The 122,637-nt window shown below is 36.7% G+C and overlaps 1 protein-coding gene across 7 annotated transcripts; it reads left to right on the forward strand.

Annotated features, from left to right (window-relative positions):
• The first annotated feature begins 43,301 nt into the window (after positions 1-43,301).
• Positions 43,302-119,667, forward strand: UPL6 (ubiquitin protein ligase 6). 7 transcript variants are annotated; one of them, XR_016049664.1, is made up of 26 exons: positions 43,302-43,772; positions 52,255-52,352; positions 52,518-52,645; positions 58,261-58,372; positions 61,728-61,905; positions 64,840-65,022; positions 65,637-65,819; positions 69,028-69,106; positions 74,532-74,650; positions 74,784-75,079; positions 75,460-75,556; positions 75,891-76,034; positions 76,644-76,730; positions 76,798-76,884; positions 77,084-77,221; positions 77,391-77,516; positions 84,033-84,131; positions 89,716-89,853; positions 101,903-101,982; positions 103,992-104,162; positions 104,264-104,353; positions 106,048-106,128; positions 117,281-117,354; positions 118,214-118,285; positions 118,412-118,504; positions 119,170-119,667. XR_016049664.1 is itself a non-coding variant. In XM_011623984.3 (26 exons), exons 1-26 carry the CDS (start codon positions 43,614-43,616, stop codon positions 119,234-119,236), a joined length of 3,096 nt encoding a protein of 1,031 aa, XP_011622286.1. In that variant the 5' UTR covers positions 43,302-43,613; the 3' UTR covers positions 119,237-119,667. The 7 variants fall into 7 exon arrangements, 2 of the variants coding, with proteins under 2 accessions (XP_011622286.1, XP_088714764.1); XR_016049663.1 differs by having other exon boundaries at positions 101,903-101,969; XR_016049662.1 differs by having other exon boundaries at positions 89,786-89,853.
• The last annotated feature ends 2,970 nt before the right edge of the window (positions 119,668-122,637 follow it).

A 122,637-nucleotide genomic window follows, 5' to 3' on the forward strand; every position in this document is an offset into this window, starting at 1 on the left:
TTCCAATCTTGGTTAACCTTAGATCCTTCTCGGTTCCAAGGTTGACGTCGATTGTCTCTTCGATGGTAGTCATTTTGTCAGTCGTTTAGTGACCATCAAATATTTTCTTGAACTTCTCAACATGGGAAATGAGTTCCTCAGGTTAAGATTTCTTCGAACTTTTGGTTCTCTTAGTCTTCGTCCGAGTTATATGATTCATCATCTTGGGTGTTTTGTACTGTTAATGGGCTATTATGAGTGTTTGTAGTTTTTTAAAATTACTTTTTCTTATTATCATTTTTATCATGTTTCAAATTTTCATCGGTTTTTGAAATATTATAAGAGGTGTCCCTTATGGGACTCGCAAGAAATATGTTGGGGACTGAACGCGCAGAGTGGTTAGGTAACCACCATACGGGTGTCTGTGTTTTGGAACCTGGACTTGAAGGTGTCGCTGGTATACTTCCAGGGATTCTTGAGATAGAGGAGTGATTGACTAATTCCGTCCCTGTGTTCGAACAAGTGAATGAGCACCATTGGCTGTGTCAGAGCGAATTGTGTATGCTTTCGAGTCCAGGTCAATGCAGAGGTCTTCAATTCCCAGTTCTTGTGTGTGCTAAGGTGTGGAAGGAGAACCCTCTACCGTTAGGGAATTAAAGATCACCTTTGGCCATTTCAAAGGACGAGCATCGAGATGGTCGAGGCTTTGAATGCCTCTAAATACAAAACCTTGATGGCATGAAGGCTTCATCCAGCTTTGAAATAAGGTGAGAGAACACTCGAGTCCTCTTCGATTCCCATTTTTTATTTTGGCTTGGGTTGATTTAGAGATTGCCTCTATTACGCCTTGCCCTTGACTTCCCAAGTATTGGCCTAGTTGGAAGCCTTGAGACAAGAGCATGTGCCAAGTCTCGAGGGCCCCAAAACCGTATCGATGTTGACATTGGATGATGTCTTCCATCAATGCAGAAGTTTGTAGAATTTGAGGAACAGGGTCGCTGGCCTCTAGGCGCAAGGTGGCACAATTAGCTTGCTGGAAGAAAACGAGCAAGATTTCTCTGAGCTCGAGCCCTATGGCTAGCTTCTCGTTATCTACACTAAGAATCGAAAGAGAATAGAGTTCAACACATACCTTGGCGATGCCATTCTTGGTTGGACATTTGAGGCACTGATGGAGTGTAGAGGCCACCACAAGATTCTCGTGCAACCACGACTTCCTAATAACATGTTGAATGATGGTTTTATGTCCAATACATAAAACTTTATCACTTGGACGATGGGGCCAATCTTGAGTGTAAGCGGCAGTTATGCCTTCAGTTTGTCTCTTTGTCCCATCGTACACAGCGATACTGAGCTGACATGGCTCAAAATCATTCAGGCTCTTGCCTATTTGCTTCACTGTTTTCATAGGGCATATGTTTAGGGATGCCCTGTTGTCAACGAGTACCCTCTGTATCTCATATCCTTGCATGAAAATGGTGATGTGCAGTGGTTGGACGTGAAAGAAGTTACAACTGGCTGGGATGTCATCGTCCGTGGACACGATCGGTGTTGGGGCTGTCAACTGGTTGACCATCCCACTCAGCTCTTCTGATTGGATGTTGCTTGGGATGTACGTCTTAGCGAGGACCTTCTCGATCTAGGCCCTATGTGTTGATGAATTGGTGAGTAGCTCCAAGGTGGAGATGTGAGCTTGGATCTTGCCAAGATAAGCCGGCAAATCGTAAGTGGTCGAGTTTTCTCGTGACTCCTTTTGGGGTTCTTGATTTATGGTAATCGTCAGTTGCTTAGAGTCGGGGTTTTCCTTATTCTTTCCTCGAGGGTATCGGCCATCAAATGGATGGGCTTGAAAACTTGGCCTCTTCGGGTCAAGGAGTCTACTTCACCTACTTGAATCTCGATAGGGTTAGCCCTTGCGAGAGTGATGGGGTAATTTAGGGTGTTGGCCCCTTGGAGGTTGATCCCTTCTCGTTGATCTAGACCACATTGATTTCTAACACGTCGTCCTCATCTTATTGGTCCTATTTAGGTCGGTTGTCGAGGCTTTGAGGTGAAGGGGTTCCTTTAAGAAAGATCAAATAGATCCTATTGGGGCTCTTGAAGATGGTGACCACTAGAGAATATGAATTGAGCCGAATATTTTTTTTCGACTCCATTCTCGATGATATGAATGATGATGTTCCCCTTAGAGTTTTTTTGAGCTTCCACGTTTCTGACGTTGTGGCCGTATATTCCAGAAGAGGATTTGTGAAGGCACCCATCTTTTGATTAAGTTCCTCGACAGGCTGATTCTTTGATGGTACAGTGATGTCCCCCCTATCGATCAACCTCTGAATGACGCATTTTAAATGATAGTAGTTTGTCATATGCGTGGTTTTGGTGCCATTTGCACCACTTGCTCTTGTCCATGACTTGGAATGGTGGCTCGAATGGTGCTAGGAGGTAAACCATGTCTTTGGATATGAGTAATTCAAACAATTTTTCTAATGGGTCTTTAAGAGGAGTGAAATTATCCTCTAGCCTTTGGTTGTTATTTTGAGCGTTGCCTCTAGGCCGACCCCTCTGATTTTGGTTCTGATAATTGCGTTGAGCAGCTAAACCTCGAGCCGGCCCGTTAATGACAATTTCATTGACCTAACCGAAAGTATTCCCCTTATTTTTGTTGTTGTTCTTGTTTGTCTTGTTTTGGGGAGTGGTCATGGGTTTGTTCTCGATTCTAGTGTTGAGAGATGTTCCTCTAGCCCTTTCGTGATGTGCCACCTGCTCAATCACAGAGTCGAAAGAGTAGGGGATAAGACATTGGCTGAAGAAGGTATTGTATTCAGGAGCGGCATTTTCTAAGGCCATGGAGATTTTGGTCGGGTCTGTGAGTGGACATTCGATGACCCATATTGCCGCCTCACGAAACCGATTGATGAAGTCCTCGATAATGAGAGACAAATAGGTTGAACATTTCATCTAGAGTGATGTGTGGTTGAATACACAACATTCTTCAATGCCAGTTCAGAGCCTTGCCGGACAGCGTTTGCGAAAATATGGCCTTCAGTTGATTTTGCCTATCTCGTAAAGCTAAAACAGAGCGGAGGTATGCATGAACATGAGTATTTGGATCACTCTTTCCATTGAAGTTGTTTTAGAATTTTGGGATGATGAATCGGATGGGAAGATCCTCTATGCCTCTGAGGGTCTCATGAATTAAGGCCTTCAGGGGTAAAACTTCGTGAATGCCCATTCTTACAAGCATGTCTTGCATTGCTTTCATGGTGCCTTCGTATTGGGCATTCAACATGACGGTAGGCCTACCGGTTGGCGGGTTCCTAAGTATAGACTGATGAATCAAGGCTTATATTGGCCAGTATGGACTTGAGGTTGATGAGCCGCAGTCACCGGGGCGGTTTGGTATACCTGTGCCTGATGTACGTATTGTCCCATAGGTGTCACCATTAGCTACGGAAATTGATCATCTATTGGACCGGGCGGACTAACAGGACCGATTGAAGAATCAGTTGACTCGGTTGTCCTATAGCACTAAACTGGTTTGAAATTGACGCATGCGCTGGGGCATGAACAGTATAGCGCTGGTCAACTAAACTTTGGAGGGCAGCTTGGATACCTACATCACTTAGGGGTCGGTTCAGGTCGATACCTCTGTTTTGTACAGCGTTCAGGTTATCATGAGCTGTAGGTGGCTTGAGGCTGGGGCAGATCCCTAGACCTAAGTCGGTCTCGGTTATCAAGATTTCGAGGCTATCGCAGCTCAAAATTGTCTTGGTTTGAGTTATGGGAATGAGCATTTGACACTGCATGAACCTCCTCCCTCACTCTATTCTTATTTTAGGTGCCTAAGAGCCCTTGCAGAATGACCTCGGGTCGAACCCTTTAACTATTCAAAATTTTTCGAGCAAAGCTAGCTTTTTGAGCAACACATATTTCAGGATTTGGAACTGATCCTTGAGACCTTACCTCTAATTGAAGACTTGGGAGTCGAAAAATGAACAGTCTTGAGTTCTTACCATAATCCCAAGGGATTGTGGTATACCGGTCCCTAGGTTTGGGAAGGTTAGGATTGGAATCGGCTATGGAGCAATCATTATAGTCGCCCTGGGTGACCGACATGGTGACTTCTCCCTATTTGAACGTTGGACCTAGACTTAGGGCCCGACCTACCTGACCTAGACTTTGACCTATCTAGACTTGATGGACTTAAGTTTGAATCATGAACAGAGGTGAGCCCAACCTAGTCTCAGGAATAACTTTAAGTTCATATCAAAGTTAGGTCCTAGACTCGAGGTCTTGTTAGACTTAGTGGGTTTTGGTTTGGATCCTAAACTAATATGAGCCTAGACTAGTTTTAGAGGACTCTATACTTAGAGCTAAGCTAGGACCTAGACTGAGATCTAGACTAGAAGAGTACGAGTCTTAGCTTGGACCAAGAGAGGGTCGAGGTTTAGACCTGGGTGTGAACCTAGTTCGGACCTGGACGAAGATTGGTACAAGCCTAGGCTTGGACCTAGAGGGTTTTGAATATCATACCAGGTGTTGATCTGGACTGGATCAAGGTTGGGTTAGGCACAAGCCTTAGCTCGGACCAAAATGGGGGGCCTAGGTTCGAACCTAGTTCAGACCTAGGCTAGGCTGGGCACAAGTCTGGACTTGGACCCATAAGGTTTCAAATTTAAACCGAGTGTGGACCCAGACTAAGGTCTAGGTGAGATTTGGCATGAGCCTTGACTCAGACAAAAAGGGGCCTAGGTTCGTACCTGGGTATGACCCTGGTTCAGACCTTAACTAATCGGGTACAAGCCTGGACTTGGACCCAGAAGGTTTCAGCTCGGGCCACAAGTGGATCCAGACTGAGATCTAAGACTAATCAACTGTAATAAGCAAACAAAGCACTCGAAAAGTTTTCCCTAAACTGTAGGTAGGCTAGGTCTGAGTGGGTTCCTTACTATAGAATTGCGACTAGGCTGAGTGGATCCCTACGTAGGTCCTAACCACTTGTTAAAGGAATCAGCCAAGTCCTACTGTGTGTAGAGTTGCTTTGAGGTTAAGGATTACGAAGGGGTGCTCATTATTAAAGTTACGGGAATCCCAACCGCCTCATTTCTCAAGGTTAGGTTCCCCTCACGACAGTTAATGTCGGATTTTGTAGGTTTTCAGGAAAAATTTATTAGTGTTTGTTGTGTGCAAGAGTGTGTAAAGAAGCATACAAGTAAAAAGAAAATAGCAAACAAACAAACACGCAATGAAAGAAAGAAATGTGAACACTTTGCACTAATCGTACCAAGTGAGGTGTGCTTCGAGTCGAATTTTGACCGTCTGCAAGCACAGTTCATGTATGGGGGTAAGCAACCCCTAAGAAAATCTACAGTTATGCAAAGTGGAACTAGGTATAGCTCGTTCCAGGTTGGGTACAATCGGAGTCAAGGGTGGCTCGATCAGAACACAGTTTGAAGGGGTTGCAACCAACCCTCAAAATAATTTAATATTAGTATTATTGCTATATATATATATATATATATATATATATATATATATATATATATATATATATATATATTAAGAAGCATGGTTAAACTTAGCATGATAAAGCAGGGAAATCATGGTTTGGAACAAAATTAATTAAAATAAAATGAAATATAGAAAGCATAGATAAGAAAGACTTACCTCAAGCAAAATATTGTTTTTGTATTTTTAAATATTTATTTTAACTCAAAATTGGTGAGCAGCAAGGGAAAAGGTCATGGAACAGAGTTGTAGGGTCTCATGATTTTTCTGGGACCTTTGATTTTGGGCGACACAGAGAGTATCTCCTGAGCGACACAGCTAGTGTTGCCTGGGTGACACAAATAGTGTCCCCTAGGTGACACAGGGAGCGTCGCCTGTGCAACACAGGGAGCTCGCCCCAGGTAGACAAGGTTTTGCAACCGCATAAACCTTGGGTCCTAGTTACAGTCGAACTTGGAACTATTTTGGACAAAAATATAGTGCAAAACAGTAAACAAAAACATGTATTTCGAAGCATGGATCAAGCTTGAACTACCCCACGGTGGACGTCAAACTGTTTACGATGAAAATCAGAGAGATCTTCAGAGAAAAATCCTTTAGATCTATATCACAAACTAATTTTTAATAAAGTAATAGAGAGTGGAACAATCAAATTTTGATCTGAGGCCAGACCTACTCAGAAGTGAGCAAATCTGCTCTCAGATCAATGGCATAGCCAACATTGATCTGAAATATGAAATACAACATAAAATGCAATAAAACCAATGTAATTCTAAGAAAATAAACAAAAATGAAAAGAAACACAAGAAAAGAAAAAAAAATGTACCAGACCGGGCCAGTTGGCTCAGGGATCCTGAGGCTTTGAGGCCTCGCCCATATCAGTACTAGCTGAGTTTATGTCATGCGTTCTCTTTGTTTACCTTCACGTTTTGACCATGCATTGGCATAGTTGAATGGATCTCTTAATCTAAGGGTTGCAAGTGGCCTAAAGTTATGGTTTTCCTAGGTCTAGGTTTTTTTCTCAGGTCTCACAATCGCAAAGTTTTCTCTCGGCACACAAGCTAATCAGGTCTAAAGCCTAACCTAAAATGATCCCAAAATGACTTTTTTATAAGTTGAAAATCGTCTGGAATGGGTAATATACCTTAACCAGAAGATTTCCCAACATGAACTGCCGTTTTGGTGGTCCAAGGCTTGGGCAACACTGGTAGTGTCGCTAGAGAAAAATGGATTGTCCAGATTCATTGAACCTGGACAAAAATGATTCGAGAGGGGTTGGCATACGGAAACTACCAATTTGGGGTAGTCGGATCTGGGCAACATTGGTAGTGTTGCCCAGACCAAATCTGCCAAAAATCGTAAAATTCCAGTTCTTAGGGGATCTACATGCTCTTGTGTTGCTGCTTACCAAAATTTTAGTCAAAACGAGGTGTTTTACTATTTTTAATGATTTTTTTATTAAAAGAAGTTATTATTCAGGATTCTAGATCACAAGGCAGGAAGTATGTGCTATGGTGGTCTATGGTTTGGGGGTTAATTGGGATAATATGACCCTAAGAGTTCAAAAATATCATAGAAGTTGTCAGTTTTAAAAATGGAGTGTCTACAATATTGGCACTGCAAAATACAAGAAATGTTAGAGAGTACTAGAGCATAAGGCTAAGGTTCAAACTCAAGATGACTTGTCTCATGTTTAGTACCAATTAATGCACTACCATTGTGTTAACGACATATAAATATAAAAAGAAAATGAATATAATAAGACTATATATTTTTTATGCAAGAAGATCACAATTATTATTGACCATTAGATGTGGAATCGGATGATTGGGGATTTTGATTGGGCACAATGTCCAAAATAAAATTTCTCAAATGTTGTGACATATTTTATTCGTTTAAATATTACATCTTTGAATAATATTATGGATGTGTCTGTATCTTGACTTTAAGCTCACATATAACCCTAAAACACATTCAATCAGACACTCATGTCCACGTCCAAGAGAAAGATCTATCAATAGGGTTGTGAATGGGTCAAGCCAAGTTCAGGTTGACCAAAACCAAACCCAAATAGGTTTAGGTTAGTCCCGGACCCGACCCAAACCCAGGTTGGTCCAAGTCAATGGGGACTAGGACCCAACCCGCTTAATTGGTTTGGACCCGACTAGAATTAATTTTTTAATATAGAAAATCATGCTATGCATTTTATAATACATAGTTACTAAATATGTATAGACTAGATATTGAAAATCAGAATCAGATCTTCTTTGATATTTACAATGATAGTGACTATCTGAGTGAACTAGATAGTGAAAATAAGAACTTTGAGATTCACAATGAGAGTAACTTTATGAGTAAACTACAAAGTTCTTTTTTTAGTTATCTCACTTATAGCTGTCTCAAACGAAGAAGTTCTTTTTCTAGTTATCCTACTTCTCTCACTTCTAGTAATCTCAATAGTAGATCTAAGAGTTACAACCCCTACTATGATCGTTATATACCTTATACATATACATACTAGGTCAGGTCAAGCTAGATCAGGTTGACCCTGACCTTGCCCAATAGGGTCCAAGTTAGTCACATACCTAGACTGGCCCCATTGGATCCATTTTTTAGATCCAAACTTTACTCAGTCGGATGGATCCGCCAACCTGTTTCCCACCCCTATCTATCAATTTAATATGGATAGGTAGGTTATATTGATTAAAGGAAAAAGTTTATATAAGGTTGAGATGTTAAAATGTAAAATCAAAGATGCACCTAAAAAATTCATTTGAAAAGGTTGTTTTAATGTTGGAAAACCGTCTAATTGATCATCTCATTACTAAGATACATGAAAATGAAAAAAAAAATTTATTTTAAGTACCAAAAATAATAAATCTTGAAACACATTATCTAGGTAGTCCATTTTCAAGATTTTCACATGTTTTTAGATTTGCTTGATTTTAACCACTTTTGGAGTTTAAAATTTTATGATTAGATGTAAAAATAGATTTTGAGATAATCTTAAGAGTTTTTTACACGAAAATTACATGTTTTGATAAACTTTGGAGGTGCGCCTTAGTTGGATTATTTAAGGTTTCAACCTTATAGAAACCACACCCTTAATTAAATTTTCTATTATCGAAGGCAAAGGCCAAACGACGTGGTCAATTTAGTGAAGCATTAGTCATGGCCCTTTGTATTTACACCCTTAGTTTATGGAGGAGCAAACAGCGTCACGTGGTGTTAGGTAAACCACGTGAAACCGCAAGGGTCGTTCCTTTTAAAAAAATGTATTTATTTATCGAGACAAGATATTATTCCTCACTGTCTTGGAGCTGTGTTTTTAGTCTTTGGCCATTTGGTATACATTAGTTGAGTGAGAAAGGATTTTAGAAGTCGTCATAGAAAATCCAAAACTTAGTTTAGTGCTTCTTTTTTTTTTCTTTTTTCTTTTTTTTTTTTTATTTTCAATCTGAACCATTTGAATCAAACTCAAATCGACCTATGCACGACCGGACCCACTAGTCGATTTGGGTTGAGCCTGGTTTAATTTATGCCATAACACCAACCTGTTTCGTATTTAGAACCCCCATGGTATGTTTTAAATATGAGAAAGTATTTAAGAGAGATCCGTTTTGTATTTAAATATACAAGGTTTTAAATCGTTTAATTTAAAAAGCCCTAGTTTTAAATGGTTTCTTGGATTGTTAGATCTTATCTCAAATGTTATGGTGCTTACGTCCATTTCATTGGACAAAAAAGATAGTGATTGAAAACTAAACTTTAAGAAAATTTATTGGTTTTGCTACTAACGATAATGAAGCCCCTACTTGTGTGGGACAGGTTTTGGTGCGTCGACTTCTCAAATGCATTCTCCTTCAATAGATGGTCGGACCGACCTGGGTTTGAGTCACATCTATAAAGATTTTTTGGGAAATTTACAAACAGACCCTATTTCATTGTTAAAATTTCAATAATGGTGTGGTTTGTATAAGGCCGAGGCCCTAAACAATACCTTCAAATAGTATCGAAAGATGTAGTTTTAATATTGGAAATCTTTGTGATGGCCTAAAAATTTATTTTCATCTCTAATAATAAAATTTAAAGTTTGAAAAATAGTGTATAACGAGCCGATCTATGAACACTTGAAAATTTTAAAAATTGACAGTCCAAAAATGCATTACAAGATGCATTATTTCCAAACTTGAAATTCTGTTTTTCTCGTGTCCATGAATCTTCAGGTCGAAATGATCAATTTGAAGATTTTTGGGCATCGAAACAACCTCTTTTGGTGAAATTTTTGAGGTGCGCCTTAATTTGATTGTTTAGAGCTTTACACTTATATAAACTTTTTCCTTTAAATAATCCATAAATTTTTACATTTTATGTGGAAGTCCTTTTTTTGTCAAGTTTTCCATAAATTCCCTTGGTTCGGCACTTTGATGGTCAAACTGCTTCACTGATTTGACTCCTAAAGTATCAAATGTTATTTTACTCAAAGGGCCTGTTTGATAAATGGAAGCAAGTTCATGAACTGTACGTTGGAAGTTCCTAAACAACTGTAAATTAAAAGTTACTTAAGAACTTTATGGTTTATGTGTTTGATAACCTCCTTAGGAAGTTAAGAAGTTCATAGTTTCTATGTTTGATAACTCCTGGGATATATGGTAAATATTTTATATTTATATTTACATTGATAATAATTTATATATATTTATAACATACTATAATATATAATATACTATATTATATATATATATATATGACAATATCTTATATTACATAAATATATAATATATAAATATATATTTTATATAATATCTATAACATAGTATATAATATAACATGTATTTTTCTATAACATAGTATATAAAATAATATAGTATATTGTATGTTATATTCTATATTTATTCTATTAATATATATTTTTATTATATAATATTATAAATATATCTTATATTTTATAATATTTATAACATACTATAATATATAATATACTGTATTTTACAATTATTTTATATATATATATATATATATATATATTGTATATATTTTTATTATATAATATTATAAACTTCTATTATGTAAATATAATATAATATATAATAAAATATATTATATATTATACAATAAATTATATTGTATATTATACAATAAAATATATATAACGGGGGTGGGGGGAGGGGGGGGTCATAAAAATAACGTTCCAAGTTTAAGTTCCAACCCTTCGGTTGGAACTTTTTTTTTAAAAGCAAGATTCGAACTTGAACAGTTCTTTAAAGTTTTGTTTGAACTTCAAGTTTTTTATCAAACACAAAACTTGAACAGTATTAAGAAGTTCTAAACTTCCAGGAAGACACTTCCTGTTATCAAACGCACCCAAAATGTTTTCTTTCTTTTCTTTACACTAATAAGTGGTTCAACTCTACGCTTCAAAATTCTAATATGAATTTTGAAGAAATTTAGGGAAAGAGAAATTTGGCGTTGGATCTTGCAATTTGGCTTTAGATTTTTTCTTTGTTCTGAATGCCCATCTTCTTCTTTTTTTTGTAATCCAGGGGGGAAAACCGCCCCGACCAATTTCTTTAAATAGTTTAGGAATTAATTTTTTGAAAGTGTTATCAAGGTAATGTCAGTGGGAATGAAAACCACAACATAATGTCTCGAGCGTGGAGATACTACCACCGCAATTACAGTCCCTTTTCTGCCCTAAATGCATTTGTATGCTTTAAGTTGTATGTTTTTTTCTTTCTTGGAATTAGAGCATATGGTTGCAATATATGGGACTCCAAACTATTAAGTCTCGACTCTAGTTTCTCCAATTTTTTTTTTTTTTGGTAGAAACAACAACTTTTCTAGAAGGTTGTTCGACTCTTGAAGGTCGGACTGCTTTCAGATAAAAACATGGTCCAAAAGCTTGTATCCTTCCCAGCAGGACCCCTTCCTCTTCCTCTTCTTCCCCCACCCCAGGGTTAATTCTAATTTCTAGTTTCATTTTATTTATTTCTTTTTCTTTTGTTTGGTTCACATTCCGTTAATTCAGGGATTGAATTGCTTTGCAATAAAAATTGCCACGGTGCGATAATTGGAATGGTCAAATGGCTCAGTAGTTAGCCATTGCCTTGAAATAGCATGGGGCCTTGGTAGTAGCATTACCGAGCTCCATGATGAAGCCTCTAACTTTATTTTCATCAAAGGGTAAAGGCTCAAATTTCTAATGACTTACCACTTTTTTAAGAAAGGGGCTCGGATCTTGGTGGCATCCGCGACACCCAATTACCACATCATACTATCCATTCCTACTGCTACTACCCTAATTAACACTTTTAAAATGTAACTCCCTAATCTATTGAAAAAACGGGTAGGGGCATGTCTTCCCCACTAAATAAGGCATCCCCATACCCAGTTACCACATTGTGGTATCCATTCAATCTATTGAAAAAAACGAGTAGAGGCTTGTTTGCCCCACTAAATAACCCTGACTAATGAGAACACAGAGAAAAATAAAGGGTTGTTTGAATGCCTAGAAATACATTTCTAGAAATGTTTTTCTGTAGAGGTGGCACATTTCTAGCATTTGGATCAAAATTTTGGGATAAAAAGGTATTTCCATTGAGCCAAAAATCAAGAAATTTGTATCCTTTCCTTACCCTAAAAAATTGATTTTCAACCATATTTCTTTGTAACAGAGATCCCTACTTTATAAAATAGAAAAAAGTTTGACACGGCTACATCAAAATAAGTAAAGCCTCACCTCATAACTCATCAAAAATTGCAATTCAAGCATTAAAAAACTTTTATATTGATCATCTCTACTCGAACATTACGATTGTGAAAAAAAATTAAGATTTCAAGTTATAAAAATAGTGTATATTGTAACAAATTATTTAGACAGTATATTTTGCCCCAAAAATAAGTGTTCATAGATCTCAAAATCTATATCAGTTTTTTAGCTCCAAAATTTATTGTCGGTGTTGGAATATTTTTTAGAGCTATCATGGAGATTTCCATTGCCGAATGTACTTTTCGAACATAGATTTTAGGTGAGGTTTTATTTTGTTTTCATAAAGCCTACATCATAAAAACTTCATTCTTACCTATACGTGCATTTTCCAACGTGTCTAGTTTTCATAGGGTTGGAGCCCTATTTATTAAGGTAGGGGTGCAAGCTTATGCACCTTCCACTTATTTGGATGGTGTAGATTTTTTTCCCAACCCCATGCGGGAAATTGGAGCACGGGGAGCCCTGGTTACAGTAGTGCAATTTTCACTTACCATATAACGGGATTTTGCTTAAATTTAAGGGAGACTTTGAAAGAATGATTCATGTGATCTAGCCAGAGTATATAATAATTTTTTTTTTGTTTTTCAATATTTTTTCTATTCTTCGTAGTCTAAATCACATACAATTGGTCCTTTTATAATAAAACAACTCCGAATAATAAAAAAATACAATAAGATCTCAAGAACTTGAAGCCATTCAAACCATCACTTTTCATTAACAAATAAAAGAAGACAACCTATGCTTGGGCATGAGGAAAGCAAATAAAACAAATAAGTAAGAAACAAAAGAGGGTGTTGGAGATTATCTCAACCGGACTTCTTACACCCCACACCAAGTCACCACATTCCGATGGCGCATGATCTAATGGTTAACTTTCAATCTCAACCGAGAAATCAAGTTTGAACAAGCCACACTAATGGAACATGAACCTCTTATTGCAAAACTCAAAATTCCTAGATAAATCCCTTAGTAACTTAGTTTGAGAGAGATATGTCCTCTTATTACCATAACCCTACAATCGACACCCCCAAAAGAGAGATGAGAGATTAAGAGAGATAAGATATATGAAAGAGAGAGAGTGGGGGGTGCCCCCTTTGGGTTTTCAAGAAAGAGAGATGAGTTACTAAGTGGGGCATGCCCCTTATGGTAGGATGAGAGAGAGAGAGATGGAAAATTCTAAGTGTAAAGATTTTGGATAGAGACAATCTCTTTTTATGGCGCTTTAACAAGATTAAGGTTTTTTAGGGTTTTCTTTGTCTTGTTATTCACATGAGATTTAATACGAACCATTGATCTTGGGTGACTTGTGGAGTAAAAGATCTAAGCTCTCTATTCCATAGATGGGTTCCTATGGAAGGTACATAATGCGCCCCACCCATCATACAATGGTGGGCTCAAAAGATCTATTGGGCCATCCATGTATATTAAGTTAATTTTAAAATTTTAGAACTATATAAACTCATTATTTAAATATGTAAATCGTTATAAAATCAATAAGTCCATTTTTTATAAATCCAAGTTTGATAAATAAAATAGATTTAAAAAAATTCAAATAACAATTCTAAAATTAAGTATAATTAAAATAAAAACAAAAATTAAAACTTCAATGGTAAAAGATCCATATGGTCTAGGAAAATATCCATTGGGACACTTCATGTCCAACCACGAACTACGAATCACACATGCTTTCTCAAACGGATCCAGCATCGCCTATGACCCACAGTCTATGCAAGGGATCATTAGTGGTTCACCAAAGTTTAACCAATGAGCAATGGGTTACAGCCCCAGTGTATGGATTTCAGGTCCCCATCTGGAGACGAAACACAATGTCATCATGACCAGATGTAATTCATAGCTCAATGGTTTACATGGGGCATATCTCGCACATGCACACGCTTCACCTTGAAAAGTTGTACGTTTTTCTGAAAATTGTTGTAGATATACGTCGTGCGATGGCACAAATGATAAGGTTTTGACCCGTCTCTAAAGGCCTACATCACACACAAGGGTCACGCAGTCCATCAGCTTACTCATCTGGACATACTCCGACCTCATCGAAAAATAATCCTTATCGGTACAATTCTTAAAGCCCAGGCAACATGGGTTTTTCCCAATCAGACTGACCTAGCACGTCAAACAAAGTATATAAGGCTGGACTGACCTAACACGTCAAACAAAGTCTAAAAGGGCCAGCCTTTCATGAACAAGTTAGGCTCCTTGATAAAGACGCAAAACTTGGTGAAATAAATTAAACCAAACCATTCGCACAAAAATTAGAGGTTTTTTTTGGAGAGAGGAAGACTCGGTTTTAGAGAGAGGAAAAGAGACATCAGATCGTTGAAAAATTCTGGAGGACCAAAGGGTTGCAAAGAGAGAGGAGGCTCAAAATCCCATTCCCATATCTCAAGAATGGTTCAGAAGCCGAGGAACGGCTTCACCATCAAAGAGAGGAATCGTAGAAAATTGGCAAATTCACGCTTTGGCGATCTTCTGGCTCCCAAATTGCCGATTTCTAATGCTTCTATGGGGAGCTTTTATTTGTTCATAAGAGAGAGTGAGCGAGAAAGATGTGTGGGTCAAGATTTATATTAACGGGTTTATGATGAATGCAATAAATTTATCATTTAACGCCTATTGATTGCTTTGGATGTTTGAGTTATTTGATTTGTGGTTTGTGCAAATTTTTAAGAAATGCAGAATTTTGAGTTTCGTTGAAATAAACATTTTAAAAACAAATTGTCAAACCAAAAAACTTGTGAAGAAAAGAAAATTAGGTTTTCTTTGAAAATATCAACCAAATTTGCAGGCTAAGCAGGTGCTCTCTCATTCTCCCTTGTCGCAATAGATTTTAAGGCATCTCTCTCTCTATTTCAAAACGTCACAACACTCAGTGAAATTTTCAGGCTAAGCAAGTTTCCTCTCTAGATTTCTCTCTTATTCTTCTTTTCATCTCTCTAAAGTTTTAAGAATTACAGATTTGGATTTCCACCATTTTTTAGCCATTTCATAGATTCCCTCCACTTGATACAAACCTTTTGGCTCCAAACTCTCCCGCAATGGGTTAGCTTTCTCTTAAGATAAGGGATGGCACAACCTGATTCAAAAGCCACATGACCATCTACTCCACCATCCTCAATGCTATGCTTCTCTTCTCTCTACCCACCAACCCCTTCAAAGACCAGATCTTCCCTTTACATTCTCATTAAACCCCCTTCTCATGGGCTTTGTTGAAAGAATTAAACCCCCTTCTCATGGGCTTTGTTAAAAGAAAAACCTATGTGATTTTTTACCGAGAAATATATATTTTTATTTTATTTTTTTTCTTCTTCACCTTTTTCTTTTGGCAAAAGATCCCTTGCATGTGGTCTCTATTATAATAAGATAAATTTTAAAATGAAATCAACATAACAATAAAACCAATATTTTAACAACTTGATGTCATTGAAACAACTATGCACTATGCTTGAAAATAAAAGATAAGATTGCAATAAACAAAAAAAGAAGAGTACCGGAGATTACCTCAACCGGGCTTATCATACCCCACATCGAGTCACTACCATCCGATGGATGGGATCAACGATCTAGCTTCAATCTCGAACCGAGAAAGCAAATTTCGGTCAAGCCACACCAATAGAACATGAACCCCTTTGATCACAAACTCAAACCCTAAGTGAATTCTCTTAACTACCTAGTTTAAGAAAAATGGATTATCTTTTTGCTAAACCCTAAAACCCTTAGCCGTAAATCCATATTTGAGACATAGGAGAGAAAAACTTCATAACCTAAACTCTTATGTTCTTTCACAATGTGAGAGTACCCTTAGGTTCTTTCACAATGTGAGAGAGAGATCAAACAAGAAAGAGTGGTTCTTTCACAATGTGAGAGAGAGATCAAATTAGAGAGTAGTGCGTGCCCCTTTTTGGGATATGAGAGAGAAATATGGAAATTAGGAATAATAGATAAGGTGTAGAGGGGATATGAGAGAGAAATATGGGAATTAGGTATAAGAGATAAGGTGTAGAGATTTTGGGATATGAGAGAGAAATATAGGAATTAGGTATAAGAGATAAGGTGTAGAGATTTTTTTGGTAGAGACAATACATTTTTATAAGTTTTGAATAAGATTAGGGTTTCTTAGGTTTTTCCTTAATTTGTCTCTTCTTGTGACATTGAACATAGACCGTCAATCAAGGGTAACTTGTGGAGTGAGAGATCTGAGTCATCCATTCCATAAATGGGTCATAGATCTGAGTCATCCATTCCATAAATAGGTCATCAACATTATGCAATGTGTATGAACCATTATCCCCCTTTCGTAAACAATTTTTCCATCAATATATTTAAATAAAATAAATATCATGCATTCTATAAAATTGCACGATCCATGTCACATATTCCATAAGGATATGTCAAATAATATCAAGTAGATAAATACTACCAAATATAAATAAGATAAGATCCATATCAATTCAAATTGACCATATCTCTTTAAAACAAACTTGCTACAAAATAGATAAAGCCATGGTCAATGTATCCCTTTCAATATTTGACCACATGCCACAAGTCAAACTAACCTTATCTTAAAAGTAAACAAGAGAATCCAAAGAGGGTGGGGAGTGCCACCCTTTTGCGGCACATGTGAGCCCCCACCCACATGCCCCATGGTGGGCCCATATGCACTATGGGCCCCATAGAATATTATAAAAAAATATTATTTCTAAAATTGAATCAAACAATTTAAAATATATATTTCAATTTTTACAACTTTGTAAAAACAAAAATCACAAATAAAATATTGAGAGATTCATAAAAATTCAAATAATAAAAACTAAAATAATTTCAATAATAAAATGAACACAATTAAATTAATATGATGGAAAAATGATCTATATGGTTTTAGGAATCCAATTTGTAATAAAGGGATACTCCAACTTCAACTGTGGACTACAGACCACACTAGCTTTATCGAATCGACCCAGTGTTTCCCATGACCCACAGTCCAAGTAGGGGCTCATTAGCGGGTCACTAAAGTCAGGTCAATGAATCAAGGGGTCTCAATTCTAGTCTGTGGATTACAGGTCCTCCCCTAGAGACGAGTTAAGGTCACCATGATCTGATGCGACCACAGCTCTATGACGCATAGGGGTACCTCTCGCACATGCAAACGCTTCACCCGAAGGTGGATATCTGGCTTTCCCAAACGATCTATCAATATGCATGTATGCATGCCATGTGATGGAATATGGATGAGGTTTTGGCCCCTATCTTAGTAGGCCACCATCACACACAAGGGTCACACAGTCCCTCGACTCACTCATCTGGGCATGTTTTCTGACTTCATCAAGGGCTAACCCATAAACCCTCATCGGTTTGTTCTTCATGCCTAGGTAACATGGTTTTTTCCCAACCGACTGGCCTAGATCGTTAAGCACAGATCAGTATCAGCAAAGCATTGTTTGCTTAGTATGGTCCACGAGGGATCACACTCCCACTGAGTTCATGTTCCACTATATCATTTCCTTTGACAAGCACTCGTAAGGCTTTAAAAGCCACAGAAACCCAACATTTGTACCCTAAATCTATGAACTCAATAGTTTACCGTCTGAGTTTAAGCCTTACATGGAAGCTCAACTACCCACCAAAATGCCCCAGTTGATTCGATCTCTCGGCAAAGAAAAAGGTGTGGGTTGATGGCATCAAGAATACTGTGAGAGAATGGAAATCGGGCACCTGTGAGCCTCGGTTTCCATCTTTGTGCCAAATCAATAAAGGGAAAAGTTTACATAGAGCTGAGGCTCTAAACAATCAAATTGGAGCCTACCACAAAAATTTCATCAGAAGATGTTGTTTTGATGCCCAAATATCCTAAAATTGATCATCTCGACATCAAGATGAATGGACATGAGAAAAAAATAGATTTTAAGTTTTGGAAATAGTGTATTTTTTAACGCATTTTTGGGCAGCCAATTTTCAAGATTTTCAAGTTTTCACGGATATGTCGATCTACACTATTTTTAAGCTTTAGACTTCATAAATAAAGACAAAAATATATTTTAATGCTACCACAAATATTTCCAATATTGAAACCACATTTCTCGACACTATTTGAAGGTAGGCTCTAATTTGATTGTTTAGTGCCTAGGCTCTATACAAACCGCACCCATCAATAAAACCATTGACTTATCTCAATCAATCCTTACCGTCCAAAGTATTGGACAGTGAAAAAGGCTGCCACCTTAGTTATTTTGATAGGGCTGCAGCCCTATCAATAACAATTTCCTAGTCATTTTGATAGGGTTACTTTTGGGGTGGACCTTAAGGACGTAGAAATTGCACTTATTGGAAGAAAAGAAACTTAAAATTTTCAAATTTCAATAAGCATTTGGATATTTTTGGGGGAAAGCCAATTTCCTTTCAAAGGCACGACTTTAGCAACATTTTGTGACCCAAGTCTTAGTTTTTAAGGGATGGATAGATGAGGCTATGTTGGGCCACTTAGCCCACTAACAGCCCTAGCTCAACATCCTATATTATTTTATGTTCACGCACATACACATAGTGGCACGTACATTACACAAAGCTCTAATCATTTATATATTTTTCGCTTAATTTAATTAGTTTATCAAGATAAAAAAAATTTATTTTTCAAATATTCTTAAAAAAAAATATCTATTACATCTATTTATTTCAAAATCACCAAGTATTTTTAAGAAAAAAGAAAAGGACTTTCAGTTCCTAAACAAATATACTTGATTGTCCAAAAATTGGACAGTTTATGTTCAAGCCTAGCAAGTGATTTTTTTGGTGACTTATGAAGGGAACCATTTTATTTTATTTTATTTATTTTATTTTTTTTTTGAGATTTGGTGGCACAAGTTGCATCCCTAACCTTTGAGGGCGGGAGAATAATCCTAGCAAGGTTTTTCTCGAGGAAACAAAAATATACATTGGAAAAGTATACAAGGAGACCACTTATCCGTGATATAAAGTCATCACAATTAATCTTGACCATTGGATGTGAAATGTGATGGCTGCATTTGTTTTATTGAACAGCTCAAACTTCAAAAGAAATTTTCTTGAATTTTTGGACGCATCCTACATATTAGATTTCACATTGGATAGTTGTAAGTAATTGTGACCTCCTTGTATCAAAGATAAATGGTCTCTATACATTCTCATATACATTTGGCTACCTCAATAGTATTAAATTTGTTATGAAATATATTACCGTAATATTTTGAAAAAAATAATGTAGATAAAGAATCGTGACCTTATATTTGAGAGAGTTTTTAAGAGACAGTGGAATTCATATCTTAGAAAGGTAAACATATCTTAGAAAGGTAAACCATGAATACTTTTTGAGTGCAGTTTGCATACGGACGCATCCGTAGGTGTAGAGGAAAGGTGCACCTTCAAATTTTATCATGATATATAATTTTAATGTAAAATGTTCTTAGGATTATCTCAAAATCTATTTTTATATCTAATTATAAAATTTTAAATTTTAAAAAAGTTTAAAATCAAGTAGATCTATAAACATATGAAAATCTTGAAAATAAACAGTGTAGATAATATGTAGTAAAATGCACTAATTATGAGACTTAAAATCTTTTTATTTTTCATAGCCATACATTTCGATGTCGACATGATTACTCAAAGGGTTTTTCAACATTAAAGCTACCTTTTCCGATGGATTTTTTAGGGGCATTCGTAGTTCTACATTATAAGGTAGCATCCTTATGTAAACTTTTTCCATAATTGTTTGCTATTTAGAAAGAAAGAGAGAAAAAAGAGAGATCCTTGCGGGGACATTGAGAAAGAAAATATGTTTTAATGCAAAGCCCCGTTCATACAAACATGCCACGTGCTTACTACTAGTGTCATCACAAATTACATTTTTTATATTGAAGAAAAATGCTAACAATTTCCTTGTATATACACTTTTGCTAACGAATTGTACACCAAAACACCGACACCCAAATCATCACGTTGTGGTTTTCATTTCGATACCATTATACTTACACTTTCAAAAAACTATCCCCTAAACTATTTGAAAAACTAGGAACAATAGGTATGGGCATATCTTCCCACGGAATTACCGTAAAAAAAAATTGTATGCTAGGACACAGTTTCCATGAGTCTATGTAGAAAAGAGCCACCTCTTAAAATTTTATTTTTGAGATGGATTTTTAGACCTATTTTTTAATGACATATAATCTCTAACATGGAGATCATGAATATAGAAAAATAAATAGATTTAAAAAACTAAAAATAGTAATTTTATAAAGAAATAGTTTGGACAGCTAATTTCAATTGTTTTTAGATGGACCACCCATTTGCACCCATCTTTAAGATAGATGTTTTATATCTTGAGAGACACAAGTGCAGAAATGCAATGGTCTAATGCAATGGTTGTATCATAGAGCAATGATCTAATGCAATGGTTTATAGAGCAATGATCTAATGCAATGGTTGTATCATAGTATAATGCAACGACACTTCTAGAAAACCATGTTTATGGTATTTGTATGATCTCAAATTTTACACACACACTCTCTTCATCTCAATAATCAATCCCCCTAAAAAAAAAGAGTTCAATTTGAACACTAGATATGGTCAAAATGAGTCCCCTCTAAAAACGAATCTTGACCATTTATTTTGTGAATTTCAAGATCTTAGTCTTTATAAACTTAAAATCATTTTTTTTCTTTTTGAACATTGTTCTTCTAGTGGTAATAAAGCCATCCTAAAAATTTGGAAATCAAAAAATCCTTCTAGGGCTTAGATCTGAGCATCTCACCAAAATGAACGGTCAAAAAAAATATTTTCTAGGTTGTGTTCTCAATTTTTTTTTTTTTTTTTGTGATTGTTCATTATAATGAAAAAAGTGTATATTTCAAATTTTGGATCAAACAAATGGCCATAAAATGGTTTTTTAAGGTTGTTGCGTCATATTACTATACAATGATTGCATGAAATCATTGCCCTCTTTTATAATAGGGTGCGGTTTGTATAGAACCGAGGCTCTAAACAATCAAAATAAAGCCTACCTTCAAATAGGGTCGAGAAATATGGTTTTAATATTGAAAATCTTTGTGATAGCCTTAAACTATATTTTTATCTTTAATTATAAAATTTAAAGCTTAAAGAAAAGGGTAAATTGAGCAAATCTATGAAACCTGAAAATCTTGAAAATTGACGGTCCAAAAATACGTTATAAGATGCACTATTTCCAAAACTTGAAATCCATTTTTTTTCTCATGTCCATGCATCTCGATGTCAAGATAATCAATTTGATGATATTTGGGCATCAAAATGACATATTTTAATGAAATTTTTGAGGTGGGTTCTAATTTGATTCTTTAGAACCTCGGCTCTATATAAACTTTTTTCTTTATAATATTAAGAAAAAGTATACAATTAAGGGAAAATATCGTCTTATCCCCTATTTTTAACTTCCATATCTCATGAGACCCAATAATTAAAAATATTACTTGTAAGCAAAAGGTCTCTATCTTTTCTATCTTACACCCCCTTGGACCCTTTTGACCATAAATTTTTTACCCAAACAAATACTAAAATGACACCCTATTCAAACTCTCTCTCTCTCTCTCTCTCTCTCTCTAAAACTTCATCTCTGTCTCTTCGATTCTCGGTGAGTTTAGCAGCCAAGGGGTTTAGCTTGAGCTCGAACACGAGCACAGCTTCTTATGTGTGTGAGAGAGATTGAGTTTTAGAGAGAGAGAGATGGAGTTTTAGAGAGAGAGATGAAGTTTTAGAGATAGAGAGATGGAGTGAGTTTTAGGGAGAGAGATGGAGTTTTGAGAGAGAGAGAGACGATGATGTGTGAGAGAGAGAGAGAGATGGAGTTTGGGTTTTAAATAGAGATGGAGTTTTGAGAGGGAGAGAGACGATGATGTGAGAGAGAGATGGAGTTTTAGAGAGAAAGATATAGTCATTTCATAAGTTGTTGAGGTCAATAATACATGGTCAAAAGGGTTTAAAGGGTTGGAAGATAGAAAAGAAAGAGTCATTTTGCTTACAAGTAATATTTTCAATTTTTTGGTCTGATGAGATATATCAATTAAAATAAGGATTAATATGATATTTTTCTTACAATTAACATTTAAAAAAAAAACCCTTTTATTCCCTAACCAATTCTTGCAATGGTCTCAACCAATAGTTTAAAAAGCGGATCGGCGACTTGGATCGGGCACCTAAAAAACTGATCCGAAACGGCGAATCGACGATCCGGATAGGGAATCCGCTGAATCGGTGGGATTAAAGCTTCAAAAAAATCCAAAAAAATTATTAAAATTCATTATAAATATTTTTGTTTAGGAATCCAATAAGAAATGAGGGTACTACATTATTAACTTTCATTTTTTTCATCAATTTGTGAATATTGAGACGCTTTTTCCTTGTATAAACTTATGTTAACTATTAAATTTGCATCACATAAAAGAAAAATCATTGAAATATCATAGATAAAATATATAATTATGCATGGACTATTATAAAGAGTAGACTAATCAATGAAAGAATGGCCATTAAAATCTCTTTTTGGCGAAAAACCCTAATCCTCTAAAAAAATCTAAATTATTACAGCCTAACTAAATATAATCCAAAATTATTAAAACCTAACTAATTATATTATTATATAATGAAATTATAATTATTAGTTTACATTTTATGATTATTTTATTAGACAAATAATAACAAATTAAAAATATTTTATAATATTATATAATTTAAAATGTATTATTGACAACTGTAAGAAAAATAGTACATTACATGATTTATAATGTAAAAATTAATAAATAAAATAAAAGATTTGGTTATCAATATCAAAATTAATAAAGTACGTACAAATTTTTGGAAATAACACTTCAATTTTTCAAAAATTTATTTTTTTAGGTTTCTATAATAAATTTAGTGAAATAGATTGTTAGTAGAAAGATAGAGATTTCAAATAGAATAAACTTTTTATTTTTTATTTTTTTATGCTTTTCATATTATTTTAAAAAATAATTATACCACTATATACAACAAAAATTAATTGCTATACAAAAAAGTAACTTTTTTATTTTTCATTTTTTTATGCTTTTTATATTATTTACAAACATATTTATTCAAAAACTATACAACACAAAAATGTAACAACTCACAAGGGGACTCAACCTTGAGACATCACATGAAGAAGCAAATGTTTTAACCACCACACTACCTCATCACATGTGGTTATAATTTGCTGATCGATAGAATATATTTACATTTCCATTTCATTTAATGATGTTTGGTAATTATCCCACATCGAAAGATGGGTATTCAACTTTGGTATATAAATACCTATGTAATATGAATTAAAATATTTGTGTATAAATATTGGGGCAACCTCACACGTGCGTGTCGCACCCTTGTCGGGGCTGAATCGGATGGGAACCCGGCGGTTCTTCCCTAAAACCGAGCGGTTTCCGGTTTTGTACTGGAACCGGCACGGGCTGTGCCGAGTCCCGAGACTCGCCGATTTTTAAAACACTGGTCTCAACCATAGTTATTTTTTTCTCGTGAGAGCTCTTTTTCGGCATTGATTCTCCATTGCTCTAGCTAATTTACGGACCATGGTCGTTATTATTGTGGATTATGGAAAAAACTTTAGCGTTTTTTTTTTAATAGATGACAAAACTTCAGCATATAGGGGGCAACACCACTGGCAACTGGCCAGGCTAAGTAGAATAAAATTAAAACATAAAATAAAAACAAAGAGGATTGGGCCAGGTCGAACAGGGTCAGCCTTGGCCCAAGTACGACCTAGCCTTGCCCTTTGGCCTTGCTTGCTCAGCCTAGCCTGGCCTTGGGGTCACATTTTGACTAGGCTGGGCCCGGCCACCCGGCTGCCAACCCTAGAAAAAAGTAGTTTGATCCTCATTGTTATGACTTGAAAAGTCTAAGTGTTTACTGGAGTTTAAGCATATCCCACAAATGTTTACATCATTTTTGGCCTCAAATTTGGACAAAGTAATCAGTTCTTTGGCATGGGATTTGTATTATTATAGTTTTATTAGTAAGCATAATTGTCGACCTAGAAGTTAGCAAGTGACAATGAGCACAATGACAAACATGGCGTCCAACCATTTTAAGAACTACAATTTAAGATGTAAATTCGCTCTTTAAGAACTGCAATTTGTTTTATCATTGTCTTAATAAGAACTACCTCATTGTTACCCACCACAAAATAATTATATTAAAAAAAAAAAAGTCACAAGCATGAAAATGTTAGTGTGTCGAGGCATAAACTAAGTGAGAGAGAGAGAGACCGACTTGCTCGAATATGTTATTCCTCACTCCCAAACATCTTCTCATAGGTGAGGACCTTTACTCATGACTATGCATTTTCTATGGTCAAGAGAATTTTAGTATGATGAAATTCAAAAAGAGGGCCCAACATGAAAATATGGGTGATTGTACAGTTTTATCAAAGGGTGCAGTTGGCATACGGATGCATCCGTAGTTGTAGAGCTAATGTTGAATTTATGTGGCCTTATGAGAGCTTCTATGAACATTTTATATAGTGGAACTTAAACTCAGTGGGAATGTAGTCATTTTGTGGACCATACTTGGCAAATGTTATTTGCTGATACTCGGATTAGGCTCAATGAGCTAGGCCAGCCGAGGTTTGGAAAAACCCAAGATACCTAGGCGTAGGGATCTATTGAGAAGGGTTTAGTGAGTTATCCCTTAATAAAGTCGGGGTATGCTCAGATGAGAGCCAAGGGATTGTGTGGCCCTTACGTGTGATGAATAACCTTTAGAGACAGGGTTAAAACCCATCGTTATATCATCACATGGTATGTACATAGATAACCGTTTGAGATTCACCAATGAAGGTGAAGCGTGTACATGTGCGAGCGATTACCCCTATGTACCATAGAGTCATGGTTGAATCATAGTCTGGAGGACCATGATTTTTGTTTTTAGGGGAGAACCTGAAATTCATAAACTGGGAATGCGTCCTTAATCTATTGGCTGACTTTGGTGGTCCAATCATGAGCCCCCGCAGTGGATTATAGGCCATGGGAACTGCTGGGTCAGTTTGAGAAAGCTAAGCGGATCGTGATTCGCAGTTAAAGGTGGGGTGCTTCCATGTATTGATAATTTCTTAGATCTAACGGATCTGATTCCCATCAAAATTAATTAATTTTAATTAATTTTATGTTATGTGACTTTTAGAACGTTTATTTAAATTTTTGTGAATTTTATTTTTGTCATTTGGATTTATAAATTAAGAAAAATTAAATTTTCAATCTTTTAAATAAAATATAAGATTTAAAAATTCTAAATATGAAATAAAATATTTTCTAAAAATATATAGGACATCCATAAAATAAGGGGTCCAAAATTTAAAAAGATGTGGATTAGGTGGGATCACACGTGGCCACCAAAAGGGGGCACGCACCACCCATGTAATATTATTAGAAATAATGTTCATCCTTTTTTGTTGGCTTATCTTTTTATGTATAAAACTTACGTGATAAGGTTGAATATTTGAGATATTTACTAACTCTTTCAATCAATATTGGTTGATCTAATAATTAAGGATCGGATATATTAAAATATTAGTTTTCCTTATTTGATTGAAATAGATTTAGGAAATGGAGGATAATGCTCCAATATCTTTGAATCTTGATGGTGGATCAAAGAGATGGATGACTCAAATCTCTCACCCACAAGTCTCCTTAGATCGACAGTTGAGATTTGACTGTACAAATTAAGGCAAAATCTAGGTAAAAAAAATCTATAAAAGAATGTCTCCCCTCATAAAATGAGATACATATACTCTTCTCTCTCTTTAAGAATCATCTCTTCCTATCCCAAAATTTAGCTCTCTCTAGAAAAGGCTTTGAATTATCAAAGGAGGCATGCCCCAATTTTATCTCTCTCCAAGTTGCACCATGTTTTTGTAGCACGCATCACCTCTGATCTTTATAGGTGACAAATCTTTATGGGTGTAAACCCTTGTTAGTAGATCTCTCCCTCTCTCTTCATATGCATCTCTCATCTCTTTAAAATCAAGCTAAGAGGCTTGATCAAGAGTAAGTCATTGAGTGGATTTTGCCACAGCAGGAAAATCAACATACCGATCGTAAATCCCGAGCACCATCAGAAGGAGGAGACTCAGAGCGGGGTATACTAAGCCCGATTAAGGTAATCTCCGACAATTTTACCTTTTTAAATATTTACTTATCTTCCCATAAATCAATAAAGTCTAGTTTTGTTTCTTGAATAAATAATTGTATTTGAAGATGTAGCAATTGAGAACCGATTTTATTTTCATTTTATTTATTTCAAGAGTGGTTCGATTATAATTGGACATTATAAGTGATCTTGCCGGTGTAGGGGTAAAGGACTTTTTTTTTATCTACATCGTGCTTTTTCATAAAGTACTTTTAAGGTGCACCTTCAAATTTTACCATGGTATATAATTTTGACGTAAAAAGTTATTAGAATTATCTCAAAATCTATTTTTATATCTAATTATAAAATTTTAAATTTAAAAAATGGTTAAAATCAAGTAGATCTATAAACATATAAAAATCTTGAAAATGGATGGTGTAGATAATATGTTGTAAAATGCACAATTTCTGATACTTAAAATCTTTTTATTTTTCATGGTCATACATCTCGATGTCGAGATGATTAATCAAAAGGTTTTTCAACATTAAAACTACCTTTTTCAATGGATTTTTGAGGTGCATCTATAGTTCTACATTATAAGGTTGCATCCTCATATAAACTTTTTCCTTTATCAAATGATGGTGGAGAATTCACAACCAACATAATTCTTTTTGGGTAGAGGATCTTGAAGAAAAATATGGGACAGATGTTTCTTATGGCTTAATTAAAAGTTCGAGGAATAAGTCAATTTTGTCTCAATTTAGAGAGGTATGGACTATGATAGGCTTATATACTTGAGACATTTTTGAAAAGTGATTGGGAATGGGGAAAATATTTTGCTCTAATTTGATAAATGGCTTGGTGACTTCTGTTCTTGGAAGTTTTCGCCAAAGTTACTAACCAAATAGCTTCTGTTAAATAGGCTAGTGGGGTTTTTCTATTGGGCAAGCTTTTTATGCTTCCCGTACAATATAGAACTTATATACTTCCCCTTATCCAACCGTTCATTCTAAATTATATATTTTACCTGATCCAACTATTCATTCTAAATGGAGGGCTAAGATTGCCCCAATCACAACGTCACGTCTCTACACTATTTTATTTTTAATCATTTTTATATAAATTATTTTCACACCAAATATTGGGAATCCAATTGTAAAAAAATATTTTAAAAAATATTCTCAATAAAATAAATAACCAAAATACCCATGAAAGTTTTAATGAGTATTTTGGTCATTATATTTTATCAAAAAATTATTTTTAATATTTTTGTATAGGTGCGCCTCAATGAGAATATGGCATGTATTAAATTTTTTATTCATACAATTTGTATAAAAAAATAAAAAATAAAATACTCTAAGGCATCAAATCTAATATCAAACTGTGAGTTGCTCACTTGATCAAAATTGGACAGGTAGATCTTCCATATTGTAGGGGAAATATAGAAATATTTCTCTTTTCTACTAACATTGTTTGGTCTTTACCTCGTAGGCACAAAAGAGTTTGAATTGGATTTATTTATAAGTACCAAACTCTTGCGGAAATGCTTCAAATCGGTAATATCTCACCAAACAAAGAAGATATAATCACTTGAGATCTTAATCACTTTGGAGTCTCTCAGATAAGTCAACCTATTATATCTTCTTTTGTGATAGTAGTAGACAATTAAATGTTAGTCTCTTCAATATTAAAAAGATTTATGTACCTTCAAATTTTCAATTATTCTTGTGGATTTTGTGCTAAGATAAACTAACTCTTGTTGATAACCTGCAAAAACGGGGTTTTCTTATAACCAATGTCTATCTTTTTTGCAAAGCTTATAATGGCACGGGCCAACATATTTTCCTTGATTACTCCTTTGTGGTGAGTCTATGGCATTGGGCTCATCAGTGCCTAAACATGTCAATACGTATGACAGAAAATACTAGTTAGCCTTTGCACTAATGGATTATTCCAGGTATTTCAAAGATGGGTGTGGAGATCAATTTGGGTGAATATTTTTTGGGGTACGTGAAAAGAAAGAAACAAAAATATATTTAAAGGTTTGAGCACTGATACTTCGATGCTGAAATTCAATATCTTGGTATTGGTCGCAAATTGGTTTTTTATACATACAGGTGCTAAATTCATCCCAAAGTCAAATCATTGTGAAATCTAGGGTTGTGACTAATTTATCTTCTCCTAGATTAAAGCAAATGGATGTCGTTTGGACACCGCCACTTGCCAATGCATACAAATTGAATTTTGATAGAAGCTTTTTTGGAACCCAGGTGCAACTGGTTTTGGTGGATTGATAAGAGACCATATGGGGCATGGTATTCGTTCATATTTTGATCATTGTGGTGTTACTACAGTTAATGAAGCTGAAGCTAGAGGCATTTTGGAAGGCATTAAACTCTTGTCAAGATTTGAGGGAGCGAAGATCATAGAAGGGATTTAGCAGATATTATAGCTTGGAGTAAAGGGAAAGTTATTGTTCCATAGAGGCTGACTATAATTTTTTCATGAGATATGTGATATTCTTAAAACTACAACTGCTGAAATCTGTCATGGCTAGTGGGAGGCTAATACCGAAGCAGATTGTCTTGCAAAATAAGGAGTACATCAATCTTCATTAATGATTACTTCCTTCCAATGACTTTATCTGTACCTTGTAATTTGCTTCTTTTTAAGTGGAAATTCTTTGGTAATGTTTAAAAAAAAAATGGCCCAACCCAATACGATAATAGAGGTAAGATGAAGGTGGGTAAAAATGGGTAATAAGGGATTTATGTTTTCCATAAAATGGTAGTTACAACTTACAAGTGATCTCACGACCATGATGTTAGGTCTCATTTCAAACCGACTTAAAGGGATAAACTTTCTACGTGGTGCTACCAAGATATGTGAAATGTTTTCAGGCATTTGAGTATATGGTTAGATGGGCTGCGCGCAATGAATGCTTTTAGAAATTAGATCACGATGAAAATTTTCAACGTTTGTGTATCTCTAAAAATAAATAAAATTAATAAATTGGAAAAAAAAAAAGGATTAAATTATCTTAAAAATTTTAGGGGTATTTTGGCTATTTATTTCTATCATGTTATTCTTTATATAGTTTTTGAGATCCAATATAGAAGTTCTAATTTTGAGCCCAATCTAATGTATAAAACAAATGACAAAATTAAAATATTATATATACTCTCAGTTATCTAATCAAAATTAAACAGTTTAGAGTGAAAGTGTTTTTACCATAAAAACATCCCCATTTTTTAACATTTAGCTTGGTGCCAACCCAAGAGCTCATGTAGATCGGACGGCTTAGGAACACCAGTAACATGTATTTCTTATATAGGTGGTGCCACATAGAAAGTTTACCTGTAATTGGAAACAAAAGTAGGAAAATTTGGTTGTGGTTCAAGTATTAGCAATTATTTTGTTTATTTCTCAAATATTTTCAAGTATTTTTTAAAAAATTTCTCCATAACTTTTTGTTGTACCAGTATTCTCCTCATTCTTTCCTTTGTCATTTCTCTACCTTTTTCTTATTGTTTTCCTCAAAACTTTATGCTACTTCAGTTGTTACCTGTATAGAGAACTGGATCAGCCTATTTCCATTAAGTAATACTCATTTTTTTAAGAAAAATATTTAAAAGTAATATTGTAACAATTTATACAGTCCATTTAAGTTAGATGGTGTGGATTTGACGTGTTAAAAGTCTTATCAAATTTTATTACTAAAAATATATGCCAAATATGCAACTTTACTTCTAGTTGCTACCTTACATAACCCATACCTTTTTTCTTTAGAAAAAAAAAAAAGGAAAGAAAAGAGAAAGCATCTAGAGTGCAATAGCGCATCTTGGTTCAAGATTGGTCGTGAGATTGACTTAAAATCAAGAATTGGAATTGTTATTTTTGATGTCTTCTTGAAATCTATAGATATACATTGAGAACATGTATTTTTTCAAAGAATTGTGTATAATGAGACCATTTACTTTTGGTACAAGAATGCCACAATTACTTACAACCATCCAATGTGAAATTTCATGGCTTGGGTGTGTCATAAAGTTCGAAAAAATTTCTTTTGAACTTTGAATTTGGTCAATGAAATAAATGCAGCTACCCAATTTCACATCTAATGGTCAAGATTAATTGTGACCACTTTGTACAAAAGGTAAATAGTTTCTTTATATACTTTCCCATAGACTCAATTTATGGACTATTACAACAATTAGTGGGCACACTAACCTCTACCATCTACTACTTAGCTTCTAGCCCTGGGCATATAACAACATGACCATTATCAAGATGCATTGGACGGTGATGAAAGTAGTGGGTCCATAAACGAATAAAGGAAAAAGAAAAGGAAAAGTTATTACTCCAAACTTAACGTATCCACTGTCCACTTATTGAACTGCCTTGAATATCTACGTGGTCATGGTGTTTCATGAGTACGTGGATTATATATAATACTTTGCTAGGCTGAAACTTAAAACCCGTGTATAAGGGTGGCAATGGGGCAAGCCAGCCTTAGTCCTGCCCTAGCCTAGCTTTTATCCCTATAGGGCTGGCCCAGTCCCAGGCCCAGGCCCAAGTCCAGTCGTGGTCTTGTTACAGTTGAGCCGGGCTGGACTGGCTAAAACTTAAGAGAAAACAATACCATTAAAAAAAAAGAAAAAATGAGGGTCAGGCAGGGCTAAATTAGGCTAGCACCGGCCCTAACCCAGCTCTCGGGCCACAATTTGTAGCCCATGCCCTTATTTTTTTAGGGCCGGGACCCATTGCCAACCCTACCCTACCACAAAACCTTGTCACGAATAGTAAGTACAACTGAATATTCAAAAGGCAATAGAAACGAATAGTATATCTACTTGTATATGTTAAACATGAAATATCCGTAATTACGCAAAAAAAACAAGAAATATCCGTCATTATTTTTACGTCCTAGAACATTATGCCAAATTAAGTTTCAAAAATACTGAAAGAGGAAATTAAAATGGACAATTAAAAATATGAAAATTAGTTTATAGCAATGGTTTAAAAAATGGATTGATGACCCGAATCGGGCACCCAAAAAACCGATCCGGATCAGCGAATCGGCGATCTGGATCGGAAATCGGGTAAATCGGTCAGAATAAAGCTTAAAAAAAATCCGAAAAAATTATTAAAATTCATTATAAATATTGTTTTTTAGGAATTCAATAAGAAATGAGGGTACTCCATTAAGAATTTTCATGTTTTTGAATGAATATGCGAATATTGATATGTTCTTTCCCTGCATGAACCGCCATTCAGCATTTAATTTACATCACACAAAAGGATAAACATAGAATTATCATGGAATAAGTATATCAACATACATGGACTACAATAAAGCATAAAATTAATAACATATGATCTAAAAATAAAATGATAGACGACGTTATTGTTCTTCTTGGTCACGCTGGTGCCATTGATTGAATTCGTTTAACAATTCATTGATTCGATCTAAAAACGAATCATCGATATTAGCAGGCGTCTGACTATTCCCAAATCCCTGAGTGTTAGTGTTTTGATGTGTTCCCAATCTAAAATCCCCGAAGCTTATCCATCCTTCATGCTCACCTGCACTGTCGTGCTCATCCCTACACTGTTGTTGTTGGGACTCGATATGTGAATAATATGGCTGGGATAGGGTGGCCTCAGAATCATCATCTCTCTCATTTTCTCTTTGAATAATATGGATTAAAAAAAAAAATTAACAAATTTTCAAAAAAATCGATCATGGATTAAAAAAAAAAATCACAAATTTTAAAAAATTTCTATCATGGATTATAAAAAAAAATTCGATCATGGATTAAAAAAAAAAATCACAAATTTTCAAAAAATTCTATCATGGATTACAAAAAAAAATTCGATCATGGATTAAAAAAAAAAAATCACAAATTTTCAAAAAATTCAATCATGGATTACAAAAAAAAACAAACAAAAAAAAACAAAAAATTCGATCGTGGATTACAAAAAAAGAAAACAACAATTCGATCATGGATTACAAAAAATTCAATCATGGATTACAAAAACTCTATCATGGGTTACAAAAAAAACGAAAAACAAAAAATTCGATCATGGATTACAAAAAAAAAAAACAAACATTTCGATCATGGATTGCAAGAAAAAAAACAAACATTTCGATCATGGATTACAAAAAATTCGATCATGGATTACAAAAAATTCTATCATGGGTTACAAAAAAAAACAAAAAACAAAAAATGCGATCATGGATTACAAAAAAAAAAAAAAAACAATTTGATCATGGATTACAAAAAAATCGATCAAGTATTCCAAAACAAAACAAAACAAAAAAAAATCCGTATGGGACTCGCCGATTCATTGTACGGGACTCGCCGATTCCGTACAGTGAATCGGCGAGTCACTGTGCAGAATCGTCCGGTTCTCTCTAGAACCCGATAATTCCTGTTTTTTTCGCCGATTCGATCCGTCCATGGCGATTCCCGAATCGAACCGAGCAAGTCGGTGTTTTTTTAAACACTGGTTTATAGATTATATTTGAACATTAAAAGTTAACACTTTGAGTTTTTCATCTTATATTAACAACTATTCAACATATAGTTTCCGACATATATTGCTCATAAACTACTTATAACGATAAACAATTTAATGAAATGACAACATCAAATTTTTAAGAACATATTCAACGTTATTAAAAATAGAGAAACTAGTTATAAGCGTAATTAAAAACCATTCAAAATTAATTATTTAATAACATAAAATATCTAAAATTGGTGGTAATTTTTAAATATTACAAATAATTTTAGATGCATAAAAAGAATCTAAAAATATATAGAAAATAATTTTCTACTCATAAAAAGTAATAAAAAATATTAGAGCATGTATAATATGCTCCCTCGAGAGCATATTTTACTTCTACTCCCTTGGTCAAAAGATGCACTTGGGAGAGTTTTTCAATTTGAATTTTTGGAAATTATTTAAGAATTACTCGATGATTTTTCTTAAAATAAATTGAAATTGATATTGAAATTTTCTAACACTTACATTTCACCATCAAAAAACAAGATAATTTCTATTTGATCTCGAGACATTGTTTTTTTCAACTGTACAAATGGTACAATTAGGAAAAAAAAATTTACTGAGATTATTCTATGGATTGAAGATGTTACATCCCTAAAATTTGGAGTCGTAAAATTAATTCTAAATTGGGTTTCATTTGAGGGTGTAAATGGAAATTATATTCCTGCAATAGCATAATGTATTTTGGCAAAATATAAAGCAAGTGAGTAGGGAGAGGGTTTTGGCATACGATTCAAATTTTGCTCCTCTCCTTCGCTATCTGGTTGGTTTGATTGGATCGATGAAGCAATAAATTTGTTACATTACCTTATAATGGAAAAGGTTTATTTGATTCAATTTAAATTGGTATTGCACCTCAAAATCTTGTTAGAAATATTTATATTTTGTATTATAAAGTTGCAATTAAAGGGTGAACACATGTCACAATGTTAAATGGGATCGACACTGAAAGAGAAAATAGGGCATGGAGTACGAGAATTAGGGTATAGTACTTGGGAACTACTAGGAGAAATCTCAAATTTTAGAAAATATTATAGAAAGGTGAATAGAGATAACGAGAGATAGTACGGTTTCAATATTTTTTAAAAAGAGCTGTTCACATCCGAAATTTAGAAATTTATGTAGGAATTAGTTAACTATAGCATGTAGGAAAACTATAATAGAGGAAAAAGTTTATATAAGGATGTTACTTTATAATTTAGAACTACGGATACCCCTAAAAACTCCATCAGAATTGGTAGTTTTAATGTTGAAAAACGTTTTGATTGATCATCTGGACATCGAGAAGTATGACTATGAAAAATAAAAAGATATTAAATCTTAGAAATAGTGCATTTTACAACATATTATTTGCACTGTCCATTTTCAAGATTTTCATATGTTTATAGATCTACTTGATTTTAACCATTTTTTGAAAATTTTATAATTAAATATAAAAATAGATTTTGAGAGAATCCTAAAAACATTTTACATCAAAATTATGCACCATAATAAAATTTGAAGGCACACCTTACCTCTACTCCTACGGATGCATCCGTACGCAAACTGCACCCTAGAGGGTAAAAGTTTATATAAGGATGCCATAATAGAGAGGGAAACAAAGAATAACAGGGGGATCAATAAAGAGATATTACAGTTCTTATGATTTTTGGACAGAGTGATAGGCATCCTTAAAAAATTATTTATATTGAGCTGACCCCACCTGTTTATTGGTTTCTTGATTGTTAACTTATTTTTACATTGTCTTTTTTTGACAAATGTTCAAAATTTTTATTGATGACTAAATAAAAGAGATTACATCAAGAGAAATCAAAAGCAAAGGCAACAAAGCACCTCCCTTAGCCAAAAAATTGGCAATGGAGTTAGCTTCCAGGTAAACATGAGACAACGAGACAGAGAGAGGTCTGGTCAAATCCATTACTTTCAACCACAAAGATCGTTACTCCCAAGGGACCTTATGTTCCAATTTACACAACTTAATGACATTCAAAGAATTGCCCTCAATCCACACATAGTCCATGATATTCTTTTGAATCAAAATTTCAACCCACACAACAGAGCCTTTAATTCAGCAAAATTTGTTGTTTTTTCCCCAATCGGGCCAGCAAAGGAGAAGATCACACAGCCCAAGGAATCTCTCAAAAACCACCAATACCAGCCCTCCATGAGTTACCAAAGGAACTCCCATCAACATTGAGTTTTACCCCCCCCCCCCCCCCCCCTATCGAAGGGGCAGTCCATAAACTCTTAGGTCTAGAGAGGGAGACACCAAGGGAAAATAAACTGCTAAGGTTAGTCATCACATCTACAATTGGAATGCCCCAGCCCTCATTGGTCACCGACAACCACAACCAAATAGAAACCTTGATTTTGGTAATAAGCTCCTCAAAGGAAAATGAATTCCCATCAAAGGTTCTTCTATTTCTCTCCTTCCATATTTTCCAAAGGATAACTCCTTTAGAAATCTTCCATAAAATCTTTCCACTGGCAGGCAAAAGAGAGATGGACATCCGAGAGAGAATTCCTTCCATTGAGTGAGGCATGACAAATACTATCCCAAGAGTGGAGAATAGCCAAGAACACACACGACTTGCAAAAGGACATTGAACAAAAAGATGTGGTACTGATTCCCCATCCTCTTTACATAAGAGGCATACATTGGGTAAAATTTTACCCCTTTTTATCAGATTATCAGTTGTTAAGATCCTATTCAACGATGCGAGCCAAATGAAACATTGAACCTTGTGAGGTATTGGCCACTTCCAAGCAGCAGCCACCTTGGAATTAGACCATCTGATTGTGTCATGGAAAAGCAAGTCATAGCATGACTTCACCGAGAAAACACCGTACTTTCCATCTCTCCGATGATCTCATCCTCAATATCCGTGGCAACAAATGTATTATCTAACAATTCCATGAGGGAACACTACTGAGATAGTAATTGATTATTCAACCAACCATAAGAAAGAAAGATACTCCAGGAACATTGCCTACCTCTTCTTTCTATAGCATCATGAATGGTTATAGTCGGTTGTCTTACCAATCCAAACAGATCAGGAAAGGCCAGTTTCAAAGGGTAATCCCTTGTTCACTTATGATGCCATAAGGACACTTGCATACCACAACCAACACTCCATCTAGAGTAGCCTGAAACAATCGGTCTGCATCTAAAAATAGACTTCCATACCTATAAAACCTTTCTTCCCAGCCACACCTGAAATCTATCAATTCCATATTTAGCTAGAAGAACTTTAAACCATAATTGGTTTTTTAGTTTTAGACTCCTCCACCACCATTTACACAAAAGTACTTGGTTAAACACCCTAACTTTTCTTAAACCTAATCCACCTTCTCTTTGGCATACAAACCCTATCCCATCTGAGCAAATGATATTTCCTCTCATTTGAAAAGGAACCCCATAAAAAATCCCTCATCATTGTTTCCAGTTTCCTTGTAGCCTCGGTAGGCATATTTATCAATGACATTTGGTACAAAGAGAGATTCGATAAACATGACTTTAATAAGGTAACTCTACCCCCAAGAGAGAGGTACTTATATTTCCATAAATCCAATTTTTTTTTAACTCTGTCAAGCACTATATCCCAAACCGCAAACGTGAGTCTAGAATCAAAGATAGGGAGACCCAAGTAGGTCACAAGAAAGAAGCTAACCTTACAACCGACAACATCTGCCAACTCTTCTATCATCCCATTCTCACAATTAATTCCAACCATAAAAAACTTTTGGAAGTTCACGTTAAGCCCTAATGCCGCTTCACAAATATCCAAAAATTTGCTAATGTTAGAGATTTGTGGTGCCTCTGCCTCACAAAAAATAAGGGTATCGTCTGCATATTGAAGGTGAGATATTTGAATATCAGAATTGGCAATTTGAAACCCCATAAAATATCCTTCCATCTCCACCCTATTCAACATTAGACTGAAACACTCAACATAAATTGTATAGAGGAAAGGAGATAAAGGATCCCCTTGGCACAACCCCTTGAGGCTTTGAAAAAACCAACTGGACTGCCTTTATACAGGATAAGCATCCAAAGATTAAAGATCTTCATATTTCGCCAAAGCCCATTACTCTCATTATTTCTTGAAGCACCCCCCATTCCACTCTATCGTATGCTTTTTCCATATCCAACTTAAAGAGAATACTCGGCTTCTTACTAATGACTATAGAGTGGATACATTCCTGAGCTAGCACGACACTATCTGTGATTTGGCACTCCTTAATAAAGGTAGATTGAGTATTAGAGATAATAAAGGGCAAGATCAACTTCAACCTCTCTGCTAAAACTTTAGCAATGATCTTATAAAAACTAGTTAACAAGCTTATGAGTCTAATATCAACGAGACAACCGATTGACCCTTTCTTAGGAATCAAAGTAAAAAAGGTACGGCTAACCCTTTTAAAAATTTGACCCCTAATCATAAAGCTTTTGACCAATTGAAGCACCTCACCTTTAACCATCGGCCAAAACTTATGGAAAAATGCCAAAGGGAAACTGTCAGGTCCTGGTGCTTTCTCACCAGGTAAAGCAAATACAACTTTCTTTAACTCATCACAAGTTATCTCTTTGTCAAGTTCAGTTTGCAGATTTAAAGGAAGCCTTTTAAAATAAATTCTATCCAGCAATGGAGTGAAGTGTACCCCTTTAGTGAATGCTTTTTTTAAATGGCTGACCATTGCATTCTCAATAGCACTATCACTCTCTTGGTCTACATCAGGAATTGATAACCCAAAAACGTCATTATATCTCTTCCGAGCGCTAGCAATAGCATGAAAGTACTTGGTACTTAAATCCCTTTCTTTAAGCCACTTAGTTCTGGACCTTTGCCTCCAATATTTCCTCGGCCTTACAAAGCTTATCGAACTCCACTTTTTTCACGTTTCGTTGTACAATGTCTTGTTCAGTAATAGCCCCGGAGCTCTGAACATTCATCTCCAAAGCTTCCAAATCAAGCAAAACACTATATATTTTTGCCCTCACATCAAATTTATTTTCTTGCTTCCATATAACCAACTTCCTTTTAATATTTAACAGTTTACAATGCAATTAAAAATCCATACCACCCTCTACCACAATATTAACCCAAACACTATTGATAAGATCCACTACCTGCGGTTCCTGTAGCCAACTTAAATCAAGCCTAAAAGGTTTAGGCCCTCCTTTCAAAATACATGTGTTTAGCATAATAGGGCAATGATTTGAAGATAATCTTGATAAAGCCCTAACTGTAGACAAAGGGTACTTCTCGAGCCACTCCATCGAAAGCAAAAATCTGTCTATTTTTGACATAGCCAGGTATGTCAGGTTATTGTTGGACCAGGTGAACTTGGCCCCACTAATAGGGGGATCCATAAGAGAATGATTTTCAATGAACCGGTTAAAACACTGCATCAAGGATTTGATAGGATTACCCGACAAACTTTCATTAGGCCACCGTATCAAGTTGAAGTCACCACCAATCACAATTGGAAATTCAAAAGAATGAATAACAGAAGAAAGCTCCAAAAGAAAACCTTCTTTTAAAGCAAAAGAAGAAGGTCCATAAACATTTATGATACCCCACCTTAATCTTACCTTAGGCCCAATAAAACCCAAAAGCAAAAAGGACTCATGTTTACTTATGAAAAAATTCTGGATAACTGTGGGGTCCCATAAGACCCACAAGCCACCAGAAGCTCCACAAGCATCTATACCATCAAATGCAACTACATTGGAACCCCAAACCTCTCTAGCCCCTACAACATCAGGACTAGGGAGCTTTATCTCTTAGAGAAACAAAACCACAGGTTTGAACTTAGCAACTAGAAACCGAACATCCCTTTTCCTAAACTGACTACCCAAAGCCCTTACATTCCACGATATAAAATTCATTAAAAGGAAAAGGGGTAAGAAGAGGAACCTGGCCCTTTAGGATCATGATCATATTGAGGGGCGTCGTCCACTAGAAATTATTTGGCAACATCATCATCATAAGAGGAGGAACTAGACTCCGAGTCCACATTGACGATAGCTTGTTGACGAAAAACGATCGCTCCCCTGGGCCTTTTTTGATGACGCCTTTCGCTTGCAATCTAGCTGAAGATTGAGCGTCCCATAAACCTTTCATCTCCATATTCTTGTTTTTACCTATGTCTGCCTTCTTCATCGACGTCACAACAAGTTCCTGAAAAGCATCAGAACTACTTTCGGTCGCTGCATTCCTAGCCTTCCATGTTGCCCTGATTTCTTCCATTACTACCACGAGGGACACTATCCATGTCCATGTCAAAAACCATATTTTCCACCTTCTGTACTTCCTCCTGTTCTTGTTGCACTTCACTCGAAAGACTTCAGGGGGGCATCATTCAACAACCTCTGTTCCTCAGCCGGGACCATATCCAAAGGAATGACATCTGGCACATCCGAAAGCACTAAGGACTCAAGATCTTCACCATTAACAGTGCTAGGGTCAAATTCCAGCATATGAGGATCGTTACCTGCAACAGGTTCCTCTTCCTCCATCACGATGGCTAGAGGATCCACCTGAAGAGGATCAAAACGAGCTCTATTCTTCTTACCCTTGCCTTTCGCAACAACCTGGCGGAACAACAAAGGAGGCATTTTCTGATTTAACAGGGTTCCCAAATGCAGAGCTTTGAACTTCTGATTAGCACACTCCACCGTTGCTCAATGAAGGATAAGCAGGCACCACAGAACGCAGGATAACACCAGAAGATGAAGACTTTGATAGTGGACTTCATCCTCCTTCCACAATGAACTCAGAGAATAAGGCTTTTTGAAGGGCGACACTTCAAATTGTCATAGAAAAAGATGGTCTTTAGTTTTTCCAACAGCGTTGTCTTTGTTAAGAAAAAGGACAGTTGGACTATCAATCCCATCGACTGCGGAACTGGCTCCCGCCGTCCTATCAATATTTTGTGGCAAAATCTCCAACCGAGGAGTTGGTGCACTCACCTGTCCACCAAAAATGGATGAACCTTCATTGTGACAATTACGCGTAACCCTTCTCCCATAGCGTCGCAGCCTTCGGAATCAAAATCTATACCGTTTAATGAAACGTCCGGTAGAGAACAAAACTCCTTCGAAAAACCTTTCTAACTTTCAGGAAACTTTCCAACATGGATTCATTGTTTCCTGATTTTAGGAGTTTCAAAATTTTTTAGTTTTGAATCTCTCGCTATTTCGGCCTTTGCGACGCTGCCCGTGCACCGAAGTCTGTCGGGAAAAGTTTCAGCCTTGTTCTCCGTCAGCCTAATATGCTCTGAACATTGACCTCCACTTCGTACTCCTTCCATAGTAGCACCACCAAAGGGAGCATTACCATCATCAGTAATGGAAATATGGAAAAATTCCCCATTAACACTAAGCACAACAGAACCTAGAATAACCAAATTTGCAGATAAATCTACTATGACATGGACAAACCTACAATACGGACTAAGAAAGGTATTCCAATCAAGATCTCGGTAAACCCCAAAGCAAGATGACAACTTCTTAATAATTGTTAAATTCCATCCTGATAAAAGAATACCCCAAAACTTGAGCCAAACAGACTTCTTATCCAAAAAGGTAGAATGATCCGAAGCCTTTCAATGGTCCAGAGAGAGTAGACTCCCCTGCACTCGACAAAATCTATTAGAAAGGGTAGTACGGACTTCCACTTGGGCACGCAACTTGAATACAACCTTGTTAGGACCCACAATTTTGACATCAGGCTGATAAGAAATCCTCTAACCTCTCTGGGCCCATTCCGCTAACCCAAAGAAATCTTTAAGCGGAGGGAAAAATGAGCCAGTAATGGAAAGCTCAGTTTTAATGTCACATTCCTTCCATTCTTCACAGTCAACAACAACAAACTTTGGGAAGCCATTCCCCACGCCTACACCTGTCTTTGAATCACCTAAAGCCATGTCATATTTTATAATGTTCATTATTTTCATTAGCTTAGATATATTCTTGATTTTTAAATCATTTTTAAATTATTTTACTTTATAGTATTTTATTTTTTTTCCTTAGGTTAGATGTACTTATTACTAGTTTTGTTATTATAGGTGTCTATATTTTATTTCTATTCGGGGTTAAATTAGTAACAAAACTTTATTTTCAAGTCTTGAAAATAATGTATACTAATACATTATCTTAAATGTTTATTTTCAAATGTTTATAAATTCACTAGATTTGCATTTTCTATGGAGCTTCAAAATCATAATCAAGGTACAAATAGATTTTTAGAGGGTTTTGGGTGCCGAGGCTGCATTTTTCTACAGGGTCTTGAGGTGCTCGAGCCTTACGTAACAACACCCACAATCATATTCATAAAGGCGTAGGATAAGTGCAAGCCCAGGGCATTATATTAAAAGGTAAACCGGCGTATTAGCGCAACGACTTTTTGCTGGTTGTTGTTTCTTGCAAGAAAATGAATGTGCATTAGTGCAATGGTTTTCGCGCTAGGCCAGTTGTTGGTTGTTGCAAAAAAAACAGATGCACGTTAGCGTAACGGCTTTGGCGCTAGCCGTTGCTTCTTACTTTGGAAATGTAGTTTGCTTGGCGTACTAGCTGCGAAGAAAATATAGTGCACACTAGCTGGGAAAAAAACCGCAGGTCCAACACCTAAAAACCCCCTGTGATGACCAAAAAATATATCTCCACCTCTAGTGATAAATTTGAAGCATGTAGATCTAATGGACTTGGAAATACTCGAATAAGGACATTTTAGCTAATGTGTCATTCGATATATTATTTTAGGACTTAGAATCTATTCTCTTCATATATATATATATAGGGTGCGGTTTTCATAAGGTTGCAACTTTAAACAATCTAATTAAGGCGCACCTTCAAATTTGATCATAATATATAATTTTGATGTAAAATATTCTTAGGATTATCTCAAAATCTATTTTCATATCTAATTATATAATTTTAAACTAAAAAAGGGCTAAAATCAAGTAGATCTATAAACATATGAAAATTTAAAAAATGGATAGTCTAGATAATGTGTTGTAAGACACACTATTTATGAGACTCAAAATCTTTTTTTCTTTCATAATCATACATCTCGATGTCGAGATGCTCAATTAGAGGGTTTTTCAATACTAAAATAATATTTTTCAATGGATTTTGAGGTGCATCCGAGTTCTACATTTTAAGGTTGCAACCTTATATAAACTTTTTTCATATATATATATATATATATATATATATATATATATATATATAATCATCGAGTATGAGATGATGAATTTGTGAGTTTTCAGTGTTAAAAGCTGAGATTTTATATTTTAACACTCAAAACTAAGCTATGGTAACATTTTCTTTTAAGGAACAGGTTTATATAAGGTTGCAACCTTAAAATGTAGAATTAAAGATGCACTTCACAAATCCATCAAAAAAGTTGTTTTAATGTTGAAAAACCTCTAATTGATTATCTCAACATCGAGATATATGAATATGAAAAAATAAAAATATTTTGAATCTCAAAAATAGTGCACCTTGCAACACATTATCTAGACCGTCCATTTTCAAAATTTTCATATGCTTATCGATCTACTCGATTTTAACCATTTTTGTAGTTTTAAATTTTATAATTAGATATAAAAATAGATTTTGAGATAATCCTAAGAATTTTTTATACTAAAATCACATGTTATGATAAAATTAGGTGGCCTTAATTAGATTGTTTAAGCTTGCAACCTTATAGAAACCACACCCTTCTTTTAAATTTTGGAAAGTTCAAACTTTAAATTCGAGATTAATGGCACGTGCAGAACGGTCGTTCTTGCTTTGCTCCTGCAAGAACATATTGTTCACTTACTCGCTCGGTACAAATAGGTGCCAAAGAGAACTATTTTAACTTAAAATTTTAGGATCCAATCTATAATCGTAAGATGATTATTTCAAAAAAAGATATTAACTCTTCTAGTGGATCAAAAACTGGGCATTCCCCTCTACAATATTTTGATACTAATTCTTTGAGGCACTAATAAAATTCAATTGACTTTATTTTTCTTTCTTTTTACTTTGAGGTTAAATTTAGGAGATTTTATCTCAAAACTTAGGAGTCCTAAAATACCCTACTTTGGATTTACAAGAGAAACAAATAAACAGCATACTCCCGCAGAAGCAGGAATCTTTTCAACTTGGGGAAAAAGTAAGGGAGCCATAACCATGTGAGAACGGGAAGGTGGCTCCGTTATGTGTGAGTTTATTAATCTCTTTTAATGTAAAATGCCTACCAACGGTGAAATTGTGTTATAAAGCAGACACAAAAGCATTGAGGAAGGGAGAGAGTTCTCATTCATTGATCAACACTGGAACTTTCTGAAATGTCTCTCTGCAATTTGTACTCCCGAAACACTCCCAGAATTCTCTCTCTCCAAATCCAATTTCTCGTTGTCTCTGTACATTTCTCAACCTTTTTGTTTACAGCGTGATTTCACCGACACTGTTCGTCCTAAGTTCTTTGCAGCCTCAAGAACCCTACATTTATTTTTATTTTTCCATTGTTTTGACCGATTTTGAAGGATTAGGGTTTGATAGCTTCTGGTCGAGTCCATTCTCACAGACCTACGTTTTGGTTTGTCTCCTGTGAAGATGTTCTTCACAGGTGATTCAACCAATCGTAAAAGAGTTGACTTAGGGGGTCGAAGCTCTAAGGAGAGAGATAGGCAGAAGCTTCTAGAACAGACCAGGCTAGAAAGGAAGCGGAGGCTAGGGCTTAAGCAAGAAACTCTTGCTGCAATTAAAATTCAGGTACCCATTTTCTTTCCTTGATTCCTTCTTTGATATATTTCTGTTTAGTATTATATAATTCGTTGGGATTTAATTTTCTCTGGAATGGTTACGTTGATAACAACAAGCAGTTGGATTTCAGTTTTGTTCCTTTCTAGTGCATTAAAATTTTTGAAAATTGTGTTTTTTTCCCTAAATTACTACGCTCTCGTATTTGAGCAAATCTGTGAACTTAGGATTCTTTTTGAATTATGATATTTGTTTCCTCACTTACTGTAACTTTTGACACACTGTGAATGTATCTTTCTTCATCTACCTGTTATTATTGGGCTTTAGCTTCTCAAATTTTTCTTTGCGTGTGTTATTGATTGCAACTGAAGAAGCATTAAGCTAATTTATTTTTATATTTTGCCTAATTTCACTCTAGTTGTCATGGTTCACTTTTACGAATGCCTTCATATTTCAGTTTCATATAGACAGTCAGAATGAACTTATTTGATTCTATTGAATTTTTTTTGAGCAATAACAATTTTATTTCTTTAATATGTGAATTTACATATTTGCTGTAATAACAGCGGCTAAACTGTTTGCAAATTACGATATTGTGAATTCAATCCATTGAGGCTGAACTTGTGGTAAAAATGAGCAGACCTGTGAACACCATTTCTAGCTAAAGCATCAGGCAGAGGACGATTCTTGAAAAGTATGCACAAACACTAGTAGTATCCTACTTCACGACCTACATATCTCAATTTTTTTTTCAAACTGAATGTTAATCGCCAGGATACTTGGATTCCCCTTTGGCCCAAGCAATTACATTCTTTAATCAATTTCAATAGCTTTAATAGCTGTTGAAGACCACTTTTCAGCAATTGGTCCCATGCCTGTGAGGAGTACCTGATCTTACATCATTCGAGTCACATACCCTCACCAATCCTGAGTTTGTCAAAATTATGCTACCCATTTTTTATAGGAAAACTCCTCTAACTCCTGCAGAACCTGGGTTGCCCTTAGAGCTTTCCAGTTCCATCAGTTGGGGGCAACTACCTCAACGATCTTTTTCATCTAGATTTCTTGCTCCAAGTGACTGGCTGCTAGTGGCCATCCAGGTCTATCCCAGAGAATCCCCTAAACTTCTTTCTGGGTTAGTGTGTAAACCATTATGTCGGTTTTAATTCTATCTTTGCCCAAATTGTTATTGGAGCCCTGAAAAAATCCAAATGTTTTTTTTTATTCCAAATAGACCACAATATTGCTGCCACCCCTAGCCCTCACGTTATTGGGCCTCTTTTTGGTATTGAAGGTGAAAACCATTGCTGAAATAGGCTTTCTACTGAGGATGGGTACACCCATGAGAGCCCGAATAGGTTTAACAGGATGCCCCAAACCTTAAGTGCTTCTTCGTACTGTAAGAACAGGCTCATCATGCTTCCACATCACACACTAGTTTGGAATTTGCAGGCCTCAATATTGTAGATGATTAACAGTGAGCACCTTATGTGTTGGCAATCAGACCAATGCCTGGGCTCTTGGTGAGGCTAACAACTTCCAGATTGTGAAGACGCTTCTTTTGGCTGTTATCAATTAGGCTGAGATACATAGAGTGCACCAAGAAATCACCCCTACTGTGTGGGTTACAGGCTATTATATCCCCCTACTGGTGAGGTATGCTCCTGCAAGCAACTAATCAGGCTATGCACTGCATTAACCTATCTGTATCTTATGTTCTCCTAAACATGGGATACCATACACACTTGTCTTCTGACATCTGAAGAATATCACCAAGAACAGCATTCGGTTCGGTAGCAAGAGAAGCTATGCTTGGAAAGCGCTGTGCTGGGATGGTATCGGACCAAATGTGAGTCCAAAAGCTTATGGATGTGCCATCTCCAGGTTAAATCTGATATATCTACCTAAATATTTCTTGCATCAAAGTTATGTACCTCCATTCTCCAGTTCCCTACTGCTGGTTTCTTGATCGACCACACCAAAATGGTATGCTTCATATTTGTGTTTTATAAGCTGTTTCTGTAAATGACCTTCCGTCTATGCAAATCTCCTTAAGCATTTGGCCAATGATGCTGACTTGAATTCTTTAAGCTTTCTGATGTCTAGACCAGCTGCTGTTCTTGGTATACATACTGATTATGGTTTTTATGGTGTTTAGATGACCGTCTCCATAAAAAATCTCTTTGAAGGCACTCTAATTTGTTTAATATTGAGTATCGGCATGAGCACTCTATACAAGGACATGCAGTATACTGGGAGGTTTGATAGGGTGTCTTTAACTAATGTCGTCCTTTCCCTTAGTGATAGACAACTAGTCTTCCAAGTTGCTAGTTTCTGTTGAAATCTTTTAATGACACTGTCTTGCATGACCTTTCCCCGTTTAACAGCACATAGTGGCAGGCTTAAGTAATTTTTTGGTAGAGAACCTCTTCCACATTCTAGATAGCTCCTTATGCATTGTGATTAGATGAGGACACTATGGAGGTAAATAATGGGGTAAATATGAGGTAAGTAAGGTTTAGGCAGCTGGACTATGACTAAGGAAAGAGAACTTTTAGATCAAAGTAAAGGAAAGGCTTAGGAATTATAGTTATTAAACTCAGGTAGTAAAAAGTCTAGATGGGTTAGATTAAATAGGTTGATGAAAAGAACTACATATTAGAAAAGGTTGGTTATTAATAGGTGAATGGAAAGAGAAGTAAAGGTCCTGACTATTTCATACTTCTCATCCACTCCAATACTCGTTTATGTAGTTTTTTGCATGTTGGTATGAAGTATTGAGGCAACTTTTAAAAACTCCAAGGACAGCCATAAGGAGTCCATTTGTTAAGTATCTGGTTCATAGAAAATGATTGAATCATCTACATATTATAGATGAGAAATCATTTGACCTCCCAACTCAGGTTGGGAGCCTTTGAGGATGCCACTTCTGTCATCACCATCATCATCATCAGATCCTTTTCCCAACTAATTGGGTTTGGGTACATGAATCCTAGTCCGCAATTCTGCTATATGAAGGGCCATACCTTTAGTGAGCCATAAGTTCCTATATCTTTTCTCATTACTTTCACATATGTCCTTTTGGGTCTACCTTTTTCCATTTTTGAGCTTTCCACTTGATCTAACTCACACCTCCTAACAATTGCAGTATTGGGTCAGCACAGTATATGGCCAAGGCCAAGGCCAACCTACCTAAGTCTGCTTTCCCTCATCTTAATGCTTATTGGTGCCACATCTAAATTCTCCCGAATGTATTCAATTCGAATTCTATCCCTTTTTGTCTTGTCACTCATCCATCTCAACATCCTCATCTTAGGTACACATTTTATGGGTATGTTGCTTCTAGACTGCCTAACATTCCGCCCTATAAAGCAAAGCTGGTCTCACAGCTATCCTATAGAACTTGCCCTTTAGTTTCATTGATAAGAGGCGATCACATAAACTCCGGTTGTACATTTCCACTTCCCACTCAGCTCTAATCTTATGTGCGACATCTTCCATGATCTCTCCATTTTCCTAGATTATCGACCCAAGATATAAAAAATATACTCTTTTTGGTATTTCTTGGTTGTCATTCTTAAACTACTTTCTCATCTCTATGCCTATTATTGCTAAACTTGCATTCCATGTACTCTGTCTTCGTCTGGCTAATTTTAAAACCTTTAGATTCTAGAGCATCCCTCCAAAGTTCGATCAAAACTATATCGTCCATGAACAACACTACACCACAATATCTCATCTTTTAGGTGCCTAGTTAAGTTGTACATAACTAAAACAAAGAGGTATGAGCTCAATGTCGATCCCTAATATAGACCTATTGTCACTGAAAACTCAATCGTCTTTCCACTAGTTGTCCGCACACTAGTTAGCTCTCCCTCGTACATATTTCTCACCAAGTTGATGTAGTGTCTGGAGACTCTTTTTTTTTCAACACCCATTAAATCAAATCTCAAGGTTCTCTATGATAAGCTTTCTCTATATCAATAAAGACAATGTGGAGGTCTTTCCCTTGGCCCTATACTTCTCAATTACTCTCTCCCACAACTTCTTATGGCTAATAAGTTTAATCTCTCGATAATTCGCATAAGTCTTCTTTGTTCTTGTAAATAGGTATCACAATATTTTTCTCCATTCATCTGGCATTTTCTTTGTTCTCAATACCTTGTTGAACAACTTGGTTAGCCGATCAATACCAATCTCCCCCATGCACTTCCAAACCTCCAGTGGGATGGTCCTAAAGCTTTTCTTATCTTCATCCTCTTCAAAGCTTCTTTCACTTCTGATGCCGTTATGTTCCTATTGTATTTATTATTTAATCATTATTTAAAATAAACTCTCTACCTTTCGTTGACTTCTTCATCCTTCACCAAGACCTTTTGATCCTCACTCTTAATGCATTTAATATGGTTTAGATCCCTACACTTTTTCTCTCCCATTTTTGTTAATTTTAAGACATATTTTTCATCTTTTCTTGTTACCAGTTTACTATATAGATTATCATATGCCTTAACTTTAGTCTTACTTACTATTTGTTTAGCTTTTTTCTTTGCATTTTTAATATGCCAAGTTTTATAGTATGATTGTTTTTTGCAGTGTTCAAAAAGTCGGCGATCCGATCCGAAATCGGGTGATCCCGATCAAGTATCGGCTAGACCGTTCTGGATCCTGCCATAAAATGGGATCCGACCATCACACCTTTTTTTTCAAAGCGGGAGGGCATTTTGGTAATTTTTTCAAGTAGGGAAGGCTTTTTGTAATTTCTTTAAAAATTGGAGTAAGTGCTTCTTGTCCTACATGCCATGCCTGGGCCACGTACCCCTATCTTGTCATTCATGGCCCCCAAGAACACGAGCCCCTATCAACCATTCATGCTTTTCTGGCGTGCTCATGTAATGCTAAGGAGGAGGCTTTTATACATGTCAAACTCATTGTACATGTTCGATGTGGGACATTTCGTCCCATTCATTAGATCCTATGGAGGCTGGGAGCGTTAGCTCTTTCTCTCTCTCCTCTCATATATAATAAATGGCATTAGTTATGGCTCTTTATCAGTAGCGTTAAAGGCTAGGTTTAAAAGGCTGGGACCTAGCTCTTTACCAAGAAATAAATGGCACAATTGTATTAATTTCTTTTATAACATGATGGTCTTTAACAAAAATTTAGGAATATTAATTTAAAAAGGAGGAAAATTATTAAAAATAATAATTGGTTGATAAGGCCCCACCACCTCTATCCTTAACCAAAAAAATTTAAATTTACTTATCCCAAAAACAAAAGAGTAATTGTATTAGGCTATTAGCTAATTGGAATTAAAAAAAAAAAGTACTAGCTCATAGGGCATTAAAAAAAGTAAAAAATAATACTAATATTGGTTTATTGAACATTTTAAAAAAATACTAGTTTATGAGATATTTTAAGAGAGAAAAATAACACTAGCTCATACCTCTTTAGAATTTCTTTCAAGTTGCTTTATCAATTATCCCACATTGCAACGATGAATTTCTTTATTTATTTTCTTAATTTTATTAAAATATGATTGCAAATTTATATTACTAGATTCTATATTTCTATCAACACTAATTATTATACATTAGATTTATATATTTGTGAGGGTCATACCCTTGTTTTGTGAATCAGGTTTATTATAATATTATAATTAATAATTAAACTAATTACAATGATAATCAAGTCTTATATTTTATTTATTAATTTATTTACATTATAAATTATGCAATGTATTATTTTTTGTTATAGTTGTAAATTAGATTTTTAAATTAGATGATATTAAAAGATAAATTTCAAATTTATTCTTATTTATATAGTAAAATGATGATAAAATAATAAAATACAAACCAATAATTCTAATTTCAATGTATAATATTGTATTTAGTTAGGTTTTAATAAATGTTTGATGAAAATCTTCATACAGGGAAAGAACATCTCAATATTCGTATATTGATGCAAAAAAATAAAAGTTATTAATGTAGTACCCTCATTTCTTATTGGATTCCTAAAAAACAACGTTTATAAAGATTTTTAATAATTTTTTTGAAATTTTTTAAGGTCGAATTCGACCAATTTGGCCGGTTCCCGGTACGAAACGTCGATTCACTGATCCGGATGGGTTTTTGGGGTGCCCAATCCGGGCCACCGATCCGTTTTTTAAACCATTGGTTTTTTGCTAATGGCTTTCTGAACCTCATCACTCCACCATCAAGTTTTATTTTCCCTCTAGTTTCTCCTAAACATGGAATTGACTACATGAGGTTGCCACTTCTATGTACTCTGCTAATTGTTTGATGAAATGGATCTTAAATTAACGTAAATAAAAAGGGATAATCCATCTCGAACCAAGGAACTGACTGCATGGGGTGCCACTGATTAATGTTGAGAAGGATGTATTAGATATGCATTTTTTTTTCACAATCTCCATTTTCTTCCGTAGCACTTAAGCTCCATTTATATGTGATATCCTCCTCCTCATGGTCGTAAGCCATGCTCATAATCCTTGTTAACTTTGATTGCTGGTGGGCATCTATGCACTCGTTGGGTTATTAGAGGTGCAGCCAAAATTTATCTCCCTTTGACAAACATGCCTTATGGTGGTGAAATAATCGAACTCAAGACCTCTCTTAGCTGAGCAGTAAGAATTTTAGCAATTATTTATAGATGCAATGAATTAGGCCAATAGTTCTGAAATCCTTTATCTTCTCAGCACCCTCAAATTATGGAATGGGAGTTATAAATGCTGTATTTGTTCCCTGATAAATCATTCCTCTTCAATGAGATTATGTGACCGTATTCTCCACATATTTCCTCTGGTAGATCCCAGTATTCCTCAAAGGAGTCAGATGAGTTCCATCAGGCCCTGGGGCCCTATCTTTACTGAGGCTAATTACTGCTCTCTTCGCTTCTTCATATTTGTATGGTCTCTCTAGCCATTTTTCCTGTTCTTTTGATAGTTTTTCTAAACTCACACCCTCCGAGCATAGCCTGATAATGCTTCTTGAGTTGCAGCTTGCAGTGTCCTGTTTTAATAGGGTTCGGAGGTCTACTGTATATCAAACTCTGTAGGCGCGCTGTTCCTGTGATCCTGTTTCACCAGTAGGTTTACCTTTTGGATTCCTATTAGGATGCTGTCTTTCTAGCATAGGTCTGGCTGAAGACTCCTTGGTCCTGCTTCTGAGCTTCTTTTTCAATTGCTGCAGCTTCTTGCACAGTTTGAACTCTCCCATCCTTGCAAAGGGAGTGGTTGCCACCAAATTCTGATCAGTTTGGGTAGCTCGTTATGCTCCAATCTCATTAGTTCAATTCTAAAGGGTTTGGTCTCACATGTAGGTCAGTATCCAGAAGGATGGGAATATGGTTTTGGGAGGGCATATGATTGGACTGAGGTAAAGTGGGATTCCAGTATTGGCGACAAAAGAAATTGTTGAGCTTGGATATGATTGGATAATCACTGTTGTGGTTGGAACACACAAACTGGGCTCCACGAACTGAAATGTTTATTAGGGCTTACCATCGATGGATGCTGAGAATCATTCTTTGCTTGGTGTGATGTGGCCTACTATATTCTTTGTTGTGGATAGTAAAGGCATGTTAAACTCTCCACTCTAGTCCCAAGGTAGATTGAGCTCTGAGATAGCATCGGGTTCCTTCCGAAAAGTGTGGCGCTGCATAGGTTGATTGGGACCGTATGCAACCCATGTGAAGCCTTTGGTTGCTCGCTGAAGGGGACGAGTGGAGTATTCCTTGAATTTTCATTTTTTGGTCTGGTCCATATAATCCACATTTCTCCCAATGCCCTAATGCACTTTTAAGTTTTATCTGTCCATTTATTGGTCCTCTTCCCCAAACAGATTCAACTTCACTTGGTGCTGGTCCCCCCTACATTTTTGCAATGATATCCAATATTTCTGGTTTATGAGAGGCTACAAAATTTAGGATGGAGTAATGGACCTTTTTAAAGGGAAATGTCCTAACCTGCTTGTATTCCATTTGAGAACCTTCGTTAATCCCTTGCATGTGAATTGGATTTCGCTGAGGTTCATATGATATTGGGCGAGATCAGTGGGGTTACCTCTGGCAATATTTCTTGCTTTCCACGGCACTTACCTTTCATCAAATCCCAACCACTGTTGTTTTTCCTGGAATGCATCTGTGATGTCATCAATATGCACAACATGTGCAAGCCCCATTGTTGCCATCATGTTGGGCATCTGGCTTGAGCTCTTTTGATTCTTTCTTCTTCGGCTGCATTGATCTATATCTTCCCCTGCCGTGAGTATGCACCAAAATCCCCATACTTTTCTTCATCCACCATGTCTAACCCCTACTACTATGACAAGAAGGTCTGGGTTCTTGACTCTAGTAATTACTTGGAGGAAGCTAGTTTCCGAGCTTTATTGTATTTGAAAATTCGTGCCTTTCTTTAGTATATGACTGGTGCTATATCTTACAAAGCTGTGATATTGAGTGAATATTTTTGTTGTAGAAATGTTTTAGGGGGAGGAAGGCCGTTGAAGCAGAACGCTTGGAGGTGCGAGAACAATTCTGCATTAAGTTTGGGGAGAGATGCGAGAAGGTAGACAGGTTTGTCTTGACCTGTAACTTAATCCTTTTGGGAAAAATCTGTTTCTTATTTTGTCTGTTTTATTGAGCATTATGAGTTCTCATCCTGCATATTCTTTGACTTTTGGTTCATGGAGACCTACATTGTCTGAGAGACATTTATGAATTTATATTCTGTTACATCAGGCATTGCTTTGGCCCTGAATCAGAGTTTTTGCGGCAGTTACTCTTCTTCTTCAGCTTGCATGACCGAGATGATTTTATCCGGCTTGCTGAAACCTGTCGAGTACTTCACCAATTCATTAAATTCGATGGTGAGTTGTAATAGAAAATTGTTTTTAAAGGGCAATTTTTGGCACAGGTTATCTGAATTTGTGTTCTTCATCTTAACTGATGTGTGTGTGTGTGTGCATGCGTTTGTTTGTTTGTTTGATAGTAGTTGATATTGAATTAGAGACTACATTTATCATATCTTGTAATTTTATACAAACATGTTAGAGTTAGTGATTTACTATGAAGAAAAAGGAGAAACCTCTAACACTTTGTGGTGCAAAACGTGGAAATGATCTTTCGCACTTTGGGATTTGTAGTCTCACCCTTTGGCATCCAAAGGTCACCCTGAGGGTTTAAAAAAGTGGATCAACCGCTGGTTGGACCGATCCAGATGGATTTTTACTGGTTTGGCTGTGTGGACCATAAAAAACAAAATCGTAGAGAGCTTTTAAAAAATGGATTATATTGTTTTGTCAAGAAAAGGACCACTACTTTTTATAGTTTGGAGATACTAATGAAGACACCTAAATTCTGGTAGTCAGGTTTTTGAGTGCCACACATTGATTTCAATCTAAAATATAGTAACATCCATAGAATTAAACAATGTTTTAAAAAACGGTTCGCCTGGCGCCTAGGCGGTCTGGACAAAAAATATGCACTCCTAGACCCAGGCGGTCCTACACGGGCGGATGTACTTGGGCGGGCGCTCAGGCCATAAGGCCTTTTTTGTTTTTTGAAATTGCCCAAAAGGGCAAAGGGGGTCATTTTGACCCTCAAAGTTGTATAAAAACGTTATGGGGTTTATTTTTAACCCCCAAAGTGAAAAAAAAACACCTCAATATATGAAAACCACAAAGTAAAAAAAACTACAGGGTGCCCGTGTTTTGGGCACCCGCCTAGGCACTGGGCGCCAGGCAGGCCGCCTCGGGGCCGCCTAGCGTTTTTGAAACCATGGAATTAAACAAATATAAAAAATACAAGTACATGGGTCAAAATTTGTGTTATGTTAAAAGGCAACAGAAATTGAGAAGAAATAAAAAGTCCCAAAAAGAATTGAATGTTTCTTCAATTTTTTAAGGCAAATCTTGTATTTGTCAAAAAAATTCATAATTCGATGGAAATCCATGATTTAGCTATTGATCCTCATATAACTACTTCGTCTAGCATTAAAATGCTATAAATCAAACTAGATCAAGCCCTTTTTGAATATCTGAGAAAAGTTAGTGTCCAAAATTACAAAGTTTCCTGGAAAGTTGAAACCTATAGAAATCAGTAATGTAATGATTAGAAAAAACATTGTTCTAAATCATGCCCTAACACTCTATACCAAAAACCCCAACTAATTATTGCATAATATATACAAAATATAAAATTATTTTATAAAACCCGAGGCTTTTTCAGAAAAATAAAATCCAAACTAGAAAATTGAAGATCTACACAAAATAGATATATTTTTTTGAGAAAATAGATATTTTTTCAAAATAGATATTTGAAAGCAAGAAATAGCTATTGAGGATTGAAGTTTACACCAATTAGGGATATGTTGGTCTTGACCCTTGGATCCTCTTGCTTTGATCTCATGTAAAGCTTTGTTAAAGGGAAAGAGAAGAGAAGAAAGAGGAGAGGGTGGACAAGAGGGTCACTAGGTCGTTCCACTCAATTAATGTGGAGACATTGATATATGTAAGTGTGAGGCTTTAGAGCAATTTACTCTTATATCCTTATTTACCTGAGAAATTACAATGAGAAACATTACATAGACGTTAGACATTTACAAGGACGAAATGTCTAATAGTGTGAAGAGTCTCCTTCCCTTTGAGTCCAAAACCCACAATCAAGGCCTAGACCTTCAGCTGTATCGAAAAGATTTCTATTCCAACTTCCATTTATAACTAGGAGGAGAACTTCGTGGATGTAGGCTTTGATCTACATAAGTAGCTTTGCTCCTTGAACTAGGGAAAGATTATAAATGAAACATAGGTCCATGGTGGCCCCTCCATCTTATTGGCTTCATAATTTCTAGCAGCCCAGCATTTCCTATCCACAATTGCTACAATGTGAATTGTCTATCAAGAAATGAATGAAGGAAATTTTGGTTGTGCTAAATGCTTACGTGAGGATCAAAACCATCCAAGGGACAGTGCATAAAGTTTTTTCTCGATAATGGGATAGTACATCGAGTTTTTTCTCGATAATGGGATAGTGCATAAAGTTGGATGCACATTGGCCTTGCACACATTCATGTGGGATATGCGACTTGTGAAACATGTGTACTCTTTCAGGGAAGGGATTAAGCTTTAGTATAAATTTAAAATCTTCCTCATGTTGCTTCACTTAATATCTTTGTTGTATGTCTATCCACGTATGCATTAAACCTAGTACCTTCGTCAAATTTGTGTGCCTTTGAGGGAGACATTGTTCCCTGGACATGGAGGTTTTGAATGACCTTACGTACTGGTGCTGCGAATGACCTCCCATAGTGGTGAGACTTCCTAACTTGTAAGCAAATGTTGTAAAACTTAAATTAGCTTCACTTGGCAAGGGCCCAAAGTCCTAGACTTTAGCCCTTTGGCTGAAGGGAATCTTGTAACAATCTGAAGAAGTGGTTGAGTTCCCTTTTTCTTTGTTAGTTTCTTCTTAAGTTTTTTTGGTTGGTTCTAATTTCTCAAAGGCTCCAATTTTTAAGGAAATGAGTACTATTTTAAGAAATTAAATTTAGCATATCATAGCATGAATTAGGCAGATATTTTAGCATCACAATTTGAATCGTTATGGAGGCTTTAGGATTCATTTGCGATCGGCATAGGTTAAGGTAATGGATTAGGACTGGCACTCAGTTGAGTGTTGTGTAATTGACATGAAAGAAAGGGTAACCCCGTTCCAGATAGAATCCAAAATGCCACTTATTGGTGTCTTTTTGCGTGATCACTCTAATGTAAACAAGCGCAAAAGGGAGGGGGACATGTGGTGGAGCTTTGACCACCAGCACATTGTCATCCATTTGCTGAAAAATGGATTTTGGTCCTTCCCAAAGCTTTATAACTAAGATATTCATCTAAGCTATTTGGATACGATGTTTCTAAGTTAATCTTCCTTTCTTTTTTAAGTGTGTAGTTGCCCTTATCTCACTTGTCTGTGGAAATTTTATGTAGTTTATTGAATCCCTTATTTTATGGGTGTTGTGGTTTTTTAGGTATGGTGCAACATCATTGGTGGCGTTTGTCTAATTTTTTCTTGTATTTTCTTACTTGAGAAAACCTTTTTATTTTTTATTAGTTATTAATTTTTATTTTATTTTTATTATAAACGAGGACAGAAGACTTCCTAGATTCATTTGAAGCACCAAAACATTCTCTTTCCTAGCCAAAATGAAGAGGTCTGGGAAGGAATTTAAATTTTTTGTAAATGCATCTGATTTAACTGATAAGCAATGCTTGTTTCTGTGCACATTTTGTCAAAATTTGGAATATGTGCAGAGGTGGTGCAGGAAAGGACATTCAAGCCTTGCTAGTTAGAGCTGACTACCTTCTAGACGTCCTATCATAGACATTTTTTGGTAGTAGTTGTCAATCTTTTAAATTTGATAAGCCTGCTTTTTTCCATGTTTTCTCTCTCTCTCTCTCTCTGTCTGTATATTTCATCGAAAATGATCTGATTTCCTTGAACTTCTGAAATTCCATCACAATCTTCATTCTCTCTATCTCTCACTCACTCACTTACTCACTAACTGAAGTGAGCTTCTCCTTTCCCACAAAAAATAGGCATTTGTATCTATCTTCCCTCCCTTTTTTCTTAACTCATAACCCAAAATATTTTGGACATATTATGTCTTTCTTGGCAATGAATGTACAGCTGTCTACTCGTAAACTCTGGATGGATTTCTCACAAATATATTAAATGATGGTATGTCTATGCGTAAACTCTGGGTAGCCAGCACAAGAGCACGGGTTCAAGTCCTGAGAGCGGCCACTTTGTGCATAAAAAGCCAAAGGTTAGGACCGTTTCCGGCTCACCCCGCCGGGACCCTGCGTAGGCGGGACCAGCGCAGGGTTACGACCCAATATTAAATGATAGTATGTTGGAATTGCAAACATTTCATGAGGGAAGTGGCTACATGACACATGTATCAGTCAAATGGACGCTACTATTGATGCAGATGTCCAGAGCTTTATCAGAACATGCCACCAAATTTATGTTCTTGTTTGATAGTTTGCCTTGTCTTTGCAAAGCTAGCTTGCTTTGAAATCACAAGATTGTGGACGTCCTCCATGAGTCTTTAATACTGATCTTGTAAACCAATCCGACCAAAAGGACAGGTATGCACTCTAGTATCAGTAGTCAAACCATCTTCAGGTGAAAGCTATAGATTTATGTTAACCTCTTATGACTGTTAGTCAATCGTTAGTAACATGGAGAAGACATGCATAATCCTAAGCCTGATTTCGTGCCAAAAATCCTGGCTGGATATTATAAGTCATCCTATCCTACTATTTATTAGATTGAAAGAATCCTTCGATACCTCCATGGTCCAATTAGTCCACCTGAGGGCCTTTAGAATGCCAAAGATATTAATTGTGGGCTTCACCATATTCTCAGCAGCATAGAATTAGACAAAATATTCAAACTTGGACTTGATTTTGCCTCCTATAATGTAATGTTCCACTTACCCACCTCATTTTCCACTATCAATCATGCCTCCTCCTGGTAATAGTAGACCCAAGACTTGTGATTCTCTTATTATCCTTCACTGCCTAGAAAGCTCATTGCTCATTCATTGTTGGCTGTTCTGATTCTATCAACCTTTCTTATGGTAAAAAAGCCACTCAGAAAGGAAATGATCTAGTTTTTCATTGCAACCAATTCCAGGAGTAGTTCGTGGATAAGAGGAACCTAATGCGACCCTCTAAATTAGTTTTATGCTGTTCTTTTCTTCAGGTAATTTGGTGCTTTCTTTGCTAGGTGGCTTCTGCAGTTTCTCTGTCTTCCTTCCCACCTAACATGAGTTCTAGAGATTGTAAAGGGCTCCATGCTTACATCCTAGAATCTTGATTTATCCATCATGTGATAAAAATACAACTGTAAAAGTTTTATCAAGGTGTTCTCTGAATGTCTAATCTTGAAATTTTGGTATGTTACGAGCTAGTGCATAACTCATATAGCTTGTTACAACTATGGTAGAGGCCCTTATCAGAATGAAGGAATGGTTTGTAGCAAGTCTTGAATTAGCTTGTATTTTATGAATTATTCCTTGGATAGATGGATGATTCGGTGAATGATTTTCCAGCACATTTCACCAATTAAAATCAAGTTTTTGCTGTATTATTATAATGTTTGCGAATTTGCTAGAGATTTTCAATGATTTTATTAAAGCACCACTTTTAGTTCAGTGATTTGATATGTTACTTTTCCTTCAGTAAGAAGGCTCTTTTCTTAGATCTTCTTGGCTTGTAGAACCCTGTACACCTCATCATTATTCCATTCTTAAATATGTTTTCCTGAAAAGTATCAAGTTTCTGTTTTTTCAAGGTTCTGCTTCTTTGTTGTTCTTTGGGAACTCAATTGTATTTGTGTCAGAAATTTTTTAGTTATATGGGAATATATGAATCTCCTTGATGAAATTATGCACATCTTATTGACAAGAAGTGATGATAAATAGGAAATGTCAAGATTCTCTTTGCTGGCGACGATTTACCATCGAATCAAGCTATTGTGGAGAATAGAGTCAAGCGGCTCACATTTCTTTGCCTACAAGCTATCCATCACAATAGGTTCGTGAGAATCATTATTTTTCTTTAGTCCTTTTAATAATCCAGTACCAAGGTTGTAGCTTGTATGTATATATACTATGATATAGATTCAATATTTTGTTTGTAAGTGTTTCATGGTTTTAGATTTGTAACAATCTAATACACGTGAACATTCAAAAAAAAAAAAAAGAAAAAAAAGGGAAAAAAACCTAATAGCTGTGTTAATGAGTAAGTAAAACTTTTATCTTTTTGGAATTATAATGTATGGAAAATGGTTGATGATTGATTATATCGAAACCATATTCTCTAATATGATCATGTGAACTTGAAATCGAACTGAACATTTACAAAAGGTTTTGAGTGAGGATACTGGATATTGGATTTATATCTATGAAAAATGATGCGCATGTTGGACATTTTATGGAGCATCATCGATAGATGTCCAATGCTCATGTCAATTTTCATTCTTATTTGTTCATTATGGTGTATTCATTAAATAATTTTTAGGTAACAAAAAACAGGTGGAAGATTTTCATCAAAATTTGTCCAAATTGGATGCAAATAAATCTTTTGTAAACTAGGCCAGATATTGATTGGTTACCTAAATATATTGAAATTTCGAAATCATGTTTGACATTTACCTCTTGCGACCTAATTCACTTCCGTAAGATGGAAAGAGAAATGACATTACCAATATTTGTCATGTTGTCATCTAAATTAATGGCACTGTGCTATTCAACATTGATTTATCTTCTTGAAATGGTTAAGGGACTGGATAGAACGGTATTTTTATTACTGATTCCATTAGTTCTTGTGTTAATCTTGGGAATAGATGCATGGGCATTCCTTGAAGTTGCAGGAGAATGCAAACAAACACATCTCCATTAGTAACATACTTAAAAAGCCTTAAAATTGCGGGTATTTTGTCCCTGTTCCACTGCCCTAGACATGAGCATACAAACTTCGTGGCAAGGTGAGCTTAAAACCTTTGTTGAGTGTTAAATGATTTTTAGGTAATTTACATGCTCAAATCCTTCCTAAGTGGTTTCACATTTTTCTGAAGTGTTTTCAGCTCAATTTCCCAAAAGCATTGCTGCATCTGATGCTCCAAGTGGTCTATCAATCCTATACTTGAATGCCTTAGGGATATTAATTGTATCACAACTTGATCACAAGGTCTCTCTTGCTATTCTGACTAATAGAAACTTTTGATTCTACAAGATTACACCCTGATATCAGCACTGCCATTGAACTGTCAATATTTTAGTGAATCCCGTTTGACCTATACAGCCACTTCATGGCACTAAACGTTCATTCCCCCTTTCATGGACTGCTGAGCTACTGGTGCTTTGAGAAGGGGCTCCTTGGCTATATGGTGGCTGCCTTGTAGTTAAGGATCTCAGGACACTAGCACTTCCATATAAATCCTTAGCTTGGCCAACTTATCTCCCATAATCCTCCCTCATAACATGGCTCACATTGCTGAACGTTATGAAATAATACAATTCAATAAACCAATCATAGATTACCCTACACTTCAGTGGTGAATTTCATTATTCATGATTGTGTAGGACACATGACACATGATACCTGGTTGGCTACTAATAAGCCTGGGCTTCAGTCAAGCTGCATAGCATTGATTGAATTTGCATTTCCTGTCACGTTGTACTTCACCGGACCATGCTTGATCCAAATTCCTTTTGTAGCTCCTATCTGAGTTGAACTTAAAAGCTCTGGTTGGTGGTGGTAACCTTATACGTACTTGACTGTTGCCTGATCAACAAAGTTACAGGTTCCCCGGTAGAATTTCGATGTCACATTCAGCCTTGTACCTCTAGCATCCCCTCTTTGACTTTATCTATTATACCTCTTTGAACTGACAGCTCTCTGAGTGTGTTTTAACCATCTTATCAATGTGTTAACTCTGGAATTTGCTAATATGATATGCTGGAATATTATGCCCTTCTAGAAGAGATCCTCTTTGGTCCATAGGAAGCCAAAACTTGTTGATGGGAAAAGAGGGGGAGGGGAAGCACATGGGCAGATTGGGGACTCTTGGCTCAGTGATTTGGTTGTTGGGGGCTATCCTTCTGCAGCACACCGCTCACCCAAACTTTGAATCCTAACCAACCTACCTGCAGTTCAATGTGACAATCTACTCCATTTGCAGAGTTTTGAAGCAATGTTTAAGAATGTGCTAGGTCGTGCCTAGGTGTCCGGGGGGACTGGTTGCTTATGAGTGGTGCGGCTGTCTAGGCCAGTGTTCACAATGTTGGCCGAATAGTCTCTACTCGGCCGAGTTACTTGGGCTCGGGCCCTTGCCGAGCCCGAGTTGTCCTGAGTTGGGTGTCCAACTTGGGGATACTAAAAATTAAAAAGCAAAACCTTAAACAATTCTAAAAAATAAATAATTTATTTGGGATATATTTCCAACTTGGGGGAGACGCGGTCAGACCTTTTGGCCACATGCCCAGGGCCCTCTCATGGTCACTTGGCCAAAGTCTCCCCTCTCCCTCTCTTTTATTGTTTTACTCCTTTTTTTTTTAAACTTCTTTGGAATGATTTTTACTCGGGCAAGTGCGAGTGGACTTGGCCGAGTAACTCGGCTTAGGCCAAGGCCAAGTCCTTGGCCTGAGCTGATTAAACATACACTGATATAATCTATTTATATGATATGAATGTTTATGTTGACATGCTGGCCTTTCTGGAATTTTCATTGAATCATGGGGGATGTAGTAGACAGTGACACCTGAATAGTTGTGTGCGGAACACTGTTGATATTTGAGCCTCAGTTGTCAGTGTCCATGGAACACCATTGATAATTATGAACCTCAGTCATGTACTGGCTGACCAAATAGGTAACCTGCTCATTAACTTTGGGTGGGTTTATTTTGTACTTGAAGAGCAACTGTTTATTGATTGTTGAGGGTGTCGGGCTCGTTTTATGTTGATATTGGACTGTCTTTTATGATTTCCTTCACTTTTAATATGCATTTTTCGGTCCTCCAAATTCCTAGTAATTATTCATGAATTACATAATATCTTTTGGGAACAATTGAGACCATTTACTTTTGGCACAGGGAGGTCACAATTACTTACAACCATCCGATGTGAAATCTAACTCTTGGCTGTCTCACAGGGTTCGAGAAAATTTCTTTTGATCTTTGAACTTGGTCAATGCAATAAATGCAGCCATCCAATTTCACATCCAATTGTCAAGATTAATTGCGACTACCATGTACCAAAGATAAATGGTCTCATTATATACTTTTCCCATATCTTTTACTCTTGTAATTTTATAATTCAGGATGCTTGTTTGTTTATCTATAGCTGGTAGTTATTGATTTACATGGCAAATCTTGTTTGGTGTGTACAGGGCTTGGTTGAAGGACCAACTTTTGATGCCTCCTGAATCAAATGACAAACCTGCAGTCATCTTTCTAGAGGCCATTTTTTCTTTAACTGAACCTGGGCTCCCATGGGTTTGTAAACTTGTGGAGTATGTTTCAAAAAGAAATGCCTTTGGCTTGTTACGAGACATAATTCTCACAATTGTAGGTTCTATCACCTTCCTAATATTCTTTTATTTTTTGGTTTCATGGTCCTATTGATGTGATTATGTGAATTAACTACATGGAATGTATGTCCTCAATCATTCTATATAACTTCAAAATATTTATAAAAAGCATTACTCCATTCAAATGTCCTGATGTTATGAACAAAGATGCCTTGCTTATCACTTTCTGATACTAAAGTTTAGGAGTAAAATATGAACCTGTAAGGATTAATAAATTCACTTTTATATGTAGCTTTATGTGACCTAGCCCTTAAGTTATTGATTTTGGGGCGTTTCTGTTTTCCCAAATTCAGAGTAACGTGGAGGTAGTTCGACTTAATTTTTTAAACTTATAGAGACATTTGCTATGATGGCAAGTGATACGTGAACAACTAAGCCTAAGCCATTGACTAATTGGAGACCAATGCAACACCTATTGGATTTCATACACATGTGGCTCAAGAGCAGGGGTAGCCGGTTTGGGCGGAGATTGATAAAACAAGGCTAAGCTGTGCTACATCATTTTCTTTCTGTTAGACAATGTCATTTTTTTTTTTTTTAGAGTATCCTTTTTTTCCACGTTGTTCTTTCCTCCATCTCATTCCTCTTGCCATTCATTCTTTTTTGAATCTCTTCCGTCCAAGGGCCAAACTAAGCGAATCTGATGACATTGCTTGAGTGTAACCCCCTTCCATGTAGATTGTCCTTGAACATGACCTTTAGATAGTGAGTGATGGAGAGACATTTTTACCTAATTGTGAATATGAGGTGCACTTTTTAAATTGCTATCAATATTTTTAAATATACCTGGAATTTACTTGCTCACTTAACCCAAAGACTTGGGTCCAAGGGCTGAAACTAAGCGAATCTAATGACATTGCTTGAATCTAACCCCCTTCCATGTAGATTGTCCTTGAACATGAGCTTTAGATAGTGAATGGGCCTGGTTTCCCATTCTGGGAGGGAATCGCCTCAATGACTTACAAAATCCAATCCGCATCAGCATTTTTAAAACCATGGTTCAATCTGAACAAAAACTAAATCTGTCAAGTGGCGAATCAATAAGTGAAACCTTATTTCCTTTTCCTTATAATGAAGGCATACTTACCATTCTTGCTTCTTATCCCAAGTGTGGTTATTCGCAATTTCCACTTTCTGGGCAACTACCCTAGAAATTTGTTACTTCCATTCTCCCACAGGCTGCCCTCTACTCCCACTGCCACCTAGAATTTGAGTCTAATGAGGGGTTCAATGATTCTTGTGACATGGGTGCGTAATTTCAATAAGTGAGAAGCACGATCAAGGTGTGCCACACTATACAACCAATTTTTAATGGCCAGTTGGAATTGAACCAGCATGAAGAAGTACCAGTGTCTCTTAGGCTATCCTTTGGTGTTGATGGGATTTGTTATGTCAGTTGACATTAGCTTAGCTGCAAAATTCTTTTCTTTGCAGTAATACCCTCCTACAACAAGTCTTATCACTTTTTGCATACTGAGTTCATATTCAAGTAAGCCTGTGCTGTATTATAGAAAGCCAAAAACCAGAAAGCAAATATTTCAACCCATGCCTTTTGTGTACAACAGAAGAAATTAAAGATCGCCCTCCTCCTAGCCAGACAGTTTGTTTGCAAATACAAGCTAATCTTTGGGAGCCATAAGTTCTCCAAAAGTTTCTGCTTAACCTTGGACCCTGTCTGTAGTTTTCCACAAAATTTAGACTCATGTATCATGAAAGATTAGTTGTCACATTTAGGATGAGAAGTTAAATTTCTTCAAAATGCCATTTGTGTTACAAAAAAATTGTTTCAGTTTAGCAAAGGGTGTCATTGAATGGCTCCACACCTAGGCTGAAAATAGGAAAGGCAATGCAACCCCTCAAATTGTAAATTTCATGGCTATGTCTCGTATAGTGTAACATGCATTTTATTCTAAGTTGTACTCTAGGAAACTTTCTTCTTGTGGAAACCCACCTCTTCACCTTCTCTTAATATTTTTACTTTTAGAGCCTGCTCACTAGGATTCATATTGTCACATTCTCGGTCTACTTTGTTTTGATGAATGCATCAGCTGCTCATCTATGGCAAATAATAGAAAAAGTTGGCTCTCCACCCATAACATGAGGGTTTTAGTTATATGTTGCTACTTTGTGAGTTTAGGAGTGGGCACATTGAAGGACTAGGAGAAGATTAAAAAAGAACGCTTGAGTCAAATGGTTAGAATTAAAATACAATGTTCTGATGGAATGTCTTCATCAATGTTCACTCTTTGTGTGTGAGGTCAGGAACCGAGGAGAACTTCCCTAATCAAACCTTAGTTCCATGAACCATGTCAGTAGGTAAGGTTATTCCCAAGATCCATGATTCAGAGAATGGAAATGTATTCATGTCCCTCTTATTGTATTCTAGTATGGAAAAACTGCATTTATTGGAGAATGCAAGCTGAGTGAATTTACTTCATTTTTTTTTTTTTGATAATGTTAACCTTAATTTACTACATTAATTAAAGCCATTTTCAAGTTGTAAAGCATCATGGTGCTTGATATTTTCTGTAAAGCTTTCCTTTATCATTTTGTAAGTTAGCTATGACTCCATTTGTGCTCATGTAAAATAGTGCTACTGAGTATGAATTGCCCTATGATTCTGATTCATTTTTTCCTATGGTTATTAATCAACCAAAAATTATGGATGTAACTAGAATGGTTGTACAATCTATGTGAACTCTTGTCATTGCACACTATGGACTCCTGGTCCTGAATGTGTGCTGTTATTGTTCATTTGGAGAACATGCTTGAGTTTGTTGTTTTTAATTGGTTTTTCCCCCCTCATTTGAGGAGGCAATGTTCTATTACTGTTCATTTCTGGTACATGCTTTAAGTTAGGTTGCTTAGAAGTTTGCCCATTAAAATTCTCTAAAGTTGATGCCTTGTGCAGCAATGTGCAGAAAAAGGATATGATTCTGCAAGTATTTCTTCCTTGGAGCGTGCTCTTATACATATTTCTTCTCATGTTGCTCAACCACGGTGCGTTTGTCCAAAAATTGATCCAAGGTGGAGTTTCCCTGTACAAATCCTTACCATTCCACTCCTGTGGAAGCTTTTTCCGTGTTTTATGAAGGTATGTATTTTTCATGAACTGCAACCTTTTTATGGAGTAATTACATATGTGGAAGTTGGGAATCAAGTTTATTACCCAAATAATAATGACTACTAATTCTTAGATTATCCACCAAAAAGCATAGAAGAAAGCTCTTATATTTATCATATACTTCATTGGTTGGGCTATGTTATTCAAACACCTCAAAGGAATGCTATCTCAAATGTTGATACAACTAACTTGTAATGACCCATTGGCATCTCACCAGCAAAGTTGTGCTGTGTGTGTCGGCTACTTGTTTAGTGTTTTTCAAAAATGAATTTTGTTCTACAACCACAGTGATATTAATGGACAAGAAAACATTAAATTTGATTGTTTTGGTTGATCGTGCTTTTCATTCTGTGTATTTTTATGTTGTACATGTGTTCCAGTAGCCTGCTTTCTCTAAAATGTTGAGTCGTACTTGCCATTTCTATAAGCATCTTAGGTCCTTCATCCACAATCCATAGTGATTGTAACTGTCGATTTTATACCTTGTTAATGAGTCCCGTATTTGATTCTAGTTGTATCTGAGTCTGTCTTCTTCTATGTGTCAATGATTTCAACTGTTGTCACCTGTGTTTGTGTAATTGCAGGTGTTTGCAACTCAGGGCCTGAGCAAAATATATGTGCATGAAATGGCATTGTTTTTACCTGGTCATGTTAATTATCTTCCTCCAGATGGTGCACCTGGGTTTCCAGGCTATGCTTGCCTTCTTGGTAATTTGCTAGAAGCTGCTGGAATAGTTTTGTCTCAACCGAACTGTGAATTTCAAGTGGTGAGAAGTGTAACTGATTTAATCTTTCCATTATTTGAAGATGTTACTGCTGAAGTGTAGCTGCGTATTTATGTAAAAACGAAAGGCACTTGCCATTGTGTTATGTGGTGGGCTGATGTGTCTCCTTTGGTGGATGATAAAATTAAGCTATACTTTATTTTGCAAAATCTGAAAGGTTTGTCAGGCAAATCATGGGTTAGAATACTTACCCAAAAAAAATCATGGGTTGGAATGAATAAATAGATGGTGTGTATAGTTTGACTGCTCAATGTAGTGGATATTAAGTGGCTAGTAGCCTTGAAAGCCATCTCCAAGCTGAGGTAGCATAGTGACTGTGAAGTATGGGCCCTTGAATGTCTCTTCTTATATGCATGGTTCCATTGGTGTCCAAATGTGGAAATCTTGCCCTTCACATTTTGCTGGGAATTGACAATCCCTCTTATTTGAACCTGGCTTCTTCACACCATAAGGGTAGAATACCTTTGCCTTCCCAATCCATGACACAAGAGGATCTCACAACGGAAGGAAGATCTTGCAGCTGACGGCCTGTTTCTCTTTCTCCTTTATGCCGCAATACATAAGCATTCACACCAGCCTCATCTTGCTAGACTTCCTCATTTATCTCTTCACTTGGTTTTCATGTGGGGAGTTGCTCATCTGAAGAAGCTTTCTAATCCTTTGATAGTGCTGTGCACTAGTATATACAAGGTGATGTGATGGCATGAGGACCCCTATGCAAGAAATTTGAGGAGAACCTCCAATGCAAGGTGCTTAACCCACACCTTAGTGTTTCTAACCGTCCACTCACTTTGGATTGATCTCTGCTATGGTCATAGGTAAATACAAATAATTTAGGTATCTCGATACACTTTAACTCTCTATGATTTCTTGCTATGTCATAAACACGGCTCAAGACTTACCCAATTCATGTCCAAGCCATGGTAAAGACTAGAAGAAAGCCCAAAAGAGGGGGAAAAATCCCAAAAAATAAAAGATCCTAAAAATAATAAGAAATAGTAGAAATGAAAAAAATGGTGAACAACATGAAAAGTTTGTGAAACATGGACAATGATAACAAGTTGATGTTATTTATAGAAATTACCAAATAGTTTTAATGAAGATTTGAAAAAAGTCTCTGTCTACAAGCAAATTTTAAAAATAGAATCTTACTCATTTTTTGATAAAATTCAACAATAACATAAATGTTACTAGATTGAGTGATACTAGTAAAAAGTAAATAAAATGTGTTTAAATTAAAAATTGAAATTGATCCAAAATTATGATGCGGGTCCCTAATCTTTGCACTTAGTGCAAATTGACACCTCTCAGTCCTTGTTAAAATCTTTAAACTAGTTTTTGGTTTCGGTTTTGGTTTCGGATCTGTGTATTAAAGCTCGGCCGGTTCCTACATTTAAGTATTATAACTCGAACAAACTCTGACGAGTCAGTACAGACGACTCGGACTCAACACCCTATGGATTACTGAGACCAAGTTTTGTTTTTGAATATTGATTTGGATATAGGGGATCCGAGTTCTTGAAAAATTAGGATGAATAGTAAATCAAACTTCAAATATCCTAAATCCTTTTTTTTTTTTTGTGAAAAAAGAACATATGGTTTGATGACGAATCCAAAAATAGGCTTAGGGCTCAAATTTCATCAAAGATCAAACAAAAATTGTGAGAAATCACAAATGTTCAAAATCTGGCAAACCCTTTTCGATCTCAAAAACATGTCGAATCTTGTGCTTTTTTTTCTCAAATCTAATGTTTCTAATAGATAATCAGGGCAAAATCATGCTAAAGACTAAACTTTGGCTCAAAGCATGCCCTAGGGCATTGAATTGAAGAAAATGAAGGAAAGAAGGGGCATGGATCCCCCCCCTTTCAAACTGAGAGATGTACAAAATTCGGGCAAGTGCTTTAACGACTCGCTTGAGTACTGTAAACGTCGGGCGAGTCATACCCGAGTTTTATTGTAATTAGGCGAATCTCTACAGTGCATGCCTGAGTACTGTACTGCATGCCTGAGTACTGTACATGGTACACTTACGTACCCCATTCTGGTCTCGGCAGGCTGCTGAGACCGAGCTACTGGCCTGAGTCATAGTCAACTTTGACGAGGTTCTGGACACTGATTTCTTTTATTTTTCCATAATATCATTGTGGTACAAGTATGCATATGACAAGGTTGTGTACCTCTAGATGACTCTACTCCATTTTTAGTATATATAGAGACTTTTGACACTTTTTTTGATAAGGGGGACTGTCAAAGGGTGTGATGATATGATTTTTCAGGCCTTGATGATGTCTTCTATTACCGTGAAATGTGCTTATGAATTGCAATATGTGCGCATGCTTCTCACTTGTCTTAATCTGCTTGCTGTGTTTGATGACTCGTCCCCTTTCCTTTGATTTGCACATATGCACTCTCCCTCCCTGTTGAAGGAAGTTATTGTTATCTATGTGCCCTTCAGACACCTCTCGCATGTGATCTCTTCCTCATCATCATCGTTATATGACTGCTATTGGTGGTTTTCAACCTGGTTGTTTGTAAATGTTCATCGTACAACTCACTGTCCTTCCTTAGAAGTGAGGAATGGTTCCTAGAACTTTCATGTGTAGCTTTTGTGACCCACTGAATACCAAAATTTGGGGTTGGCTTTGCCCCGACCTGGGCCCCTATTTGACCAGCCAACATGTTGCTCCGATCATTTCTTTCACTTGTTTTACAGCCTTATTGAGAAGGAATACTAATGTCCATCTTAGCAAATGAAGTTGTGATTGTTGGATATGTGTGGTTTTAGAAGTTACTACCATATAGGATTTTGGTGGATTCGAGCTTCGATTGTTCAATGATATATTGTATTTATTAATATGATTTGTTTTCTTGAAAAGAATTCTTTGGTTCATGTCACTGTGAGGTGATTTAGTACTATCTGCTTTTGATTTTGAGCAACGTCCTGGTGGACATTTACCCAAGCTTGACACTTATTATTTTTCTTTGATCAGCAGTATGGACGATGCATTTTCCTCAATATGGAATTGTTGTATGTTGTTATTTAATATCTCCTTGTGCATCTAAGCAAGTATACGCTTCTTGTAACTATGCTTGTCAGACTGTGTTAGAATGAATAGCGGTTCTCAGCTTACTCATAGGTTATTTAAAATGAGATTGAGCTTTTATGGTTTCCTTTTATTTGTACCAGGCTGTGGACTTCTCAGTTGTTGCAGCATTTCTGCTGGATGCATTGCCACCATCGTTATTATCCAATGGAACTCCCAAAGGTATGCTTTAATTGGCTCGTGTTTTTTATTCATCTTTCGCCTGTCAGAACTTTTTATGAAATTATGATCTTTGATTATTACTGCTTGGGACACAGCTGTAACTGAATTTTGAAATTTACATATATTTATAACCATCCAATAGGGCTATGGAAGTCAATTTGTAAGTATTCCGGCATCGGATATTATGATATTCTTGTAAAGTTGGCTATTTCATTTTATGTGAAGTTTTTTATTTTCAATGAACGATCATGATGCTAAACATTGATACGACTACCTTGTGCTTTGCCAGAAATTAAATACTATTCTGCTTTTGTCTGGTATGCTATTCCGTGTTCTACTTAGTAATTTATTTTTCTTCTCTTCATATTGTTTACATGGAAATATGTTTGGGGGCATATCTGAATATTCAACTACATGTTACCTGTCTTGGATCTGCTATTTGGTTTTATAACTTTGTAAGACCTGTCATGGATCTGCTATTTTGTTTTATAACTTTGTAAGAATGGAGTATATTTCATACTGTTTACATGGAAATATGTTTGCGGGCTTATATGCAGATTAAACTACATGCTACGTGTCTTGGATCTGCTATTTTGTTTTATAACTTTGTAAGAATGGAGTATATATCATATAATTGATACAAAGGAGCCCTTTGATTTTTTTGCCTGGTTGTTCATGAATGTTTTGGAGAGATTTTGAAACAAATACTGTGATGTTTTTGTTCATTAATGGACAAGGTTTTACTAGGGAAATTAAAGAAAATATTTTACATATTGTAGAATCTCATTCTACAAATTTACCTATTACTTTTGAGGGTTACCTGTGGTCATTCTTTTATATAAGCAACAAACCTTGATTAAAATAATCTGTTTGAGTGCTAACACATATAGAATCTGTCTATTGCTATGGTTCCCATTGTAAGCATTGAGTTGATTGGGCATTTTATGTTCTGATTACTATTGTATTAATGCTATTACTATTTTCTTTCGTCGTATTCGCTTTGAGAATTTGGTGTCTTCTCCGATGCATTAGTCATGTATTTCAATAAAAAGAGTTAAGTGGCATGCTGTGTTAATGCAGTCATTAATATATGCTACAGCACATTGATTTGATGGTCATGGTGTTGCTTGTTTGGATACCTCTGTCTTACGCTAATTCTAACTGAATACTGTGGAATTGTTCTGTTCCCATTCTCATGTCCATGGCAAGCTTACCAAAGCTATCAGTTTTCATCAATATCATTATCATCATATGAATCAGCCTTCAGAGATTTGCTTCAGTTTTCAAATTCTCAGGTCGTTGTTGTTTTTCTTAGGGAGTCCTGTAAACAAAGACATTATGGTGTTCCATTTCTCTAAAAGGTGTTTCATACACGTCTTTCTGGAGTTCATAGTTTCGGGAAGTGTTGCATGGTTAGGAACACAGCCAGATGTGTTTGAGACATGTTGATGTAATCCTTCTAGGCAGACCATATTACTTTGCCTATACGGCAACCTGTGTATATACTTCTCTCTGTTCCTGGCAAAGTTTTTGAGACTGGTGTGAAGTGTCAGGCGCCCATGTCAATACATCCAATGAATGGCTTGTTCGACCTTCTTAGAGATATTGTTTCACTTTGGAATAGGGCTAGTGAACTTCTGGAACTAACTCTGAGGTATCACCATCTCTTTTGAAACTTTTGACAGTGTCTTTGGAACCTTTAGGAACAGATCTTGCAACTATTATATTGAAGTCTCCAGTGTTTCCAAGGAAGTATTGCCTAGAGTGATATGGACAGTCATATATGGTTTCTGAAAATAGATTTGGAGTATGGGCACATGTGTTCTGTTTGGGAAGTGGCATCACATTAGGAAGCAAGGTTTAAAAATTCGATGATTCGGATTGGAATCGTTCAATCCGGATCGGGAATTGTTCACACCATTCCGTATCCCTCAATATATTGGGATCCAAACAACTCCTCTCTTGAAACGGCTGGCTCTCTGATAGAGCCGGCCGGTCTTATTAGTAACCTGTTTGACAGATTCAGTTTAAACAAAGAACTTTTTTTCTTTTTTTTTCTTGGAAATTGTGTAATTATAATTGGTTTGTAAAAAAAACAAGGGTGGCTCACCCGACCTCTTTTTGAAAGTAATTAGTGCGTTCAAACACCAAACACATGCCACATGTCCCAACCTTTTATGAGCTAAGCAACTTGCACTTGCACACATGGCTAATGCTCACTCTCCTACGCACGGCTAAGGCTTTTATAAAGCCTTTGCCTTCATAAGTTCCCTGATGTGGAACTTTTTTCTTGGTAGCTCGCGCTAAGTGCAATAGTGTAGCTCTCTATCTCCGGTTCATTTATTGTTAAGTTTCATTACTCACGTTATTGTTATGAACCTCGTTTGAAATTTCAGCCAATGGGTCCTCATATTTCTACTCATTAAAATATAGTTTTCTTTGTTTATTAATACTTCGATTCTAAATTAAGAACCAAGATAATGTGTCTCTTTCTTGGTCTTATTACCCAAGGTTTATTTATCAAGATTTCGACTGAAATTTTATTAATACTTCAATTCTAAATTAAGAACCAAGATAACGTGTCTCTTGGCCTTATTACCCAAGTTTTATTTATCAAGATTTCGACTGAATTTTTTGTTTCCTGTTGGCCTTATTACCCAAGTTTTATTTATCAAGATTTCAACTGAATTTTTTGTTTCTTTTCTCTTGTAATCCCATCAATTCATTATTTTCAAGTTTGATATAATTATTTTCCACAAAAGAAGAAGTTAGTGTCCAAGCTCAAACTATAGATTGTAATTTTAAATTAATGTATTTATAACTTTTACAAATATTAACAAATAACTTATTGCTAATTTGTTATTATAATAACTTATTTTATATTGCAATAAAAATTTAATATAATGTTAAATTGTATTAAGTTGTTATATAGAATAATGAAACAGGTTCCACTATTTTTAAAAAAAATCTAAAAAACTAGATTTTTAAGAAATTATAGTGATTTATTGAAATTCTGTTTAGGCCAAGACCGCCAATCTGGCCGATTCTTTGATCCAGATCGCTGATTTACCGATCCGACAAGGTTTTTGGGGTGGCCGATGTAGGTCATTGATCCGTTTTTTAAAACATTGTTGGGAAGTATTACATCCGAGTCTTACATCTCATCAGGAAGTATTATGTTTGGGACTTCTTTTATTGATCTTTTATCCTTCACATTTTTTAGGACCATGTGCTGTGAAGGGAAATTCCACCTTGGCCGGCTCCAAGCTCGTCATGCCAGTCCTAAGACCGGGTAAAGGAGAGGGTTGTGTTAGGTAGGCGCCAGCGTAAAACGCCAAATCTTGTCATGAATCCTGAACCTATTTCCAAACTAGTTGGGATAAGGCTTAGATAATAATGATGTGCTGTGAAGGGTGTGGGAAGTGTTGACATGAGATTTGGTGTTGGTATGTGTTGTCGCAGCATGAAAGGAACAATGTTGAGTATAAGTTAAGCGAGTATTGATATTTTGAGTTGACAATAAATCATCTCTCAAAGCTACTGCCTCTGGAAAATGATTTGATTCATATTATTGAATGCACTGTTTGCTATGGTCACTAAATGCATTTAATTCTAGTTTCACAACACACCAGTGTGGGAACTATTCTGCAATGTGTTTGTCTATGTCCATTTCTCATCCCTACACATTTGAAAAACACTGCAAATGTGGCCCTTAATTTCTTGAGCACTGAGCATGTATACTATTCTCACTCGGGAGCATATTTTACTTCTACACCTTTGGTCAAAAGACCTACTTGATTTTCAGAACCATGTAAGAATCAGTAGACGATTATTCTTCAAAAAAGAAAAATTGAAATTTGAGTTTTCTAACACTTGAATCTCATCATCTAAAAATTGGATGGTCTCTATTCAATCTCGAGACAGTATTTTTTTCAAGTGAATAGAGAGTACAATTAGGATAGATTTTTTATTGAGGTTAATCTTTTATGGTTGAAGAGGTTGCAACCGTAAAATTTGGGTTCCTAAAATTAATTCTATGTGGGATTTTATGTAGGGAGTAAATGGGCATTCTACTCCCTATGGGAATGGAATATCTTTTGGTTAATTGTTTAACCTCACTAAAGAGAAACATGTTTTACCTTCAGTCACATTTAATGCTGGTCATTATTCACCTCCTAGGTGAAGCCAATCGCGACTGAAATTTTCTATGTTTATTCAGGAATCTGTTGTCAAGTTTACAAGTGACTAACTTGGCAAAGCCTAGGGCTGGTTTGGATGCATGATTAAAAAAATTTCTCCCTAAAAAAACTTTTAAATTCTCTCACACTGAACTTAAAAATATTGCTACTTTATTTTATTGATTCTATGAACCGTTTGGCTGTAGGAAGAGAGCAGAGTAGTAATCTTTTTTCTCCCTCTAAAAAGGACGTGGCATGCTTTCCCATTTTTCTCACCTAAGAAATACCAGGGAGGCGGTCTGTCTATTTTCTCTTTGAAGTTTCACTGGGTGGCAAGGGGGCATGATCAAACCCACCAGCCCTATTCCCATTTGCAGAGGAAAGTGAAACAGAAAATTAAAAGAAAAAAAAATTCCTGGTTTGGTCGAGACAAAGAAATACACAAATCTGCAGCTGCTAAATGTAGAAAATGAAAGCCTTAATTTGTAATTCCATTGAGGGATATTAGAACACCTCAATTTCTGATTTTGTTGGAGGAAAACACAAAAACCTAAAACCTTGTTCAATATGCGATCCTCCATTGAACCATGAACTGTTTTAGGTCGAACATCTCATTGGCCCCATAAAAGAATAATGGAAAGGAAAGTTCCCTTTACTTGGAAACATTATAGCTGCATTCCCGAATTTATACCAGGGCAAGCAAAGGATTCAGGATTGAGAACAAAATTGGAAACAGCCTTACTTCTCATCTCTCTCTAGATTCCACAAAGCCCTGGTTTGCAGAGGTACAAGAACCTTGGGCCTATTTTCCAGTGAAAAGATGCCCAAAAGTTGAAAGAGGGCTTTTGATATTTTTCAGAGTAGCAGGGGCAGGGGAGAGGTGTTGGGGGCCGCTGGGCAAGGAAGGGCTTCTAGAGAGTAGCGTCCGATAAGTAGACACCCAAAGAACACAGTGAGCAAAAAATTTGAGTCCAACTAGAAATTTTGTATATTCCAATTTTGGCATAGGATTGATAACTTTTTGAATTTTTATCAGAATAACGTCACAACGTTGAAACACATATAGACCCTTCGGAAACTTTTATTCACTCACCATTCAAAAACTTAGCATATTTGGATACATCCAAACTGTACCCTGGGTATCAATCTACGTACAGAGTGGAGCCATGAGACTTGTTTATTGTAGTACTGTATGCCTTTAATTGATTGCTCTAACTTCTACTCTTTTTTGCCATCTTGCTCTATAGATTCAACCGAGAATGATGATATTATGGATGAGGATGGGGAACATTCAAAAGCACTCTTAAGCAAAAATTTGGAAAAGCAGATTTTTGATTCAATCGATTCTAGCTTTCTTAAAAACATGGTATGCTATGGATTCACTTCGTTATTCTTCTCATTATTAGTTGATAATTTGATGTATCATTCATGACATGCGTTGGTAATTTCTTCTTCCTTGCACGCTTTTCCCTGTAATTGAAACTGTTTACCCTGGGCAGGTATCTGTTTTATTCAGAGATACACCAAACCGTAAAGCAGATGGGCAAAATGATGCTGAGATACGTGCTATTGGTGCCGTCTGTGCATTCCTGCATATGATTTTCACTATTTTACCTCTCGAGCGTATTATGACTGGGCTAGCTTACACTACCGAGCTTGTTCCTCTACTTTGGAAATTTATAAAATGTTGTCACGAGAACCAAAAATGGCCATCTTTATCAGAATTACTGACATGCTCACCTGGTGATGCCCCTGGCTGGTTGCTTCCTCTCTCTGTGTTCTGTCCTGTATACAGGTTGGGCCTTGTTGCTTTTTTCAGTATGTGCTTGAACCATTTTTTTTTTTCTTGAAACAGATTATCATTTTCTGGTCTAAGAGGGGTGAGGACCTTAAACATTCCCTTAATCCATCCCAAGCCCAGTAAAAGGGTGGGTTGTGTTCGGTAGGCATTTCCATTAGGTAGTACATCACTGGTCATTGGATTAAGCAGAAGTGATGATTTAGCTCTCTTTGTTTTCTTTCTTTTTCTTTTTCTTTTCCTTCCTATTTTTAATGTACTTTTCATGTTAATCTTGCTTGTTTCCAACAGAAATTTGACAAGTTATTTGAATTATAGGTCTTTAGGGTGATCTTATAAGTTCTGAATAACTTTCCAAGTCTTTTTTGGTGAAACAGGCACATGCTCATGATCATTGATAATGAAGAGTTTTATGAGCAGGAAAGGCCACTCTCTTTACAAGATATCAGAGTCCTGATTACTTTCTTAAAAGAGGTTAGTATTATACTGATTTTAATGTTTTAGTTATGTGTGTAGAAATTCATAGGCTATTCATTCACAACTGTACAGAATGGCACCTCTCTATATTTTCTCATTCTGTATAAAACTTATAATGATTCTCATCAAAGTTTTATGCTCTAATTATCTGAACTGCAAGTGCATCCACAGCTTTTTTGGCTCTTGTTTGGTTTCTTTTTTTTGAAAGTGTAAATTTACTTGATGATTGTACAGTTCAATGTCGTGTGGCATTATGACATATGGTTTGAAGATATCTGAATACCAACACAGTAGCTAGTATAGTTATTTAAAGATATATTCTCTTTTCCAGGCTTTATGGCAGCTTCTATGGGTCAGTCCTGGAAAGCTGCCATCCTTACTGAAAGCAGCAAAGAATATCTCCAATCTGAGAAGACTCTCTGTTCAGTTCATTCAACACAAAGTTAGCGGTGGAACTTCTGAGCTCTTGGCACAGGTAATTGGGATTCCCGGTTCAAGTGAACAATTATATATGTGATCACATAGATGTATGATTTTTTCGATTTAGGATGTAATTCTAATTTTATAATGTTTGTTAGTATTGAGCTTTATTTCTGAACTCTTGAATGCAGCAACCTCAGAGAATGCTATCTGAAATTGTAAAATGGGTTTGTGCGTTATTGCATGTTATCTAGTTTGTCTAAGACTGCAACTGCTTTTAGTTAGTCGTATTAGCATACCCAGGTTCCTTAAGAAGCTAGCAGCAGAAACTCAAGGATTTCATATTTGTTCATTCGCATAAAACATTAGAAACTTTGTTGATTTTCAGAACTGGTTCTATTATATACACCACTGAACAGTCACCTACACTCTGGTGCTTGATTCCTTCATAACGTATGATTACCTCCCAAACATTTTGGGCTTATGTGTTTTCTAGTTATACATTTGGTTTGGGCTTTTTATTGTTGACAATTTTCCATTTTGCAAAATGGAATATAAGTACAGTAGTCAGTATAGGCTTCTGGTTTTCATGCTCTTTGTTCTCAAGGTATCCTTCAAATTTCTGTTACATTCTTGCACATGTAACATACATCACTGCTTCCAGCTGCAAGATTGGAATAACAGGCGACAATTTACATCACCAAACGACTTTCATGCTCGTGAAGCAGCTGATGAGTTATTTGTTTCCCAGGTAACTTATTCTAGTATGCATTACACCATAAAGTTTTGACCTGACATTTGATATTTACTGTTTCCAGGCAATAAATAAAAATACTAGAGCTCGTGACCTACTGAAACAAGCACCCTTTTTGGTGCCATTTACAAGCAGGGTTCAAATTTACACTGTAAGTGTTTATCTCTTCATTTAAGGATTTGTTATGTTTGGATGATACTGCTTGAAGTTTGTTAATGGGATGGAATGTCTCTTGCTAGGGGCATGGGGCCCAGTAACATTATTTCACGAGGAAAATTTATCTACCTCTTCACATTGCCATCCCACATTATACTTGCACTTATAGTTGTTTTGACCTTTTATTTGTTCAGAAACAATTAGCCACTGCACGTCAGAGTAGCAGTCCACATCCTTTTCCCCGTCACAATTTCACAATACGGCGTGATCACATTGTCGAAGATGGTTTCAGTAAATTAAGCCTATTGTCAGCAGAGGATCTCAAGGGAATGGTATTATTTCATAATGTTTTCAAGTAAACTTTAATGGTATCACTTGTTTCGTTCATATAATTATTAGTTTTTTGTTGTGTAAAATTACCATTCGCTTCATAGCTGAACGCATGATATTCAAGGAAAATTGTGATTATTGTACATGCATGGTTTTGATTTTTGTTTTCAGATTCGAGTTACGTTTGTTAATGAACTTGGAGTTGAAGAGGCTGGTATTGATGGTGGTGGGATTTTCAAGGACTTCATGGAGAACATCACTAGAGCAGCTTTTGATGTACAGTATGGTTTGTTTAAGGTTTGCTCTATGCGAATCTATCTATATATGTATGCATCTTCCATTAGTTGTCCTTTTTATATGATTGGAATCAAAATCTTATTATGCATTGATTCTTTTAATTAAACTTGTAACAACTGTAAGCCTTAGAATTTGTGCTCAGGGTACTTTCCCTGAGAAATTCTCCTGATATTGATTCAGAGCCAAATGGTTTTTGGATATCCTCTAAATCATTTCAGGAACTCTGTGATTACCCAGTGCAGTTCTTGAGAAAGCTAAAATACTGGTTATGAATTGTTCATAGAATGGTGGGTGGAGGACCTATGATGGGATCTTGTGTCAGTACTTCTATTAGATAATAACACTTGATAAATTGGTTAACATTCTAAAAAATAAAATAAAAAAACACATGATAAATTCGCTTTCTAATGAGTGATTATTTATTTGCACCAAACCATTTATGGTGAAAAGTCTTCCTTAGTTGAGGTATTGATATTGGGATCTGTATTTGCTAGTTTGAGCCAATGGCTTTTGAGGGTTGCACTCTAATCTGTATTGCATGGTAAAGAAAGCGTGGTGGAGCTGTTAGGCATCTTTTCTAGTTGTTTAACTTCTAAACATTCCGAATACTCTAGGAAGGTCAGGATTGATTGTGTTGGTCATAAGCATAGGGAAGCTGGCCGTAGCTAGGGGATCACTTTTTTGGGGTAGAGACGACTGAGACGGAGAAAAGATATCCATGAAAATAAACTAGAAGAGATATATGTAGCAAAATAGAAGCTAGAATTTCTAACACCAATTCCATATGGTCATGTTGGATGAATGCATGAGGAAGTATGAAGGTGGGCTTGGTGTACCATTTTCTTCTGAAACTTCATGATTTGAAAGGAGTGACGTAGTTTCTCATTAAGCTCTTCATTTTCTGGCCTTGATCTGGCTCGTCCAACTGGTTGAACCGGTTACAGGATCTAGAAACAGTCCATTTAGATCTTTGAACTGAAAAAAGGTACAAAAGATCAGTCAGGATGGTTATTTGGACTGGTTGAACTGGATATGAGTCTTTTGACTGGTTTTTTTTATAATTTGCTTTTCCCTTTCTTTTAGACCAGATTAATTAGTTGGAACACCTGTCGGATTGGTTCGACAGGACTGGAGCAGTCGCCTGTTCAACCTCTAGAGTGTCCATGATGACATCGATTGCATAGAAAACAAGTAAGGCAATGTTTACTCTCGAGTGCTTGGTTTCTCATTTTCCTACAGGGGTTATGGAAGTGAAGGACTTGCATTATTGAGAAACGATTGGTCAAATTTGTTGAAAGGGATGCCCTCATGTGTGATTTATAAGAAGGGGGATGTGCGCATTTCACATGAATCTATTTGGACCTCTTTTGTGGGTTCAAAGATAAGAAAAGGCTGCTTGTGGATTGGACATTTATCATATGAATTCCTGTAATCTATGTCATGGATAATAGCTAAAAGCCATACATATTTCCTTCAATTGAGCCTGTCATGAGCACAAATAATACAAAAGCATGGTTATCACAAAAAGAGAGATAAAAAATGCATGTCGAAGTCGATTGCATGTCAAGTTACCAATACACCATATGTGAAGGCAAAGTCCTACTGGTAGCCCACATTGTCTAAGCTAATGAAAGAGTAGGTTGCAAACTATATTTTTCATGTTGGGCATGACTGATGTTCATGTGCTATCTAGATGGGGAATATTGAAGACATAGTATATCCACAAAATGCTAATGTGTATTTTATGTTTGTGTCCTTGTAATTTCTTTGTTATATATACCTCTAAACACTTGGGTAATTGTAGAACTCCTAGAGTACAACAGTCATCTATGTTCCTATGTGATGCAACAAACACTATGGGGCATGGCACCAATACAGAATTTTTCATTGGGATTTTCATTGGGGTTGAGTGTCTGTCTTCAGGTTCAAATTTGCTACATATTGATATGTACGAATTGTTTTATATTCACTTAGACAACCAGAGGCCTAGTGATTTAGAGATCTGAAGGATGTTTTAGAATCCTTTTTCTGCATGCCATTGACTCTTGTTGGTAAACCAATTTTTAATTTGGTATTTTTATCACTTGAACCATCTTGAAGATCTCATCAAATCTGGCTGATGATATCAAAGATCTCATCGAAAATGTGAGCCAGCCTCCAGGGCTGAGCGGCAGAGACCGAAGCCCAAGAGATAATAGATTTAGAATCTCCTTCAATGGCAATTTGGTTGCCCCACTCAGATCTATATGCCCTCAGGTATTTGAGTAAAGCACTAGCCTCAGCTATTGTACTATCATTAAAACTTATGTGTTTGGAGAGAGAGCAGATGGTGTAGCCGAAATGGTCTTTGAAGGGTTCTCCGACCCTAGCTCGTCTTGGGTTTCCTAGGGGACAACCGTCAAAGTTTAATTTGATCAAGCCCGGTTCTGGAGATCTCCACAGTGAGACACGAGCAACCTTCGGAGTGGTGGATTGGTGCAGCAGTTTCACCCCTAATTTAGGCTAGGGGAGTTATTGCGAAAGGTTGAAGAGAGTTGGAACCAGTTTTCGCAAAATCGAACCGGAACGGTTAACCGGACATGGGCCCAGAAGTGGTTTCTGTTCTAACCGGGTAGGTCCCTGGCGGTCAAAAAATTGTTGAAGAATAAAAAAGATACAAAAAAAACCTACAAAATATGGAAAGCATATAAAGAATGATTAACAAAAAAACATTCAAATGAAGTTGAAAATTAATGAAAAAAATGGATTTTAATGAATCGATTTTTGAATTAAAGTGAGTATTAATGACGAAAACAATTTTTAATCTTTACCATAATGTAAAGAATATTAAAAAGTGCATTACAAACCAAATTCCTTACTTTTGAGAATTTATATACATTTTTTTGAATATTTTTTTAAATATCAGTTGATCACCAAAACCACCCAAAACCAGAACCGGCCAGTGGCCGATTCCGATCTAACCGGGCGGTTAGCAGTTGGATCGCCTGGTTTTTCCAACAATGGTTGGAACAGACTGGGGGTGACCCTAACCCAGCCAAAGTTGGAGGATTTGCCTCCAAAGATATTCGGTGATAGAGCAATGAAGGAAAAGATGTGCATTCGTCTCTTCTGCACTTACGCACATGGAACATTGATTGGGTAATGGTATTCCTCGCTTTTGTAATTGATTCACAATGTGCAGCCTTTGATAAATTGTCAGCCAGTTGAAAACTTGCAGCTTTGGTGGAATAAATATTAACCATGCATTGGCCGAAGAGGGGAAAGCCTGAAGGGGATTGCGAGAACGTGAATCAAGTAACATGAAGAAATTGTGAATGAGACCAAGGGTTGGATGACCAAATGAGTCTGTCTCTGCCAGTGAGAGGGAGGTAGATGGAATGCAGAAGGGCTTCGAGTTGAAGGAAAGACTCTACTTCTTGGTCATGCAGGTTGCGTCTGAAAATGGGTGACCAAGATCGATTGTGATTGGATTGGGGAAAGCGGTCAAGGACCGAAGCTTCTCTATCAATGGCAAGCAGGAAGAGGTCGGGAAAAGCGCCCCTCAAGGGAGTGTGGCCAGCCCAAATGTTAGACCAAAAAAGTGTTGAACTGCCGGTTCTAGGGAGGATTCTTGTGAGAGTTTTGAAGAGGTCATAGCAGCTAAGAATGGAGCACCGGAAGCCAAAGGAGAGGCTATTGGCTTGGCAATGGGGCAACTATCTAGATGGATCAATGCAGTATTTACTGTGTAGAACCTCCTGCCAAAGGTGCCCCTCTAGAGTGACAAGACGCCACCACCATTTGGATAGGAGTGCAGTATTGGAATCTCTTATGCTCCGGATGCCCAAACCACTTGACCCTTTCGGCCTGCACATCTTGTCCCAAGCAACTAGATGATATTTGTTGGCTGCGCCATACCCCGACCAAAGAAAATGCCTCATTAACTTTTCTTTGGGGGCTGCAACCACGGCCGGGATGTGAAATAGGGACATTTGATAAATGGGGACGTTCGATAGAGTTGCCTTAATGAGCGTTACTTTTCCAGCTGTAGAGAGAACGGCCCTTTCAACCTGCAAATTTGCGATTGAGCTTGTCGATAATATGTCTCCATAGGTTTTTTTTTGGGTTTCCCTAAACACATGGGTAGGCCGAGATATGAAGTGGGCAAAGAATCTACCCCGCAGCCCCAAGAATGTGCAAACTAGGCAGCGTGTTGGGGCGTTGATGGCCACCCCCATGATTTATGGTAATTGTGAATGTTCGTCTAAATTATGCTCACAACTGTTGGGGTGGTCCGATATATTCTATGAATCAAAGACATGCATATTAGGCATGTCTTGACATGTCTGTCACGAATTCTGCATCATAGATACCTGGGAACAGTTAAATTATGCCAGTGTCACATCAGGGATGTGTTGCCATGCTTGTCTTGAATATTCTTTTTGTTAGATTCATGAGCCTCTGCATGTTGACCATTAACACATGTCGAAGTTTTTGACAAGTACATCCATGATTGAGACACTTGGGGCCAAAATTTTAGATGTGCTTGTCTAGTCATGGGTCTCCATACATTGGACACACTTCTAATATTCTATTAGTTTTAATCCTATTTAAAGGAGTACATTAATACCATTTTTATTTACAAGTATGTTGTACCTAGATGTTTACCCACCAACACCTGAACATAAGATGGACATGTAATGTCTGACAATCAACTTTTTAAGAGTTTTGTCATATACAATTCATTTGTTTAGATACTACAAACAAGTGCATCTATGTCCTTGTACATCGAACAGAACCTTTGCCAAAGGGAACTGTGCCCAGAGGTGGTTGGTCAGTTATAAAAATGCTTACTATTTCGGACTGGGGTACTTTTCTGCCCAATTTAGAAAGAACTTGTTTGAAAGTTCCCTTAATTGAAATTGCCCTTGAAAGCAAATAATTCCAGGTCGTATGTCATAAGCTATGCCCTTAATGTTGTTTTACCATGGCTTTACTTTTGACACTTAGTTGTCTATTCTTTACCTGTGGGCAATGATCTCTTGGAAATCTTGGAACTGCTCAAACTTATACTCAAGGTTGTGGTTTCTGAATAATTGATAGGTTGATCAGGTCACCATTATCAAATTCATCTAGGAAACCTATCTGGTTTGACTAGGAAGAAAAGCAGTTTAGCCCTTTGGTGGATTCAAGGGAAGTCTCTGGCTATTCTCTTAGATAACAAATATATGAAATTTTTTAGAAAAATGTTAAAAATAGATTTCAGCAATTTATATTTAATGTAAATTTGAAACAATAAAATTATATTATTTTTGGAAGCAATTTATCAGGAAACATAAAAATCAAAGAGATGAATGGTAATTCTCATTATCTTCATTAATCCCCAATGTGGTTTTCATAGTATACATGCTTTTTAACAACTTACGTTTGCATTTGGAGCTCCTTCAATCCTTACGACTGAAGAAACCCAAAAATATTAGGTTTGCTTTTTTGTGAATAGGTCAATGGAAATCCGTTTTTTCTTCTTCTGAATATAAGGTTTCCATTAAATAGATAAAATTCCAATTTATGATAATTTTTTAGAACTTACCAGAAAAAATGGTAATCTCAAAAACTCGACCATGGAAAACATTCTTTCCTGACTTGGCAGTTATTTCAAAGCAAAATTCTGCTTTTTTTGTTCTTTTGTTTTTTTAAAACCAAAGTGTTTTTTTCAAAGCTCGTTCATCACTTCTTTTTACCATGCTTCATTTTCTTTGGTGTGTGGCTTCTTTGTGCAACCTGAAATTGTAGCATTTGGCTGAATGACGCAGAAAGAAATTAGAAAAATACAAAATTTAGTGTTATTATCTTTTTTTGTTTATATTTCTTAGGAATAGGAATTGCATTAGGATAAGTTAAGTGGGAGGAGGGAGGATTTTGAGGAATAGATTAGGAACTAATCTTTTAGGAATGATTTGGGAGGGGATAAAGATTCCCGTGAGAGGAAATAGGGAGATAAACGTGAGAGAAAATAGGGAGGTAGACGTGAGAGAGGAAATAGGGAGATAGGCGTGAGATAGAGATATACGGAAAAAGATGGTATGTGACTTTTTAGAGAGTTTATTATTTATGGGTTCTTTTTTAGTTATTTATTTATTTTCTTTTAAGTGTATTTTAAAAGGAAGAAGTCCCTCATTGTAAAGAGGAGATTTGGTGATTAAGTAAAGAGTTAATTTTGTGAAAAGATTTTTTGGGGTAGATTTCCTTGCAGACAAAGGGAGAGGGTATATTCTCTCACCTTTTATTATTATTTTTATTTTAATTATTTCTTCCCTCCATCTCCTTTGCATCACTGAAGCTCTGTTAACATTGAATAAGATGCATGCTTTTAGTATCCCTTATATTATTGAAGTCTGCAGAGGGCTTTATGGTCTTTGATAAAATTACAAATATTCATCATGTGGATCGTCAGTTTTCGTGGTTAGTAACTTTGAGGTGTTAGCAGAGTGTTGCATTGTTTTCATTATTATAATAGCAATTTTCGTTTGTGAACAGGAAACGGTGGATCACTTATTATTCCCAAATCCTGCTTCTGGAATGATCCATGGAAGCCATCTAGAATACTTTCGATTTCTTGGAAATGTCCTTGGGAAGGTATGACATTATTTGGTTTTTAATGTACTGGAAACTACAAATAACGTGCGAAATTGGTCCTTAATCCTAGAGATTTCCAATGCATGGGAGCGTGTATGAGCTTCCCACATTTTTTTTTTTAAATGTGTTAGTAATATATTATAAGAGATTATGTTTTACAATATTGTAAAGTAATATTGTTAAGTATGGGAACTTGTTCGTGTTGCGATATATGATCACAGTTTAGAACGCCATTTTCCCTTTTCCCCTTCCACTGTAATCCTAATTTTGTGTTATGTTGATTCCTTAAGAGGTCAGTGTCAGAAATAATTAAGAAGATTGTATACAATGAGAACATTAATCTTTGGTACAAGGAGGTCACAATTACTTATGACCATTTGATGTGAAATTTGATAGTGTGGGTGTGTCACAAAGTTCGAGAACTTTTCTTTTGGACTTTGGGCTTAGTCAATGGAATAAATGCAGTCATCGAATTTCACATTCAATGGTCTGAAGCTCTAGTGCTTTTCCTGAGGCCCTAATACTTTTCCCAACAATGATTGTGTTGATCAAGATGCATTCTTTTGGTGGTTTCTTGTTGTAGTCATGTGTTTGATAGAAACTCTAAATCACGAATGGATTAGGGTTTGTGTACCCTAATCAAGTAAACATTGGTAGTGTTGTTTTTAATGTTTTTTTAATAGAAAATTGGTATGATTGGATTTGAGTGTATAACAAATCTATTAATCTTTTTTATTTTTTTGGATTTGGAAGTGAGATGAGGGTATAACATATTTTGAATTGATTAGATGTGAGGATTTAACCACATCTCAGATATGGGGCAATCTTGACTCCGAATCAACACAATTAAATTTGATGGCACAAATTATTTAGAATGGGCTAGATCTGTTAGATTATTTCTTGGTGGAAAGAAAAAATTGTGATACATTGAAGGTCGTTTGGAAAACGAGATCTCAAGGATCCTAAATATGAAGATTGGGAGGTTAATGATTGAAAGTGGACAATGCGAACTAGCATGGTCTATATAGTTTAAAATTTTTCTTTACCAACGCCGGCTAGAACACTTACAAAAATCCAAAGATTACAATAAGAACTCAAATAAATAAAATAAAACTCAATTTTGGATTCTCACTTGCTGCCACTTAACGAATTTTTATTGCATAACCAAAAATTACATAAAAGTTGAACTTGGGAACAAGAAACATAAGAATGAAGTAAAATAAATAAAATGCCAAAAGATTACCTCAATTGGACTTTGCAACCCACACTGGGTCTCCTACCCTGATGGCATACGGGATCAATGTCTTTCTTAGATTTTACAAAGATGAGAAACTTTGGCTAGAAACCCTTCTATGGATATGAGAGCAAGTGGAACAAAACAACCTCTCTCTTGTTTTCTCTATGTGTGGGGCATGCCCCTCTGTCTCTACCAAAATGGCTCGGGGCGTGCCCCTTTGTTTCTTAGAGAGGCTATGAGAAATGGAGAGAGGAAGATATAGAGATGAGAGAGAGGGTGGCATGCCACGTTGCGGAGAGAGAGAGAGATCTAGGTTATGGTGTATAGAGATGACCTCTAATGAGATATTTTATAAATCTTTAGCTAGGGTTAGGGTTTCTAAGATTTAACCATCTTTATGGAGATTTGATCCAGATCCTTGATCAAAGGTGACCTGTAGGGTGATAGATCTTAGCCATACAATCCATAGATCGGCCATCATGTTCTAATGGAAGGTGTTAGAACCTTATCCCTCAGTTTCCTTAACCTAATCCCATCAAATATTTAGTGTAGAGAAAATATAGTGTACTTGCCTTTCATTTTCAATAAATCTTTGTGCTTCTTTTGTAAAGTCAATTAGCCTCTATTAGAAAATTTCCTATCTTGTTTCAATCAATTGAATGGCTTATGACACAAGCCAACACAAATAGAAAGAGGGGGGAGAGAAGTGGGGCGTGCCACCCGTAGAGGAACTTGTCGGTCCCATACCCTCATAAAAAAGGCTAGAAAGGTGGGACTCATAGAGTATAATGGGCCCCCATATATTTTAATAATTTTAGAATTCTAAAAAGGATTTTTAGAAAAATATAATTACTTTATTTTTTCTCTGAATATTTAAATACCATAAAATTTCAATTTAGCTTATTTAAAAATCAATTTTGAAGAAATAAAATATCCAGAGACTTCTAAAAAATTTATTTTATTATTCAAAAATCATTTTTAACCAAATTAATTATTTGTTAAATTGATTGGATGGGAATTGGATCCAACTTATGTTAAGGAAAATGCAAAAATACTGAGGCACTCTATCTCTATTAGTGACCCTTGTCCCTTCAGGCCTACCAAGCACACACAAGGGAAGTCCATTGGCTAACTACCTTGGGTATCTCTCCAACCTCATCAAGGGGTAACCTGTTAACCCTTCGTGGTTGTGTTATATGCCCAGGTATCGTAGGGTTTTACAACTCAAGTCGGCCTACCTCGTCAAGCCTTGTTTGAGTCTCGGCATCATAATTGCGAACTTCGATCCCTCTGGACCATATTTCCATTGGAGTTCATTGTTCCACTATCATATAATTCATTACATGCTCTCGTAAGGTCTTTAATTGGCCACAAAAACCCAACAATTATATGGGAATTATGAGTTGGTTATTCTATTCTATGCTGCCTAATCCGAGTAGAACTTTTATGAACTACAATACCTCCAAGGAATTGTGGGATGCAGTTTCTGCGGCTTATTCCCAAAAGGAAAATATTGCAAAGACTTATGAACTAGAGCAACAAATCTGTAATTTTAAACCGGGGGACTTGTTAGTTTCAGGGATTTTGGTGAAGGGATAGCGTTCCCCTCTTGGAATCTCGATAGGGCGATTTGAGAGAGCCTGAGCAGTTCTTACTTCCTCCCATAAGGGGATCTTGTTTCCTACCTATTGGGACCCCGGTTCCTAATCTAAATGGATCTCGATCCTTGACTACAAAGGATTTCGATCCCTATCGATGGGGGATCACGACTCCTCAAAGATGGGTCGTGTTTCCGAATATGACAGGTCAATTTTAAGGGCTTGTATACTTGTGCTTGTTACCACTAATGGTAACAAGTTCATAGTCCATGAGAAATCTTTTATTAATACTGATGTTGATGAGTTTTTAGGCCATCTACTCATTTCAATTATGTAGCATTGTCCATGAAAATTTTTAAAGTAATACTATCTGACTATCAACAATAATTTAGATAAACTTTATCAATGTACTTTTTTAAATATCAAATACTAAGTATATGCTAGTGAGTATAGAGAGTCCCTGGACTCATTTCAAATATGTAGCATAGTTCATGAGAAATCTTATAGTAATACTATCTACTAATAAAATTGACGTAACCAAAATTTTTCAATTAATATTTGAAATATTCTAAGCATTCTATAAATTTTTTGATATGTAAATCGTGTCGTTAAAGCGTGCTAGGAAATTTAAGTATGTGGATAGAAAATATGCAGATTTAAAAATTCAAATATTCCTCAAATTTGAAACTTCACTCCATATTGATCGAAACAATGTTCAGTGGATTTATGAGCCGCGCATTTTGACAATGTGGATCTAGCTTCTAAAAAAATATTGATTTGCTATTCCTAAAAATTAGGATCAAGGTCTCATATATGTTGAATCCCAATGTGTGCACCTATGAATTGCAAATTCTGTCTGATGGAATCTGGATTCCAAGCTTCCAGGAATGAAGGTCAAAAAATATTTGGAACAAGTTTCGAGAAATTTGGAATCATGATTCCTATCTTCCGTGATTCGTGATTCATCGTGGGAAACACGAAATCGCAATTCCTAACCAGAATCGGGACCTCGGTACACGATTCAGGTAACTATAGTTATGAACAGCCAGGGAACAGACTTTGTCTTCATAGTAGTTGATCGTTATCTCGAAGATGATGCATTTTATAGCTTGCTGAAGCAGTTTGGATGCTATGCAGGCAACCAGTCGTGTTTTAGAGATGTTGTTCGGCTTCACAGTGTTCCGAAAACCATCACTTCAGATTGAGATACACGCTTTATTCGCCACTTTCGGAGGACCTTATGGTGAAAGATGGGGACAAAACTGCTGTTTGGCAGTGCGTACCATCCTTCAACAGATGGTCAGATGGAGGTAGTTAATAGAAGTTTAGGCAATCTTTTGCATTGTTTGGCAAAAGGATAAGCGCAGCAGTGGGATTTGTTCTTACCTCACGCTAAGTTCATGTATAACAGCGCCAGAAATAGAGACACAGGGCTTTCACCTTATGAAGTGATTTATGACATAAATCTGAAACAAGTTTCGGGTTTGGTGAGTTTGCCTAATGTGGAATGAGATATTGATTTGGTGAGTTTGCCTACTGTGGAATGAGTTATTGATGATGCAGAGGCTTGGGCTAAGTACATTCAAGACATCCAGTCAGAGGTGACAAAAGGCTTAAGCGGAACAAAACACATTGCAAAGACAGTATGATCAACATAGGTCTCAAAAAGACTTCAATAAAGGTGATTTAGTTATGATCTACGAAAGGAAAGATTTTCCTTGTGGGTAGTACTATATGCTAAAGTTTAGGTGCATTCAGGCTTCTCGGGTTCTGAAGATATTGAGAGAGTTTGCATATAAAGTAGAGCTTCTGGCAGGTCATGATATTTTACCAAAATTTAGCATTGTTGATCTATGTGATTATTATGGTAAAAAAAATGAAGAGATGGAGTTTGATTGGTAGGTGCAGTTGCCAGAATTGGATGCTGAGTAATTGATGTTGTGCGCGATACGAGGACTTTACCATGTGGTGTGGATCATATAGACAGTATCTTTTGTACTGGAAAGATAAGTCTGAAGCAAAAGATTCATGGATTTTGGAGACAGAGTTCCAAAGGGTAGATTCTAACAGCTGGAACCAATATATCGATTGGAACTCAAGGGCGAGTTCTTCTTATAACTGGGGGGGTTGATGCAGTACTGCTAATGTCATCTCCAGCACTTAATCTCTGTTTTATTTATTATTGTTGTTCATGGGGTTACTCTTTCATGGATTAATGTTCATGTGTTACTGTTCACAGGGGCATTTCTGATTTTTAGAATTGTTTGGAATTTAGAAATTATTAGGGGTAGTTTGGTGTTTTATTATAATTGTTTGGAGTTTTTGAATTAGTATGAGTAATTCAGTGTTCTATTATAATTTAGGATTAAGAATCGCTATTTAAAACTTTGTAGTTTTGGCTTATTAGTCTTTTCATTGAAGCATCTTGAGCTTCTTTTCTATTGAATCTATTGAATTTCCAGCCCTATTTTCTGTCTAATCTTGGCCATTAATGCTCTGTTCTGCATATATTTGTATTGTCTTGCTGTTATTAATCTCCACAACTGATGTGCTTTATCTTATCTTCCACTGCCCATAGTGCAACAGTTATCAAAATCGAAGATACCTCCTGTCTTGATGCACATGATTGAACTAGCTTAGCATATTTCTTTTTGCTCAATTGCTCAATAAAGTAAAGATGTACATACAAACATTGATTTATTCATGGGTTTGTATCAGTGAATTTCATACTTGCTTTTGGGTTTTGTAGGCCATGTTTGAGGTATTCTCGTCGATGTAGCAAACATCAGTGAATTTCATACTTGCTTGTGGTTTTGTAGGCCATGTTTGAGGGTATTCTCGTGGATATACCGTTTGCTACATTCTTCTTGAGCAAATTAAAGCAAAAGTAAGTTATTGATTCTTTTGAAGTTGTCTTTACCGATTCTCTCACTCTCTCTTTCTCTCTCTCACGCACACACATACACACACACGAACTAACATACACTAGATTGTTTGATTCATATCTCTACCTCCAAGGTATTTGTTGTAAGAAATGCTTTTGATCCCCCATAATGATAGGTCATTATTGAAATTTTTACATGCTTCCTTTGAATTGTGTGACATTCAAATTCATATTTTTAAAACAATTATTGAAGTACTGCTCATAAAAATATCTAAAATTAAGTTGAAAAACAATAAAAATACCCAAAAATAATGATTAAAATCTATTAAAAATATAGTATTAAAGTAGTGCTGATTTTGTGTTCCACGATGTGGATAGATACACAAGTACTTGGATCTTTCATTTCTCTTGTTAAGACATATGAAACTTGGACCATGGACCATACTGCACGTGGTGTTAAACTGCTATGGGGTAACCATTAGATTTTGAGTACTCTTAACTGGTTGTGATGCAAAGTTGCAAACATTTGATGATCTCCCAAGAAGGCCACTCCAGCTCGAAAGCTCGATTCTGCGCTCTGGAACAAGGGATCTCAATTCCAGACGTTTTTTGAATTTAGGGATCTCCATCCACAAAATTGAGGATCCACATCCTGCTTAATGGGATCTGTATCCCTCTTATCCTAATCATGGCCTACATCTGTAACTGGAATGAGCATCCAATGTGGAATCGAGTTTCTTTTACGTTGATACTGATGATCAACACTACGGTTTCTTTCATGCCTGAGGGCTGAAATTTGAATCCTCATTTTGGATTTTCAGTTTCACTCCTCACTTATGAAACATACTCCAATGATAACAAAAAAAATTAAAGAACATTTTAAAATTTAATGGTATTTTGGTTTTTGAATTCAGAAAAAAAACATTTATCATATCTTTCAACGGACTTTGTTCTCGAGCTATATACCCTAGTTAAATGCTCTTGCGGAGTCTTGATTCTATGCTAGACGGACCTCGATTCCTTATAGTTTATCATTCGATTCTGGACAAATTCCGATCATGCTCTCTACATATCGGGATCAGGATCCCTTAAACTCAAAAGTGTGTGGATCTCGATTGCTATCCCATGGATCATCATGCATCTCTCCATCCCATGGTCTCAATCCCAATTCAGAATCTGACCCCGGCCTCAATCATGATAACTGTGAGTTCTCTATTTCCTGATGATACTGAATTTGTGTCCAATATCAATAATTTCTCGATCGAGATAAATCCATTTATACAGAAATGGAATTCTGTAGTTTATATAAGAGCTTTGGCTGATGAACAATATTTCGGAAGACACCTGAGGTAGAGGGAATCTGATTTGTTGGAATCTTTAACTAAAAACTGCTTTGAGATAATCCATGGACTTGAACTCTATATGTTCCAATTGTCAAGGAAAACTGTTGACAATTGAGTGGTTTTGAACTGCAACAACATCCACACATAGAGGATGGCATGCTGAGATTGTATCCATCACACCACGATGATGTTTTCTACCATGAAGAAACTTCTAGCTTGGGAATTATTTGAGCTTCTGAAATCACCTATGCAAACATATCATGCTGGTAAGGATACAATGGTATAGGGCCCTTATGCTGATACTTGATGACCCACTCATGAAGAGTTACACTTGGAATCTCATCGTTGTTTTTTATCAAAAAAAAAAGATCATAGTAAAATAGGATGACTTTCGTAGTTTGTGTGCCATATTAAGAGGGACACTTGTGAGGAGATAGATACTCATATATGCTGTGATTTTGTCGTTGGACTTTTAGGCCCCAATTGAACTGGTTTGATCCTATTATTTGGCATGTTTTGGCCCAAGAGTTAGCTGGATCAGTAGATGGATTCTCATGCAAACCATCAAGCTGCCCAGTCTAGTGACACTTAAAAGCGTTTCATTCTTGATGACCAACTTATGAAGAGTTACACTTGAATAATAGTGAAATTTGATGAAGTTATTAGTTTGATGCCATGTGAGAAGTGACAGTTATGAGGAGATAGATACTCATATATGCTTTGATTTTGTGGTTGGAATTTTAGGCCCAAGTGAACTGGTTTTATCCTATTAATTGGCATGTTTTGTCCTAAGGTTCAGCTCAACCAGTCGATAGATTCTCATGCAAACTATCAAGCTGCCCAGTCTGATAATCATAACACCATATTAAACAATTTTTGGAGTCAATGTTGGTCCATGCGCAAACGTCGTTTTCAAGGGAAAGGTTTGAATTGGCGCTAGTCACATCAATGTTTAAGGAGATAAACAAGACACAAAAAAGGGAATGACTATCATTCCAACTCCATATCATATATTCCATGTATTATAGCATTTACAAAATTGTCCCATGACTTATTACATTTTACCTTAGAATCCTTATATAGGCTGTAGATGAATATAACAAAAGCATAGTACAACATGAGGGATAAATGTGCCCTTATGAGTAACATCTATCTAGCGCTTCCCCCAAGTCAGTACATGAATGTCATGAATGCCCAACTGGCAATTTTCCCCACCCAACACCTTTACTAAACTAGTATCCAAGTTGTTCAGAGGATCTCACATAAGAGTAGAGACTGGAGATAATTCTTTAAAGTTACTTGTCCCACACATGGTGGCACAATTTCAATGTGTTTAGTGCCCTTGTGGAATACTTGTTTGGGTGCCATATAGTTGGCAGTTTGATTATCACAATAGAGTGGAGAGACCCCTTCAGGAGGAAAACCCATACCTTTAAGAAGTGCTTTCAACCACACCAACACCAGCTTACATAAAGTTGATATAATTAATCAATACCTTACTTGCTTCGGAGCAATACTCCAAAAGGCGGACTCAGCCACTTAGGTGGTAGGGCGGGTGCCTAGACACCTGGGCGACCCTAAAGTGTGGGTTTTTTTTTTTTTTTTTTTGGGTTGTGGGGGGGTGGGGTGTGGTTGGGGAACCATAAATGCAAAGGCGGGAGAGAGAGAGAGTGCCACAAATGTGATTGAGAGATTGCAGTAAGTGCAATGGAGACAAAAGAATGTGTGTTGGGGGGTGGGGATAGAGATAGAGAGGACACAAATTGCAGAGGAAGAGCGTGTGAGAGAGAGAGAGTGCCATAAATGTGAATTATGTAATGGAGACAGAAATTGCCATAAATGTGATGGAGGGGAGAGAGAGCACAATAAAAATAAATGTGATGGAGAGAGAGATGTGTGTGCTGGGCAAGAGAGGAAAGTGCCATAAAAGTGATGGAGAAAGAGTGCCATGAATGTGATGGAGACTGGAGAGAGAAGGGTGTGTTTGGGGGGGAGAGAGAACAACTGTAGATGATGAATAGAGTGCCATAAACGTGATGGAGAGAGAGTGAGAGAGTGCAATGAAGAGAGGGAGAGTGCCATAAATGCAATGGAGAGAGTGTGAGATAAATAGGATGGGTTTTTCTTTCTCATTTTTTCTTCTTTTTCTTCTTCTTGATTTAGGTGCCTACACCGACGCCAAGGTACATGCCGAAATAGAACCTCGCCTAGGGCCTCTTTGGTTTGGAAGGCTCTCTCGACCACTTCGGTGGCTAGACGGCCAAATTTTCTTTCACTACAAACCCTCAACGGTTGTGCCTTCTGCTCTAGGCTATATGATTTTAGACATCATCTCGGGCCTAGCCCGTTAAGCCCCATTTGAGTCATGGCATCTCAATACATACCCCCACGGTCCTACGAGAGTCATCATATCACTATAGTCATAGTTTTACATGCTCTCATAAGGCATGTTAATGGCCACAAAACCCCAACAATAGAGAGGGCATCGATGTGATAATTGTGGCACAAAAGTATTTCGAGCGATGATTTTAACTAGGGTTGGATGCAATTGGCTAGTGCATCACATGCATTAGCTGACTAAGCTAACTGCAAAAATGATGTCGCGGAGGGAGGGGGGTGTGAGGGGGGGTCGGGTGGTCCAACATTAAGGTACTAAAATTGGAGATATGGTTTGAAATTTTGATTTACTGGAGAGGCAATGAGATGAGTTGCCAATTTCCTACCTCGTTAAAGCAATCTTAGGGCCTGGCCGCCTTCCAAACTGAATGGGCCCTAGGCGGGACCCTATTCGGGCATGTACTATGGAGCCTCGCTAGGCTCCCAAATTCCACCTATGTGGGCACCTTAGCTTTAAAGCAAGCAAAAAAAAAACATTGAGAGAAAGAAAAGCTAATCTTAATTGTCACACACACTCTCCATCTCGTTTATGGCTCTCTCCATGCACCCTCTCTTCATTACGCTCCATCACATTAATGACACTCTCTTTATCATCTATAGCTTGTGTCCTCTCTCTCCTCAACGCACATCCTTCTCCCTCTCCATCACATTTATTGAACTTTCTTGCTATCACTTCTATGACACTCTCTCTCCATCTCATTTATGGCTCTCTCTCTCCACATTCACTCACACCTCTCTCTCTCCATCACATTAATGGCATTCTCTCTTCAATACAATCTCTACAGTTTTGTTCTCTCTCCACTGCATTTATTGCACTCTCTACATTACATTTATGGTCAGTGATTCAAAAAGTGGACCACCTAGCGCTTAGGCAGCTGCCTAGGAGGTCCAAAAGGCCTGGGCGCATCGCCCAGGCCTAGGCGGCCAATCTGGGCCGCAGTTTCAAGGAGACCGCCTAGCGCCCAGCCCAGGGTGGTCGCCCATGCCTTCGCCCCGCCCAGAGGATATTTTTTTTTTTCAAAGTTGACAAAAATTGATAAAAAATCACTCATTGATAGTAGATTGAATTTTTTATGTTTTATAAATCTATTAGTTTTTTAAAAGATTTTGAGTCCTTAGAAGCATCTGTGACTGGGCATCCTTTTTGGATTCGACTGGGCCGCCCAGGTTCTGGGCACCCGCCCAGGAGCTAGGCGGCCTGGACCCCCTAGGCCACCTAGGACCCGCCTAGCGCTTTTTGAAACACTGTTTATGGTACTTTTTTTCTCCCTCCATCACATTTCTCTCTCTCTCTCTCTCTCTTCTCTCTCTCTCACGCGCGCTCGCATTCACCCCCATACTTTAGGGCCACCTATCCGTCTTTTAGAACATTGGCATCCTATGGTCTTTTTGCCCCCACACTCATTGGGATCCTATGGTCTTTTCTTTTGGAAAAGAAACCAGATCTATGCCTTTTTTTTTTTGGCATTTCTTCAGTCTGGACATTCAATTCCTTAGTGGAAGGTTTTAGGTTATGAACCAAAGTCAAGGGAAGGGAGAGAAGTACAATGCGAGGAAGATAAAGCTTAGTAGGAAACAAATTTATCTATGGGATAAGGGTTTCTTTCTTCTTTTTGCAAAGCAATAGATAAATGAAAACGTATAGAGAATGCCTAGGTCATCATCTGATTGCTCAGAGTTGTGATGAGAAGACATGTCATCTTGTGGATCTGCATGTTGTTTTCATAGGACTAGGCTTTTGTCATGGGTCACATGGGGATGAGGAAACCCCTGTGTGTCAATTGACTCTGGTGGCACGGATGTTCTATTAGAAATTAGTGAAACAATATGATCCATCCCCTCAAACATTTCAGAGGAAGATGTAAGATCCATGGAATAGGATTCGTATAGCCACATGAAATTTAGGAACGCTTATAGGTTACAATGAGACGAAGGAGAGTAAACATAGCCTAAGAGTATGGAGTTAGTGGATACAATGAGACGAAGGAAAGTAAACATAGCCTAAGAGTATGGAGTTAGTGGATACAATGAGACGAAAGGGAATAAACATAGCCTATCTACAGGAAACTAAATGGAAAGGAGAAAAAGCTAAAGAAATAGATGGGTATACAGGAAAGGGGATAATAATAAAAATGACATATGCATAATAGTTAACAAAAATTTTAAAGATAAAGTAGTTAATGTCAAAAGAATAGGTGATATGCTCTTATTAATTAAACTTATACCAGGGGAAGAGATAATTAATGTAATTAGTACTTATGCACCACAAGTAGGACTAGATGATAGAATTAAAAGACAATTTGGGGGGGACATAGATGGAATGGTCCAAGGCATACCAAATGGAGAGAGGACTTTTGTAGGAGGGGACTTAAATGATCATGTAGGGAAGGATACTAGAGGATATGAAGAGGTGCATGGGGGATATGTTTGGGGAAAGAAACGAGATGGGTGAGACTATTCTAGATTTTTCTATGGCCTACAACCAAGCAATAGCAAACACTTACTTTAAGAAATGAGATGAACATTTAATAACCTATATAAGTGGATCACATAAAGCTAGATAGACCTCTTCCTAGTTAAGAAGGTAGATCGACCATCATGTAAAGACTGCAAGGTTATCCCAGGAGAAAGTTTGACTACCCAACATAGGTTCGTGGGTATGGACGTCTGCATAAAGACATGGAAGAGAAGGGGTGAAAGTAAAAGAACTAGGTGATGTAATTTAAAAAATGAGAAAATAGATTTATTTAGGGATAAAGTAGTTGAAGAGGGAAAATGGAACTCTGAACATGATGTCAATGTAATATGGAATGAGATGACTGATTGTATCAAGAAAGTGGCAAAAGAAGTTTTCGGAGAATCTAGAGGGAAAAGAAACTCTAATAAGGAAACTTGGTGGTGGAGTGATGAAGTTCACAAGGCCATTAGTGAAAAACGATCGTGTTATAAAACTTGACAGTGTAATAGAAACTATCAAAACTTAAAAGAATATAAAATTGTTAAGAACAATGCTAGACAAGTAGTAAGTAAAGCTAAACTTAAGGTATATGATAATCTCTATAATAAACTAGGAACAGGAGAAGGTAAAAAAGATGTCTTCAAATTAGCAAAAATAAGAAAGAAAAAGTGTAGGGATCTAAAGCATATTAAATCCATTAAGAGTGAGGATCAAGGGTATTGGTGAAAGATGACGAGGTCAACGAAAGGTAGAGAGTTTATTTTCAAAAATTATGAAATGACAAACACAATGGGAACATAGCGGTAGAAGGAACTGGTGGTATAAATGAGGGTGGTGGTCATAGATACATTCGTAGGATTAAAATGTCAGAAGTGAAAGAAGCTTTGAAAAAGATGAAGATAGAAAAGGCTTTAGGACCAAATGATATACTGATAGAGGTTTGGAAGTGCATAGGGAGATTAGCATTGACTGACTGACCAAGTTGTTAAACAAGGTGTTGAAAACAAAGAAAATGCCAGACGAATGGAGGAAAAGTATTGTGGTTACTTATTTACAAGAACAAAGGAGACATACAAAATTGTGCGAAATATCGAGGGATCAAGTTTATGAGCCATACTATGAAGCTCTGGGAGAGAGTGATTGAGCAACGACTAAGGCATAAAACGAGTGTATTTGGAAACCGATTTGGTTTTATGCTAGGAAGGTCAACAACTGAGGCTATTTTCCTACTTAGGCAATTGATTGAGAAGTTTAGGATGAAGGGGAAAGACATGCACATGGTCTTAATTGATCTAGAAAAAGCTTATGATAGAGTACCTCAAGATTTGATTTTGCGTGTGTTGGAAACAAAAAGAGTTTCCAAAAACTACATCGACTTGGTGAGAGATATGTACGATAGAGCGTTAGCTAGTGTACGAACAACTAGTGGAGAGATGAGTGAGTTTTCAGTGACAATAGATCTACATTGAGGATCAGCATTGAGCCCGTACCTCTTTGTCTTAGTTATGGACGATTTAACTAGGCACTTAGAGGATGAGGTACCATAGTGCGTGTTGTTCGCAGTTTACATAGTTTTGATCGATGAGACCTGAATCGGTGTCGACACAAAGTTAGTACTTTGGAGGGATGCTATCGAATCCAAAGATTATAAAATTAGCCGGACTAAGACATAGTATATAGAATGCAAGTTTAGTGATGATAGGTATAGAGACGAGGAAGTAGTTAAGATTGACGATCAGGAAGTACAACAATAACCGTACTTTCGATATCTTGGGTCAATAATCCTGAAAAATGAAGAGATTGAGGAAGATGTTGCACACAAAATTAGAACTAGGTGGGTGAAGTGGAGATGTGCAACTGGAATTTTATGTGATCACTGCATACCAATGAAGCTAAAGGGCAAGTTCTATAGGACAACTGTAAGACTAGCTTTGCTCTCTGGGGTTGAATGTTGGGTGGACAAAAAATAATATACCAATAGAATGAGTGTAGCAGAGATGAGGATGTTGAGATGGATGAGTGGCAAGACAAGAAGGGATAGAATTCGAAATGAATGCATTTGGGAGAATTTAGGTGTGGCAGCGATAGGCGCTAAGATGAGAGAGAGTAGACTTAGGTGGGCTGACCTTGTGTGGCCCCAACCAAATACAACACCTATTACGAGGTGCGAGTTAATTCAAGTGGAAGGACTTAAAAAGGCAAGAGGTAGGCCCAAAAGGACATGGTTGGACGTAGTTCGGAAAGATATGAAGACTCATGGCCTCACTGAGGGTATGGCCTTTAATAGAGCATAATGGTAGCCGACCCCACTTAATTGGGAAAAAGGCTATGATGATGATGATGATGTTGATGATGATGTAGGATCCATGGAGAAATATGACTCTTCAAAGAATGTAGAACTTTTTGAAACTATGTTTGCTTTTTAAGGTCAAAATAGTTATATCCTTTTCGTGCGAGAATATCCTCAAAACTACGATCCAACTTTTCTCTAGTACCTTATGGTAGATGGGCATAATATGCACACTCAAAACTGTAAGATGCTCTAAAGATTGTGTCCAATCAGCTCTTCCAAAGGTGGAATGTGACTTAAAATAGCAGTGGCTAACCGACTGATCCAACAGATACAACATTACACGAATAAATCTTAGGCACATTCATGGTAAACATAATGGCCCTGGCTACCTCTAGGAGATGCCTATTCTTGTGCTCCTCTGCCTCCGCAACCCCATTCTATTGTAGAGTAGGAATGCAAGATATTTGATGGAGAATGCTATTCCTCTAAAGGTACTCAATCATGTGATGGTTAACTAAATCTCTTTCATCGTCGAACATAGAATTCATGGCCAAGACCAGTCCAGCCCGCCCTGTCATGGCCTTGACCCAAGCCGAGCCGGTCCAAGGACCCCTAAGCCTCGAGTCACATTTTGTGGCCCAGGCCCTATTTTTAGGGTCGGGCCAGGGCACCCGGCCCATTGCGACCCCTAAATGGAAGGTCAACCATTAAAGACCAGCACTTGATCTTATGATGGCCATCATTCTTGCAGTAGGTGCACTAATTTCATGATAAAGACGCTTCTCTTATTTAGGATTCACCTAAGGTTACAATTTGTACTTGTAATTCTACTATTTGCTGCCTGCTTTACTGCAATTTTTGAGTGGCTCATAACTTCCCTTCCCTAATCTTCTAGTTCAGGATGATTACAGGTCGCACAAGCAAGGAAGTTTTTGGCAGGCTACGATCAAATTTTGAAATTTTGAGTTAAAGACCTGCATGTAGCTCATAAACCCGACCTACATGTAGCTCATAAACCGGACATTCATCTATTTTTGTTCTATACATTTCAAGCTCAGTTGCATAATCACAAGGAGGCAGGTCATTGTAACTCAGTTCATTCCACATCTTTTCAACATTTCAAAATATGCAGAAAGAGACTTACCTCCTTGTTGAATGTTTGCTCTGTCACAATGAAGTTGGAATACTCTAGGGTCTTATCCTTCTAAGAGATTTCTCTTGAAAGGCATTCCATATTTCTTTAGCATTCCGTAAAGCATTAAACTATCACTTATATTCAAGTCCCATAGAGTTAACCATGGCATGGCTATTGCATCATTTGCTCTCCATTCACTGAATGGATCTGTAGAACTAGGGGGCTTTGATGTCCCATCGGCATGACCCATTGTCCCATTCTATAATGCCCCAATACCAATTTGCACAGACTGCCTAAGATAGGTAATTATCCTTTATTCAATTTGACAGTTGTAATTTATTAAGAAGCAGATTTCACTGACCATGTGATATTTCTTTACTCAGCTATATGAAGTGCCTATAAGATGGCCAAAAAAGAGTATGAAAAACATTAGCAGCTAGGACAAAAGTGGTTTTTTTTTAAAACAAAAATACTACCTTAAGATGATCCAGACAAGAAAGGCAAAAAAGAGGTCGGCAACCATAAAATATGTTCACAAAGAAAATTCCAAAATTCATGAAAGTTTGTCACAGATGCATAAGGTATCGTTTGTCTCGTGTGTTAGTAAAAAAAAATTAAGAGTGCATACAAATGTGATACTCTTTTGATCCAAAACTCCTAGAGGGCACTGGAATGCTCAAAATGAACCACTACTGTTCCCACTTGATCTAGCTTCCAGAAACCCCTAAAAGCAAGGTGAAGAACCTTTGTTTCCATCAAAAAAATTTCAGCAAGATATTAGACACCTTTAGTATGTTTGTCAAAAAAACTTCGATTGAAGGCCAATGGAAAGCACTCAGCAAATTTAAGGTTTGAAGGTGTTTGAACAGGTGATTTTAGCTGGCTGTAGTGATATGTCAGCCTTAGATTCTGCCAAAATATGGATTTTGCTGTTGAAACTTGTGCACAGGGAGATCGAACAAGTTGTTTGATATTGACATAAGCACTCTCCCTAAAGTTTGGTTTCTCAAGATATGGGGGAGAAAATAGTTCTCTCTCTCTCTCTCTCTCTCTCTCTCTCTCTCACGCACACACACACACACACACACCTCTAATCTCAGAAGAAAGGAAAGGGATAAGACAATCTCAAAGTAGAGGTATAGCATCTACAGCCAAAGAATATTCTTGCAGATTTCAACCAAATACTATTATTGCAGATTTTATTGGAAATTACATTTGGACTATTACAATGCATTTTGTAGTGTGACCCATTAGTTGTTTAGGATATATGCCAAATTTTAGTTGTTTGGTCTCATTTGTATGCTGTCCCAAAATGTGCTTTGGCATGGTTGGGGTGGTGTTTCAGCGTTTGAAACATTTCTAGATGAGACGGTCCTCCTGCAGGAATCCAAAATGCCAATATGTGATCACTGAAACTGAAAGTAGCTCTCATCCCACTTGCAAAATAATGCATTTTCTGAGTCCACTGAATGCTTGGGATCAGAACGCTTGTGGGAATCCTAATTTGATCTTTCAGAGCATAGGAACCAGAATTTGTTTCTTGAAGTTGGAGAGAGATTTTATTTTATACTTTCAGCTCTTCAAGTTTCGCATTTTAGTGGATTGAGTGTTTTTTTTCTTGCATTTGTTAAATATCATAAATCGAAGAGAACCTTTTATCTTAGTCTGATCCATTTGAAGATTCACATACATTTCCTTGAAGATTTGATGTGTTGGTTGGTGCAAGTTTCAACAGATGGAATTCTGGGACTGGTCCATCACTCGTAGGTTGTTTCTTAGTTCATTTTGGTGGTTTATTTTTGTCACTACGTCATGTCTTTACCATGTTGTGTTCTTTGCTTCTATGGTTCTTTTGCTTTGAATTTATGCCTTTGCTCTGGTGATAGTCTGGTGTATGTTGGTATGTGCAATTTACATTGCAATGCATGCTGTTGAAAATAGTCCAAGTTCTTTCACAGGCCTCTCATCTACATCTTTACTTGGCTATATTTGAAAACTTATTTCCTTATGACATGAAATATTGTCTAAATCCCCATAAACTGAATATTTGTAGTTGTACGGCTGCTTTTCTTCAAAGTTTCCCTGTTCTCTTTTGTTGTCACAGATCATCCTGTAAATTGTTGTACATTCATGAACACAGGAAGCACTAATATGCTATGTTGTTGGTTGTTCGTTATGTCTATTTCAGTACTTCTGATTTCTTAGTTGTCGGCATTTTCTAGAATAGAAATTTCTAGAAAAAAATTTCCTAGAGTAGCTTAGCAAAATAATTTTTTTTCTAGATTATCCTATTGCGTGATAGCTGTTGTTGAAAGCAATCAATTTCACATCTTGAGAGGGGTAATTATTTGATTAACTTGCTATATTCTCATGGTTGTGCTGGATTGGTTTCCTCACTAATGAATCAATATTCTGCTTACTATCAGGCACAATTACCTGCATGACCTACCTTCCCTGGATCCAGAACTGTATAAGCACCTTCTTTTTTTAAAGGTGAAACTTTCTGGTAAATGTATTTCGATCATAGAATGGTGTCATATAAAGTTCTCTGATGCTCTGTTTTATGCCACTATCTGTAGGTTAATTTCTTAAAAAAAAGTATGCTTAAATGTTTTATTGTGTGAATTAAGATGGTGGAAAGATTCTTCTGATCACTTTAAGACTCTAGATGCTTGCAAAAAATGAAACTGGTAAGATGAACAATATTCTTTTCTCTATGATAAACAGCATTTCCTTAGTTAAGAAAGATGTGGGAGTAGAATCATATACAAGTGTATCCTGGCCTCTGGTATTTCATGATTTTCTCCAATTATTGAATTGCAAAATTCATCTTTTCTGCCACATTCTTAAATTTTCCTGTTCCTCTTGCCATTGTATGTCATGCTTAATAATTCAACGAATTGTTTTAGCTCATGTTGCTGTTTTAATATTATATAGTCCTTGGTTGCTTTTGATGGTGTTCCTACAAGGGTATATATGGGTTTGAGCCATTCATGCTCTGGGACCTTTTCTTTCTCTTTTTTGACAGAAGATGATGGTTCATTGGGTCATTATCCTTCATGTATATTGAAGTATCTAGGCTTCGATCTTTTTGTTTTGAAGTGTCTCTACTTTTTGTTGTGGTGGAAGATAAAATATTAGGGAAATCGATGGGGATAAAGTGAGCGTGAAGGAAATGATCATGGCAGCGGATGCGCTGCAGTATGGAAATGGAATTTGCCCACTTTCCTTGCACCAGTGCCCTTCACATGAACCATTAGTATCTATGTTGGAGAGAGAGGAAATGTGGCTTCCAGGAAGGGAAGACATTTCTAGTTGGGACACATGACTTGGTCAAGGCTTCACCTATTTTTTCCTTGATAGTCGTCCATCCATGAACATTTTATTACATTATACGTCGTTACTAAGGATGCCAATTGTGTTATGAGGATTTGACCAACTTCAAAAGATTTGTGGAGAGAGGTGGGTCAATTGAATTGGAACCTTGCTGTTTGTGCCGTCAATTCTGATGGGCTTAAGCAGGTCAGTGGTAGGAGGAGCTTCCATGGTCAGGCTGGAGCTCAATCTGGAACTGAGAGTGGCTATTGCAGTGTTGAGCTGATACAGGACCACGGACAAAGATGCTTGAGGTGCTGCTAAAGCATACAGCAGAAGGTGCATTGTTATAAATCAAGGATTACTATTTGAAGAAAGGAGAAATGACAGATTGGTTGGGGGTACAACTCGAATAAGGAGTAGCAGCAGGCACTCAAATAGATAGTTAATTCAAGAACATTGTGGTTGGTACGAGTTGCCTATAATAGCAAGAGATTGAGTAGAAGAAGGGATTTAGTAGCAGTGGTTACTTGCAAGTCGTACTATGTTGTCCTGGCAAGCCAAAACCAGGCGATAGCAGGCTGGACTGGCTTGTAGTTGGTCTAACAGATGGTTGCCATAAGACAAGCATGCTGGACAAAGACAATGTGCTCCAATAATTGTTTTGGATAAAATCAGCATATGATCTCTTTGATAGCTTTTGACTCACGGGGAGAATTAGTCTACTTGTTCTTGCCAAATTTGGCTGTTCTGGGATTTGCGGTACTTGTTTGATATGTTACAACTATTTCCTGCATTCTAGTCATTCAACTTAAAGGCATGTTTTCATGCTGCCATGTCCATGTGTATCCCAAGAAGACCACGGTGGTCTGCTAGGGGATCGACTGGTATTCCATGCAAATGATCAACTTAAGCATGACATGTATCCTTTATTTTTGTCATTCATTGAATTTTATTTGGAAAACACATGATTTGTTGATGCCGACTCCATGGTGATCCAAAGCCTGAGCTTGCATGCAGTATATGGCATGTACATGTTACTCATGATTTTCAATATTTTGAACCATGAAATAACTATGCATATGTCATAACTTTTCTTGTATTCAACTATACAATTGTTTTCCTTTTTAATATCGCTCAATGCTTAAAAGTTCTACCCAAGTCTGGTATGCTCACGTGGGCCAATTATTGGTGTTTCAGCATTATAAAGGTGATATATCCGAACTTGGTTTGTACTTTGTGATCGTAAACAATGAGTATGGAGAGCAGACTGAGGAAGAGCTCCTTCCTGGGGGAAGAGATATACAAGTTACTAATGAGAATGTTATAATGTTCATTCACCTTATTGCCAATCATCGGTTGAATATCCAGGTTCTTTAGTCTTCAAGTTCCTTGTCTGTTTCTCCTTTCCCTTCAGTCATTCCTTCTTTTTACATGCATTTTCTCACTCTATGGTGCGGTCTCCATTACAGATACGTCAACAAAGTTTAAATTTCTTGCAAGGATTTCAGCAACTTATACAGCCTGAATGGATAGCAATGTTCAATGAACATGAACTTCAGGTCATATCTTCAGCAAACTATATTTTGAAACTAGCTTGGAATGTTTGTTGTTATGTGAATATTCTTTTTCTTTTTTCTTTTTTCGAAATTCTTTGTTGTTATGTGAATAGTCCTGTATGTGAATATTCTTTGTTGTAAGCAATCACTTTTAAACAGACTCAAGTGGCTTACTTCTTTCTTATTGTCACTTGGTTGGTATCTTCTTCAACTACATAGTTATTGGTCGACAACTTTCTTCTTGTTTATAGTTCTTTAAAATGTCGGATCAAATGAACATATAATTTTATTTTATTTTAAAATATACTGAAGTAATTTGACCAACAAGTTCAGTTTTTGGGATAGTCTAAGGAATGCCTCTATACATTGAACAAAAATATTCCTTTGGTAGTAAAGTGCCAAATTTGACTCCGATGTTATGGACGAATGAATTGAAGGGCCCCATTGGAATCTTATGTTTGCAAAAAGCAGTTTTACGGAGACTTGAAAATACTTACAGACTTACAAGATGCGAAACATGGTCAACTCATGTTAAGAACGTAACTAGACGTAGCAATAAATGTAATCATGCTTCCCACTTTCTCCACTCTCTGCTAACACTCTTTATGCTCTGCCATCTTTGTCAATGCTATCAACACTCAGCTTATGCTCTCAATGCTCTTTTCGATACGTGTCTTTCAGTAGTTAAGAGGGTGCATTCCAGACAAAGTTATACTTCTCCCAAGGGCATTCGGTCCACCCACCTCTCACCCCAAAACCCCAAAAAAGGAAAAAGAGTTCATTCTCAGCAAAACCAGTGATTTCCATCTCTGTTATTTGTTCATACATATCAGATATTTGAACTTAGCGATACTTTCTTTAAGTGCCACTGTTGAAGTGAACCTAGTATCATGGGCATCGCTCTTAATGGGAACTTGATTGATTCTTGATCATTAATCTAGAAATTAAGTATTCTTGTAATTTTTCAGAAATTTAATATTATTTATAGTTTCTGTTTATTTTTATAGTACTATCTCCAGTGTGAAGATGCAGCCACCATTGATTATGTTTAACAGGCACTGTTCACCTATCAAACATGATCACATGTTGGTCATGCCTTTGTACCATTCAGATCTTCATGCCAGATACTGTCCCTTTTTTTTTTTTTGGTCAAAAGATTCTAGGCAAAAGATTCTATGCTCCTGCCAGAGCATTTCTTCTATTCTCCCTCGCGTAAAATGCTATTGGAGTTTTTTTAGGACTCCCCAAATTTTGGGGTGCATCCTTCTTCAACTTAGCCATTAACCTTAAAAAACAAAAAAGGAGAGTTCAAATTGCATTGTGCTTGTGCCCAGAAAAAATAACATCCAATCCAATTTTTGGAGGGTGTGATCTAAGTGTTTATGAATTTAAGAACTCAAAATTCAATTTTTTTTATTTTGAAAACAATCATCTGGTAATTCTCAAGTGGATTATAAAATTTCAGATCAAAAAAATCCTACCTAGTTGATCTTTCGGCAGAGGGAGTAAGTGTACCGTTTGCTCCCACGGAGCACAGTATACGAGCTTTTAATTTATAGTTGCTCATCAATCATCAATTTGATTAACTATTTGAATTAATGTACCAATAAAAAGAAGTTTGCATTATTGTGTCACTCTACAACAAATATGTTTATGCTTCGATAATGTCATTGCCTTGACTAGAAGAATATTTCCAGCTTCTCATATCAGGTTCACTTGAGGGAATGAATGTTGATGATCTACGTTCCAATACACACTATACTGGAGGTTATCATGAGGTAACTTGTAATTCTGGTTTTCCTTGTAGTGTATCTGACATTCAAACTGCATAGGTTTCCTACCTAACTTCATATCTGTATTTGTTAGATGCATATGAAATTGCTGCTACAAGGTAATCTGTAGTCCTGTGACATGTAATTTCATGAATGGACTGTGTATGACTTCAATGCTCATTTGGTAAATGAACCTATGATGGGTATGTTATGTTTCTTGCTATACGACAGAAAACAACAATATTGTGATGTTTGATGTTTTAAACAAAGATGAAACATTAGACTAAATATTAGTTGAATCTTTGACTGGGGATGAATTATCAAAGAGTTCCAAAGGCTGTCTTTTGTTTGTTTATTCATATCTTCAATGTTGTATAAGACATGTAACCAATTCAAGTCTAACAAGCCTGGCATCTCACACAAGACTTGGAATCACTATCAGGGGAACCCAGTAGTGATGCATGGATCTTTGTAAGCAGTGCCATGTGCTAGTTTGTTCATGGAGCAAGGTAATGTTTGTATTCTAATTGCCAAAAGTGAGAAACAAAAATAGGAAGTGGTGGGCAACAGAAGCATGTGTTAGACTTGTGATGTTGTTTTGTTTTATGTATCGTAAAGCTGTTGCCCTAATGTAATACCAAGAGTTAATATAAAGCCTCATTATCCTAGGCATCTAGATGCTGCCCAGTAGAGTTCACACAAACTCTACACTATCTCTCTCTCTCTCTCTCTCTCTCTCTCTCGTATATTTTTGTTTGTCTTCCAGGTACGAAATTCATCAACACAACCGAAGTTAACATGGTATTAGAGCAGGTTCGATGAGAAGAATCGGTTCATCCATTGCTGAAATGCTCCTATCCAGGTTCCTTTATTTTTGCATCTTTGATCTCTTTCCCTTCCTTGAGCAGCATCTTCGTCCTATCTGTCTGCTTGAACTGGTTCTTTCTTTGTCTCTCAAAATCTTTACACTATTCCTTGATCCCAAGAAAATTCATTTCCTACACTCTTACTCTTTTTCTCTAGATCTTATTGTCTCTCTCTCAAGATCACCTTTTCTATACTATTTCTTACTCTCACGTTTTCTACATTCTTTCTTACTCTCTCTCTCTAGATTTGGTTTCATTCTCTCTGGAACTGACCTTATCATTGCTCCCAATCACCTCTCCTATCATCTGGCCTTATTTTTCTTTTCCAGATTTGGTGTGATCATGTTTTGTGTCTGTTTCCCTTTACTATGGCACAGTCATTGAACCCCAATTCCCCTAATCAATCGATTTTGTTTCCCAATCCTCAATATTCCCTCAGTCAACCCTAAATCTTGAAAGGAGTGCCTATGTGGAATCCAAGGGAGAAATAAAATTCTTTTCTTCTTCTATTAATATATATGAATTTCACTTACAAGTATCACAATACACTATTGTAAACAAGAAATAAAACCCTAAATACAATCTAGGATCTTTATTTTTACTGTTAAATAGAATAAACACATTCCAGGAATGAAAAACAAGATGGCACTAACAATTTTAGCACAAACAATGTTCATGGAAATTTAAATAAACAATCAAAGATGACTGGAAAATAAAAGCAAAAAACCAGGAAGACTTACTAAAATTTGCCTAGGTTTACCCCCTTAGGGCTTAGTACACCTCATACCTAATTTCTTAACTGCTGGTGCACTCTTATCCTATTGACCTTGTTGAATTTTCTGAGCCAGGAAGCTTCCTTAGGCGATACGTCATAAACTAGGGTTTCTATAAGAGCATAACACAATTAGGAATTCTTGGATCCCTTTATGAACGTTTAGGGCATCCCATTGTGTGGCACCTCCCCTTGATCTAATCAATGTGCCCCCTATCTCTTAATCTTATAGGGTGGTGTGTGCCACCCCTAAGTCCTTATGAGGGTGGCCTACCACCAAGAGAGAGAGAAATGGAGGATGAAAGAAGAGAGAGTGGGGCATGGAGGAGAGAGATAGGAGACAGAGCGAGAGAGAGAGAGAGAGAGAGAGAGAGAGAGAGAGAGAGAGAGGCTATAAAAAAATGTATTGAGATTTGTTTTTTTTAGTCAGGGTTGGGGGTCGTTCCTTACATAGGCCTCAAGGGCCCTACATATGCCTATTCAAAGTTGGGACTCATCATAACCAACAGGATTTTAGGAAATCTTTAAGGTGGGAGAGGATTAGATCTGAGTCGTCCATCCCATGAAGCAGCCGTCATGATTTAGGGAGGAATTCTAAGAACCTTATCCCTTGAGTCTTTAACCCGTATCCACTTCTAATTAAACTAAGATAAGAAAAATATAAAACCATCTTCTAGAACTTCCTTTATCTCTCACAAAATTGTGGAAAGTTCAAAAGTAAAAGATTTGGTCATTTGGATGGATCTGTTAAGCCACCACCAATATATATTACTCAAGAAAACACAAATTTCATATGTAAAGAGAGGGATTAGTTTGGTATTGATACAGCCCAGAATAGTGCTCTCGAATATCTAGATAAAACATACAAGCTTAAAGCTTACGAGAGGAACTGTAGACGGGAAAAATAGTCAATGAATTTGTCCATTTATGTCTTTTGTTTATTTCTTGAGTTATTTTATTTACTTGGAGGTAAGTAGTAATTTCTAGAGTCTTTTATATTTTTTTCTTCACTTAAAGTCTTTTGCAATTAGTGGCCATTATTAGATTAGTTGGATGGCCAAGATTAAGTCTTGTTTTCTTATACAACAAATGTACTCAAATATAATAAAGCATCTCGTTATGGACTTTATTGAACACCCTCGAGCAGCAAATGCTCCTTTTATCTCTGGTTTTTTAATCTTTCTCTAATTTTGGATCTTTCATATCTTCTTCTTTGCTAAACCCTAGCTGCAAGCTGCTAGGTTTGCACCAGGAAGTCGACCCAGCCTATGAAGATCGACTTGCTAAGGACCAAAATCTTATTGGTTGGGCTCAAGTGGTGAATTTATCGATAGCGTACGATCCTTGGACAGCCTCAATAGAGTCCTATTTTCAGGAATCTGAGGCTCTTGTTATGTAATTGAAATATGAACTTCGAGATTGTAAAAGGGGAAGATATCGGTGTCAAAATTCTATAACAAGATAAAATGAATATGTGATCAGGCTGCCATTATTTAGTAGCCAGTTGAAGATAAAGATAAGGTACAATATGTACTACAAGGATGGGTAAAGATTATAGAACTTTTGTAGCATATTTGATGACAAGGAATTCTTTTCCTTCTTTTGCCAAGCTTCAACTTATGTTGTTACAACATGAGGTGTCATTTTGACGTAAATAGGCATACAATTCTTCTCCTAATAATGAAGACCACAATTCCTCTTTAGTAATATGAACAATGTTGCACAAAACCCAAATAATTTTTTAGGAAATAACAGAGGTTGTGGGGGTCGAGGTGGCAGAAATGGTCATGGTGGTAGAAATTTCTATGGTGCTGGTCAAGGTATTTTACCTACTCCTAATTGAAGTAGAAATGGAAATAGAGTTACTTGTGAAATGTGTGGAAGAGGAGGACACTCAGCCCACAATTGCTTCGATAGATACAAGAATGACAATGAAATAAAATGAGGAAATCAAATTGCGGCCTTGGCAAACACTAAGAACACGGTTCCAACATTAAACAATTCTATGGAATCTCATGCCAATACTTTCCCTATTGATGGGGCATGGATTGTGGATGGCAGAGCTGCCAACCATACATTTGGAGATCCTTGTATCTTCTCTTCCCTTGATCCTCCTACTGGTAGTGGTTCTATTATTATTGGTGATGGGTCCTCCCGCGACATCACACATGTAGGCAATGTCACAGTTGAGTTCGAGTTTTCCTTTGGTCCTATTCACTTGAATCATGTCTTTCTTGTTCCAAATATTAGAAATATTTTGATTTTTGGTTCTCAATTAGCATGTGATAGAGGGGTTTGCTATCTATTTACTCCGGATTTTGTTTCTTGGAAGGAACAAAAATCAGGATTTGTGTTCACCAGGGGAACTCATTGTGGACAAGCTATATGTGATAGATCGCATTGCGAAGAAACATTAGATGCTGGTTTTGAGTTTTAGTTTTAATAAAGATGCCGATTTATGGCATCATTGTCTTGGTCATTGTAGTAGGAGTCGTTTAATAAACTTCATAATGAGGGTGTTGTCCCTTCAAATGTCCAAGGTCTTAGTCTATTTATCTATTGACGTTGGCAAAAATTCATAACATTATTAAGTCATAGAAGAGCCTCCTTGCCATTTGAGTTAGTTCATTATGATGTGTGGGGTCTTGCACTTGTTTGTTCTTCTTCTTATTATTATTATATGTTACATACATTGATGAGTACTTGCGTTACACAAGGATGTTTTTCCTCAAAAACAAAGCTAATGTATTCGGGATTTTTATGAAGTTCAAAGTTACTTGTTGAAAGACATTATGGAAACCAATTTCATTTTTTGTAGTGATGGAGAGAGAGTGCTCATCTCATGCTTTCAAAAACCACTTGAAAGATCACGGGATAGAGCAACAAGTTCTTGTTCACACACCACCCAAAACAGAGTTGCTGAGAGAATGAATAAAGTTATTAATGAGGTAGCATTTGTTGGGTTTTGTGGCCTTTAAAGGTCTAGAGAGCTTGTAAAAATGATAACTTTACAGTGGAATATGCACTTCAATGGGAGTGTGCATGTTAACTAACTATGGGTTCGACGATTTATGGCCATGGTTATGTCTAAAACCCTTACCCCTGAGCATGTAGCACTACCATGAAGAGTTTATAGTGGTCATCCCTTGTTGAGGTTGGAGAGATGCCGAGGGGTGATGTTTGTAGGTCAACAGAATTGTGTGGTCTCCTGCATGTTATTGTAGGCCTTTAAGAGCATAGTTTAAAGCCTCAACAAACTTCCGTACGGCATGTACACATGACAGCTGCATTATTGGGAAGCATCTTTGTAGATGGACACATGTACATGTGCATAGAGAGCCCCTTTGCATTGTGGTGACAACTGTTAGACTTGCTCTTAAAAGGGAGAAACTATGATCCACATTTCAGGATGATGGTTCCACATTTTATTGTCCAACTTTGACAAGCTAATCATGAGTCCTTGCATTGAAACTGTGGGTCATGGGTCTTTGTTGGGTTGGATAAAAAACAGTAGTGGATCATGGTTCTTAGGTTAGTGGAGTGCCTTTATTGTTGCTAATTTTGACCCATTGGTATCAGTCCACTTATAAGATATTTTATTTTGGTATTAGACATATTTTTATAAGTTTTACAATTTTTTTCAGAATTTTAAAAATTTATTTCTGTTGTAAATTCATTAAAAAAAGTAGTTTCAAAATTTTCAGAACTACGAAGGGCACATGTGGGGACTTAGGATCCTATCCCCACGTGTGTGTCACCCATGAGTAGGACATTTGGCCATGTGGGATCCACATAAAGTCCCTAGGGTGGCACCCCCCTCTTATTTTGTTTGTGCACTTTTAGTTAATTATGCCATGTTGAAGGCTTTTGGATGCTATGCATAATTGTATATCATAGAAGGTCCAAAAGATTGGACAGGAACCTTAAAATTTACAGTCAACCTTAAAAAATTCCCAACAACATCAAGATAGAGAGCAACATGAGACTGAGCACCAAGATGAAGTCAAGTTGAGAATATCGACAAGAGTGAAGCATCACATTGACAAATGGATCAGTTGTGGAAGATTCACCTGCAATTTTCAAGGATTTATGTGTGAAATGATGAAGATAAAAGAACCCAGAAATTTCTTTGAAGCTAAAAGAGACGATTAGTGATTTAGAGCCATAGGACAAAAATATAAGCCATGCATGTTAACCGATGTCGATGTATTGTACTCAGGCTGAGAGATAAGTATGTGGTGAGTTGTAAATAGGTATACAAAGTGAAATATAAACCTGATAGGGGGCATGGAAAGATTTAAGACAAGACTTATGGCTAGAGGATTTAACCAACAGCATTGCTTGGACTATGAGAAAACCTTTAGTCCAGTTGTTAAAATTGTCATGATGAGGGTTGTCATGTCTCTTGCTCTTATGCATGATTGGTCACTTTATCAATTGGATGTCAAAAATGCTTTCCTGCATAGAAAATTAAAGTATATATGGAACAACCCCCTGGATTCAATGAAGCAAGCCCAATTGAATATTTTGTAAGTTAAAGAGATCTATACTTGGGCTGAAGCAGGCATCAAGAACCTGGTTCCATATTTTTTATGATGCATGAAAAGGCAAAGGTTTTACTAGATCTGCCAATGATAACTCTCTATTCCTTTTGAAAGATGAGAAAGATATTGTTATTAGTTTGTTATAGAGATGTACAAGTTTTACAATAATATATGTGGATGATATTGTTGTTATAGGAAGTGATATAATATGATAAATGAAATAAAGGAGTTTCTCATTGAAAGGTTTCAAATGAAGGGCCTAGGAAATCAAGATATTCCCTAGGAATTGAAGAGAATCATTCATGTAGTGAGATTTGCCTTCCATAGCAAAAATATGCTTTAGGTTTGCTTGAGAAGGCCCATATGCTGAATTGCGAGCCTTTTTATACCACATTAGCCTCAAATAGAATCGTTGTTTTAAAAAGTGGACCGCCCAGCCCCTGGGCGGCCGTCAGGCGGTCCAGAAGGCCTGGGCGCATCGCCCAGGCCTAGGCTGCCAAACTAGGCGGATATCCCTAGGTGCCTGCCTAGTCGCTCGGGAACCCGCCTAGGCGCCCGCCCGGGCGACTGCCCAGGGCCTACCCCCCCCTCCCAGGGGTGGAAATGAGGTTCCTTGAGGGTGTTTTTGGGTCATTTTTTTAATACTAAAGTACAAAATTGTGGGTTTTAGGTTCATTTGAAACCTAAAACTCATTAGAGGCTATTTTAGAAAGAGAAAACCCCAAAACAAAAAGAATTTCTACTGGGCCGCCCAGGTTCTGGGCACCTGCTTGGGCGGCTTGGACCCCCCCCGACCGCCTAGCGCTTGTTGAAACAATGAATAAAACATTGTGTGTTGATCAAGGAGACTCACTAATAGAGCTAAAAAATACAGAAGTATGGTAGGGGTGTTACAATATTTGATTCGTACATGTTTGGATTAATATGTGTTAATCAGGTTTGTCAATACATGCATGTGCCAACTGCAGTACATATGGAGGCATTGAAAAGGATATTAAAGGTTCCATTAGCAGTGTTTTGTTGTATAAGAGAAATAAATTAGCGAGTCTAGAATGGGGGTCCGTAATTCGATATTCAGATGCAGATTGGAAGGAGACCCTAATTATACTCTTTCAGGTTACAAGTGTTTTCCTGGGAAAAATAATATCTTGGAGTAGAAAACAAAAAGTAGTTGGCAGATCAAGCATTGAAGCAAAAAACAGGGTCCTTGCTATAATGAAGACAAAAATTACATTGGTTCATCGTCTTCTAACTTGGTGGGATATAAGTTGGTACATCATACCTTTACTGCGATAATAAAAATGCTTTAGTGATTGCTGCCAATAGTGGGAACATAGTGCTAGAAGGAACCATTGGCATAAATGAGGCGGAGGTCATATATACATTCGTTGGATTAGGATATTGGAAGTGAAAGAAGCTTTTAAGATGATGAAGATAGGGAAGTCTTTAGGACCAGATGGTATCCCGATAAATATTTAAAAATGCATGGAGGAGATCCGCATTGACTGGCTGGCCAAGCTGTTCAACAAGGTATCCAGAACAAAGAAAATACCCGATGAATGGAGGAAAAGCATTGTGGTACCTATTTACAAGAACGTGTGAGACAACAAAATTGTGTGAACTATCGAGGAATCAAATTTATGAGCCACAACATAAAGCTGTGGGAGAGAGTGATTGAGCAACGACTAAGACATGAAACGAGTGTATCAAAAAATCAATTTGGTTTTGTATCAGGGAGGTCAACAATTGAGGCCATTTTCCTACTTAGACAACTTATTAAGAAGTTTAGAGCAAGGGGAAAAGACTTCACATGATATTTATTGATCTAGAGAAAGCTTCTGATAGAGTACCTCGAGAGTTAATTTGGTGGGTGTTGGAAAAGAAAAGAATCTCCAGATATTATATCGACTTGGTGAGAGATATGTACGGGGGAGTGCTAACTAATGTGTGGACAGCTAGTGGAGAGACCAGTAAGTTTTCAATGACAATAAGTTTACATCAAGGGTCAATGTTGAGCCCGTACCTCTTTATCTTGGTTATGGACAACTTAAATAGGAACCTACAAGATGAGGTACCATGGTGTATGGACGACAAAGTTTTGATTGATGAGAACTGAAGCGGCATCAACACAAAGAACTTTTGAGGGATGCTCTAGAATCTAAAGGTTTTAAAATTAGTCGGACTAAGATAAAGTATATGGAATGCAAGTTTAGTAATAATAGGAGCAGAGATGAGGAAATAGTTAAGATTGATGGCCAAGAAATACCAAAAAGAGCGCACTTTCGATATCTTAGGTCGATAATTTAAGAAAATTGAGAAATTGAAGAACGTGCCGCACATAGAATTAGAGCAAGGTGGGCGAAGTGGAGATGTACAAGCAGAGTTTTATGTGATCGCCACATACTAATGAAGCTGAAGGGAGAAGTTCTATAAGAGAGCTGTGAGACCAGCTTTGCTTTATGGGGCAAAATGTTGGGCAGTCAAGAAACAACATACCCATAGGATGAGTGTAGCTGAGATGAGACTGCTATGATGGATGAATGGCAAGGCAAGAAGGGATAGAATTGGAAATGAATACATTAGGGAGAACTTATGTGTGGCTCCAATAGGCAATAAAACGAGAGTAAGTAGATTTAAGTGGGCTGGCCATGTGCAGCGCAAGCCCAGTAGTGCACCTGTTAGAAGGTGCGAGGTGGTTCAAGTGGAAGGCTCATAAAGGGCAAAGGATAGCCCAAAAGACATAGTTGGAAGTAGTGAGAAAAGATATGGGGGACTTATGGCCTCACTGAGGGTATGGTCCTTGATAGAGCAGAATGGCAGACTAGGATTCATATATCCGATCCCAAATAATTAGAAAAGGCTCTGATGATGATGAGCATTGCTACAAACCCAATATTTTGTGATAAAACGAAACACATTGAGATTGATTACCATTTTATCTTGAGAAAAAAAGCTGAAGCAAAATTCATTGGTAGAGAGGATCAAATCACCAGACATATTTACAAAAGGCTTATCGAACGAAAGGCATGATTATTTAAGAAGCAAGTTGTACATGTTTAAACATAATGTACAACTTGAGGCGGAGTGTTAGACTTGTGATATTGTTGTATTCTTATGTATATTTTGTATATTTCCTTTTTTTGGGTAGATGTATCTGCATAACGGTATTTTCGTAAAACTGCTGGGCTAATGTAATACCACAGCAATTAATCTAAGGCCTCATTATATTGGGTGTGTAGACACTGCCCAATAGAGTTCATGCAAACTCTCTCTCTCTCTCTCTCTCTCTCTCTCTCTCTCTCTCTCTCTCTCTCTCTCTCTCTCTCTCTCTCTCTCTCTCTCTCTCTCTCTCTCTCTCTCTCTCTCTCTCTCTCTCTCTCTCTCTCTCTCTCTCTCTCTCTCTCTATCTCTCTATCTCTCTCTCTCTATCTCTATCTCTCTCTCTCTCTCTCTCTCTCTCTCTCTCTCTCTCTCTCTCTCTCTCTCTCTCTCTCTCTCTCTCTTGTTTTGTCTTGTTTGTCTTCCAGGTATGAAGTTCATCAACACAACCGAAGTTAACACGAACACGAAGGGGAGTAGGTTGAACTTCAGAAACATTAAGAGGATCATGTGCAAAACAGCAAACTGGGGTACTTTAATAGTTTGAGAGAGTTGTTCGCTTTTTAAGCATTGTTGGCATACAGAATGTTTAGGAGAAAATGAAGGAAAATTACAAATAATCTCGTTTACCATGTGAAACTCGAGAAGTAAATTGTTCACCGTAATTCAGAAGCATGTTTCTGCCTTCCTTGGTGACAAAAGAATTTCCCCTTCGGTGGAATATGTGCTTTGACAGAAGTTTTTTTGATGTCTGTCCTTCATAAAATATGGGAGTTGTTTATTTGTGACATCTCTCCCACAAAGTAGTGATACTACTGCTTCCTGAAATGTTCCCGCCATATAAGGCCCCATTTGGTCTGAACATAATTCCATGAAAGAATGGACTTATTCAGAAATTAGTGAAAACTGGTTGTTGTTTTTACTTTTAATATATATTATAAGATAGAGAGGCTCATGTGTTGAATAGCAAAGGGGGCCAAACTGTTTCTTCTCACTATCCTGAATGAGGCCAGGAAGTCATGGGGCGTATTTGTTAATAAATGGTCCATCAAAATGTTGCCTTCATTCCTGCAGTGATGCTCTTCAAGCCAAGAGAATGGAGTTTCTGTTCCTTAAAAAAGTGTGCAATGTACAGAGAGTCGGAATCTGCAAGATGCCCTTGTATCGTTAACATATGAAGACATACAACGTGGCAAAGAAACAATATATTATAATGCATCTTGTTCATTAGTGGATGAGCAGACACCAGCAAATGTAACTTCAGACTGACAAACGCGTGAATCGATTGAAGCATCTCAATGGGTTGAAGTAAGGGAGGAAAAAAACGAGGCCTGCATCTTCCTGAGAATACAAACATAGTTTTATCGAAGTCATCATTTTACTTGATGTAAATCTTTGTAAAACATTTGTCAGTCTCCAAGAGTTCTCAGCTCTTGGAAAGGCATCTATGGAACTTGAAGACACCCTCTATCAGCTGCATCTATAAGTGTTGTATAGCTTCTGAGATTATCACACCCTTTGCTGGCATGACAAGCTGCGACTGCTGCTTATGACCATGTCCCATTCTCTGTGTATGTTTTGTTATTCATTTTGTTTGAACAATAACTTTCACAAATCACAATGATCTGATCTGCATTTGGTGCAAAAGCGTCTATTTTACTGTTTTGTTTTCTTATGTTGGTAATTGTCATACTACTTTCGGTGGAGATCCCTTGTTATGCTTTTAAATATGCCCCATCACAGAAGTTTATTAGATTCTTGCTGGAGAATTGTTACTTCAAAAAACAATTTCTCCATCATTGCCATTAGTCATTTATGATTTTTTCCCTTTTGTTATGTAAGTTCATCAAATATTTTACACTTCTTTACATCAACAGAAACATCCTGTCATTGAGATGTTTTGGGAGGTTGTCAAGAACTTTTCTTCAGACCATCAGAATAAGTTTTTGAAGTAAGTTTTCTGGTTTCACTACTGTTTCTCTTTATTTGTCCCTGCATATGTACCTCAAATTACTTGCTAGCTCCTTTTACTTATACTGTTTCAGTGTTGTATATATTTTTCCATGGAACTAGTCTATTTGCAGTACTAGTAGATTTATGCTCACATCATGGTTATTACTTTGGTATCTTAAGCTCCTAGTTCTTTTCACAGCTATAACATCATAATTGTTTTCCTTCTTATCGCTTTTCATCAATTATATGCTCAATAAAACCCATGTGTGCCTCTCTAACAGTGTAGCCTTTCACAAAATCTTACATTGTTTTTTGATCAAATAACCACACATACTGTGTAATCTGTCACCATGATCATAAATCGTTTCTGATCAAATGACCGAGCACTATTTGCCTCATTGAAACCAAACTTCTCCGTTACGAACCAAAATCAGGTTATCCATGTCCGGTTGTTAAGAGGACCACTAAATGTATAGTGAAGCCATTCGAAGCTATCATCTGATCTATCCTCTGAAGAATCTTTGAAAAAGCTCTCGAAATATTTGCTCTCATCGCCTCTCCAAATGTGGCATCACAATTGTGATCTGCTATCTGTAACAAATTGCCAACTTGTGTGTAGTAATGTCGAGAAGATCAATCATATCCCTCACACTCATTACTCACAATTCGAGCGTGTCATCTGTCTTTCCCACAGGATGGTCTTAAAAGTTACCTTTTCAAAGTTACTTATCCAAAAAATATAACCTTATCAAAGTCATATACTTGTCACTGTTAACATTCTCAAAAAAAAAAAAAAAAGTTACGAACTTGTGTGATACGCACGAAATAGATGGACTGAGCAGATGTTATAATTACAGGTTTGTCACTGGATGCTCTCGAGGACCACTGCTTGGATTCAAGTACTTGGAACCTCAGTTCTGCGTTCAAAGGTTTGATTTTTTTTTCCCCCCTTCTCTTTTTTCTCTTTATGAAATCATGTCAATGCAATAATGGTTATTGGAGATTCCAGATAGAGTAGTATATTGTATTAGTTATTCTCTTGGTTCATACTTCAGGGCTGCTCCGGACCATGCTTCTGAATATGATCTTGATCGTTTGCCAACATCTGCAACCTGTATGAATCTTTTGAAGCTCCCTCCATACAAGAGGTATATCTTTTAATCCTACTGCTTACGTGGGTTTACATGGTATTCTATATGTAAAAGAAACACGCATACATGTGCGAGTTTGTGTTCTACTCTTTCTATTTGTGCTTGAGAGAGAATGACTATATTGATGGATGTCCAAATGATTGCTGGGCTGTGATTTTATGCATTATCAAAATTGACACTTCAGACCTCGAGAAGGCTTTGCAAATATTGGTCAACTTCCTATGTGTGTGTGTGCGTATGTGCCATTGTGTGTGTGTGCATGAGAGAGAGAAAGAGGGAGAGACCTATCAAGACCTATGTTAATGCGCATGTTGGATCTTGGTGATTTTCATAAAAATTCAACTCTAGACAATATTTGTTTCTGAAAATTCATAAAGTTGATTTGACTAAGTGCTCCCATTTGTGTGTGTGTGGTACAAAAGTGTGTGGTCTGTAAAAACTTGTGTGCATGTGTGAGTGTGTGCATGTCTGAGAGGGAGATGTAGCTACGCATAAGCAAATGAGGAGAGAGAGAGAGAGAGAGAGAGGGCTGTTCATATGCATCCACAAATGATGGCCACCTTTTTCTTCATTCACTGATTCCAACACTTTAAATAGTGTATAGCGATGTGCTGCCTTTCTTTTGCATTGCTTGATAACTTGGAGACAATGTCCTTGCACAGCAAAGAGAAACTGGAAACGAAGTTAATTTATGCAATCAATGCGGATGCCGGATTTGATTTAAGCTGAAGTACTAAAATACCTCCCCGCAATCGAACTGGGAACATAGCAGTTCAAAAGAACCTGGAGCTCCTCCAATCCAACGGTCAGGAACTCATGATGAGGCATGTTGTGGGCTGTATACACAGATGGAATGATGCACCATTACAGCTCCGTGTCTTGTGGCAGGCAAGATGGATTCATCACCTGTCAGCTATACACTTTTGCTGCTGTGTATATATTCTCCATTGTATTTTGGTTAGTCTGGTTCTGTTTTACTTATAGAAGTGTATATAGATGTACATCTTCGGGGAAAATGTGTCAATTGGAGACTCGTTTCCATTTTGAAAATTAAATTCCAACGATTTGTGTGCCCTGTTGATAAACCTATGGGCAGTTTTTTTTCCTCAACTTACATATTTTGCATTATATGTTAGTAATGGAACACATACTCCCCAGCATATGGTATTATACCACATTACTATTGGACAACATATTTTGGCAAAAAAGCTTTGAAGTGGCGATTGCATCATTTTTTTGGAAATTTGTCACAATACTTGGAAGTATTTCAGATTTTACCTGTTTGCAACTGTTCCAGACCATGTGTTTTTCTAAGGGTATTTTGGCATTAAATCAAAAGATATAGATAAAGTGTTAAATTGTTTGTCTTTTATGGGTCGTCATCATCCGAATTTGCTCCCAACTATTGGGTTTGGTTTGTCTATCTTCGATTTTGGTAATTTGATAAATTTCCCTTGTTTACTTTTTGTGGGTTTCACAAATAATCGAGCTGCTTCCCAATAAACAGCAATTTTGACTCAATTGGATCTAAGTTCTTACTTTGTGAACTGGATGTTCCATGAATTTGACAAGAATCTCTTTAGCTGTCTAAAGGTTTCAACCAGGGCTGAAAAGGTTTCTTTGCCAACAGCCTCCTGCTCTTCCCCTAATACCCGCGCTTTACTGGAAATTGTACGATATGAAAGAGAAGGTTCTTATGAGGTCTATTCATTTTGTACTTATAGGTGGCAATGGACTTGGACCTGACCTGGGACCCGACTCAGGTCCGGGTATGGGACCCGAACACCATTTGGGTCTGGTTTTGGGTCCGACCCAACCTGTTGCCAACCCTACAAAGTAAAATAGGGGCTAGGAGTGGTATTTTCAATACCTTCCGATCTGTAAAGTCACTGGCAGAATGCAACCTACTTATCAACATTCTTTAACCAGGCGATACAATTAATGCAATTTAACCTGCATCCTGAGCAACCTTAAAGAATCCAAATGCCCATGAAATCACCCTTTTGGTATTTACTTTTAAGGGAACTATGAGTGCTTCTTTTGTTATGACAAGCTCTAATGCTGGTATGCTATTGCCTTTGGTTTAGAATTTTTTTGTTGAAATCATTCTTCATGATTAGTACTTGACGTGCATCTGAACTCTCAAATGAGAGAGTAAACCATAAACCTATTGGCATAGAGCTTTGGAGAGGCCTTTTTGATTTCATGTATCCCGAGGACCAATGTCTTTCCTTGTGCATATAATTTACAGTATCGAAGAGGGATAAATATCGTTTCGAGTTAACGCTCCTGCGTGTTTGAAAACGAGAAGCGATACTTTCTTAATTTTTACAATCTTTTTGTCCCTGTATCACCCAACCGACTCCCAACATGACCTGGAACCCAATGTACCGCCCTTTTCTCCCTGGTCAAAATATTAAGGAGAAATATTCCATTCTCTAATCAAAAGATTCTTACTATTGAAAACTATCATAGAACTTTGGAGCATCAAAATAGAAAGATTCTTACTATTGAAAACTTATGCATCTGCCAAAAACACATATGAGAGAGGGAGAGTATACCATAAACAAAGTTCAGGACGGTTAGAACCATTTTCAGAAAGAGACTTCTTGTAACGAGGGTGGGTCGCGTCTAAGTCCTGCCCAAACCTATATGGTCTATGGTTTAACCCAGACACAACCCAATCCGATTATCTCCTGGCTGGACCAAGACCCAGCCTGAGATGGCAGTTAAGACCATACTTCTCGACCCATATCTGACCGAATGGGTCTAAAAGTTGAACCTGAACCCGTCAACCCACTGGGCGAATGGGTTTACCAACCCGATTACCAGGCCTTTTCAAGCGAAGTAAAAGTATCTATAGGATGCTGTAAGTGAATCTCACTGTAATCTCTTTGAGTTTTAACATCAAAGTTGAGTGTTAAACAAGATTTAAAGGACCATTTCAGTAAATTATTTTGCATTCGTTTATTGTGCCAAGCACTTTAAATTGAAGTTAGACAATTACAATCAATGTTCGCAAAATCGAACCAGAACGGTTAACTGGACATGGGACCAAAAGCTGTTTAACCGGCCTAACCAGTAAACTGGTCAATTCAACTGTTCTAATTGAACAAGTCCCGGTGCAGTCAAAAAATTGTAGAAAAAATAAAAAGAATACAAAAAAAAATCTACTAAAATATGAAAAGCATATAAAGAATGATTAAAACAAAACGCACTCAAATGAAGTTGAAAAGTAATGAAAAAAATGGATTTTAAAGGTGCCTTGGGGTATTTTAAAAAAATTTTGAAAAAAATGAAAAAATATAAAAGCGAGTATTAGTGACCAAAACAATTTTTAATCTTTACCATAATGTAAAGAATATTAAAAAATATATGTATTACAAATCAAATTCCTTATTTTTAGGATTTTATATATATTTTTTTGAATTTTTTTTAAAATACCAATTGATCACCAAAACCACCCTAACCCGGAACAGTAGCCGGTTCTGATCAAACAGAGCAGTCACCAGTTAGATATCCCGGTTTTTCCAAGATGGACTACAATACATGCTTAGGTGTGGTTAGTAAAAATTCACCGGTATAAATGTTATCGTTTCTCGGCAATAATAGGCACCTGATGCAGCAAAAAAACAAAAAAAAGAAACCAACATGAAAAACAAAGTAAACTCTCTCTCTTTTTCTATGATAAAATTTTATTTCATTTACCAAAAGCATACCAAAATTTGAATTCCAACATTTTATAAACTCAAGAAACCCTAAAATTAACTCGAGACCCAAATAAATATTAAAAAACTTTGAAGCACCCCTAAACAATACTGAAATTTAAAAAATATCACTATGAACAGTAACATGTGAACACTAATGCATGAACGGTACCAATGAACAATAACATGAATAGTAAATAAAAAATTAAAAAAATAAAAAACTTAGAACCCTTAGAAAGTCAAAACCCATAAAAGTAAATCATAAAACTAAAAATTAAAATATACAACTCTTGAAATAAAACAAAAATTGAAGATTAGAATAACTTCGTCTTCCATCATTCTTCCCTGATTGCAGAAAACTCGTCCTCGAGTTTTAAAAAGAGCTAGGATGAATTATGCATTAAACCTATGATCTTCTTCAAC

This window comes from Amborella trichopoda, chromosome 2 (genome assembly GCF_054954075.1).
Source record: "Amborella trichopoda isolate Santa Cruz 75 chromosome 2, AtrichopodaSantaCruz75HAP2 v2.0, whole genome shotgun sequence".
NCBI classification, from domain to species: Eukaryota; Viridiplantae; Streptophyta; class Magnoliopsida; order Amborellales; family Amborellaceae; genus Amborella; species Amborella trichopoda.

Excerpts from the sequence above, each read along its gene's own strand:
- UPL6 (XM_011623984.3), top strand. The coding sequence starts at position 43,614 with ATGTTCTTCACAGGTGATTCAACCAATCGTAAAAGAGTTGACTTAGGG. Across the intron at positions 76,885-77,083 it reads GCAGGGTTCAAATTTACACT|AAACAATTAGCCACTGCACG; the intron begins GTAAGTGTTTAT and ends TTATTTGTTCAG. Across the intron at positions 104,354-106,047 it reads TCAATGAACATGAACTTCAG|CTTCTCATATCAGGTTCACT; the intron begins GTCATATCTTCA and ends GAATATTTCCAG.